Raw genomic sequence first — 144,179 nt, forward strand, 5'->3', positions numbered from 1 at the left:
GATGTTCAATATATATTCGTTGCCCTCGGTGTCGAAACAATACTAATTTCGCTGACTTTTATCATAATGAACACTCGCAAAATCAGACACAGGATAGACAATCACTTCGTAAAATACATCTTCAAAGCTTCTAGAGCCATAATTCTCGACGTGGGACGCAGGCCCAACCGGTGGGTCATGGACAGGACATGCACCCTTTTACTGACTATAAACAAGGACATGCACCCTTTTACTGACTATACTTTAGAGCCTTAAGGGCTGGGTACACGTAGCTGATTTCGGGAACTGGTTTCCAAATCCGTGCCGATTTTAAAAGAAATCAGCATCGATTTGAGCTTGAAAAATTTCTAGTTTTCGGCGCTGATTTTCATCATGATCATCACAAAAAAAAAAAAAACAGGGATACAAATAAATAGTCAGCCAGCGATGTCTGTGGTGAAAGACCCCGCTACTGAGCTGAGAACTAAGCTGAGATCAGCCATGCAACTATTAATAAACATAAGTTGACTATTTGTGTCCATGATTTTTTGTTTTGAAAATATCGCGCAATAAATTTTTCTTGCCGCTATCGTTTGTCCACTGATGTTGAAATCGGTTCCCAAAATCAGCCACGTGTGCCGAGCTCTTTAATTCTGAAAAAAATTATTTAAATGACCTCACATTCGTATGCATTTCAAGAGTGAAAAAGATGCATGATAGTATTGAAATGACGTTATACATAATATAAAAGATGTTGTATTCGGACAATATTTTTCATCAGTATAAAATATGCCCAGAGGATGAACCAAAAAAAGGATACCAAGTTACTGTTTTTTTAAGCTTCCTTAAGGCGAGTACGCGTAAAATTTTGGATAATTAAGTTTAAATATCATGAGGGGGTATAATGATTTGAGAATTGACTTGGTGGGGCATGACCAAGGCCATATCCCGGAGGTTTTGAACCAAAAATGAATTTTAAATAAATAAGTTCTTTTTTGTAATCCTCCCCCCCTACACCGAACAAAAATTCTGGATACAACCCTGGGCATGGCCCAAAATTGGTATGGAACTACTGCTGCTAGACGATGTTTTGGAGTGTCTCTTTGTGTTTGAAAGGAATACATTAAAATATTGTCCATAGCATGCCATTCAATCCCACATTCGTTTAGGTATCTCTTAAAATACCAAGAGCAGTGTAAGGGAGATTTGATTGTTTGAACCGTTTTAATGGAAACTTACACAACCGTATGAATCTTCAGAACCGTAATTCGGTTTTAATGAGAGATCTCGGTGTGCAGTTTTTGGGTGTAGCGAGCCATCTTTAAAAAGAAACGTGGGTAAAAAATTAAGCCAAAGCCCTATTGTACTTAGTAGCTTAAGAAGGTGAAGCTTTCACACGAAGGTTAAGTTGTCTGAGAGTTAACATATTGTCAATGCTTTAATTTTTAGAGATAAACAAAATGGCCAAATTTAGCTACTTAGTTTTGCAAATTTATTTTCACAATTTCAACCTAGCAGCATCTAGATACATATGTAATACTGCCAAAAAGTTAACAATGAAAACATATTCGAAAGTTACGGTCTCGTGTGCGAAAAGACCTGTCAAAATATAGCAGTTTGCAGAATTTCAACATTTTCTATAAGTGGGCAGCGTTATTTTAAATTCAACACTTCCCTATGTGTTGCAGTTTTCAGTGTTTTTGCTTTCCTCAATTCTAGTACGTGTAATTTAGCCTCAAGTCACCTCAGGAAAATTGCTCCCGGAATTTTCTGGGGAATAATTAAATAAAAGGAAGCTACTTTGTTTAAATAGACCAAAATGCCTATAGTGGGCTTTGAAGTATAGGAGACAGGCAAAATTACGCGTATTCAGTTTTTTTTTACATCATTAAATTCAAAAGAAGTTACTCGAAGAAGAATAAAAAAGTCATGCTTTTAAAAATGTTAGTGTCACTAACTATTATTAGCCAAGTTTTAGCCACCTCAAGCTGCTTACTAATTGAATCGAGTTGAAGCTTTAAACCACCTGGGCATGTCATAGTCCTCTGTCGCCTCACTGATGGCTTTAGCTGTGGCCATCTCTCAAGAAATGGCTGAAGATTTTAGGCCGTTTTAATAATGAGGGACTTATCTGTTTTCTATTATCTACCTCCGGATTATTTAGTAAAACTAAACAACGGGTAAGGTGTTTATGCACAATAAGGGTGTGTTTCAGGCGCCTAACGTGCTTTTATACATGACGAGCTCAAATCACTTTCTTTAAACATCAATGAAATGAGTACTTAAGCGGCCTAACCAATTCCTGTATGTTGCCATGCAAAAGTTTAGCTATGGTAGCTTTCCAAGGAATTCCCGAAGACTTGGTTATTCTCACCATGTTAGGCTTTTGTGTTTTCTCTTATCCTTTGTGGACTATTTAGTTTAACTACTCAAAGGGTAAGGACCTGAGGGTATGTCTAAGGCGCATATGCTGCTATTTCATACACACATATTGAGTGGATTCGCACCACTATGTTACCAAATTGATGGAATAAGTACTTCTGATTTGTCAGAAACCCTGGGTTCTCACCGGAAGAAATTGCTGCTATGGATACTCACACAGCATTGTCACGTTACACAATTTGTATCCAACTCTTCTCTTTCATGGGTGTTTTTATATTTTAGAAAATAGCACGGGTCGCCCAGTAAAAGTTGAAGTTTTAAAACTAGAATTCCTAAAATCGACCAATAAATTGCCTTAACAAGCGAATCTTTGTGCATGAACATACGAAAACAGTGTTGTTAGCTTGGGATAATAAGGACTGAATTTGGCTAATCAAATTTAAAGTTTTCCCACAGGATAAGAATAAAGCAAACCTTAGCACACTAAAAAAAATGTCGAGTTAGCGCAATTGTTGTAAGGATTTTGCCATGTATAGTCCAATAATATCTGTCATGACTGTTATTTTATTTATATTACTAAAAAAGCGTTCACCGTAGTGACCAAGCAACGTCAACATCCCCAGTCATTGTCCCTCTGGTCTTAGACATCACAATAGTTTTTTTGGCGTTTTGTAAGCATATGCAGGACATCGTTTGACACGGCTTTGTTAATTCTCTGTTAACTGAAAAGGGTAGCACACGGACGTAGACAGCATCTTGTCTAGGGAGGTGCGGTCGATTCTGTGATGGAAGTGGGGGAGCGGAAGTTATATCGGCAGTTCACAAGACCTCACATTACCAGTAAGTTCTATCTTACCTTTTGAAATCTTTATTCATCAATAATCATCAATTAGCTTCAGAATTAAGCTTCTTGGATTACTATACTCTTTATTATCTTCTTTCAATACTATAATATAATAAACCCAATAATCTACTTCCAATTTCCAGAAAACATAAACACCATAAAAGCGATTTGAAACATCACGTTACGGTTAGATAACAGTTTCTTGTTCTAAGAATTCGGTTCAGAAGTTTACAGTTGGGCGACATTAAATGACAAAATTGATATATATATATACATATATATATATATATATATATATATATATATATATATATATATATATATATATATATATATATATATATATATATATATATATATATATACGAGTATATATCGGACCAAAAATCAACATACGAAAAGCTCTCGTTAATATATAGTGTAAATTTGAAGTTCTGGGGGGGGGGGTGGTCAGCTGCCCCCCATCCTTCCCTACGCCTATGGGTAGCAGTCTCGTCAATGGGTTGATAACAACAAAACTAAAAGTAAAATCACAATTAAAATCATAAATTGTAAAAGTTAGGCAAAATATAAATGACCAAAAATTAATGAACAAATCGTAGATTTCAAAGACATCTTATACCCTCAAAACTAGAACAAATTTCCAAGGTAAGTTGAAAGCTGGAACGGAGAATAAAAAGGAAGAGCGTAGGGTCGTACTCATGTACTTATTCCTGGGAAGAGGGTCGAAAGGGGAAAAATTATGATATTAAATGGATCCCAAGGCCTAGATTAAAAGTCCAAAAAGTGGAAGGCAGGATGAGCTCGCGAACTATTATAAAATATTAATAGATCCCGAGATGTTGGACAATAGTTTCCAAATTATTGTGCACCTCTAGTCTTTGCTGGTAGAGATTACAAAAGGTTCTTTACGTTTTGTTGACATATGTATGATATCATTTGATGGCGCTTTTGTTAATTTTCTGTATACTGAAAATATTGGCAGCCTCATGAGTGGACTGGTAAAAAATTGAACTAGAGGTACAATGACAGTGAAAATCATAAAATATAAAAGGTAGGTGACCCCAAAGAACTGCCTACTAGAAGAAACTGAGGCACTGCTTTTCATGAAACCAAATTGCACATATATAAGAACGTAAGTTAGAAACATAAAGAGTCGACAGAGGGCATTTCCACTGAATGTGAGAAGGTTTTGCTGTCTTCTGGTGTGCATTGTGTTCAAGTTCATTAAGCCAACCTAAAAAAAGAAATGAATATTTTTATTTCATCTTACAAACTCAGAAATGAATCCTAAGTGGATTTCGGCATATTGCACCCGAGGAAGATGGCCTTAACATAAAAATGCGCCAGTGACCACTGGGTAAGTTTAACGAAGTTGGTGCTAAATTAATGTAATGGTTTTGTCAGTATCTAACCTACTGTAAGGTCCATTTCTTGGAATAAGTGATGTTTTGTTAAATAAATCTTAAGCACCTTGTCATTTCTTGCAATATCAGGGACTTGGCAATTACTGAAGGCTCCCGTGGGTATAACCCTTACAGTGTCCTGTTTTTTTCTTCGTAAATCTAAGTAAGCCAAGCTAAAGAAAAACATGAAGATTCGTATATCATCTTTGAAAGTCAAATGGTAAAGCCTGAAGCCTTAATTGGTCAAGATAATTTTGCACCCGAAGAAAATTGCAAAAATATAAAATTGCACCCATTGGAAAGAGTGGAATCAATTCCGGATTAACATAATATTTTACTCAGTATTTGACACAAAGTAAGATTTTACCCTTTAAAAAAGTTAAAATATTGTATGCCCTTCGGCTTGTGGTTGTTGTTAAATAATAATAAAAAAAGTTTTTTTTTCCCCAACTGAAAGTAAGGAATAACATTAAAACTTAAAACGAACATAAATTATTACGTATATCTTTTAAAGATTTGTCCTTTCGTTCATTTCAGTGATTTGAGAATTGCTCACCTTGTGACTTTTATTTTCATAAAAATAGTCTCGACGTCTTTGGCTATTTTGTTACTATGCCTTACAAAATTACTTCAGCAAATATCGCTAATTTAAGTTACGTAGGAGAATTTTTCCATGGAGATAATTTCTCGTGGGGGAAGAGAATTTTCCATGGAGGGGGAACTGGATTTCCGTACATTATTTAAAAAATAATCAGTATTAAATAAAAAGAAAGTTTTTTCAACTGAAAGTAAGAAGCAACATTAAAACTTAACAGGAACAGAAAATATTACGTATATGAGGTGGGTTGTCTCTCCTCAATAGCTCGCTTATACGCTAAGTTTGTTTTTTAACTTTTAAAAGAGGTTATTATTCTAATTAAACAGCCTTTGTGATTCAGGAGTCATTCTTAAACAACTGAAACAAAAACCAAACTTAGGTTATTATAAGGTTATTATTAGTTAAAAAAGTAAAACTAATATGTAAATTTCGGTTTAGTTATTCATGTACTGTGAGCCAAACTCAAAACGTTCAGAAATTAAATAGAAAAAAAGTTTTTTTTAACTGAAAGTAAGGAGCGACATTAAAACTGAAAACGAACAGAAATTATTTCATATATGAAATGGGCTGTTCCCTGCTCAACTCCCCGCTCTTTACGTTAAAGTTTTTTATTGTTTTATAAAGCAGAGTTGTGAGAAAGAGGCAAACTTAAGCGTAAAATCTTTGGTTTATTATCACATAAAGATCATAGTTATGAAGCTTAAAGTTCAAATTTTGTTCCAATTCTTTAAGAAATGACCCCCTAAATCACAAAGGCTGTTTAATTAGAATAAATGGATCTTTTGAAATTATTAGAAATACTTTAGCGCAAAGAGCGAGGTATTGAGGAGGGGACGAAGCCCCTCACGTACGTAATAATTTCTGTTCGTTGTAAGTTTAAATGTTACTCCTTACTTTCAGCTGAAAAAACTTATTTTTTATTTAATTTCTGATTGTTTTTTAAATAATGCTGGGAAACCCAGCATCCCCTTCATGGAAATTCTCTTCCCCCTTTGAAAAACTTCTATGGAAAGATCCTCCCACGGAACCCAATCCAGCCGCCCCCCCCCCAGGAAAAATCCTCCCTGAAAACGTCTGTATACTTACCAATAACCAATACTATATATAAACAATGGGCAAAGTTCATAACTTGCAGCCCTTACCCTGGGGACTGTGGGGGATTAAGTCGTCCTCAAAGACATAGTTATTAGATGATTCAACTATGCTGAACAAAATGGATATCTCAAAACTTTGATCCGGTGACTGTGGAAAAAATGAACGTGGGAGGGGGCCTAGTTGCCTTACGATTTTTGGTCACTTAAAAAGAGCACTAGAACTTTTAATTTCCGTCCGAATGAGTCCTCTCATGAAATTATAGGACCACTGGATCGATACGATGACCCCTGGGAAAAAAACAAAAAAAAACACGCATCCGTGATCTTTATTCTGACCAAAAAAATACACAATTCCACATTTTGTGCAGATAGTAGCTTGAAACCTCTACTGTAGGGTTCTCTGATATGCTGAATCTGATGGTATGATTTTCATTAGGATTCTATGACTTTTAGGGGGTGTTTCCCCCTTTTTTGGAAAATAGCACGAATTTTCCCAGGCTCATAACTTTTGATGGGTTGGACTAAACTTGATGAAACTTATATATTTAAAATCAGCATAAAATTCTCTTTTTTTGATGTATCTATTTGTATCTTAGAGTTTCGGTTACTATTGAGCCGGGTCACTCCTTAATTATAGTTTGTTACCACGAACTGTTTGAAAACCTGTATCATAGGCAGCGCGCTAGCGCTGTCTAAGTAAAGAACGATGCGGGCAAAATGTTCTTTTTTTGTTTTTGTTTTTCAATACCCGGGCACTTCGTATCGAAGGAGTTATCGTAGAAACTTCTAAAAGGGCTAATTCGATTGAAAATTGGAGTAGCTAGTGCCCTTTTTAATAGTCTAAAGTGATTGGAGGGCAACTAGCCCTCACCCCACGCCCATCATTCCCCCAAACACATCTAATAAAAAATTTGAGATAGCCATTTTGTTCAGCGTAGTTGATTTCCACATGAAAAATATCTTTTTGAGGAGGACACTCCCCCACAACCCTCGGGGCAAGGGTTTCAAGTTAAGTCCTAAGAGCATGTATGATTAATTGATAAAATGCACAGTTTATTATTATTTTTTTCTTTAAAGCAGGGTACTCCATATAGAAGGGGTCGTCGTAGAGACTTCAAAAGGGGTTCGTTTGATTGGAAATCGAAAGTTCTAGTGCCCTTTTTAATAGTCGAAAGTGATTGGAGGGCAACTAGCCCCCCTCCCACGCCCATTATTCCCCCAAACACATCCAATCAAAATTGTGAGATAACCATTTTGGTCAGCGTAGTTGATTTCCAGATAGAAAATATGTTTTTGAGGAGGACACTCCCTCACAACCCTCAGGGCAAGGGTTTTAAGTTATTCCCGGGGGGCATCTAAGGTTTTTATTGAAGGCGTTGTCGTAGAAACTTCAAAACAGGCTCATTCAATTGGAAATTGAAAGGGCTAGAGCTGTTTTTAATAGTCGAAAGCGATTGGAGGGCAACTACTCCCTCCCCCCCCCCCACGCCCATCATTCCCCCAAACACATCCACTCAAAATTTTGAGATAGCCATTTTGTTCAGCGTAATTGATTTCAAGATAGAAAATGTGCTTTTGAGGAGGAGACTCCCCCACAACCCTCAGGGTAAGGGTTTTAAGTAATTCCCTGGGGGCATATAAGGTTTTTATAGAAGGTGTTGTCGTAGAAACTTCAAAAAAGTGCTCATTCGATTGAAAATTCAAAGGGATAGGGCCCTTTTTAATAGTCAAAGTAATTGGAGATCAACAAGCCCCCCCCCCCCTCCACGCCTATCTTTCCCCCAAACACATCCAAGCAAAATTGTGAGATAGCCATTTTGTTCAACGTATTTCCAGATAGAAAATAGGTTTTTGAGAAGGACACTCCCCCAAAACCCTCAGGGCAAGGGTTATAAGTTATGCCCTGGGGTTCAGCGTAGTTGATTTCTAGGTAGAAAATGTGTTTTTGAGGAGGAAACTCCCCCACAACCCTCAAGGCCAGGGTTTTAAGTTATGCCCTGGGGGCAAATAAGGCTTTTATAGAAGGCGTTGTCGTAGAAACTTCAAAACAGGCTCTTTCGATTTGAAATTCAAAGGGCTGTGCCATTTTTAATAGTCGAAAGTGATTGGAGGGCAACTAGCCCTCCCCCACGCCCATCATTCCCCCAAACACATCCAATCAAAATTTTTAGATAGGAGGACACTCCCCCACAACTCTCGGGGCAAGGGTTTTAAGTTATGCCCTGGGGGCATATAAGGTTATTATAGAAAGTGTTGTCGTAGAAACTTCAAAACAGGCTCATTTGATTGGAAATTCAAAGGGCTAGTGCCCTTTTTAATAGTCGAAAGTGATTGGAGGGCACCTAGCCCCCCCCCCCATTTTGTTCAGCGTAGGCTAGTTGATTTCCATATAGAAAATATGTTTTTGAGGAGGACACTCCCCCGCAACCCTCTGGGCAAAGGTTTTAAGTTATGCCCTGGGCGCATATAAGAATTTTATAGAAAGCGTTGTCTTAGAAACTTCAAAACAGGCTTATTCGATTGGAAATTCAAAAGGTTAGTGCCCTTTTTAAAAGTCGGAAGTGATTGGAGGGCAACTAGCCCACCCCCGCGCCCATCACTCCTCCAAACACATCCAATCAAAATTTTGAGATAGCCATTTTGTTCAGCGTAGTTGATTTCCAGACAGAAAATATGTTTTTGAGGAGGACACTCCCCCAAAGCCCACAGTGCACGCGTTTTAAGTTATGCCCTGGGGGCATATAAGGTTTTTATAAGAAGGCGTTGTCGTAGATACTTCAAAACAGGCTCATTCGATTGGGAATTCAAAGGGCTAGTGCCCTTTTTAATAGTCGAAAGTGATTGGAGGGCAATTAGCCCCCCAAGCGCATCATTCCGCCAAAAACATCCACTCAGAATTTTTAGATAGCTATTTTGTTCAGAGTAGGCTAGTTGATTTCCAGATAGAAAATATGTTCTTTGGGAGGACACTCCCCCCCAACGCTCAGGGCAAGGGTTTTAAGTTATGCCCAGGGGGCATATAAGGTTTTTATAAGAAGGCGTTGTCGTAGAACCTCCAAAACAGGCTCATTCGATTGGAAATTCAAATGGCTAGTTCCCTTCTTGATAGTTGAAAGTGAATGGAGGGGAACTAGCCCCTCCCCCACGCTCATCATTCCCCCAAACACATCCAATCAAAATTTTGAGATAGCCATTTTGTTGAGCGTAGTTGATTTCTAGATAGAAAATGTGTTTTTGAGGAGGAGACTCTCCCACAACCCTCAGGGCAAGGGTTTTAAGTTTTGCCCTTGGGGCAAATAAGGCTTTTATAGAAGGCGTTGTCGTAGAAACTGCAAAACAGGCTCAATCGATTGGAAATTCAAAGTCGAAAACTTTTTAGTAGTCGAAAGTGATTGGAGGGCAACTACCCCCCCTCCCCCCCACGCCCATCATTCCCCAAAACACATCATATCAAAATTTGAGATAGGCATTTTATCAGCGTAGCTGATTTCCAGATAGAAAATAGGTTTTTGAGGAGGACACTCCCCCACAACCCTCAGGACAAGGGTTTTAAGTTATGCCCTTGGGGCATATAAGGCTTTTTATAGAAGGCGTTGTCGCAAAAACTTCAAAACAGGCTCATTCAATTGGAAATTCAAAGGGCTATTACCCTTTTTAATAGTCGAAAGTGATTGGTGGGCAACTAGCCCCCGCCCACGCGCATCGTTCCCCCGAACGCACCCAATCAAAATTTTGAGATAAGTAGTTTCTCAGCGTAGCTGATTTCCAGATATAAAATATCTTTTGAGGAGGACACTCCCCCACAACCCTCGGGGAAAGGGTTTTATGTTATGCCCTGGGGGCATATAAGGTTTTTATAGAAGGATTTGTCGTAGAAACTTCGAAACAGGCTCATTAGATTGGAAATTCAAAGGGCTAGTGCTCTTTTTAATAGTCGAAAGTGATTGGAGGGCAACTAGACCCCCCACGCCAATCATTCTCCCAAACACATCCAATAAAATTGTGTGATAGCCATTTTGTTCAGCGTAGTTGATTCTCAGATAGAAAATGTGTTTTTGAGGAGGACACTCCCCCACAACCCTCAGGGCAAGGGTTTTAAGTTATAACCTGGGGGCATATAAGGTTTTTTAAGAAGGCGTTGTTGTAGAACCTTCAGAACAGGCTCATTCGATTGGAAATTCAAAGAGCTAGTTCCCTTCTTGATAGTCGAAAGTGATTGGAGGGGAACTAGCCAATCTCCCAAGCCCATCATTCCCCCAAACAGATCCAATCAAAATTTTGAGATAGCCATTTTGTTCAGCGTAGTTGATTATTAGATAGAAAATGTGTTTTTGAGGAGAAGACTCCACCACAACCCACAGAGCAAGGGTTTTAAGTTTTGCCCTGGGGGCAAATAAGGCTTTTATAGAAGGCTTTGTCGTAGAAACTGCAAAACAGGCTCATTCGATTGTAATTTCAAAGGGCTAGTGCCCTTTTTATTAGTCGAAAGTGATTGGAGGGCAACTACCCCCCCCCCTACGCCAGTTATTCCCAAAAACACATCATATCAAAATTTGAGATAGGCATTTTGTCAGCGTAGCTGATTTCCAGATAGAAAATAGGTTTTTGAGGAGGACACTCCCCCACAACCCTCAGGACAACGGTTTTAAGTTATAACCTGGGGGTATATAAAGCTTTTATAGAAGGCGTTGTCGCAAAAACTTCAAAGCAGGCTAATTCGATTGGAAATTCAAAGGGCTATTGCCCTTTTTAATAGTCGAAAGTGATTGGTAGGCAACTAGCCCCCCCCCCCACGCCCATCATTTCCCCAAACACATCCAATCAAAATTTTGAGATAGGCATTTTGTTAGCGTAGCTGATTTCCATATAGAAAATATCTTTTTGAGGAGGACACTCCCCCACAACCCTCGGGGAAAGGGTTTTAAGTTATGCCCTGGGGGCATATAAGGTTTTCATAGAAGGTTTTGTCGTAGAAACTTCAAAACAGGCTCATTCGATTGGAAATTCAAAGGGCTAGTGCCCTTTTAATAGACGAAAGTGATTGGAGGGCAACTAGACCCCCCACGCCCATCATTCCCCCAAACACATCCAATCAAAAATTTGAGATGGCCATTTTGTTAAGCGTTATTGATTTCAAGAGAGAAAATATCTTTCTGAGAAGGACACTCTTCCAAAGCTATTGGGAAAAGGGTTTTAAGTTATGCCCTGGTGGTATATGATGTTTCAATAAAGGGCGTTGTCGTAGAAACTTCAAAACAGGCTCATTCGATTGGAAATTCAAAGGGCTCTTTCCCCCAAACACTTCCAATCAAAATTGTGAGATAGCTATTTTGTTCAACGTAGTTGATTTCCAGACGGAAAATAGGTTTTTAAGGAGGACACTCCCCCACAACCCTCAGGGCAAGGGTTTTAAGTTATGCCCTGGGGGCATATTAGATTTTACAGAAGGCGTTGCCGTAGAAACTTCAAAACAGGCTCATTCGATTGGAAATTCAAAATGCTAGTGCCGTTTTTAATAGTCGAAAGTGATTGGCGGGAAACTAGCCCCCCCCCCCAGGCCCATGATTCCCCCAAACACATCCAATCAAAATTTTGAGATAGCCATATTGTTCAGCGTAGGCTAGTTGATTTCCAGATAGAAGATGTGTTTTTGAGGAGGACACTCCCCCGCAACCCTCAAGGCAAAGGTTTTAAGTTATGCCCTGGCGCATATAACGTTTTTATAGAAGGCGTTGCCGTAGCAACTTCAAAAAAGTCTCATTCAATTGGAAATTCTAAAGGCTAATACCCTTTTTAATATTCAAACGTTAATGGAGTGAAACCAGCCCCACGCCCAACATTCTCACACACACCCCGAATCAAAATTTTGATATAGCCATATTGTTCAGCGTAGGCTAGTTGATTTCCAAATAGAAGATATGTTTTTGAGGAGGACACTCCCCCGCAACCCTCAAGGCAAAGGTTTTAAGTTATGCCCTGGCGCATATAAGGTTTTTATAGAAGGCGTTGTCGTAGAAACTTCAGAACAGGCTCATTCGATTGGAAATTTAAAGGGCTAGTGCCCTTTTTAAAAGTCGAAAGTGATTGGAGGGCACCTAGCCCACACACATCATTCCCCCAAACACATCCAATCAAAATTTTTAGATAGCCATTTTGTTCAGCGTAGTTGAATTCCAGACAGAAAATATGTATTTGAGGAGGACAATCCCCCACAACCCTCAGGGCAAAGGTTTTAAGTTATGCCCTGGGGGCATATAAGATTTTTGTAGAAGGCGTTGTCATAGAAACTTCAAAACAGGCTCATTCGATTGGGAATTCAAAGGGCTAGTGCCCTTTTTAATAGTTGAAAGTGATTTGAAGGCAACTAGCCCCCCACGTCCATCATTTCCCCAAAAACATCCACTCAGAATTTTCAGATAGTTATTTTTTTCAGCGTAGGCTAGTTGATTTCCCGATAGAAAATTTGTTTTTTAGGAGGACACTCCCCCACAGACCTCAGGGCAAGGGTTTTAAGTTATGCCCTGGGGGTATATTAGGTTTTTATAAGAAGGCGTTGTCGGCGAAACTTCAAAACAGGCTGATTCGATTGGAAATTCAAAGAGCTAGTTTCCTTCTCAATAGTCAAAAGTGATTGGAGGGGAACTAGCCCCACCCCCATGCCCAACATTACCCCAAACACATCCAATCAAAATTTTGATATATCCATTTTGTTCAGCGTAGTTGATTTCCAGATAGAAAATATGTTTTTGAGGAGGACACTCCCCAAAAACCCTCAGGGCAAGGGTTTTAAGTTGTGCCCTGGGGTATATAAAGTTTTGATAGAAGGCGTTGTCACAGTGATTGGAGGGCAACTAGCCCTCGCCCCCCCACGTCCATCATCCACCCAAACACATCCAATCAAAATTTTGAGATTGCCATTTCGTTTAAAGTAGGCTAGTTGATTTCCAGATGGAAAATATGTTTTTAGAAGGACACTCCCCCACAATCCTCAGGGCAAGGGTTTTAAGTTATGCCCTGGGGGCATATAAGATTTTTATAGAAGGCGTTGTCGTAGAAACTTCAAAAAAGGCTCATTCGATTGGAAATTCAGAGAGCTAGTGCCTTTTTTAATAGTCGAAAGTGATTGGAGGGCAACTAGCCCCCCACGCCCAACAGTCCCCCCAACACAGCCAATCAAAATTTTGAGATAGCCATGTTGTTCAGCAGATCTGATTTCCAGACAGAAAATATATTTTTGAGGAGGAAACTCCCCCTCAACCCTCAGGGCAAGGGTTTTAAGTTATGCCCAAGGGGCATATAATATTTTTATAGAAGGCGTTGTCGTAGAAACTTCAAAAAAAGCTCATTCGATTGGAACTTCAAAGTTTTAGTGCGCTTTTTAATAGTCGAAAGTGATTGGAGGGCAAATAGAGGGCAGTTGTCGTAGAAACTTCAAAACAGGCTCATTCGATTAGGAATTCAAAGGGCTAGTGCCCTTTTTAATAGTTGAAAGTGATTTGAAGGCAACTAGCCCCCCACGCCCATCATTCCCCCAAACACTTCCACTCAGAATTTTTAGATAGCCATTTTGTTCAGAGTAGGCTACTTGATTTCCAGATAGAAAGTATGTTTTTTAGGAGGAAACTCCCCCACAGACCTCAGGGCAAGGGTTTTAAGTTATGCCCTGGGGGTATATTAGGTTTTTATAAGAAGGCGTTGTCGGCGAAACTTCAAAACAGGCTGATTCGATTGGAAATTCAAAGAGCTAGTTTCCTTCTTAATAGTCGAAAGTGACTGGAGGGCAACAATCCCCTCCCCCATGCCCGTCATTTCCCCAAACACATCCAACAAATATTTTTAGATAGCCATTTTGTTCAGCATAGTTGATTTACAGACAGAAAACATGTTTTTGAAGAGGACACTCCCCAAAACCCTTCAGGGCATAGGTTTCAAGTTACGCCCTGGGGTATATAAAGTTTTGATAGAAGGCGTTGTCACAGAAACTTCAAAAGAGGCTCATTTGAGTGGAAATTCAAAGGGCTAGTGTCCTTTTTAATAGTTGAAAGTGATTGGAGGGGAACTAGCCCCCCCCCCACGTCCATCCTCCACCCAAACACATCCAATCAAAATTTTGAGATTGCCATTTCGTTTAAAGTAGGCTAGTTGATTTCCAGATGGAAAATATGTTTTTAGAAGGACACTCCCCCACACCCCTCATGGCAAGGGTTTTAAGTTATGCCCTGGGGGCATATAAGATTTTTATAGAAAGCGTTGTCGTAGAACCTTCAAAAAAGGCTAATTCAAGTTGAACTTCAAAGGGCTAGTGCCGTTTTTAATAGTCGACAGTGATTGGAGGGCAACTAGCCCCCCACGCCCACCAATCCTCCAAACACTTCCACTCAAAATTTTGAGATAGCCATTTTGTTAAGCATAGTTTATTTCCTGATAGAAAATATATTTTTGAGGAGGAAACTCCCCCTCAACCCTCAGGGCAAGGGTTTTAAGTTATGCCCAGGGGCATATAATGTTCTTATAGAAGGCGTTGTCGTAGAAACTTCAAAAAAAGCTCATTCGATTGGAAATTCAACGTTTTAGTGCGCTTTTTAATAGTCGAAATTGATTGGAGGGCAAATAGCCCCCCCCCCCCAAAGCCCATCAATCCCCCACACACATCCAATCAAAAATTTGAGATAGCCATTTTGTTCAGCGTAGTTGATTTACAGATAGAAAATATGTTTTTGAGGAGTATACTCCACCACAGCCCTCAGGGCAAGGGTTTTAAGTTATGCCCTGGGGGCATATAAGATTTTATAGAAGGCGTTGTCGTAGAAACTTCAGAAAAGGGCTCAATCGATTTTAAATTCAAAGAGCTAGTGCCCTCTTCAATATTCGAAAGTTATTAGTGATATTTTTTGTTGTTGTTGTCTAGACCAGGACTCTTCACATCAAATGAGTTGTCTTGGGAACTTTGAAAGGAGCTCATTCGATTGAAAATAGAAAGGGCTGATGCCCCTTTTGATAGTCGAAAGTGATTGGAGGGCAACTAATTCCCCTTCTACTCCCACTCGCCCATTTGCCTTTTATGTTTAAGAACTAAATGTTGCCTAAAGATAAATCAAAATGCGCTGTGATAATGCCAATTCCCAATAAGGTATCTCAGCAATATCCCAAGAACAATTGGGGTTATTATTTTAAGAATTGCGGGGCTACTTCTGCTCTTGAAATTTAACCAAATCAATATAGCGTAAGTGTATCAAAACTATCAAAGAAAGTAAACAGATTTTTTTGCGAATGGTATCAAGTTTTCCATTTCAGGTCAACTAGAGGAGGTATGAAACTAAGTTAAACGGTACTATTTTTGTCCAGATTTTTAAGAGGATGTATGTTGTTAAAAATTGCTGAAAATTTTTCTCCAGCATACCAATAGCAGGCCAAACTATAAAGTCTTAAAAAACGAAAAGATTTAAAGTGTTATTTTTTTTCTCCTGAAAAGACTATGTCAATATAAAACGAACAGAAATTAATTAAAAAAAACTTTTTCCACAAAATAAGTTTTTCAAAGAAAAGTAAAGATAGATAACCGAGTCAATCGCAAAACGAGCAGAAATTAACATAAGTTGGGCGAAAAACCGCTATGTCTTCCCAAGGCCAGAACAAAATATGCAATTTACTGAAAAAATACAAATGAATGTGTATTGTCAGTTTAATGTACACATAATGATATTTAGTAATCAAAATGTTAAAATTATTTGATTTATTAAAGTTATAAAAGCAAAAACATTTATATTTTTTTCAGTAAAGTGCAAATTTTTTTCTGGCCGTGGGAAGGCATAGGGGTTTTGCGCCCAACTTATGTTAATTTCTGCTCGTTTTGAGTTTAACTCGGTTATTTATTTTAATTTCTGTCCGTTTTGGGTTTCATTTATTTATCGATGCTGATTTGTGGTAGTTTCGAGCTTGGTAGATTATTTGATTTTATTTTTGCTCATTTTTTGTTTAATGGAGTTCTTTACTTTTCTTTGAAAAATTTATTTTGTGAAAAAGTGTTTTTAATTAATGTAAACAAAGGGCAACTTACATAATTTACAGCTCTTGCCCTACGGGCTTTGGGTTCGTGTCGTGCCCGGAGAAATATTTATTCAACCCTTTAGGACTCGGCACTCATAGCGGATTTTGGGAACCGATTTCAGTATCAGTGGAAAAATGATAGCGGTAAGAAAAATTTGTTGAAAGAAAAGTTTATCGCACGAGATTTTCAAAACAAAAAATCATGGACACAAATAGTCAACTGGAGTTTATTAATAGTTACATGATTGATCTCAGCTCAGTAGCAGGGTTTTTCACCACAGACATCTCTGGCTGACTATTTTTTTTGTATTTCTTTTTTTGTGATGATCATGGTGAAAATCGGCGCTAATTTTGTAAATCGGCGCCGAAAACTAGAAAACTTTTCAAGCTCAAATCGACGCCGATTTTTTTTTTAAATCGGCGCTGACTTGGAAATCAGTTCCAAAAATTAGCTACGAGTGCCCAGCTCTTTAGACTGTTCTGAATAAAACAGCTTACCTTAATATTTTGATCAGATTTCTTCGGTGTTAAGGAGGAGGAGGCAGGTAACCTAGTAAACCACATAGGAGTACCCTCAAAACACTATAAACTCTTAATAAGGCACAAGGTTCGATTTCAATCGAATAAGCCCCCTTCAAATTTGCTATTACTTCTTTTATAAGAAGTGGCCTGGTAAAAATAAAATAATTATGATACATGGGAGCCTTGTCAGTCTTTACATAGACAGAGGTATTGCGCGCCCTATTAAACCAAAGGTTAAACACCATTGTATAGTTTTAAATCAGCTATTAGCGTTTAGGTCGCTGGATATTTTTCTAGTAGGGATATATTTAAAGCCCCGAAGCTTTACATTAGAGTCGCTTCAGACGCATATGGCGGGAGGATTTAACCACTAACCTCCAACAAGGTATTTCTGTTTGCTTGTGGGAACATGGTTGCTACTACATTGCTACATTGCTACTACAGTTCTATATTGCTAGTACAGTTCTTTGCGTGGACGGCCGAACCAAGTTTATGATTCAGTTTGACCCACACATTGCAACTTGTGAGCTCAGTTTGACTGACCATAGTTCCTTTGATTTCTGTTGGAGCTCATTTCGAGCCGTAAAATTATGGGCTCGGTCACAATTAGGGGCCTGACTATATTAAACAGTCGGTTTTAGAGTAAGCAGGTTTTCTTACCTGTCTGTATCTTTTGAACTGTTTAATCCACAGCTTAATCATCAGCGACATGTCAATTCCGTAAGTGAATAAAAAGTATAGGTAGAACAAGATTATACTAGGATCAAGAAGCAAATCTGTTCCGATGGTTTCTTTATCGATACAAATCATGTAAAGTGACTTGGGGTTGAGGAAAAAATCTGAAGCCATCCTTAACGCTGCTACACCTTTAAAAGAAAACAAATTCACAAGAAGGAAAAAGGCATGTGTTTACGAAGGCTAGGAATGGATACCCACCAAGACTGTCAAATGACTCCTTTCTTACCTCTCTGAAACTTCTTCTGTGCTGTTTACATTGTAACGTGTCTTTTGCCAAACTGGACGTCTGTAGCATATACATTATGTCTAATCCTTATTCTTGATTTTAGCAGCAAGGGATCAAGAAAACTAAATTCACTTATATAAAATGGAATCATTGAAATATCTTCATTTTTTGTCTAAGCATAACACTTCTATAACAAAATAAAATCCCGCAATTGGATATCTCCATAAAATTTGTACCTTTGTCACTACTGTGAGAATTCTTAATATTTTGTATCTATTAAGAGTTTTGATATCTTTAGTATCACTTGCGACACATGGAATGACTTTACTTAGCCAAAAGCTGACGTCATGTATTTTTAAAGAAGGTATTCCTTGTGCTTCTGAGTTGTTCTTTTCAACAAAATGAGTAGCCCCAAGGATAGTTTTACAAAAGCTGTTGTTAAATTGAGGAGGTTTTATGTTAAGAAATTTCCTCTCATCCTCTCTCCGCCATATACTTATGGCCGGCAGCTATATTCAAAATCGATCGGCTCTACAGGGGTATATACTACCATGACTGAAGTAGTATAGGCTCAATCTATTGAAAAGGTCATTACTCCAACCATACAAGAGGCCAGACCCCCACCATACAAGAGGTCCACCATACAAGAGGTCCACCATACAAGACACCCACCAAACAAGCGCACACATATTGGAGTTACCAATCCCTCATATTCTCCCTCTCATTTAAAAGGCCAGCACTCCCACCATACAAGAGGCCAGTACCCCCACCATACAAGAGGTCCATCATACATGAGGTCCACTATAAAAGCGCACGCATATTGGAGTTACCAATCCCTCATATACTTTCTATGCTTTCAATTGGCCAGTACCCCCCCCCCCCCCATACAAGCGCAGCCCTATACAATACAAGTACAGCCACATTTGGAATTACCAATTTTTCATATCCTCTCTCTTACAGAAGCATATACTCTACGAGATCTATCATTTCCTTGGAAACAATTATTCTCAACGATAGAAATGCTATAAATCTGACCACAGTCACAGGAAATCATTTCAAGCGGACATTCTCATATCAAGTATTGCGATAAGGATCTCTCGGAATTTTTCAGTAACAGTATCATCATTCAGAGCGGGCCTTCCGTTATCTCAAGCGAATGTTTATAAGTGAATTTGAAGTGACATTATGTATTATAAACGAAGTTTTGTTATGGATTATAATAAACAATTGGATGAGATCTTTTTTTGTACTCTAATGGTATTGAACCGATTTCTGATTATTGATTAGGACCATAACTGGCAGGTATCATTATTATAATGCAATGGCCCTGTGCTTTCATTAGATGAAGAGAGCGCTACTCTATTCTTCCTTAGTGGTTTAAGATCATGAAGAAGGTTTAACGGTGATTCCCTCAATGCTGCCGACTACATAACCAAAGGCATAGATGTCGTATAGATGGTGATATGTTTACTTTTCCAACGACATATTTTTTAGATTTTAAGCAGTTTCCCATCGACTTTATGAAATCTGTGTTTGATGTCGGAATCGAACGTGAGACCAAAGATTTCCTATGGCAAAAGAACGACATGTTACTCAAGCGGACATTCTTATCTCGAGTTTAGCGATAAAGATTTCTCGGAATTTTTTACTAACATTACCAACATTCAGAGCGGGCCTCTCGTTATCTCAAGCCAATGTTTAGAAGTGAATTTGAAGTGACACTATGTATTATAAACGAAGTTTTGTTATGGATTATAATAAACAATTGGATGAGATCTTTTTTTGTACTCTAATGGTATTGAACCGATTTCTGATTATTGATTAGGACCATAACTGGCAGGCATCATTATTATAATGTAATGGCCCTATGCTTTCATTAGATGAAGAGAGCACTACTGTTTTCTTCCTTAATGGTTTAGATCTGAAGAAGGTTTAACGGTGATTCCCCCAATCCTGCCGACTACATAACCAAAGTCATAGATGTCTTATAGATGGTGATATGTTTACTTTTCCAACGACATATTTTTTAGATTTTAAGCAGTTTCCCATCGACTTTATGAAATCTGTGTTTGATGTCGGAATCGAACGTGAGACCAAAGATTTCCTATGGCAAAAGAACGACATGTTACTTGACTGGCAATAAGTCGTTGAAAATATTATGATTTTAGAAATACATTCTAAGGCATTCAAAATATTGTTTCCGGGACGTTGGCCAACTGATGTTAAGCGCCACAATATCGTAACAAGTTATTTGCACAATCAACTTATCAATTGGATTTTTGGTAAGCGTTAACAGTGATCTGCTTCCGCGTATCATTTTTGGCATCCTCCTGAAAATATGCATACCACGATGATTTGAGTTGCATACCGGGCGGAAATATTATTTTGATGGTTAATGGAACTGTGCGCATCGGTTTTCCATTACCGGGCTTGCGCATGAGTTTGGGCCCCCACATTCTCATTCAGGAACCCTAGTCCCCATGCAGGGCTCCCTGTCCCCACTCCAGGGCCCAAGTCCCTTCCTCCCTAAGCGGCCCCAACCCTCCCCCTACAGGGTCCAACCCCCCTCCCCCTCCCCCCAGTTTTTTGTTCCCCCGTTTTTTTCATAGATTTTTTCAACTTGTTTTTCCATGTTTTAAAATGACATGGAATCATTTGAACATAGTTTTAGGATTTTTTTCTTATGCAGCCGCCCCACTGGTACTATATAGTTAGTCGTCGACATTATTATTTCCCTAGAAATATATTCTAAGGCAATCAATATGTTGCTTTAGGGACGTTGACCAACTAATATTAAGCGTCACCACATCGTAATGAGTTATTTGCGCAGTTGATTTCTCAATTGGATATATGGTAAATATTATCATTGATCTGTTACCGGGTTCCTTTTTTGGCATCATTCCGAGAATATACATAACACGGTGATTTGAAATACATGTTGGACAGACATATTCTTTTTAAGGTTAATGAAACTTTTGTCGATCTCGAAAAATTGTAATTACTACAACCGGGCGTGTATCATTTTTGTAATGTAATGGTTCTGAGCACTGATTATTGATTATTGGTAATGACTATTGATTATTAATTAGTGGCTATTGATTCCAAGAATTGCAAGAATTGTACGATATCTTATATTACGTAATCATTCATGTTGTCGGTGAAACAATACAATACGTTCTGTGACAACCCTCACATCTGATCTTTTCAGATAACAACCGAGTCAACAACATTTTTTAGCTTCTAAGCATTTTTCCTTTGATTTTTTTGATTCCCTGATTCCTTTTGGGTTTTGTTTCTTTACTTGGTGTTAATTTAAAAATTACAAAGATTTTCTGTGGACACGATTTATATGGTTTGGTCTTGATTTCTACGGTTTGGTCTGGATTTCTAGGGTTGGGCCTGATTTTCTTATTAATTCGTCCGGATTTACATGCATTGCTTTTGATTTCTATCAATTCCCTTGAATTTCTAAGCATTGGTTATGATTTCTATGGGATTTTTCTGGATTCTTATGGACTGGTCATGATTTCTATAGTTTTGTCTTGATGTCTTTTGGTTTGGTCTGGAATTTTAGGATTGAAATTTCTGAAACTCTGAAATTTCTGTGTATTGGTTTTGGTTTTTGTTATTTCTTCGGGATTTCTATGTATTAGTAATGAATTTTTTTAGACGTTGGCCATGATTTCTACACTTTGGTCTTGATTTCTGTCGTTTGGTCTGGATTTATTGGGTTGATCCTGATTTGTGCAGTTTGGTCTTGATTTTTTTGAATATCTCCGAATTCTAAGAGGATGGTCTTAACTCCTACAGTTTGCTCTCTATTTTTATGAATTCGACGAGATTTATATGTATTGATAATGATGTTTTAGAGGTTGGCCATGATTTCTACAGTTTGGTCTTGATTCCTCTTGTTTGGTCAGGATTCCTCGGATTGGCCCTGATTTCTACAGTTTGGTCATGATTCTAATGAATATGTCCGGATTTTAAGAGAATGACCTTAATTTCTACAGTTTGCTCTTGATTTTTATGAATTCGACGGGATATCTATGCATTGGTCAGGATTTTTTAGAGGTTGGAATTAGCTCTGATTTTTACAGTTTGGTCATGATTTTTATGAATGTATCCGAATTGTAAGAGACCTTAATTTCTATAGTTTGGTCTTGATTTTTATGAATTCGTCAACATTTCTATGTATTGCTCATGATTTCTACAGTTTTGTCTTGATGTCATTGATTTGGTCCGGATTTTCCAGGGTTGATCCTGACTTTCATGAATTGGCTAGGACTTTATGCAATGCTTATAATTTCTATGAATTCATGCAGAACTTGTAAGACACTTGTCCAGAACTTTGAAAAAACAACTCTAAGGTTTAGCCCCAAAAGACAGAAGACACTTTTGAAAAAACTTTTAAGGTGAAACGTAACAAAACAGGAAACTTTTAAGGTAAAACGTAACCAAACAGAACACTGAATTTTTTTAAAGGTGAAACGTAACATAACAGTAGACACTTTGAAAACAATACATTTAAAGTGAAACTTAACTAATTAAGGTGAAACCTAACAAAACAGAAGACACTGAACAAAATTAAGGTGAAACGTAGCAAAACAGAAGACAATTTGAAAAAAAAATTAAAGTGAAGCCTAACAAGACAGAGCAATAAAAAGAACAATTAAGATAAAAAAAATTTGAAGGTAAAAGCTAATATAACTGAAGACACTTTGAAAACAAAATATTTAAGGTGATACCCAACAAAGCTGAAGACACTGAAAAAATTAACGTGAAACCTAACAAAACAGAAGACATTATGAAAAAAATTGACGCTTAACATAAGGAAAAAGAAGACACTTTGAAAAAAAAAACTTTTAAGGTGAAACCTAACAAAAACAAGCCATGTTGAAAAAAAAACATTTAAGGTGAAAAAACACTTAAGGGGAAACGTAATAAAACCGAACACTTTGAAAAAAACTTTTAAGGCAAAACATAACAAACAGAACACTGAAAAAAACTTTTAAGGTGAAAGCTAACATAACAGGAGACACTCTGAATTCAAGGTGAAACCCAACAATGCAGAAGCCACTTTGAAAAAAAAAATTAAGATGAAATCGAACAAAACAGAATATTAAAAAAAACACTTAAGATAAAAAAAATTATGGCAAAAGCTAACATAACAGAATAGCCTTTGAAAACAAAACATTTAAGGTGAAACTCAACAAAACAAAAGACACTTTGAAAAAAACTTTTAAGGTTAAACGTAACAAAACAGAACACTAGAAAAAAAGTGTAAAAACACTGGAAAAAGACATCTATACAAAACTGTGGAAAAAGGGGGATTGGTCCCTGGAGGAGGAGGTTTGGGCACCTGGTATAGGTAGGGACTTGGGGTCCTGGATTGGGGACATGGAGCCCCGGATGGGGACTCGAGGCCTTGGATGAGAATGTGGGGGCCCAAACTCATAAGCAAGCCCGGTAATGGAAAACCGATGTGCACAGTTGCATTAACCATCACAAGAATATGTCTGTCCAGTGTGCAACTAAAATCAGCGTGGTATACATATTTTCAGGATGATGCCAAAAATTATGCCCGGAAACAGATCACTGTTAACGCTTACCAAAACTTTAGTTAGTAAGTTGATTGTGCAAATAACTTGTTACGATATTGTGACGCTTAACATCAGTTGGCCAACGTCCCTGAAACATTAGGTTGAATGCATTAGAGTGAATTTCTAAAATCATAATATTTTCAATGGCTTGCTGGCTCAGTCGAGTAACGTGTCGTTGTTTTACCGCAGGAATTCATGGGTCTCACGTTTGATTTTGACATCTAGCACAAATTTCATAAAACCAATGGAAAACTGCTTAAAACCAAAAAATGTGTCGTTGGAAAAGGAAACATATCACCATCTATAACTATAGTTAACAATAACGACATCTATGACTTTGGTTATGTAGTCGGCAGCCTTGGGGGAATCACCGTTAAACCTTCTTCATGGTCTTAAACCACTAAGGAAAAAAAGAGTAGCGCTCTCTTCATCTAATGAAAGCACAGGACCACTATATTACAATAATGATACCTGTCCAGTTGTTGTCATAATCAATAATCAATAATGCATAATCAGTAATCGGTTCGATACCATTAGAGTACAAAAACAAGATCTCCTCCAATTGTTTATTATAATCCATAACAAAACTTCGTTTATAGCACATAATATCACTACTAATTCACTTCTAAACATTCGCTTAAGGTAAGGGGAGACCCGCTCTGAATGTTGGTAGTGTTAGTGAAAAATTTCGAGAAATCTTTATCGCCAAATTCAAGATAAGAATGTCTGCTTGAAACGATTTCTTATGGTTGCGCTTGGTATAATAGCATTTCTATCGTTGAGAATAATTGTTTCCAAGGAAATGATAGATCTTCTAGAGAATAAGAGGTTCGTTAAGAGAGAGGACATGAAGGATTGGTAAATCCAATATGGCTGCGCTCGTACTAAATAGGGCTGTGCTTGTATGGTGGGGGTACTGGCCTCTTAAAAGCAGAGAGAGTATATGAGGGATTCGCAACTCTAATATGTGTGCACTTGTATGGTGGGCCTCTTGTATGGTGGGAGTACTGGCCTCTAAAATAGATTGACTCTATATTACTGACTGATACCTCACAAATTTTAGTATAAAACAAGCAACTAGCTGTATTATTAATACCTTCCCAACATAAACAAGATATAACAGCTTCCTTATTCTTCATGAGCACTACTACCTGTCTATGTAGGACTACCCCATCCTTCTTGCCTGAGGAACTTAATTCTATATCACCTAATTTCATATTTCTTACCCCTGGGATAGGAGTTTCTGAAACTGCTTATAAGTCCAGTTGAAGCGTCTGGATTCGTCAATCAAAATGACGATACGATATTTGTGCTTTGATGTTGTAACAATCCAAGTTTTAATTTTCAAAATTCTTTTTATTATTGAAATTATTATGGTAACATGAAAAGTAATGCACCTAGAACCAGTGCAGGATGGGAACTGACACATCTTCTCAGGTCTGCATGAAGTGCTTAAGCCGGCTTACGGACTGCAAGAAGTCCCTCGGACCTCCAGTATGAATGAAGACTTTGTGCAATCCTGGGTTCATCTTGGTCACAATATGGTTTTCTGTGCTTCGTAATGTTCTTGTATCAACAAGAGTCGAAGTCCTGCACAAGTGATCTTAAACCCAATCCCTCCGATTCATTGTATATTCATGCCTACAAAAATTATACTACTAGGGAGAGGCAACCATTATAAATAACGTAGCTAGGAACAGGTTTTTCAGCCCCAGTTGTTGGGCCTTTCAACTATGATGAATATATAGCTATCTAAAAATTTTGATCGGATGTTTCTTGGGGAAAAGGAGCGTTTGAGGGGAACTAGTTGCCCTCCAATCTTTTTGGTTACGTAAAAAGAGCACTATAACTTTTAATTTCAGTTCAAATAAACACTCTCGCAATCATCTAGGACCATTGGCTGGATAGAATTACACCTGAAAAAAAAAAACAAATAAGTATGTTTCTTTGATATTTCTCCCGGCAAAAAGGAAAAAATCCGGAATTTGTAGATAGGAGCTTGAAACCTCTGAAGTAGGGCTCTCTGATATATTGAATCTGATGGTGTGATTTTTACTGATATCACTTGACTTTTTGGAGTCTTTTCCCCTTTTTTAAAATAAGGTAAATTTTCTCAGGTTCGTAGATTTTGATGGGTAACAATAGACTTAATGCCTAATTAGGCCAACTTGTTCTTATCTACAGCCTGTTACCACGAACAGTTTCATGCGAAATATACAATGCTTGTCGATTCAGTCACTCACAATTCATACATCTTAATAACGTTTATTCATTCAAATCAATCTCAATTTATTCATCCCGAAAAGTAACCTGATTTAACTGGGAATGTGTTTTGATTCTGTATAACTATTCAATGTGTATGTTGAAAAGAAGAAATAAAAATGATATACTGTACCTAGAACAAAAAATGAAAGCGAGATCCTCAGCTTCCTTTCGTGTTGCATAATCCAAACTCCGTAAGAAGTGTGAAAAACAAAAAAGTACCGAAGTATACTTATGACTGTTAAGCTAACTTCAACCACTATTGCACCAAATGTAGAGGAAAGATAAATTCCTAAGCAAATCCAAGGTTTGACGTTGTCGTCATCTTTCCAAGTAGCTATTCTCACAACAGTCAACACCTGATGAAATAAATACGATTAGTCTTAGCCCGTAAAAATAGCACAAAATAGAAGTCCTGAAATTTGTGATATTGAAATATTGTAGGCTGAATATTGAGACCAGTTGATTGGAAACAAGTTAAGCTTTGAACTTAGTTTGGTATAAATATCTTTTTTCGCACTGATTTTTAATGCTTTATTAAGTTAATTAAAATTAAAATTCTTTATTTTATCTTGCTCCTGAAAATTATAAACTGCAAAAAAGTATGTTTTTAATACATGTTCTTTAAAAATGGGAAGAGTCGTGATATTTTCTTTATTTTCTTAATTTTACTGGTCCTGTTTTGCTCTGCTTCTGGGCTTTGTTTGTTTAAAATGGTGGGATATCTCGACATTAAAAAAAACATAATAAAACTGTACCTTCTTAATAAATTGATATAACCATCGAATTTCTAAAGATCTTTTTATTTTCATTACAATTTTTAGTATGAGACCACAGCTGGTTTTAAAATCTTTTTAGTACTATATCTTTCTATAGCTTTTTCAGTCCCAAGTGTCCCATATGACTTAAAATTATTATTTAGGGTTTATTTGGCAGATTTGTCGCTATACTAGTCAAATCCTTTTGTTTCTACATTCGTTAGTTTTAAGGTATGTTAGTTTGAAAATTTTAATGTCAGCTAAGCTTTTCAGTTGGTTTAAGAATTTTCGAAAAGTGCATGTTGCCATGAGATTGCATTTTTGAAACAAATTAGAAATATGAAAGCGATAATTAGAAATGGGTAAATCAGAGACGATGCTTTAGCGTTGCCTATAGTAAAGGCCATAAGACTTCAATATTTTACTATTTTTCCTCCAGAGGCACTTAATATGGAAGGGATGGTTGTATAAACTTCAGAGAGAGGTCATTCGATTGGAAATAGGAAGTTCTAGTGCCCTTTTTAAGACTCAAAAGTAATTTGAGGGCAACTAGCCCCGTCGCCCTTTTTCCCCAAGTGATTCCGATAAATAGTTACCCCTGACCCTCCATGAATCGATCCCCCACCCAAAAAAAAAGAATATTAAGGACATTTTATTCCAAAACTTCTGGGTGCTGATGACTGGCTCTCCGTGGCCCCCAAGAAAAAAAATATTAACGATATTTTATTCCAGAACTTAGTGGAACTGACCTCTGGCCCTCTATGGTCCGACCCGGCCCTCCTCAAAAAACTATCAACCATGTTTTATTCCAAACTTATGGGAGCTAACCTCTTGCCCTTATAGTCCGAACCGCCCCCCCCCCCCTAAAAAAACGATATTATATCCCAAAACTCATGGGAGATGATAATTGGCTCTTCATGGCCACCCCTTTTCCCCCCAAAAATTACTAACGATATATTATTCCAGAACTTATGGGAACTGAACCCTGGCCCTCTCTGGCCCTACCCCACCTTCCCAAAAAAATTATTAACGATGTTTTACTCCAAAACTTATGGGAGCTGACCTCTGGCCCATTATGGCCCGAGGTGCTTCCCTTCCCCCCAAAAAATACAAATATTTTATTCTGAAACTTATGGAAGCCGACCCATGGCCCTCCATGGCCGGATCTCCCCAAAATTTAACGATATTTTATTCCAAAACTTATGGGAGATGACCTCCAGCCTTCTATTGCCCGACACCTCCCTCCCCCCAAAAAATTATTAGCGATACTTTATTCAAAACCTATGGAAGCTGACCCCCTGACCCTCCGTGGCCCGACCAATCCCCCTCCCGAAAAAATTAGTAACGGTATTTTATTTCAAAATTTATGGGAGCCGACCCTTGGCCCTCCATGGACCGACTTTTTAATATTGGTCAAATATATCGAAATTCGCTCTTTTCTCATTATTTATATTTGTAATACTTTTTAAAAATAATTTCTTAAACCACATTGGCCTGACATCACATAAAGAAAGAAAAACGAGCAAAAATGGGGTTTTTATAGGCCAAATGAAAATACTGAAAAAAACAAAGCGAATATTTCGAGAGGACAAACGTCTCTCTTCTTCAGTGCGAAACGAAACTATGTATCCAAGGATAGTGCCGAAGAGAAAAAAAAAAAAACAAACTCGGAAATTCAATGTGAAAAGAACCAAAAAAACAAAGAAAAAACCAATAACTTAAAAGATGAATAAAATTAAATGAAAGCCAACAACTAAAAGAATTAAAACCAAATACCTAACAACCATAAAAGCGAGTTATTAGCCAGTATCTGCGATTTTCACAAAATCCCAAAAAATATGAACTGCCATCGACGGATACTAGCGAACAACAGTTCGCTAGTTGTTCGCTAGTATCCGTCGATGGCAGTTCATATTTTTTTGGATTTTGTGCAAATCGCGGATATTGGCAAATAACTCGCTTTTATTGTTGTTAGGTATTTGGTTTTAATTCTTTTAATTTTTGGCTTTTATTGAATTTTATTCATGTTTTAAGTTGTTGGTTTTTTCTTTGGTTTTTTGGTTCTTTTCACATTGACTTTCCGAGTTTTTTTTTTTTCGTTTTTTTCTTTATTCTGCACTCTCCTTTGATGTAATATCTTGGTTCGCGCTGAAGAAGAGAGGCGTTTGTACACTCAAAACATTCGCTTTGTTTTTTCAGTATTTTCATTTTGTCTAGAAAAACGCCATTTTTTCTTGTTTTTCTGTCTTTATGTGATAATACTTTTTGTGTTGCTGCTCTGTTACCCATATGAGAAAGGGACTTTTTAATGGGGGGATTTATCAGTAGTGAGGGGGTACCAGTTTCAAGCGCAGCCCACCCCAGCTTTCAAGCGCAGCCCTCTGACGTCACGGCATACATAGGAAGAATAGCATTGGATTTCTGGCACAGCCCTGTTACGTCACGCAACACACCCCTGGCAAGATTCCGAGCACACCCTGTTTCTAGTCCTGTTGTTTTCCCCCTAAACATGTCTAGACGGCTTTCCTGGAATCCAGGTATTTTCATTTCCCCCATGATGTTTTCCCCATGTAGGGAGTCCTCTTATGTCACGCATCACACCCCTGTGTATTTCAAATACATGCCCTGCTACGTCACGCGACACACCCTCGCACTTTAAAGGGTCAGATAAATGGAGCTACCTACCCCTAAATCCATCTCACCTACGCAATGTGGACACCAGTTCTATTAAAAGGAACATGGCTGGGAAGACTCCTATGGCAAGACACACACCTCTGGACTCCAATGACGTCACACGACTTACCCCGTTTTAAACGCTCAAGTCTAATATTCTTGACTCAATTGTATGTAACCCTGGGTCAGGAACCCATGGGGATTCCCAGATTGTAACTCTATTGTGCATCACTGTCACGTAATACTTTTTTGTCTTTTTTCGTCCGAAATGCTCAGCACATTTTTTCTCTCTTTAAATTAATGACGTTGGATTTGTCCATCCAACGGATTTGTGCCTTAACCAAGTGAACCACGCATCTATTTCCAATGTTCTGTATAAGAGAAATACTTTCAGTAAATAACACAATCCCCTTGACGTCACAGCTTCTCCCATGATAGTGCCGTTTTTTCCATGCACCTGCAATATTTGATATGAAGACAGGGACCACTTATTTTCATAGACAATCCCTGGGAAGGTATTTATAACGATAAAAGGAAAATGTATCGTTTCTTTGAGTGGGATACTAGATTTCACACTATCGTGATAGTATACGGCTGCTCCCCCTAACAATCATTTTCAGAGGGTGAGGTCATATTAGTGGTACATTTAAACCATATTAAGAGGTATCTTTGAAGGATTTTTAATGAAGTATACCGTTTCTTTGAGTAATTGTTATATTTTCATCCTCCTCCACGGAAAAAATTCTTTAACACCCCCACCTTAACTTTTAAGCTGTAGAACAAGCTACTCCAAGCAATTCACCCCACAATGACATTGCTTGACTGCCCCCCTCTTACTTCACATCCGAATTTCTAAGACATTTTTCAGTCATTCCGTAATAAAGATTAAGCCTTTAAATCCCATGAATCAAGTTTTTGCAGCCCAAGCCTATCATGATGCGCCCACAAAGCACTCCACACCGTCGCAGCTTTACGTGCTTGTCCCATCCGTTATCTACTTGGCACCATCCCCCCGCCCCCCTAAAAAGTTATCGACCGTTTCACTCCGAATATAGGCTAATGAATCTAATTAGACAGTATATTTTTGAACAGAGAGAAGTCACTTTTTCTTTACTAGAGTGTAATACTCCAACCAATTCGCGCCACAGAACCACAGTATCAACGCTCTGTGGCCCTCTCTGACCTCATATAATTATTCCTAAGACATTTTTCTGTCATTTCATAATAAAAATGAAGCTATCATGATGCCCCACAAAGTACTCCGCAACATCACAACTTTACGCGCCTGCTCTATCTGTCATACACATGGCACCAGCCCTAGGACATTTTCAACCGTTTCACTCTGAAAATAAGCTCATGAACCTAATTCAACAGGATATTTTTGAACAGAGAGAAGTCACCTGTTCTTTGCTAGAGCATGATGCTCCAACCAATTTGCGCCACAAAACCACACTATCACTGCTCTTTTGGCCCTCTCTGACATCATATCATCATTCCTAAGACATTTTTCAGTCATTTCATAATAAAAATTATGCCTTTAAATCCCGTGATTCCAGTTTTTCAACTCAAAGATATCATGATGCCCCACAAAGCACTCCATACCATCTCAGCTTTACACGCCTTCCCCATCCGCCCTCCACATGGCACCACAACCACCCCCTAGGGCATTTTCAACGGTTTCACTCCAAAAATAAGCTCATGAATCTAATTAAACAGTATATTTTTGAACAGAGAGAAGTCACCTATCTTTGCTGGAGCCTGATGCTTGAACCAATTCGCACCACAGAACCACACTATCACTTCTCTGTGGCCCCCTATGGCATCACATCATCATTCGTAAGGCATTGCCCCCTACAAAGCACTCCACACAATCACAGCCTTACGCACCTGCCCCATCCGTCATACACATGACACCATCCCCCACCCCCTAAGAAATTTTTATGCGTTTCACTCTGAAAATAAGCTAATGAATCTAATTAAATAATATATTTTTGAATAGAGAGGTCACCTGTTCTTTGCTAGAGCGTGATACTCAAACTATTTGCACCCCTTAAGAAACTTTCAAGTGTTTCACTTCAAAAATAAGCTAATGAATCTAATTAAACACTATATTTTTGAACAGAGTGAAGTCACCTTTTCTTTGTTACATCGTGATACTCCCACCAGTTCACACCACAGCACCGCAGTACTACTGTTCTTTGCTACCCTCTGACATCATATCTTCATTCCTAAGACATTTTCAGGCATTTCCTTGTTAAAATTTATGGCTCAACCTATTGATTCAGTCTTATCGCAACCCAAGCCATTTATAATGCTCCACAAAACACCCCACCACGTAGTGATGTCTCGTGGTGTATCTTATCAACATTACATTCTGTTGATATTTCAAAGTGCATTTTGGAATTTTTTCGTTGATACAGTGTTGTTTAGTGCTTTATCTTTTCAGTGAAATGACTTGGAATATTTTTTTAGTGTTGTGTCGTGGTTTATCTTGTCAGTCTTGTATTTTCTTTATGTTTCAAAGTGCATTTTGGAATTTTATCGTTGAGACGTATGACTTGGAATATTTCTGTAACGTTTTGTCGTGGTTTGTCTTGTCAGTGTAACAATCTGTTGATTTTTCAAGGTGTATTTTGGAATTTTTTCGTTGAATCAGTGTTGTCTAGTGCTTTATCTTGTCAGTGAAATGACTTGGAACATTTTTATAGTGTTGTGTCGTGGTTTATCTTATCAGTCTTACATTTTCTTGATGTTTCAAAGTGCATTTTGGAATTTTATCGTTGAGACGTAGGACTTGGAATATTTCTGTAACGTTTTGTCGTGGTTTATCTTGTCAGTGTTACAATCTGTTGATTTTTAAAAGTGTATTTTGGAATTTTTTCGCCGAAACGTATGACTTGAAATATTTTTGTAATGCTATTTCGTAGTTTATCATGTCAGAGTTACATTCTGTTTATGTTTCAAAGTGCATTTTGGAATTTTTTCGTTGAAACGTATGACTTGGAATATTTTTCTAATGTCTTGTTGTACTTTATCATGTCATTGTTACATTCTGTTGATGTTTCATAGTACATTTGGAGTTTTTTTGGTGAAAAATCTGACATGGAATATTTTTGAAGTGTTGTTTCGTGGTTTATCTTATAAGTGTTACATTCTGTTTATGTTTCAAAGTGCATTTTGGAATTTTTTCGTTGAAACGTATGACTTGGAATATTTTTCTAATGTCTTGTTGTACTTTATCATGTCATTGTTACATTCTGTTGATGTTTCATAGTACATTTGGAGTTTTTTTGGTGAAAAATCTGACATGGAATATTTTTGAAGTGTTGTTTCGTGGTTTATCTTATAAGTGTTACCTTCTGTTTATGTTTCAAAGTGCATTTTGGAATTTCCTTCGTTGAAACGTATGACCTGAAATATTTTCTTAGTGTTGTGTGGTGGTTTATCTTGTCAATATTATATACCCTTGATGTTTCAAACTGAATTTTTGAATTTTTTCCTCGAAACGTATGACTTGAAATCTTTTTGTAGTGTAATGTCGTGGTTTATCTTGTCTGTGATGCATCTTGTTGATGTTTCAAAGTGAATTTTGAAGTTTTATCGTTGAAACTTATGACTTGGATTATTTTTATAGTGTTATATATAGGAATATTTTAAGTAAAAATATTATACGAATATTTTTGTAGTATTATGTTGTGCTTTATCCTGTCATTGTTAGATTCTATTGATCTTTCAAAGTGCATTTTGGAATTTATTGCTGAAATATATGACTTGGTACATTTGTGTAATGTTTTGTCGTGCTTTCATGTCAGTTTTACATTCTGTTGATGTTTCAAAGTATATTTGGAATATTATCGTTGAAACATATGACATGGAATATTTTTGTAGTGTTGTGTCGTGGTTTATCTTGTCAATGCTATATTCTATTCATGTTTCAAACGGTTTTTTGGAATTTTTTTCGTTGAAACGTATGACTTTGATCATCTTTATAGTAGTGCATCCTGGTTTATCTTCTCAGTATTACTTTCTGTTGATGTTTCAAAGTACATTTTGGAATTTTTTTCTTGAAACAAATGACTTGGAATATTTTTGTAGTGTTGTGTCATAGTTTACCTTGTCAGTGTTACATTCTGTTGATGTTTCAAAGTGAATTTTGGAATCTTTTCCCTGAAACGTATGACTTGGAATTTTTTTGTAATGCTGTGTAGTGGTTTATCTTTGTCAGTGTTACATTCTGTTGATGTGTCAACGTGCATTTTGGAATTTTTTTCGTTGAAATGTATGCCTTGGAATGTCTTTTTGGTGTTATGTCGTGCTTTTTCTTGTCAGTTTTGCATTCTGTTGATGTTTAAAAGTGCACTTTGGATTTTATTTCCTTGAAATGTATGAATTGAAATTTTTCTGTAATGTTTTGTCGTGCTTTGTCTTGCCAGTGTTACATTCTGTTGATATTTCAAAGTACATTTTGGAATTTTTTCGTTGAGACGTATACCTTGGAATATTTTTACAATATTTTGTCGTGCTTTATCTTGTCAGTGTTAAATTCTGTTGATGTTTTAAGGTACATTTTGGAATTTTCTCTCTGAAACGTATGACTTGAAATATTTTTGTAATGCTGTTTCGTGGTTTATCATGTCAGAGTTACATTTTGTTTATGTTTCAAAGTGAATTTTGGAATTTTTTCCTTGAAACGTATGACTTGGAATATTTTTGTAATGTCTTGTCGTGCTTCATCATGCCATGGTTACATTCTGTTGATGTTTCATAGTACATTTGGAGTTTTTTGGTGAAACATGACATGGAATATTTTTGAAGTTTTGTTTTGTGGTTTATCTTATCAGTGTTACCTTCTGTTCATGTTTCAAAGTACATTTTGGAATTTTTTTTCGTTGAAAGATATGACTTGAAATATTTTCGTAGTGTTGTGAGGTGGTTTATCTTGTCAATGTTAAATTCTCTTGATGTTTCAAAGTGAATTTTGGAATTTTTTCCTTGAAACGTATGACTTGAAATCTTTTTGTAGTGTAGTATCGTGGTTTATCGTGTCTGTGTTACATCTTGTTGATGTTTCAAAGTGCATTTTGAAGTTTTTTCCTTGAAACTTATGACTTGGAATATTTTTGTAGCATTATGTTGTGCTTTATCTTGTCATTGATATATTCTGTTCATGTTTCAAAGTGCATTTTGGAATTTTTGTTGAAACACATGACTTGGAATGTTTTTGTAATGTTTTGTCATGCTTTCATGTTAGTTTTACATTCTGTTGATGTTTCAAAGTACATTTGGAATATTATTGTTGAAACGTATGACTTGGATTATTTTTATATAGTTACGTCGTGGTTTATCTTGTCAATGTTATTTTCTGTTAATGTTTCAAAGGGCATCTTGGAATTTTTTCGTTGAAATATATGACTTTGATTATCTATATAGTGCTGAATCCTGGTTTATCTTCTCAGTATTACTTTCTGTTTATGTTTCAAAGTACATTTTTGAATTTTTTCGTTGAAACAAATGACTTGGAAAATTTGTATAGTGTTGTGTCGTGGTTTATCTTGACAATGTTACATTCTGTTGATGTTTCAAAGTGTATTTTGGAATTTTTTACTTGAAACGTATGACTTGCAATTTTTTTGTAATGCTGTGTAGTGGTTTATCTTTGTCAGTGTTACATTCTGTTGATGTGTCAAAGTTAATTTTTCAATTTTTTTCGTTGAAATGTATAACTTGGAATGTCTTTGTAGTGTTATGTCGTGCTTTGTCTTGTCAGTTTTGCATTCTGTTGATGTTTCATAGTGCATTTTGCATTTTTTTCCCTTGAAACGTAACAATAGGAATATTTCTGTAATGTTTTGTCGTGCTTTATCTTGTGAGTGTTACATTCTGTTGATGTTTAAAAGTACATTTTGGAATTTTTTCGTTGAGAGGTATACCTTGGAATATTTTTGTAATATTTTGTCGTGCCTTATCTTGTCAGTGTTAAATTCTGTTGATTTTTTAAAGTACATTTTGGAATTTTCTCTTTAAAACGTATGACTTGGAATGTTTTTGTAGTGTTGTGTCATGGTTTATCTTGTCATTGTTATATTCTGTTGTTGTTTCAAAGTGCGTTTTGGAATTTTTTCGTCGAAACGACTTAGAATATTTTTATAGTGTTGCGTCGTGGTTTATCTTGTCAGTGTTACATTCTGTTGATGTTTCAAAGTACATTTTGGATTTTTTGATTGACACGTATGACTTAGAATATTCTTGTAGTATTCTGTCATGGTTTATCTTGTCTGTTTTACATTCTTTTGATGTTTCAAAGTGCATTTTGGGATTTTATCGTTGAAACGTACGACTTATTATATTTTATAATAAGTACGACTTTTTTTAATATTTCTGTAATGTTTTGTCGTGGTTTATCTTGTCATTGTTACAATCTGTTGATGTTTCAAAGTGAATTATGGCATTTTTCGTTGAAATGTATGACTTGAATATTTTTGTAATGCTGTATGGTGGTATCTCATGTCAATGTTGCATTCTGTTAATGTTTCAAAGTGCAATCTGGAATTTTTTTCGTTGAAACATATGACTGGGAATATTTTTGTAATGTTTTCTCGTGGTTTATCTTGTCACTCTTACATTCTTTTGGTGTTTCAAAGTGCATTTTGGATTTTTTCATTGAAACGCATGACTTGGAATATTTTTGTAGTGTTGTGGCGTGGTTTATCTTGTCAGTGTTACATTCTGTTGATGCATCAAAGTATATTTTGGATTTTTTTCCTTGAAACATATGACTTGAAATATTTTTGTTGTGTTGTGTCATGGTTTATCTTGTCAGTGTTACATTCTGTTGATATTTTAAAGTGCATTTTGGGATTTTTTCGTTGAAACATATGACTTGGAATATTTTTTGTAATGTTGTGTCGTGGTTTATCTTGTCAGTGTTGCATTTTGTTTATGTTTCAAAGTGCAGCATTTCTGAATCGGTTAGGTGAACATTATGTTAACTACTTTAAATTAGGTTCCATCAGGTTAGGTTAGCGTGCTGACCACGCTTCAATAAAATAATTCAATGATAAACTCGTACGTTTCAATTAAAAAATTCCTAAAAGTGCATTGAGACATCAAAAGAATGTAACACTGACAGGATAAACCATGACACAACACAAAAAAATATTCCAAGTCATTTGTTACAACAAAAAAATTCCAAAATATACTTTAAAACATCAACAGAATGTAAGACGGAGAAGATAAACCATTACACAAAACAAAAAAGATATTCCAAGTCTTAAATTTCAACGAAAAAACTCCAAAATTCACTTTAAACATCAACAGCATTTAACACTGACAAGGTAAACCATGACACGCCACTACAAAAATATTCCAAGTCATACAGTTCAATGAAACAAAATCCAAAATGCAATTTGAAACATCAACAGAATGTAGAGTGACAAGATAAACTACGAGAAAACATTACAAAAATATTTCAAGTCATACGTTTCAGCGAAAAAATTCCAAAATGTACATTGAGACATCAACAGAATGTATCACTGACAAGATAAACCACCACAGCACACTACAAAAATATTATAAGTCATTCTTTTCCACGAAAAAATTCCAAATGTACTTTGAAACATCAACAGAATGTAATAATGACATGATAAAACACGAAAAAACACTACAAAAATATTCCAATTCATACGTTTCAACGAAAAATTCCAAAATACACCTTGAAACATCAAGAGAATGTAACAATGACAAGATAAATCATGACACAACACTACAAAAATATTCCAAACAATACGTTTCAACGAAACATTTTCAAAATGCACTTTGAGACATCAACAGAATGTAACACTGACAAGATAAACCATCATATAACACTACAAAAATATTCCAAATTATACGTCTCAACGAAAAAATTCCAAAATGCACTTTGAATAATCAACAGAATGTAAAACAGACAAGATATACCACGATACAACACTACAAAAATATTCCAAGCCGTTTCAACGAAAAAATTGCAAAATGCACTATGAAACATCAACAAAATGTAAAACTGACTAGATAAATCATGACACAAAACATACAAATATTCAAAGTCATACGTTCCGAAACAAAATCTAAAATGTACTTTGAAACATCAACAGAATGTAACACTGACAAGATACAGCACGACAAAACATTACAAATATATTTCAGTCATACGTTTCAAGGGAAAAATTCCAGAATGCACTTTGAAACCTCAACAGAATGTAGCACTCACACGATAAACCAGAACACAACACTACAAACATTGTCATATGTTTCAACGAAAAAAAAAAAATCCAAAATGCACTTTGAAATACCAACAGAATGTAACATTGACAAAGATTAACATTAACATTGACAACAAAGTTAGTGACAACAAAGGTTGCCATTAACATTGACAACCACTAGATAGCATTGCAAAAATATTTCAAGTCATACGTTTTATCGAAAAAATTCCAAAATGAACGTTGGAACATAAATAGAACGCAACACTAGCAAAGATAAACCACTAAAAAGCATTACAAAATTTTCCAAATCATACGTTTCAAGAAAAGAATTCCAAAATGCACTTTGAAACATCCACAGAATGCATCACTGACAAGATTAACCGGGACACAACACTACAAAAATATTTCTAGTCATACGTTTCAACAAAAAACTCCAAACTGCACTTTGAAACATGAACAGAATGTAACAATGACAAGATAAACAACGACGCAACACTATAAAAATAATCCAAGTCATACGTTTCAAGAAAAAAAATTCCAGAATGCAATTTGAAACATCAACGGAAAGTAACACTGACAATATAAACCACGACGCACCACTATTAACATAATCCAAGTCAAACGTTTCAAGGAAAAAAGTCCAGACTGCACTTTGGCACATCAATAGAATGTAAGACTGACAATACCACGTCACAACACTGGATCAATAATCTAATTCATACGTTTAACGGAAAAAATTCCAAGATGAACTTTGAAACATCAACAGAATGTAGCACATACAAGATAAAGCACGACTTAACACTACAAAAATATTCCAAGTCATACGTTTTAAGGAAAAAAAAACAAATATTCTTTGAAATATCAACAGAATGTAACACAGACAAGATAAACGACGACACTAGACTAGAAAAATTTTCCAAGTCATACGTTTTAATGAAAATGTTTGAAAAATGCATTTTGAAACATCAAGAGAGTATAACTTTGACAAGATAAATCACCTCACAACACTACGAAAATATTACAAGTCATACGTTTCAAGGAAATAATTCCTAAATGAACTTTGAAACATTGATAAAATGTAACACTGACAAGATAAACCACGATGCAGCACTATAAAAATAATCCAAGTTTTGCATTTCAAAGAAAAAATTCCAAAATGCACTTTGAAACATCAATAGAATGTAACACTGACAAGACAAGCCACATCACAACACTACGAAAATAATCCAAGTCTTACATTTCAAGGAAAGATTCCAAGATGCACTTTGAAAAATCAACAGAATGTAATTCTGACAAGATAAAACATGAAACGACACTACAAAAATATTCCAATTAATACGTTTCAATGAAAAAATTCCAAAATACACCTTGAAACATTAAGAGAATGTAACACTGACAAGATAAACCATGATACAATACTACAAAAATATTCCAAATAATACGTTTCAACGAAAAAATTCCAAAATGCACTTTGAAACATCAACAGAATGTAACACTGACAAGATAAACCATAACAAAACACTACAAAAAAATTCCAAGTTATACATTTCAACGAAAAAATTTCAAAACGCACTATGAAACATCAACAAAATGTAAAACTGACTAGATAAACCATGACACAAAACATATAAATATTCCAAGTCATACGTTTCGAAAAAAAAATCTAAAATGTACTTTGAAACATCAACAGAATGTAACACTGACAATATACAACACGACAAAACATTACAGATATATGTCAGTCATACATTTCAAAAGAAAAATTCCAGAATGCACGTTGAAACCTCAACAGAATGTAGCACTGACACGATAAACCAGAACACAACACTATAAACATTGTCATATGTTTCAACGAAAAAAAATCCAAAATGCACTTTGAAATACCAACAGAATGTAACATTGACAAAGATTAACATTAAAATTGACAACAAAGTTAATGACAACAAAGGTTGCCATTAACATTGACAACCACTAGATAGCATTGCAAAAATATTTCAAGTCATACGTTTCAACGAAAAAATTCCAAAATGCACTTTGGAACATAAAAAGAACGCAACACTAGCAAAGAGAAACCACTAGAAAGCATTACAAAATTATCCAAGTCATATTTTTCAATAAAAAATTTCCAAAATGCACTTTGAAACATCCACAGAATGTATCACTGACAAGATTAACCGGGACACAACACTACAAAAATATTTCTAGTCATACGTTTCAACAAAAACTCCAAACTGCACTTTGAAACATGAACAGAATGTAACAATGACAAGATAAGCCACGACGCAAAACTATAAAAACAATCCAAGTCATATTTTTCAAGAAAAAAAATTCCAGAATGCAATTTGAAACATCAACAGAAAGTAACACTGACAATATAAACCACGACGCAACACTATAAACATAATCCAAGTCATACGTTTCAAGGAAAAAAGTCCAGACTGCACTTTGACACATCAATAGAATGTAAAACTGACAAGATAAACCACGTCACAACACTGGATTAATAATCTAATTCATACGTTTAACGGAAAAAATTCCTAGATGAACTTTGAAACATCAACAGAATGTAACACATACAAGATAAAGCACGACATAACACTATAAAAATATTCCGAGTCATACTTTTTAAGGAAAAAATCAAATGTTATTTGAAATATCAACAGAATGTAACACAGACAAGATAAACGACGACACTAGACTAGAAAAATATTCCAAGTCATGCGTTTTAAAGAAAATATTCGACAAATGCATTTTGAAACATCAAGAGAGTATAACTTTGACAAGATAAATCACCTCACAACACTACGAAAATATTACAAGTCATACGTTTCAAGGAAATAATTCCAAAATGCACTTTGAAACATTGATAAAATGTAACACTGACAAGATAAACCACGATGCAGCACTATAAAAATAATCCAAGTCTTGCATTTCAAACAAAAAATTCCAAACTGCACTTTGAAACATGAACAGAATGTAACAGTGTCAAGATAAACCACATCACAACACTATGAAAATAATACAAGTCTTACATTTCAAGGAAAGATTCCAAGATGCACTTTGAAAAATCAACAGAATGTAATTCTGACAATATAAACCACGACGAAACACTACAAAATTATTCCAAGTCGTTTCAACAAAAAAATTCCAAAACGCACTTTGAACCATCAACAGAATGTAACACTGACAAGATAAACCATGACACAACACTACAAAAATATTCCAAATCATACGTTTCAACGAGAAAAAATTCCAAAATGCACTTTGAAACATCAACATAATGTAACACTGACAAGAGAAACCACGACACAACACTACAAAATGATTCCAAGTCGTTTCAACAAAAAATTCCAAAACACACTTTGAAACATCAACAGAATGTAACACTGATAAGATAAACCACAAGACAACACAACAAAAATAAAGTCATACTTTTCAACAAAAAATATAAAGTGTAGTTTGAAACATCAACAGAATGTAACACTGACAAGATAAAGCACAACGAAACATTACAGAAATATTCCAAGTCATACGTTTCATCGGAAAAATTCCAGAATGCACTTTGAACCATCAACGGAATGTAGCACTGACAATTTAAACCACGACACCTCACCACAAAAATATTCCAAGTCATACGTTTCAACGAACAAATTCCAAAATACACTTTGAAACATCAACAGAATGTAACACTGGCAGGTTAAAACACGACACAACACCACAAAAATATTCTGAATCTTACGTTTCAACGAGAAAAAATTCCAAAATGCACTTTGAAACATCAACATGATGTAACACTGACAAGATAAACCACGACAAAACACTACAAAATTATTCCAAGTCGTTTCAACAAAAAAATTCCAAAACGCACTTTGAAACATCAACAGAATGTAACACTGATAAGATAAACCCCGAGACAACACTACAAAAATAAAGTCATACGTTTCAACAAAAAATCAAAAATGTAGTTTGAAACATCAACAGAATGTAACACTGACAAGATAAAGCACGACGAAACATTACAGAAATATTCCAAGTCATACGTTTCATCGGAAAAATTCTAGAATGCACTTTGAACCATCAACAGAATGTAGCACCGACAATTTAAACCAGGACACCTCACTACAAAAATATCCCGACTCATACGTTTCAACGAAAAAAAATCCAAAAGCACTTTGAAAAATTAACAGAATGTAACACTGAGAAGATAAAGCACAAAAAAACATTACTGAAATATTCCAAGTCATGCGTTTCAACGGAAAAATTCCAGAATGCACTTTGAAACATCAACAGAATGTAGCACTGACAGGATAAACCAGGACACAGCACTACAAACATATTCCAAGTCATACGTTTCAACGAAAAAAAAATTCAAAATGCACTTTGAAACATCAACAGAATGTAATATTGACCACTACACAGCTTACAAAAATATTCCAAGTCATGCGTTTCAACGAAAAAAATTCAAAAAGCACTTTGACACATCAACAGAATGTAACACTGACAAAGATAAACCATTACACAGCATTACAAAAATATTCCAAGTCATACGTTTCAAAGGAAAACTTCCAAAATGTACTTGTAAGATCAAGATAAACTGCGACACCATAATACGAAAATATTTCAAGTCATACGTTTCAATGAAAAAATTCCAGAATGCACTTTGAAACATCAGCAGAATGTAACACTGACAAGATAAACAACGATGCAACAATATAATAATAAAACAAGTCATACGTGTCAACGTAAAAAATTCCGAAATGCACTTTGAAACATAAACAGAATTTAATACTGACAAGATAAACCACGACGCAACACTACAAAATTATTCCAAGTCGTTTCAACAAAAAATTCCAAAACCCACTTTGAAACATCAACAGAATGTAACACTGATAAGATAAACCACCAGACAACACTACAAAAATAAAGTCAAACGTTTCAACAAAAAATCTAGAAATCTGTCAGTGCTAGAATGTAGCACTGACAATTCAAAACAGGACACAACACTACAAAAATATTCCAAGTTTCACGTTTCAACGAAAAAATTCCAAAATATACTTTGAAACATCAACATAATGTAACACTGACAAGATAAACCACGACGCAACTCTACAAAATTATTCCAAGTCGTTACAACAAAAAAAAATTCCAAAACGCACTTTGAAAAATCAACAGAATGTAATACTGATAAGATAAACCACGAGGCAACACTACAAAAATAAAGTCGTACATTTCAACAAAAAATCTAAAATGTAGTTTGAAACATCAACAGAATGTAACACTGACAAGATAAAGCACGAAGAAACATTACAGAAGTATTCCAAGTCATACGTTTCATCAGAAAAATTCCAGAATGCACTTTGAATCATCAACAGAATGTAGCTCTGATAATTTAAACCAGGACACAACACTACAAATATATTCCAAGTCATACGTTTCAACGACAAAAAAATTCCAAAATGCACTTTGAAACATCAACAGAATGTAACCTTGACAAAGATAAACCACTAGAAAGTATTACAAAAATACTTTGTGATACGTTTCAACGAAAAAAATTCCAAAAGCACTTTAAAACATCAACATAATGTAACACTGAGAAGATAAAGCATGAAAAAACATTACTGAAATATTCCAAGTCATGCGTTTCAACGGAAAAATTCCAGAATGCACTTTGAAACATCAACAGAATGTAGCATTGACAAGACAAACCACGACACAACGCTACAAAAATATTCCAAGTCATACGTTTCAACGAAAAAAAAATTCAAAATGCACTTTGAAACATCAACAGAATGTAATATTGACCACTACACAGCTTACAAAAATATTCCAAGTCATGCGTTTCAACATAAAGAAATTCAAAAAGCACTTTGACACATCAACAGAATGTAACACTGGCAAAGATAAACCATTAAATAGCATTACAAAAATATTCTAAGTCATACGTTTCAAAGAAAAATTTCCAAAATGCACTTGTAAGATCAAGATAAACCGCGACACCATACTACAAAAATATTCCAAGTCATACGTTTCAAGGAAAAATTCCAAAACGCACTTTGAATCAACAGAATGTAACACTGACAAGATCAACAACGCTGCAACAATATAAAAATAGTCCAAGTCATACATTTCAACAAAAAATTCCAAAATGCACTTTGAAACATCAACAGAATGTAACATTGACAAGATAAACCACGACGCAGCACTATAAAAATAATCCAAGTAAGACATTTCAAGGAAATAATTCAAGAATGCGCTTTGAAACATCAATAGAATGTAACACCGACAAGATAAACCACGTCACAACACTAAAAAATAATCCAAGTCATACGTTTGAAGGAAAAAAATTTCAGGATGCAATTTGAAACATCAATAAAATGTAAAACTGACAAGACAAAACAAGATAAGGCTATATGCAGAAGTTCACTACCATTATTTGGGAGTAAAATCATATTAGTAATTTTTTTCTATATTTAAATCTAAGAAATGTTAGCCTAACAGCCTTGCATATTTAAATAGCCGTAAGTAGTGGTCGATCAATATATTCAGAAGGGGCAAAAGCTACCGGACAGGTTTCTGGGCTAACCAGACACATTTCTGGGCCAAAATGGAGCCAGATTTTTAAACATGTATTTTGAACCTGTATTTAATGTATGTCTATGACCCGAAATATGACGTACGCCCAGTATTGCATAACATTAAATGATCTTAACTAAAGGATTTGAATAATGGGTTAAAACCACAATAAAAATAATAAGAATGTTATTTTATATTGAGTTGAAGGAATCAGGTAAAGGGTTAAAACTGCTTACCAGTTGAGGTAAGTCTGTGGGAATGATAAGTCTCACGCAACGTGACATAAATGTTAGAACTTGATTAGAATAACATTATGGGTTGAGACTTGACCAAGCTTCACTCCTTTGCTGTGAGCGCTATAATGCACAAGTACCAATTGGGCTGTGTGGGCAATTTAAAATATTCTTTAGCATTGGAGTATGCTAAAAAGTTAAAACTAATATAGTCGTAGTTGCCAAGAAACGAATTTTAATATAGAAATTCAGAACAATCCTTAGAAATCCAGTAGTTAGGTGGTTATGTATTGAACCATCAAGATCCCCAACCACTGAAGACCCTAACCACCAAGGACCTCAACATCCAAGGGCCCCCCTCCCCCAAATTTTTAACCCCTGCACCATTTTTGTTTTTGAAGTTCATTTTATTGCCTTTTTTTAACTTTTATTTTATTTTTTATATTTTTTTTAACAATAGAGAAGTCTTTTAACTTTTTTTACATTTCTTAGAATGACATGAAATATGCTTAAAACCAAAAAAATAACATTTAATATTTTAAAATACAAAATGAGAAAGATACAGATATGTTAGTCGTGGCTTTTATTCTTAGAAAAATAATGTTTGTAGTAACACTTTTCTTTTTTTGAACTGAATTTTCGGACTGAAAATTATTCAACTTTTTTTAATTATTTTTTAATTTATGCGGCTGTATTAGTGGTACTCTTCGGTTGTTCATAGACACTAAAGGAATTTCCCAGTGATGTTCTATGAAAGGTTATCGACACTACCTTGTTTATTGTATGTATTAAACCAGTGATTTTCAAACAATGGACGGATAAACACCTGCAGCCTATTTTTTAAGGTGAAGATGAAATATTCAAACAAAGTGTGTACACACGATAACATCATCGTTGTTTTGAATGCTGACAAAGACCAATATCTGAACTACGAAACAAGCATGTAAGAAAGTAGCTAAATTCCTTTGGAGTACCCAAGAATTTCCATTTTGCAAATTGTGGATATCTGAGAGTATCATTCCCAGAGAATTTAGTGCTCAAAGAGATTACAAACATAAAAATAATCGTCGATGATGGTGGAAAACTTCTTGCTACTGTTAGTGGAAACACGTTACCTGTTGATACATCCTATAGTTGTCACTCCGGTTTTAGCATTCTAAAGAAGACAAGAAGAAGACATGCACACTCCTGCACTAATTTCATTAATCATATCTTGTTTATGCGCCAAAACTATTATCTGTGTAAGAATAATGTGACAATAGACAGTGAAATCGCAAACAAAAAAAAATGGCATTGGCAGACAATATCGTCAATGAATATAAAGATAAATTGATGGAAAATCAAACGCAAATGAACGTTATTAATACCATTGATGATATAGTCAATGAACCCAATAATATCAAAGACGAAATGCATGTTGAGCCTTTAGGTGAAACCCCAGTAAAAATCGTTTATGACTCAAAATGGATTAATGATTATTCTACTGATCACGAACTAAGAGAAAACAATAGCTTCAGTATCAAGAGAGACCATGAGGAACTATTTTATGGAACAGATTCAAATGTTCAAAGTTGTTCAATGACATTAATAATGTATATTAATGTATGTAACGTATTTTTATATTAATATCCTACATATCATTATTTTATTAAAAATATTTTGTGGATTACTTTGTTATGTGATCATTAGTTTTTGGGCACGCTAGCACGTCAAACGTTAAGAATGTCTATTAAAAAGTCGGAGATTTAAGAAAAGGAACTTTCAGAGACATAAATACTACTAGCAGATTCATATATCTATTAATAAATGACTGAGTATCAAAAATTAATAAAAAAAAAGTACTTTTGCATAGAACAAATTCAACTACACATATATTTTTTTAGTATGGATTAATGATTATTCTACTGTTATGAAGTAAGAGAAGAGAGTAGCTACACTATCAAGAGAGAATATGATAGATTATATTGTGGAACAGATTCGAAATGTCCAAAAAATGTTCAGTGAGGGAAAATTCAGAAGTGAACTTGATCTTTTCTACTTTTCAAAAGACATTATTCAATCATTTCGCTCATAGGGTTGTCATATCATCACTTAGAATAGATATTAATTTGCTAATTCTGACTTTATGCATACCCCAATGCTAAGAAATACTTTTCAAAAGACATTATTCTATTATTTCCCTTGCAGGGCTATCATATCATCACTTAGAATAGATATTACTATATCAATTTCGACTTATATCATATCCCTCATAGGGCTGTCATATCATCAATTAGAAGACATTACTATATTAATTTCAACTTTATGCAAACCCCAGTACTAAGCAATACTTTTCTAAAGACACTATTCTATCATTTTTCTCATAGGGCTGTCATATCATCACTTAGAATATCTATTACTTTATTAATTTCAACTTTATGCATACCCCAATACTAAGAAATACTTTTCAAAAGACGTTATTCTATCATTTCCCACATAAGGCTGTCATATCATAACTTAGAATATATAGTACTTTATTAATTTCGACCTTATGCATACCCCAATACTAAGTGATACTTTTCAAAAGACATTACTATATCATTTCCCTCATAGAGCAGTCATATCTTCACTTAGAATAGGATTACTTTATTAATTTTGACTTAATACATACCCAATACTAAGCAATACTTTTCAATAGACATTATTCTATCATTTCGCTCATGTGGCTGTCATATCATCACTTAGAATAGACATTACTTTTTTAATTTCGACTTTATGCATACCTCAAATACTAAGCACAATTTTTCAAAAGACATTATTCAATCATTTCCCTCACAGGGCTGTCATACCATCACTAGGTTAGACTACATTAAGTTAACTGTTTTAAAGTTAGATTCATTTAGTTTAGGTTACCATGGGCGACCCGGGTACCTGGAGCCAACCTAAAATTATCAGTTTTTTTCAAATAACTTCGTCTTTGGTATTATTGGGTTCATTGACTATATGATCGATAGTAGTGATAACGTTCATTTGCGCTTGGTTTTCTATCAATTCACATTTATATTCATTGATGATATTGTCTGCCAATACCTTTTTTATTTTGCCTGTGATTTCACTGTCTATTGTCACATTATTTTTTACACAGATCACAGTTTTGGCACGTAGATAAGATACGATTAATGAAATTAGTGCAGGAGTATGCATGTCTTCTTCTTGTCTTCTTTAGAATGCTAATCCCGGAAAGAAGACGATACGACGTATCAACAGGTAACGTGTTACCACTAACAGTAGCAAGAAGTTGTCCCCCGTCATCGACGATTATTTTTATGTTTGCATTCTCTTTGAGCACTAACTTCTCTGGAAAGGATACTCTCGCATATCCACCATTTACGCAATGGAAATTCTTGGGTAGTCGAAAGGAATTTAGCTCCTCACTGTTATGACAACGCACGCATACTGGTCTTTGTCAGCACTCAACACAACGATGATTTTATCGTGTGTACACCCTTTCTTCGAATAATTCATCTTCACTTAAAAAAAATAGTATCCAGGTGTTTATCTTTCCAGTGTGTGAAAATTATTGATGTAATACATACAATAAATTAGGTAATGTCGATAACCAACCAGAGAGTACTACTGGGACATCCATGTGACTATGAACAACCATAGAGTACCACTGATATAGCCGCATAAATAATAAAAAACAATTAGAAAAAAGATGAATAATTTTCCAAGTCCGAAAAATTCAGTCCAAAAAAAGAAAAGTGCTACTACAAACATCATTTTTCTAATAGTAAAAATCACGACTAACATATCTATATGATTCTCATTTTGTATTTTGAAAATATTAAAAGAGATTTTTCTTTGTCTTTAAGCATATTTCATGTCATTCTAAAACATGTAAAAAAAAGTTGAAAAAAATTTCTATGTTAAAAAAATAAAAGTAAAAAAAAGTAAAAAAAAACAACTTAAAAAAGTATAAAAATGGGGGAAGGGTTAAAAAATTGAGGGAGGGGGTATTGGAGGCTTGGGAGGGGGGTCCTTAGAGTTTGAGTTCCTTGGTGGCTAGGGTCTTTGGTGGTTTGGGACCTTGATGTTTCAAATCCATAACCACCTCACTACTTGATTTCTAAGGATTTCTAAGGATTGTTCTGAATTTCTATATTAAAATTCTCCTCTTGGCAACTACGACTTTATTAGTTTCAACTTTTTTTTAGCATACTCCAATGCTAAAGAATATTTTATATTGCCCAAACTGCACAAATGGTACTTGTGTATTATAGAGACCACAGCCAAGGGGTGTAGCTAGGTCAAGTCGCAAGATCGCCTTGTCACCGTTAACCATTTTCACAGGTTGGTACCCATGATGTTATTCTAATCATATTCTAACATTTATGTCGCGTTGCGTGAGACTTATCATTCCCACAAACTTATCTTAACTGGTAAGCAGTTTAAACCCTTTACCTGATTCATTCAATCCAGTATAAAATATTGTTGTTATTCTCATCATGCTTTTATTCCATTATTCAAATCCTTTAATTAAGACCATTTTAATGTTATGCGATACTGAGTGTATATCATAATTCGGGTCATTGACATATATTAAATATGTTTAAAATACATGTTTATAAATCTAGCTCTATATTGGCCCAAAAACCTGTGTGGTTGGCCCAAAAACCTGTCAGGTAGCTTGTGCCCCTTCTGAATGTATTGATTGACCATTACTGCCGTATTAAGCCACATTCCTCATAGCATATACATTTTTTTTTGATTTATTTATAAAAGTACCGAATACGACTAAAAAAAGGTTTGTAAAACTTTAATGACTTTAATTAACTAATTACTGGATCATAAGAGAAGAACATTCAGTCACTTTCATATTCATTTAGACAGTCTTCAACGGGGTTTGCTTGCAACCCCCGCTCCTCTCCTTCAAAGTTAGATTCTGATTCAAGTGACCGTGCTTGTAATAAAGCCCCATCCCCAGCTCTAAACAAAAGTCCTGGATACGGCCCTGAGGATTATATATCAATTTCTACCTCCACCCTCGAATCGTATCTCCTTTAGAGCTAATTCTGTATTTATCTGAAGTTTCTTTAAAGCAACTGCCGAAACATAAGGGTGTTTAAACTACAATAAGATATTTTTTTAAACACTTTTGTTTGGTTTTCAAAATTTTCTATACTTATTTCTCGTCAACAAATGGTTTTTGATACGAAATAAGAGCAATTTAAAAAAGAGACAAAACTAATATCACATAGATTTTTTATATTAGCAGGGATTATACCCAAGTATTAGGGGGGGGATTGCTAAACAATTAAGAAGGTAATCGACTGTTACGTTTGAAACTTGGACAGTAGTATCCTTTTTTTTTACCTCGTTTCTGTGTTAAAATAGATTATTACCATGAAAACTTATCAAAAATCAAAGTTTTTAGCTATATCTGGTTGTGAAGTGCAATTTTCGCTTAAGCCAGTTCCCATGGGTCTCGGTGAATATCGTTTTTAATATTATTATTTAGTTAATCGATTGAAATTAAGTGGACAACCGAAATTCAGCTTAATTAATCACTAAAACCCCAAGTAGCCTTACACTTAGCTCCCGCATATTTTGTCCTATAGAAAATTGCAACGAATTCCCGAATTGAGCATAATTTTTTGTGGAAAAAAACACAAATCCGCAGGTGTTGAATTTGTCCAGTACATGAGAGAAAACTTGCTCAGGAAGCAAGACAATAGCTAACAACTAGATTCTGGACAACCAAAATTCAGCTAAATTAATCACAAGACCCCTAAGTAGCCACACCCTTAGATGCCACGTACTGCATCTTGTAAAAACTGCAACGACTTTCCGAATTCAGGACTATTTTTAGTATGTTTTTATTTTATGGAACAACGGGCATCCTTATGGGTTAAAATTATCCGGCGCATACGAGAAAAAGTGCTCAGAAATCAAGTGAATAGCGAATTTGTTTTTAAAATAGGAAAAATTGACTATTTCTTTAGCATTTTATAGCAATTTGTGGGGGTTTACTGTTTTTTTTTTGTAGCAAAAAAAAAATTCGAAAGGAGCAAATGGATCAAAACTCGCCTTATGCAAGATATGCTAAGGACAGTTGCTATTTTTCCGCATCAGGTCTGCAATTTTCAAAGTATTTTATGCGTGATAAGTAGTATCGACATACACAGTCCGAACCCTACAAGAATATGCTCAAAAGTGTAATAGATATGAACCCTACAAGAAAACCTACGCCTGAGGCAGTGTGGTTTGACGATTACATTGCAAAGAGCGACCAATTCTTTACCTATAAAGTGGTCAAGCATGTTTTGAAACAATGATCAAGGTTGTATAAAACAATCATACTTTTTTTTTCGCTATTGATATCAACCATACATGGAATTGCACAGGAATATGCACTACAGTATCACGTGGACATTTTAAAAAAGCTGGCAAACCTATAAAGTGATCAAACATGTTTTGAGAGTATAGTCAAGGTTGTATAAGACAATCATACTGTTTTTTTTTCTATTGATATCAATTGCACAAGGAATTTCACAAGAATATGCAGCGTAGCTTCATATGCACATTGCAAAGAAGCTTGCAAACCTATAAAGTGGTCCAACATGTTTTGAGAGTATAGTCGAGATTGTATAAGATTTGAACGGGACAAGAAAACCTATGCCTGAGACACTACAGTTACACGTGGACATTTTAAAAAGCGAGATATTTATTATAAATTTGGAACAATATCAATCTTTGGAAACGGTTAACGATAACAAACATGTTTTCAACCAGATGGGTTTTTGAAACACATTCAGCATGGCGTGTTTTATTTTTATTTTATTTTTTCTTTGGCAATTGACGTTTTTTCTGATAACAAGTACCATTCATTGCGATCATAGTTCTAAAAAAAGGGTTTAGCATTTGCGAATTGGATCGTATAAAGGTGGAGAAAAAAAGGGGGTTTAGCATTTGCGAATTGGACTGTACGAATGATCTTATTTGAATAATAGGGAAAAAACAAAGCTGGATAACATTTCCGAATTGGATCGTTTGAAGGTGGATAAAAAAGAGTTAAACTGATTAGCAGTTAAGGTAACCCCGAAGGGCTAGTTAACTCAGGCAATTTATTATAAATTTGAGACAACATCAATCTATGAAAATGGTTAACGATGATAGAATGACATTTTGAGTTGACCTAGCTTTACCTCACCGATGTGTTCTGTATAATACACAAGTGGTGTTTGAACAGTGTTGTCAATTTAAAATTGGGTTTAACGTTATAGTATACTAAAAAGTTGATACTAAGAAAGATGTAGATGTCAAGAAAAAAATTTTAATAGCAGATAGCTTTACCTCTTAGATATGATCTGTATAATACACAAGTGGAGGGGTGAAGGAGCAGGGTGTCATAGAGTGCTGTTATTGCTGTACTGTGGGCCAAATTGCGTGCGAAAAAGACCGAATGAATGAGTTGAAATAAAACTTTTAACTAGAAATGGCTGAAAAGCGTTTTGGGGGAGATGGGTTGATGGCAGAAGGATAGGTGTGTGTTGTTTGAAACCTATGATTTGGGATGTACGGTTTGATATTTTGGACTTTTCTGAGCTAGGTTCGTAGGTCTGTGTTGTCTGAAACTTATGATTTGAGATGTGTGATTTACTATCTTGGACTCTTCTGAGCTATGTTTCTTAGTCTTTCGTTGGTGTGTGTTGGCTGAAACCTATGATTTGGGATCTTTAGTTTGCAATATCCTGCTTTTCTGAGCTAGGGTTTCATAGCCTTTTGTAGGTGTGTGTTGTCTGAAACTTATGATTTGGGATGCTATTTGGCCTTTTCAGAGGTAGGTTTCTTAGTCTTTCATAGGTGTGGGTTGTCTGAAACCTACAATTTGGGGTGGTTAGTTTGCTATTTCTGGATTTTCAGAGCTAGGTTTCTTAGTCTCTCATAGGTGTGTGTTGTCTGAAACCTACAATTTAGGGTGGGTAGTTTGCTATTTCTGGCTTTTCAGAGCTAGATTTCTTTGTCTCTCATAGGTGCGTGTTTTCTGAAACTTATGATTTAGGGTGGGTAGTTTGCTATTTCCGGGTTTTATGAGCTAGGTCTCCTAGTATTTCGTAGGTGTGTGTTGTCTGTAACTTATGATTCGGGGTATGTAAATTACTATTTCGGGCTTTTCTGAGCTAGATTTCTTAGTCTTTCGTCGGTGTGTGTTATCTGAAACTTATGATTTGGGATGTGTAGTTTGCTATTTCCGGCATTTATGAGCTAGGTCTCCTAGTATTTTGTAGGTGTGTGTTGTCTGAAACTTATGACTTGGGGTATGTAAATTACTATTTCGGGCTTTTCTAAACTAAGGTTTCTTAGCCTTTTGTAGGTGTGTGTTGTCTGAAACCTATGATTTGGGATGCTATTTGGGCTTTTCAGAGCTAGGTTTCTTAGTCTCTCATAGGTTTGTGTTTTCTGAAACCTACAATTTGGGGTGGGTAGTTGGCTATTTCTGGCTTTTCAGAGCTAGGTTTCTTAGTCTCTCATAGGTGTGTGTTGTCTGAAACTTATGATTTGGGGTGGGTAGTTTGCTATTTCCGGCTTTTATGAGCTAGGTCTCCTAGTATTTCGTAGGTGTCTGTTGTCTGAAACTTATGTTTTGGAGTATCTAAAATACTATTTCGGTCTTTTCTGAACTAAGGTTTCTTAGTATTTCGTAGTTGTGTGTTGTCTGAAACTTATGATTTGGGGTGTGTAATTTGCTATTTCCTACTTTTCTTAGCCAGATTTCTTAGAATTTCGTAGGTGTGTGTTGTATGAAACCTATGATTTTGGATCTTTAGTTTGCAATATCCTGCTTTTCTGAGCTAGGTTTCATAGCCTTTTGTAGGTGTGTGTTGTCTGAAACCTATGATTTGGGATGCTATTTGGGCTTTTCAGAGCTAGGTTTCTTAGTCTCTCATAGGTGTGTGTTGTCTGAAATCTATAATTTCGGGTGGATAGTTTGCTGTTTCTGGCTTTTCAGAGCAATGTTTCTTACGCTATCATAGGTGTGTGTTGTCTGAAGCCTACAATTTGGGGTGAATAGTTTGCTATTTCTGACTTTTATGAGCTAGGTCTCCTAGTATTTTGTAGGTGTGTGTTGTCTGAAACTTATGATTTAGGGTATGTAAAATACTATTTCAGGCTTTTCTGAGCTAGATTTCTTAGTCTTTCGTTGGTGTGTTTTGTCTGAAGCTTATGATTTGGGATGTGTAGTTTGCTATTTTTGACTTTGCTGAGTTAGATTTCTTAGTCTTTCATAGGTGTGTGTTGTCTGAAACTTATGATTTGGGATGTGTAGTTTTCTATTTTTGACTTTGACGAGCTAGGTTTCTTAGTATTTCGTAGGAGTGTGTTGTCTGAAAATTATGATATGCGATGTGTAATTTGCTATTTCCGGCTTTTATCAGCTAGGTTTCCTAGTATTTCGTAGGTGTGTTGTCAGAAACCTATGATTTGGGGTATGTAAATTACTATTTCAGGCTTGTCTGAGCTAAGGTTTCGTAGTATTTCGTAGGTGTGTGTTATCTGAAGCTTATGATTTGGGGTGTGTAATTTGCTATTTTTGACTTTGCTGAGCTAGGCTTCTCAATATTTCGTAGGTGTTTGTTGTCTGAAACTTATGATTTGAGATGTGTAATTTGCTATCTCCGGCTTTTATGAGCTAGGTCCCCTAGTATTTGGTAGGCGTGTGTCATCTGAAACTTATGATTTGGGGTATGTAAATTACTATTTCGGGCTTTTCGGAGCTAAGGTTTCTTAGTATTTCGTAGGTGTGTGTTGTCTGAAACTTATGATTGGGGGTGTGTAATTTGATATTTCCGAATTTTTTTATCCAGATTTCTTAGTATTTCGTAGGTATGTGTTGTCTGAAACTTATGATTTGGGATGGTTAGTTTGCTATTTCCGGCTTTTATTAGCTAGGTTTCTTAGTCTTTCGTAGGTATGTGTTGTCTGAAACCTACAAAAATAAACCATTTCAGTAAATTCTGAGCTAATAAGGGTTTTTGACCGTAAACTCTAGTTTTGTGTAAGAAAATTATGGAAAATACATTTCGTTGACTCATAGGTGAAAGTTAAGTCCAGTTATGGATCGAAAAATAAAACTATTTCCGTAAAATCTGAGCTAATAAGGGTTTTTGATCGTAAACTCTAGTTTTTGTAAGAAAATTATGGAAAATACAATTCTCTGGTTCAAATTTGAAACTTAGATCCATTTTGGATAGCAAAATAAAACTATTTCCGTAAAATCTAAGCGTATAAGGGTTTTTGACCGTAAACTCTAGTTTTTTGTAAGAAGAATATGGAAAATACAATTTGTTGGCTCATAGGTGGAACTTAAGTCCAGTTATGGATCGAAAAATAAACTATTTCTATAAAATCTGAGCTAATAAGGGTTTTCGACCGTAAACTCAAGTTTTGTGTAAGAAAATTATGGAAAATACAATTCTCTGGTTCAAATTTGAAACTTAAGTCCAGTTATAGATCGCAAAATAAACTATTTCTGTAAAATCTGAGCTAATGAGGGTTTTTGACCGTAAACTCTAGTCTTTTGTAAGAAAATTATGGAAAATACAATTCTCTGGGTCAAATGTGAAACTTAAGTCTATTTTTGGATCGAAAAATAAAACTATTTCCGTAAAATCTGAGCTAATAAGGGTTTTTGACCGTCAACTCTGGTTTTTTTTTGGAAGAAAATTTTGGAAAATACAATTCTCAGGTTCAAATGTGAAACTTAGGTCCATTTTGGATCGAAAAATAAACTTTTTATGTAAAATCTGAGCTAATAAGGGTTTTTGACCGTAAACTATAGTTTTTTGTAAGAAAATTATGGAAAATACAATTCTCTGGTTCAAATGTGAAACTTAAGTCTATTTTTGGATCGAAAAATAAAAGTATTTCCGTAAAATCTGAGCTAATAAGGGTTTTTGACCGTAAACTCTAGTTTTTTGTAAGAAAATTATGGAATATACAATTCACTGGTTCAAATGTGAAACTTAAGTTCATTTTTGATTGAAAAATAAAACTATTTCCGTAAAATCTGAGCTAATAAGGGTTTTTGATCGTAAACTCTAGCTTTTGTAAGAAAATTATGGAAAATACAATTCTCTGGTTCAAATGTGAAACTTAGATCCATTTTGGGTTGAAAAATAAAACTATTTCCGTAAAATCTAAGCTAAAAAGGGCTTTTGACCGTAAACTCTAGGTTTTTGCAAGAAAACTATGGAAAATACAATTCGTTGGCTCATAGGTGGAACTTAAGTCCAGTTATGGATCGAAAAATAAACTATTTCTATAAAATCTGAGCTAATAAGGGTTTTTGACCGTAAACTCTAGTTTTTTGTAAGAAAATTATGGAGAATCTAATTCTCTGGTTCAAATGTGAAACTTAAGTCCAGTTATAGATCGAAAAATAAACTATTTCTGTAAAATCTGAGCTAATAAGGGTTTTTGACCGTAAACTCTAGTTTTTGTAAGACAATTATGGAGAATCTAATTCTCTGGTTCAAATGTGAAACTTAAGTCCAGTTATGGATTGAAAAATAAACTATTTCCGTAAAATCTGAGCTAATAAGGGTTTTTGACAGTAAACTATAGTTGTATTCACGAACATCATGGAAAATGTAAGTCTCATGTCCAAATATTAGATTTAATGACATTTTTGGATCGAAAAAATTAAGTTATTGCCGTAAAATCTGAGATAATAAGGGTTTTTGACCGTAAACTCTAGTTTTTTTTTGTAAGAAAACTATGGCAAATACAATTTTCTGATACAAATGTGATTTTAGGTTCATTTTGGATCGAAAAATAAACTATTTCTGTAAAATCTGAGCTAATAAGGGTTTTTGACCGTAAACTCTAGTTTTTTGTAAGAAAGTTGTGGAAAATACAATTCTCTGGTTCAAATGTAAGACTTAAGTCTATTTTTGGATCGAAAAATAAAACTATTTCCGTAAAATCTGAGCTAATAAGGGTTTTTGAATGTAAACTCTAGTTTCTTGTAAGAAAATTATGGAAAATACAATTCTTTAGTTAAAATGTGAAACTTAAGTCCAGTTTTGGATAATCATAATGATGAGGACTGATGGTTCTAATTCAATATTTTTTCTATAAAAACAAACTATTTTTTTTTAAAACTTCGAAATTATTCAACTTTATTTTTTTTTTTTCGTACGTATCTTAAAATGAAAAAATATGCTTACGGCTCTAACAATTGTACTCTATGATTGGTCAGAGACACGATGTGGCTTTCCCACTGGTATTCTATGTTCGGTTATGGACACTATCTAGTCTATTGTATTTATTAAATCAGTATTTTTACACAGTGGAACGATAAACACATAAGTCATATCTTTAAAAAAAAGTGAAGATGGAGCATTTTAATAAAGTGTGTTAACAAAACAATGTTATTCTAGTATTGAATGCCGACAAGGAGAAGTATTTAAAATATGAAACAAGTACAAGTGGTAGCACTATTGGAAATGTATGCATGCATTGTCATGACAGTAAGGAATTAAATTTCTTTAGAGTACCGAAAAAATTAAACTCTTATATTGGTGGATATGCGAGATTGAAATCTCCAGAGATGATTGCACTCAAAAAGAATGCCAACATAAAAATAATCTTTGATGATAGAGGAAACCTCCTTGCTACTGTTGCAGGTAACACATTAACTACTGATACATCCTATCGTCAGCTTTCGGGTATTAGCATTCAACGGAAGGTCAAAAAAAGAAAGGCCTACTCTTTTACTAATATCATAAACCATATCTTGTCTACGGCCCGAAACTGTTACCTGTTTAAAAATAATGTTATAGGAGACAGTAAAGTTTTCAGAAAAATAAAAAGGGCAATGGCAGAAAATATTAATATGGGACATAAAGATGAATCGATGAACAAAAAAGCATCAGCAAACATTACTACCATTGATCAAATAGTCAATGAACCAAATAATACCAAAGATGAAAAGCATATCGAGTCTGTTGATGACACACCAGTAAAAATTGTGTATGACTCAAAATGGAATAATTATAATTCTACTAATTACGAAGTAAGAAAAGACAATAGCTACAATATCAAGAGAGAACATGGTGAACTATTTTATGGAACAGATTCAAAATGTCAAAAGTTAATCATTGATATTAATAATGTATCAAAATATATTTTAGTATTAATATTCTACATAGCATTATTTCATTAAAAATATTACATTGTTATGTGTTTATTATTTTTAAAGTAAACTATCATATCAAACGTTTAGAATGTCTATTAAAACATCGGAGATGTAAGAAAAGGAATTTGCATACATCTATTGTCAGACACAAGGGATAACATTGACAAAATCTAGGTATCAGAATGAATAAATTCTTTATCAACATCCATTGTTTGATATGTCATTATGTCATTATGAAAAAATTGTAAGTAAGTAAGTAAGTAAGTAAGTAAGTAAGTAACAAACTCTTTCTTGAATTCACCTCTTGGATACACAATACAGAAATTTTATTCAGGAAATTATGAAAAAAAATTGAACAAATTCTTTATTAACATTCATTATCGATTGAAGTCGCTTCCTAGACAGACAATACATCAATTTCACAAAATCTAAATATAAGAGTGATTAAATTCTATATCAACATCCATTTCTCGGATACATAGGAAATAGATGGCAAAAGCTAAGTGATAGAGTGAATAAATTTTATTTATCAACATATTTTGTCAGATCCATCGGTTAATATTCTTAGTATCCAAGTGTCGGGGCGAATAATTTTTTTATCAGTAGCGTTTATCAGATACATCAAATAAAATTGACAAAATCTAAATTTCAGAATGAATAAATGCTTTAAGAACTTCCTTTATCGGATATGTCGGATAAAATTTACAAAATCTAAGCATCAGAGTAAGTAAATTCTATATCAGCATCCTTTTCTCGGATACATAGGATAAAATATCGGATAAAATTGAGAAAATCTAAGTATCATATTGATTAAATTCTATATGAACATCCATTTCTCAGGTACATGGGATAACATTGACAAAATCTAGGTATCAGAATGAATAAATTCTTTATCAACATCCGTTGTTGGATATGTCATTATGAAAAAATTGTAAGTAAGTAAGTAAGTAAGTAAGTAAGTAAGTACGTAAGTAACAAATTCTTTCTTGAATTCACCTTTTGGATACATAATACAGAAATTTAATTCAGGAAATTATGAAAAAAAATTGAACAAATTTTTTATTAACATTAATTATTGATTGAAGTCGCTTCCTAGACAGACAATACAGCAATTTCACAAAATCTAAGTATAAGAGTGATTAAATTCTATATCAACATCCATTTCTCGGATATATAGGAAAAAGTTGACAAAATCTAAGTCTTAGATTGAATAAATTTTATTTATCAACATCTTTTGTCAGATACATCGGATAAAATTGACAGAATCTAATTGTAAGAGTGAATATTTTTTTTTATCAAAATCCTTTGTCAGATACATCAAATAAAACTGACAAAATATAAATTTCAGAAAGAACAAATGCTTTAAAAACATCATTTATTGGATATGTCAGATAAAATTGACCAAATTTTAGTATCAGAGTGAGTAAATTGTATATCAGCATCCTTTTCTCGGATACATAGGATAAAATATCGGATAAAATTGACAAAATCTAAGTATTAGATTGATTTTTGTCAACATCTTTTATCATTTACAACAATTATAATTAACAAAATCTAAATATCAGAGTGAATAAATGCTTTTTCAGCATCCTTTGTCGGATATGTTGAAAAAAATATGCAAAGTTGACATAGCTGTATTTCATTTTTTAAGGTTAATTTAGACGAGGTTACGTGCACGCACGTAACCTCGTCTAAATTAACCTTAAAAAATGAAATACAGCTATACTTACTTACTTACTTACTTACTTACTTACTTACTTACTTACTTACTTACAGTTTTTTCATAATGGCATAATGACATATCCAACAATGGATGTTGATAAAGAATAATTTTGAAGTTTAAAAAAAAATAGCTTGTTTTTATGAAAAAAAAATATTGAATTAGAACCATAAGTCCTCATCATTATGAGTATCCAAACTGTACTTAAGTTTCACACTTGAACTAGAGAATTGTATTTTCCATAATTTTCTTACAAGAAACTAGAGTTTACGGTCAAAAACCCTTATTAGCTCAGATTTTACGGATGTACTTTCATTTTTCGATCCAAAAATAGACTTAAGTTTCACAAGAGGTGAATTCAAGAAAGAGTTTGTTACTTACTTACTTAATTACTTACTTACTTACTTACAATTTTTTCATAATGACATAATGACATATCCAACAATGGATGTTGATAAAGAATAATTTTGAAGTTTTAAAAAAAATAGTTTGTTTTTATGAAAAAAAAATATTGAATTAGAACCATAAGTCCTCATCATTATGAGTATCCGAAACTGTACTTAAGTTTCACATTTGAACTAGATAATTGTATTTTCCATAATTTTCTTACAAGAAACTAGAGTTTACGGTCAAAAACCCTTATTAGCTCAGATTTTACGGAAATACTTTTATTTTATTTTAAATTATATAGAATTTAATCACTCTTATACTTAGATTTTGTAAAATTGATGTATTGTCTGTCTAGGAAGCGACTTCAATCCATAATGAATGTTAATAAAGAATTTGTTCAATTTTTCTTTCATAATTTCCTGAATAAAATTTCTGTATTGTGTATCCAAGAGGTGAATTCAAGAAAGAGTTTATTACTTACTTACTTACTTACTTACTTACTTACTCACAATTTTTTCATAATGACATAATGACATATCCAACAATGGATGTTGATAAAGAATAATTTTGAAGTTTAAAAAAAAATAGTTTGTTTTTATGAACAAAAACCCTTATTAGCTCAGCTTTTATAGAAATAGTTTATTTTTCGATCCATAACTGGACTTAAGTTTCACCTATGAGTCAACGAAATGTATTTTCCATAATTTTCTTACACAAAACTAGAGTTTACGGTCAAAAAACCCTTATTAGCTCAGATTTTATGGAAATAGTTTATTTTTATAGGTTTCAGACAACACATACCTACGAAAGACTAAGAAACCTAGCTAATAAAAGCTGGAAATAGCAAATTAACTATCCAAAATATAACACACACCTACGAAATACTAGGAGACCTAGCTCATAAAAGCCGGAAATAGCAAATTACACATCTCAAATCATAAGTTTCATAAAACACACACATCCGAAATACTAAGACACCTAGCTCAGCAAATTCAGAAATAGAAAAGTAAACTCCCCAAATCATAATCTTCAGACACAACACACCTACGAAATACTAAGAAACCTAAGAGAAGAAAAGACCGAAAAACTAAATTAAATAGCTAAAATTATAAGTTTCAGACACTACACTCCTACTAAATACTAGGAGACCTAGCTCATAAAAGCCGGAAATAGCAAATTACACATCTCAAATCATAAGTTTCAGACAACACACACCTACGAAATACTAATAAAACTAGCTCAGCAAAGTCAAAAATAGCAAACTACACATCCCAAATCATAAGTTTCAGACAACACACACCTATGAAAGGCTAAGAAATCTTACTCAGCAAAGTCAAAAATAGCAAACTACACATCCTAAATCATAAGTTTCAGACAATACAAACCAGCAGAAGACTATGAAATCTAGCTCAGAAAAGTCCGAAATAGTAATTTACATACCCCAAATCATAAGTTTCAGACAAGACACACCTACGAAATACTAGGTGACCTAGCTCATAAAAGCCAGAAATAGCAAACTACCAACCCCAAATTGTAGGTTTCAGACAACACACACCTATGAGAGACTAAGAAACCTAGCTCTGGAAAGCCAGAAATAGTAAACTACCCAACCCAAATTGTAGGTTTCAGACAACACACAATTATGAGAGACTAAGAACCTAGCTCTGAAAAGCCAGAAATACCAAACTACCCACCCCAAATTTTAGGTTTCAGACAACTCACACCTGTGAGAGACTAAGAAACCTAGCTCTGAAAATCCAGAAACAGCAAACTACCCACCCCAAATTTTTGGTTTCAGACAGAAAACACCTATGAGAGACTAAGAAACTTAGCTCTGGAAAAGGCAAATAGCATCCCAAATCATAAGTTTCAGACAACACACACCAACAAAAGGCTAAGAAACCTAGCTCAGAAAAGCAGAATATTGCAAACTAAAGATCCCAAATCATAGGTTCCAGACAACACACTCCAACGAAAGACTAAGAAACATAGCTTAGAAAAGTCCAAAATAGTAAATCACACATCTCAAACGATAAGTTTCAGACAACACAGACCTAAGGAATACTAAGAAACCTAGCTCAGAAAAGTCCAAAATAGCAAACCGTACATCCCAAATCATAGGTTTCAGACAACACACACCTATCCTTCTGCCATCAACCCATCTCCCCCAAAATACTTTTCAGCCATTTCTAGTTAAAAATTTTATTTCAACTCCTTCATTCGGGTTTTTTCGCAAGGAATTCGGCTCACAGTACAGCACTATAAAAACTCTATGACACCCCGCTGCCATCACCCCACCACTTGTGTATTATACAGAACAAACCGAAGAAGTAAAGCTATCCGTTATTAAAATTATTTTCTTGCCATCTACATCTCTCTTAGTATCATCTTTTTAGTATACTATAACGTTAGACCCTATTTTAAATTGACAACACTGTTAAATAAAAAATTGCGAAGAAAGGAAGAAAACGAGGACAATTAACAGCCAGTGAAAAAATTGAAAAATTATGCAAATATTTCGGTCAAGACCTCCGCTTGACCGTCCTCAGTGCAGAATAAAACTGATAAAATTATAAAAACCAAACCTTAAAATAAAAACACCAAACTGAAATTGGACGACCCTTTCTCAGTAACGGTGAAAGGGTAACTGAATAAAAAACACAAGTCTAAATGGCATTTCAGAATTTCATTTTGCGTAAAGCACTTTTAAAGGCTGATCGCTTTCCAGTTTGATTGTTATCGGAGACTCTATTCGATTGCACAATTTAACTTTGTGGATGTATGTAAAAACGATCAGAATTAATAATTTTGTCATAAATGGGACTTAGAAAAATTTCTCCAGTGTCTCTATTGAGAGCTACCTATTGGTGAATGTGCTTTTTTATTTCAACTGCCTCCCTGAAAACTTGCGTGAGACCTTTCACGGGGGCAACGACAGAGGCCTCGTCAAACATAATGAAATGGTGTGGATTCTCGTACACATGTTGCGCCAAGGCGGAATCAAAAACCTCAGGCCTTTGGCGTAACGTCATTGCCTTGTCGATTGAGGACTTGTGCTCAGATAACCTCTCCCCCAATTGATGTTGGGTTCTACCAACATAAAAACAGCCACAAGAACAAGGAATTCTATAAACACCACTACCCAGAATGGGGCTGGTTTTATCTTTGCCGGTGTTAAAAAAGTTCTGTGTAATATTGGAATTTTTAAAGGCGACGCTAAGTTTATGTTTTTTAAGGATTCTTTTCAATTTGTCACTCAATTTTGGAATGTAGGGTAGAACAGTGAAAAGTTTTTTATCATTCACCAATGGGACGGTATCTGTTGGGGCTTGTGGACCTGATGCACTCCCCTCTGCCTTTTTTCTTCTTCTGTCTATAATGGTCTCAAGTAATTTTATAGGGTAGCCATTGCAAAATAAAATATCCTTAATATAGTTCAATTCTGAGTATATGTGAGGCTCTGAGCATATTCTTATTACTCGGTCACCCAAAGAAATAACAACTCCTCTTTTTATGCAGGGAGAGTGGTTGGAGGAAAAATGCAAATACCTATCGTTATGCGTAGGCCTTCTATAAATAGAAAATTCAAGGCCAGGAGACTTATTGAAAATTAAAACATCTAGGAAAGGAAGTTTGTGGTTATGTTCTAGTTCTAAAGTGAACTGAAGGTTAGAGTCCAAAGTGTTTAGATGTGTTAAGAAGGAGTTAAGTGACTCTCCTCCATGCTCCCACAGAGAAATAACATCATCCACAAACCTACCCCAGAAACGGGGTTTCATCGGAAAATTTTTCAGAGCAGAGGTTTCAATGAATTCCATATAAAAAGTTGCCAAAAATGGTGAAAGACTTGTACCCATGGGTAGACCCCTGATTTGGGTGAAAAATTGATTATTATATCGGAAATATGAGGAGGAACTATTGCAAAGACGGACGAGACGCATAATAGTTTCTATATCCAGTGTTTTGTAATCTATTTGATCAATATTGTCTTCTAATTTCCTTTGAAGAGCTAGTTCACATTTTTTAATGTCGCAAGACGTATACATAGAAATTGCATCGAAACTGGCCACAATTTTATCTTTTTTTATTTCAATGTCTTTTAATTTTTCAACAAGGTGAACTGAGTTTCTTATGTATGAAGTTTGCGTTTGCATAAGGGGGCGAAAAAGTGTTGACAACCATTTCCCCAATCTGGCAGTCAGAGAGCTATAAGAAGCCACAATTGGGCGTAGAGGGACTCCATCTTTGTAGATTTTTGGGAGCCCGTAAAATTTAGGAGCTGAACAACCTTTAGGGTAAAATAATTTATACATTTCAGGAGTAATACGTCTTTCAGTTTGCAAAATTCCTAGCTCCTTTCGTACTATACGGGTGAACTTATCGGTGGGGTCTGAATCTATGGGCTTGTAAGTATGGGTGTCAGATAAAATATGTGTAACTTTTTTATTATATGAAGTTTTATCAAGGATAACAATTTTATTTCCTTTATCAGCCCTGGTGATAATGATGTGTGGGTATTTTTTTTAAATTTTTGAGAATTTGTGTTTCCTGATTTTTTTACCTTGAAGAATATGGAATGAAATCGAGAATATTCTTAACCACCTCTCCTCAAAGTAAGTCTGGATTTTCCACAGCACCACGTGAACCAAATATACCCACCTCCACATTGGAGACTGTCTCTGCGAAATTCACTTGTGTTTGAGGTAGGCAAAATTTAGGTCCCTTGGACAAAACATGGGTTTCTTCTGGAGTAAGAACTTTAGAAGATAGGTTCTCAATGGCCGGACCAGGATAAAATCTCGGAAGACAACATCTGGAATTCTGAAATTTTTCGTACTCTAATTTTTCAAACTTTTCTGATAAACGAGCCTTAGCCATACAAAAGTTGTGGCGGAAAGTATTCTGAGCTATTCTAGATATCTGCTGAAAATCCGTCGGTGAAAGGTTTTGCTGTAGAAAATGTCGAGTTTTTGGCTGTTAATTGTCCTCGTTTTCTTCCTTTCTTGGCGATTTTTTATTTATCATGATTAGCCAGTGCGGTCTCAGAAATTATTTACGACAACACAGTTCAAACTCCACTTGTGTATTATACAGAACACATCGGTGAGGTAAAGCTAGGTCAATTCACAATATCATTCTATCATCGTTAACCATTTTCATTGATTGATGTTGTCTCAAATTAAAAATAAATTGCCTGAGTTAACAAGCCCTTCGGGGTTACCTTAACTGCTAATCAGTTTAAATCTTTTTTTTTCTCCACCTTCATACGATCCAATTGATATCCAGCTCTGTTTTTTTCCCTATTATTCAAATAAGATCATTCGTAAAGTCCAATTCGCAAATGCTAAACCCCCTTTTTTCTCCACCTTCATACGATCCAATTCGCAAATGCTGAACTCTTTTTTTTAGAGCTATGATCGCAATGAATGGTACTTGTTATCAGAAAAAACGTCAATTGCCAAAAAAAACAAAAAAACACGCCATGCTGAATGTGCTTCAAAAACCCATCTGGTTGAGAACATGTTTGTTATCGTTAATCATTTCCAAAGATTGATATTGTTTCAAATTTATGATAAATATCTCGCTTTTTAAAATGTCCACATGTAACTGTAGTGTCTCAGGCGTAGGTTTTCTTGTCCCGTTCAAATCTTATACAATCTCGACTATACTCTCAAAACGTTGTTTGACTACTTTATAGGTTTGCCAGCTTTTTCGCAATGTGCACGGGAAGCTACGCTGCATATTCTTGTGAAATTCCTTGTGCAATTGATATCAACAGCAAAAAAACAGTATGATTGTCTTATACAACCTTGACTATTGACTATTGACTTTGACGATCGTTTTAAATTCGTCGATGATTTGTCTGCGCTTCTTAAATACCACGTAAAGGATTCGCAAGCTGTAGCCCAGTTCGACCCAAATTTTTTCGATCAGTTTAAATCACAGTGTACTGCGAACAGTCTTCAAATTAATGAGAATAAATCAAAGGTTTGGAGGTTCAACCCACTTAAACACGATTTTACCTGCCCCGCGACTTTGTTCCCTTCTGCTTCGTGTGCGACTATCTTGGGCGTCACCTTTAGTGTGGACTGTTCGTTCTCTATTCATGTACAAGAGCTGGTTAAGAAGGGACAGTATGCTATGCGGACACTGGTGGCGATGCGCCGCCTAGGTTTTCCAGTGTATCAGCTGAAAACAGCGTACCTCACTTTTATTCGACCCATCCTTGAATGTGCGTGTCCCGTCTGGGGCCCACAAGTTCATCACACAGATTACTTAAGTGATGATTTGGAGGGGATCCAGAAACGAGCTGTAAAGATCATTCTTTGCGACAAATATGTAGATTATAGCTCCGCTCTGAAGTCACTTGAAATACCAAGCCTTCGCGACCGCCGTTTTCAGCTGATGATTCGTTTTGGCCAGTTTTTATTGTCTAGTCCTGTACATAGGACAATATTACCACCTGAAATGCCGCGCAAATACCAGAAGCAAAAGCAAACTTATGCCCGTCTCGTGCCGCACAAACAGACTTAGTAACTCCTTTGTTCCTTTTTTTACAAGTGCTTTTAATAAAATGTAGAGAAGCCTTTTTATGTAAAAAAAAGTTTTCATGTAAAAAACAGCGCCTTTTAGTGCATTTTTTTTAATGTGTCTATGACAGCTGTTTTTCATTAAAATTCTATGATTCTATTCGCTTTTTGCAATGTAATCGTCAAACCACACTGCCTCAGGCGTAGGTTTTCTTGTAGGGTTCATATCTATTACACTTTTGAGCATAATCTTGTAGGGTTTGGACTGTGTATATCGATACTACTGTGATATCAACATTGAATGCTCATTTTTTCGAATTACATTTTCCTAAAAAAAAGTAGTATGTAGGAAATAAGAGTTAGATCAGAAACTCTAAAAACTTGGATTTAAGTAGTATCCCCCTTTGGATCCAGCCGGGGCCCATCCCCTTCGTTACCAGGTACCGACACTTTTTTTCAAAAATCCATCATATTCCCTAAACAAATGAAAGCGCAGCCCTTTCTTAGTGTGCTATTGGGTTTGCTAGTCCTTCGTATCCAGCTAAACAATTCTAAGCAGAGTCTTAACATTTTTCCGAAAACAATCTATGCATATATTCTCGGTGAAAAAATCAATTGATACAAACGAAGCCATGCGCATAAGTTGTAACCTCAACTTCCGGTTGATAAGAAAATTTTAGAGAGCATTACTATCTGAGTTTTGTTTGCCAAGTGTATTGTTCAATAATTGAAGTGGGTTTGAAGTTATATGATGTTTAATAAATGAAGTTTTGATATGGATTCTAATATTCGATTGGAGCAGATCTTTTTGTACTATAATGGTGTCGAGCCAATTCTTGATTTTTGATGATTGATTATGACTAAAATCGGCCAGATATCATTTTTGTGATGTGATGGTCCTGAGCACATCTTATAATATATCTGAGCACATCATATAATGTTTCTGGGGACAATGACCAACTGATGTTCAGCGTCACAATATCATAACAAGTTATTTCTGCAATCGATTTTCTCAATTTAAGTCGGATTTTCTTGTAAATTCTACCAGGGATTTGTTCCCGGGCACCTTTTTTTGCATCATTCTAAGAATAAGCAAATCGATTTCCGAGAATTTAAAGAACGATGTTTTATATGGTATTGCGTAATCATTCATGTTATCGGTGAAACAATACAATACGTTCTGTGACAGCCCTCACTTCTGGTCATTTGAGATAATAATTGAGCCAAGAACATATTTAGCTTATAAGCAGTTTTCCATTGATTTATAAAATTTATGTCTAATATATGAATCGAACGTTTGACCTAATATTTCCTAAGGTAGAAGAACGATACGTTACTTGACTGAGCCAAAAAGTCATTGATGAAATCAAGCTCATAGAAATAAATTCTAGGCAATCAGTGTATTGTTTCTGGGACGCTGGCCAACTGGTGTTAAGCGTCATTACGTCGTAACAAGTTATTTGCGCAATCGGTTTCTCAAATGGATATATGGTAAATGAAATGAGTGATTAGTTTCCGGGTACCTTTTTTGGTATCATTCCAAGAATATGCATACCATGGTGATTTCAGATACTTGTTGAAAAGTCATATTCTTTGGATGGTTAATGAAACTTGTTTCAATCTCCGAAAATTGTAATGTTAACCTTGCAGATATCATTTTTGTAATGGAATGGTCTTGAGCAGACTGGGTTTCCATTACCAGGGCTTGTGCATGAGTTTTTGGTCCCCGTATTCCCATCCAGGACACCTTGGTCCCCTCCAGGGCCCCAATATTACCCTCCAGGACTTCATTCTGATTTTTTTCTAAATTAGACAAAAATATATATTTCAATTCTGAATCTTTTCCGAAGAATAGATAAAATTTCCACTTTAGTTCTGAATTTTCTCAAAGATGAGAAAAAAAGTTCAAGTTCTGAATGTTTCCATATAAGAGAAAAAAGTTACACTTCGACTCTGAATTTTTGCAAAGACGATACAAAAATATCCATTAGTTCTGAGTTTCTCAACAGAAAAGAAAAAGTTCCAAATCAGTTTTGAATTTTCTCAGAGAAAAGAACAAAAGTTACACTTTTATTCTGAATTTTTCCAAAGAAGAGAAAAGTTCCACCTTAGTTCTGAATTTTCTCAAAGACGAGAAAATTTTTTTTCAATTCAATTCCGAATTTTCCAAAGAAGAGAAAAGTTCTACTTCAGTTCTGTTATTTTTAAAAGAAGAGAAATAAAGTTCAAATTCTGTTCTGAATTTTTCTATATAAGAGAAAAAAATTACACTTCAATTTTGAATTTTTCCGAAGACGAGCAAAAAAGTTACAGTTTAGTTCTGAGTTTCCCAAAGAAAAGCAAAAGTTCCGCTTAAGTTTTGAGTTTTCTCAAATAAGAGAGAAGAAGTTACACTTGGATTCTGAATTTCCCAAAGAAAAGAAAAAGGCCCACTTCAGTTCTAAATTTTTTCAAAGGAGATAAAAAAGCTTAAATTCTGTTCTGAATTTCTCCATAAAAGAGAAAAAGGTTACACTTTGATTCTGAATATTTTCCGAAGAAGAGAATAAAAGTTCCAGTTCAGTTTTGAATTTTCTCAAAGAAGAAAAATAGTTCAAGTTCAGTTCTGAATTTTCTGAAACAAGAAAAAAAGTTACACTCTGATTCTGAGTTTTTCCAAGTAAGAGAAAAAGTTCCACTTTAATTCTTAGTTTTCTCAATGAAGATAACAACAGCTATCTGTTCTGAATGTTCCCATAGAAGAGAAAAAAGTTACATCTTGATTCTTAATTTTTCCTAGAATTTTTCCAGAATTGAAGTTTCTGTTCAATTCTGAATTTTCTCAAAGAAGAGAAAAAAAAGATCTTCTTTGAACATTTTTCTCTTCTATGGAAAAATTCAGAACAGAACTTGAAATTTTTTTCTCTTCTTTGAAAAATTTCAGAGCTGAATTGGAACTTTTTGTCTTCCTTGGAAAATTCAGAATCGAAGGTAAAATTTTTCCTCTTCTTTGAGAAAATTCAGAACTGAAGTGGAACTTTCCTCTTCTTTGGGGAAACTTAGAACTGAAGTGTTACTTTTTTTTTCTCTTCTTTGGAACAATTTCAGAATCGAGCTGTAACTTTTTTCTTTCCTACGAAACAATTCAGAGCAGAACTTAAACTTTGTTTTTCTTCTTTTATAAATTTCAGAACTGAAGTGGAACTTTCCTTTTCTTTGGAAAAATTCTAAATCTAACTTTAAATTTGTTCCTTCTTAGAGAAAATTCAGAACTGAAGTGTAACTTTTTCTCTTCTTTGGAAAAAATTCAGAGTCAAAGTGTAACTTTTTCTCTTCTATAGAAAAATTCAGAACAGATAACTTTTTTCCTCATCTTTGGAAAATATTTAGAATCGAAGTGTAACATTTTTCTTCTTTGGAAAAAAATTTAGAATCAAAGTATAGGTTTTTTCTCTGCTGTGTAAAAATTCAGAACATAATTGAATTTCTATTCTCTTCTTTGAGAAAACTCTTTGAGAACTGAAGTGGATTTTTTTCTCTCCTTTGGAAAAAATTCAGAATCGAAATATAACTTTTTTTTCTTCTTTGGAGAAAATTTAAAATCAAAATAAAGGTTTATTTTATTCTATGGAAAGATTCAGAACAGAACTTGAACCTTTCGAGAAAATTCAAAACTGAAGTGGAAATTTTTCCTCTTCTTTGGAAGAAATTCAGAATCGAAGTCCTGGAGCGCGATATTGGGGCCCTGGAGGGGGAAATGAAGTGCTGGATGAGAAGATGCGTACCTAAACTCATACGCAAGCCCTGGTAATGGAAAACTGTTGTGCTCAGGACCATTAAATTACAAAATGTTACCTGCTCTTTTGTAATCATTACAATTTTTGGAAATCGAGACAAGTTTCATTAACCATCAAAAGAATATGTCTGTCAAACAAGCACCTCAAATCATTTTGGTGTGCATATTCTCGGAATGATGCCAGAAAAGGTGTCCAGAAACAAATCAATGATTGCATTTACCATATATCCAATTGAGAAATCGATTGCGCAAATAACTTGCTACGATATATTGACGCTTAACACCTGTTGGTCAGCGTCCCGGAAACAATACATTGATTGTCTAGAATAAATATCATTGAAAACCTGTTAGCTCACTCAAGTAACATGTCAATCTTTTACCATAGGAAATTATAGGTGTCACTTTCGATTCATACATTAGATATAATTTCACAAAATCAATCGAAAACTGTTTAGAAGCTAAAATGTTCTTGGCTCAGTTGTTATCTAGAAAGACCAGATGTGAGGGATGTCACAAAACGTATTGTATTGTTTCACTGACAACATGAACGATTGCGCAATACCAGATAACATATCATTCTTGAAATTCTCAGAAACATGCCCAAGGAATTTTCAAAGTCGGGACATTAGCCCGCTTGTGCTCATTTTATTGTTTTATCGAGAACATGATTGATTAAGCAATACCAGATAAAGCATCATTCTTTAAATTCTCAGAAACATGCCAAGGAATCCTCGGAAATCAGGAAATTGACCCGCTTGTATTTGTTTTATTTGTATTTGTGTTTTGTTTTATTTGTATTTGTGTTTTATTTGTATTATTGTATTTGTTTATTGTTTTATCAAGAACATCAATGATAACGCAATACCAGATAACGTATCATTCTTGAAATTCTCAGAAACATTGCTAGAAATTCTCAGAATTCATGATCTGGGCCTCCTCGTATTCATTGTATTGTTTCACCGACAACATGAATGATTATGCAATACCATTTAACGCATCAGTCTTGAAATTTTGAAATTCTTGGATACCGGGGCTCTGGAGGAGGGAATGGGGCCCTTGGATGGGAATGTTGGGACCCAAACTTATGAGCAAGCTCCGATAACGGAAAACTGAATTAGTAGGGTATTAATACGTTCTACATGCCAGTACTCCCACATTACTATAGTCCAGGCCCCCCCCATACAAAAGGTTCACCATACAACAGGCCCATAATTGAATAGGCCCACCATACAACACGCCCACCATACAATAGGCCCACCATACAAGCGGTGCCCAATATTTCTATGACAGCCCTATCACACAATACAAAAGGCCATTGGAGACATCAAGTTTGTAGACCATCTGGCTTTATGTTCCGTGGCGATAAGGAAATGCCTTTATATTTCAGTGAAATGTGCTTTTGGATAAATGCGGCCAGTCGCAGAACACCCATCACGTGATTCTTGATATAAAAGTTTGATGGTGAGTTGTTTAGTATCTCAGTTCCACACAGACACGTGATTAGTTTACATTGTTCAAAATTGGAAAAAACCTTCAAATACTTTTAAAATGGGTGGTTGTTCCGTGGTGATAAGGAAGTCCCTTTATTTTTCTGTGAAATGTATCTTTGGAGTCAAGCGGCCAGGCACTGAGCAACCATAACGTGATCTTTGATATAAAAGTTTGATGGTGAGTTAGTTAGTATCTCAGTTCCATATAGATATTTGATTAGTTTACATTTTTCTAAGTTGGAAAAAAGCATTCAAATATTTTAAAAATATGTGGATTTACACTATTGCACCTTGAACGAGTTGACAGTGATATTATTAAGACAGAAACTCTCAATTTAGCGGTTGAAATTGAGAGGATTGCCGACTAATATTTGAGCGGGATGACATGTTTGGTAGATATGTTATATCATTGAGTAAATTCAAGTCAGAAGAACAATTATGTTTCGCTACAAAAGTGCTACAGATTAAAACATGGATTGAATGCTATCATGAAGCACATTGAAGGAAATAGATTGACTCACCTAATGACAAAAGAGTGAAAATATTTTATTTTATTATATTTCTGTCAATAAAAATGCTTTATTATTATTTTTTTTAGTTAAATAATTTAGTTGATTGTTAACTCCACTCTCTCTAGGGGTGACCAATAGGCGTTGAGAGTGTGTACAAAGTACAAACTTGCAATTGCTAGTTTAGTCTATATTCGGTAGTGGGTTGTCAACAATGAAAATCGATGGATTTGAAAAAAAGAAAATCATACGGAATCTTGTAATATGAGAAAAGTATTTGAATTTTAATACTGAGTTTCAGATGTTAACTGCGCGAAAGAAAATATTCTCTGAAAAATGCTTGAAATTATCATGGAAAATGATTCTCCATCTTTGGACTATTGTATGAGGTTATTAAGCTGTGGATCAAATGTATTTACTCAGTTTATTGATGCATTAATTGAAACAAAACAAAATGACATTGTGGTTATGTTTTTAATCACTACTTAGAAATTCGTTTAAGACGGGCATTTCGTAATACAACAATAAATAATTGGAATAAGTTTTGTTTCGTCACTCGATTACTCCTCCTCCTAGAAGATATTCCTTTTATTGATCGTGAGTCAGTTTCTTTCTGGTAGTGAGACTGTCAACATTTAATATTTTTAACACATGTTCACTATGTTTATAAACACTGGGCAACTGGTCGTCATGTGAAAACTGAACTAAAGTTGATGACTATAATGAAAAGTGTAAATTATTAACTGCATGTATATTGTATAGAGGATATGTTTTAGAAATTAAGGATTGTAATTTCTGTCTTGAATGAACTTGTTACTCTCACTCTAAAGAATATATATGCTCCAGTTGTCACTTTGGTAAGTGTGATCAATGGGAAAATACTTACCCTGGCATGATTGAAAAAACTCTAAACGTGATTTCAGTTTTTTGTAAGGAATTGATATCGTCTTGGATTTAAATTGTTTTGGAAAGAAGAATTTGGAGCACGTTTCAATTGTATAAGAGTAAAGAGAGTATGGTTTCTACGTCATTGATGTGAGGACAATGATAGTTATGATTATAAGCCTTCGAATTTTTATTTGGCTATTACAGAAAGTGATTCTTCATATGAAAATACAGTGTGTGAAAATACTTCAAATAGTCAGATAGAAATACGGGAATTTTACAATATGAATCCTATTAATATCATCGACTTCACAAAGAGATTTAATAAAAATAAATTTACATTATATTGTGGAAAATGTGACCCTGACTTTTCACGTCAGGATCAGTACAAGTTGAATCCCAATGAATTACCACCACTATTTGTAGTCGACGACGAAGACCTAAATGACGATGAAGAACAAGAAATCTCAAGGATGAAGACAAAAGACACACAAACACACACACACATATATATATATATATATATATATATATATATATATATATATATATATATATATATATATATATATATATATATATATATATATATATATATATATATATATATATATATATATATATATATATATATATATACTGTGAATATGTTCAAGGAAATGCGAGGGTACGCAATAGGATTTGTATTTGGACATATATTTATCCATGTTAAATACATCGATTATTTGATTGGTGTTCATGGTGCCAAGTCTAATAGAAAACTACCGTCGGGGTAATTTCCCAATAGGTTTCAAATTTATTTAGTGAGACTAATGTTACACTCTCTGTCAATGGTTTGCAAAGCTGCTCTCTAAAAGTACAGTGCCCGTTTGGACAATACTCATATCTTGAGTACCAGACAAGCCCAAAACAATGATACCATGACCTTTTACGAAGATTGCATCGGTTATACCATTTTCATACAGTTGAGAATCTTGATCCAGGGATTGCATTGTCAATTTGTATAGGGTCCTATAGGATCTATCAAAGGATAAATTGTAGAGAGGATTTCCATTTACTCTACATACAAAAGAGGAAAGTCCAAACAGTTCGAATTCATATGGAGAACTTGTACATGTTCCTATTTTCATACAGTTGATAATCTTGATCCAGGGATTGTATTGTCAATTTGTGTAGGGTCCTATAGGATCAATCAAAGGATAAATTGTAGAGAGGAATTCCATTTATTCCACATACAAAAGAGGAAAGTCCAAACGGTTAAAATTCATATGGAGAATTTGTACATGATCCTATAGCACTGGCACTTTTTACAAAAGCCGAAGCTAGTTTTGAAGGAATTTCACCATTGATAAATTAAGAATCGGTGTAGGTACTTGAACCAGTGGCAATATGGCGTTTATTAGTGATTTTGTGAGGAGCGAGTAGTTTGATATTGTTTCCAAAAGCTCTTAATTTTCCAATTGCCAAAGCAACAGAACTCTTAACCTGTTTTTTTTCGCACATGAAGTATTGCTGAGGTGAAATTGATATTTACATCGGGTGATGCATCAAGTGTTTTTCTGAGATAAAATTTGACGAAGCGAGTCTTAACTTTAAGTCAATTTTAAAATTGGGGGCATCCATTGGCATATGTTAAATATTTCGTAATTTAGTCTACCAACCAAATGTTACTCCTTGCTAACTGCCCAAATTAGTTCACCGTCAGTATCAACATTTTATCTATAGTCATAGCCCATCGTAAGACCCCTCAATTTCCTATAGGACTTTGGAGTCATCAACATAACTTTTATGTAGCTTGCATAGTTTGATAGATTGTTGCTAGTTCTCATCAATGTACCATTAATGTAGACACATATTTTTTTAAACAAATTGTGTAGTATGCCATTTTCACAGGATAATCCATCGGTAGGGGTGGGAGCTCCATTGTCAAATCTGATAATGAATCAAGTAGATTGTAGGTTTTACCATGGATTACAACTTGATTCCCACCACTAGTATCAATTTGAGCATGTTTACTTTCAGTGAGATAAGTCAAGAGTCTTTTACACTGCTCTCGAAAGGAATTAGGCGTTAGATCTGCAACACTTGTCAAAACTTTAGACAAATTTTCTTTGGGTGATGGTGGTGTTAGTGGTGATGGTGGAGAATTTTGAGTCATTTCCTTTTTGTGATCAATGGCAATTACATTGAGGGGTCTCCACGGTAGGGTTTATGCTTTTCGACTCGTCAAAGTGCATTTAAAGCAAAATTTATTTTTTATCGTCAGCCATAAATTCATTGTTAATGAACTTATTGGGATTGTCCTAGAAATTCTCCTTTGGCGAAAGGTCTAATTCAATTGGAGTCAATTTGTTCAGTTGTTAATCTAGAGAAAACTGTTTCTAAGTCCTACATTGATCGACAGTAAAAGTGTAAAGAGGCTACAACCCACTTGAAGAAATTGTTTTCTGTTAAAATCGTTTTCTTTATTTTTGCTTGCTGCTAGGGCACGTACAAGTGAACGATGTTGCTTTGTCTGTTGCTTAAAACCTTCTGGCAGTTAAACATTGCCTTCACTTAAGTTTAAGCCAAGTTCTGATATGACATTAATGAATTTTCTGCCAACACCATTTTTTAGTATAGCATTCCTAAGTCATGGTTTGGAATTACCTAGGACGGTGAGTAAATGTCGGTGCTCATGTAGTTTCTTCAGTGTCATGATTGTAACTAACAACCTTTTTTTATTGTTCACCGGCAGATATACAGTTTTGTTATTGTTAAAAATATCGGTGGCTAAATGCAATTCCTCGGGTGTTTTCTGATTCAGGTCCAGTAAAATATAACCATAGGGTTTATTGGTAGCCTGGTTGCAGCCCGAGAGTAGACATTTTGGTTCACCCGGATATACTTTTCTGTTTAAAGTTGTGAGGGAACTGGAATGACGAGCAACCATATAGATAATATAGTAGGTGATATTCAAAGCATACTCATGCACTTGCTGAGATGAAAGAGATTGTGTAGAACTAGGGTTGTGGAAATCCGTCGATGATGAGATCTGGCAGTGGACAATTTTATCATCTTCTGAGACCATTCGACAAAGAATTCAGCTAAATCATCAATAATCAACCAAGAGTTTGGTTCAATACTATAAAAACGTAAAGTCCCTGTATGAATTTCGTATCTTTGGTAATAGTTTTTGTTTTATCGTAGGATTCTTGACAAGGACTGTAGCAATATGTAATGTTTTTTGGATTAAAAAAAAAATTATCACGATTTTGAATTATTTTTGTTAAAAGTGTCTTTTTGTCAGACATTGATGGTCCGAAAAGAAACGACTGAAATGGAGTTTTAAATTGATACATAGTGAAGCAATGTCAAAATACAACCGACTATAGACTGCTTTTGTCAATTGAATAAATAATAGTAATTCCCTAATAGGATCCGAGAACAATAGATTTTTAAAGAATAATATAAGTTTCTATTTACGAAATAAAAGGCACTACAAAAAAATTAATACATGTTTTTTAATTACAAATAAAAGGCACTACAAGAGCACTTATCATAATTAGAAACAGGGCTCCCCACCCCTCGGAAGGGCGCAGCGGCCACTGGTGGTGGCCGGCCAAAGGCTAAACCCCTCCACCTTGATCCGGCCATGGGTGCGGGGCAAAACATTTGTTTTCATTTATTTGCAAAAAAATTCGCATAAGACTCTACCTTGCTAAAAACCTAATAAGAACACTGCTGAGTTTGGGAAAACCCCTCCCATCTATAAAAAAGATCCCACCCGCCATCCATCTACTATTAAATTTTTTCCTGACCAACGTGTAGTCTTGTCATACACTTCGGTCAGAAGTTACATAATGTCCGTGGGGTAGCACTGTTATACCATCCGCACACACGTAGACTTTATCCGATATGGGGGACATGGCATTTTTCAACTAAATTTTTGTAGTTTTGAAATTTTAAAGAGCGAATCGCCATGAATTTCTTTCTTGGAATTAAACTGATTTCCACACAGTTTCTATAAACACTCATGTCGAAATTCTGATTCACATAGTGTGTAGGCCCCCTTGCAGACTTTTTTGATTACCTCATTGTGTGTTAGCACAAAATACACCTTCGGACCTGCAAGCACACCATTGGGAATCCAGTCGCTCCCCGTCTCGGATTTTAACATTAATAATTGGTTTGGGGTCTGGCCCTTAACCAGCTCCGAGTAAATGGACTCGTCCCAATTGGTAAAGCCCATTCGAGAGCTTAATACGAATTATTTCGTGGTTTGAACTTTCCGGAAAGGTGAATCGGTATCCCCATTGTATACTTGAGCATGTCCTCCCTCGGCCATTGGTGCATAAACACATCGTAAAAGAAGGACAGCATGAGTTTTTCGGAAATTTCTGTTATTGTGCTGCAACCAGCAATATTTTTTTAATATAACATCTCTTTTTTCCTATACAAGAGGACAATATTAGAGTCTATGAAGGTGAATGATATGAAATTTGGGTCAGCAACGATTCGAGCACATTCTTTTGGGTCATTCACAACGTCAAAATGACTTCAATTGCGCACACACTCGCATATTTTACCGAAGGCTGAATTTAAAATGAGTTTGAAGATTTCTTCTTCAACCTTCGTTTTCGCTTCGGAACGTTCACTGACAAAAGTGTCAATAAACGTTTTCAAATAGGGTTTTTGGTCAGATTGTAGGGCTCTTTTTATCTTTCTGACCTTGAAACCGTTGGCTACCATCTTCCGCAAAAGAACGTGATGTACAACGATATCCTCTTTCGGATGAGGGTTGTCAATAAGTTTTTTGAAGGTGTCCAGTGCACACCCCATCGTCTGCCAAAGAAATATTATATAGACTCAAAGAGTTCCCAGTCATCAATCTGTTTATGCGTGGAAAAACAAAATATTTTACCGAGTCCGGACGTTCCACCTGTATTTCACCGTAAATTTTAAAAAAACATCCTTTTGGTTCGTTCTCCTCAACACTGGTAATGTTGGGGAAATTTGAAGCACATGGATCGTTCAGCCATTTGTAATTACCACACGGTAAAGAGTAGTGAGACTTTGCCGACGGATAAAGGTAGATCATATAAAAAAATTCATGCATCTTTACACTGGTGTTCTGTCCAGTTTGGTCAGTTTTAAGGATACAATCTCCGTGGAAAACATACCCTCCTTGCATTAATATCTGTAAAAATAGATGCTAATCCAAAGTCGGTGGTCAAGCTTATTTCCTCTTTACTGATTTTAAGAATTAAATCCGTCACCAGATTAGGGGTGAAAAACAAAAGACCAAATCCTATCCAAACTCCCCATAGATTTTATCCGTTTTCTTATAAAAATTATCCAGCAACATTAATACATCACTTGTCAGGTACAATCTACAATAATCCTCCCCATTTTTACATCCTCCCTTAGCCCATACTCTCCTGGCAAATTCAAAGTCTGCAGTGGTGTATTGACGCTCGTAAAGCGAATCGTAGAGCGATTCAATGGATGGTAATTTATCCTCACGAGGCCTCAAGGTGGAATTGCAGTACTCACGGGTATATGTCCTTACACGTTAATAAATCATACAATTCATAGTCTGGAAAGTGTTGTTTAAGGAGGGAGATACCATTAAAATCGTTGCTTTTCAGTGCTTGAATTAATTGACAGAGATTTAGGAAAGAAGCTATAGGAGTCTAAGAAACGGACTTTATTCAAGCACATTTTACCATTACCTACTGTTTACCATTTGAATTCCAAGAGCACCAGCTTTTCTGATGATTTGGGTGTAATATTATATGAAAAATAGTCATCTAACCATCCGCCATCTAAAACTTCCCCTCGTTGCAAACTTGCCAACATCGGCAATACGAATTTTAAATCATGGGCCACTCCACGAAAGTAACTAAATCCCGACACAATCGAGTTTCCCAAATGATCGTGGTCGCCATTTCATCTCTTTACGCCCTTTCCCTTTACCATCTTTCGCTTTACCCTGAACAAATTTTCCTTTACAATCCCAACGCATTTTCTATTTTTTATGGCCAAGTCATTCTCTGGTGATAGGGTCATTGGATAGGATTTATTGCTCAGCTGTGAGATTGACTTATTTGCTGTTATTATAAGTGCTGTCAGATCTGAGACGATACAATCCTCCCCACCGAATTTCCCAACATCATCTACCAACTGCATGGTATTACACGAGTCTCTTTGTGCGTGGGCATAAGAGACTGCAATAACCTCATGTTTTAACGTGATTTAAATTCGATGGATCGTACACATATATGAGTTTGGTTTCGCAGTCTAACATCACATTGTCACTCTATAGGAGTGAATACTGAAATTTCTTAAATCGAAAGATGGCCCTTTCACCACTAACTGTTAGCACAGATTGTAATCCATGACGATTGCAGTGCCTCATATTATGTTTTAACTTTAACTCTGTGCGGAATCTAGATCGACATGTTGGACAATAGTAGCATTTCCCCCTCCCCTCTATCTCCGGGAAAGTCAAATAATTTTGTATTGGAAAATATGTCCAATTGAATCGGGTTCACTGGCAGGCCCATAAAAAAGCCATACCCAATGTTTGACCCATTCAATGGACGGAGCCCTCACTGGATATATTACCCGTTTTTTATTACTGCGCTCATCCTCCTTAAATTCTGTATCGTATTTTAAATCATTAACACTGATCTTTAAATGTTTGTTAGCCCGCTAAAAAATATTTATCCCATTAAGTGTTACTGGATATTGACCATTGAAACAATTAAAATCTACTTTAGGGAACTTGGGGCTCCTATTAAATGCATAATCGTCCAACTTTGTCTTACTAGCATTTTCTTGCCGGGGCTTGTGAGCTTCTACGAGAATTGCATATTTGAAGCACTGAAGCCCTGTGTCGAAACGAAATCATTTTACACCTTTGCACCCCTTTAAACCTACATTATATTTTATGTTACTCTCCCCCTCCCACGTCTTAAAATGGAATTTATTTTACATTTACTCATATTAACAGCTAAATTCTCAATAAATTAAACCACCGACCCACTACCCCTCTCACTATAATTATCCTACTTTGCCACTTTACTATTAAACCAATCCATAAAAACACCCTAGAAATTACACATTTTCGAATGAAGTGGTAGCATTCCAGTTTTCAAATAACGTGACCTCATCCTCTTCCGCTTTTTTTTCTAAATAAATAGTTCTTTGGGCGATGGATGACTTAATCCCATCCCTCCCACCCCTCCCGGATCACTCTTTCAAGAAGAGCCCTAATCTTGCCCACATAGGAGTGCGCTATGTCTACCGGATCCGCGATGATGCTACCCGCTATTAGTGAACTCAATGGATCTGTAAACTCAGTCCCATAAACACATATATTATGTATGGTATATTCGGTTAAATTCAACTCGGGCATAACAGCGAGCATTACGGGAATTTCTTGTCCCGTACCAATTTGTTCAACGGTAGGGATGTTGCGCGGTGTAAAATCCCCCAGCTCACTCAACATACCCTCGAGTTTACCAGGACTGAGACGATAAGCCATAGCAAATGCATTCTCTAATTCAATTTGGGGCTTGAAGGTGGATGATTTAAACAAACCCCTGCTGAAGTACTTGCTATTGCAATATTATCGGGGCAATCATCTATATTTGGGAGTGATAAAGTATTATCCACACCGAAACACTTCAAAAAACTTTTCGATCCATTCTGGACCTGGATCTTACATTTCAACATTGTCGGGAGTATCTACTATATTGGGTAGTGATAGACTACTCCCCTTAGCGAAAACTACTGTAAAAAACTTATCTATCCATTTTGGGGTCGGATCTGACTCGACATGGAGTTTATGCTAGAATTATAGTGTTGGTGTTCATAAGGGTATTTCAATGTCGTCAAAAAGTAGCTGGCTCATTGGTTGAATGGCGGTGAAAGTGCAGATAGCTTAATAAAAAAATGAATGGGGTTATTCTTAGGAAATGGTATGTTTTTTTACCCGAAAAAGAATATTTTGATTTTGTAGATGTTTGATTTTTGTGTGTGTTTGTGTCTGTGTTATTGTGTGTTTGTGTGTGTGTGTGTGTGTGTGTGTGTGCGTGTGTGTGTGTGCGTGTTCGTGTTCGTGTTTTTGTGCGTGTGCCGTGTGTGTGTTTGTGTGCGTTTGTGTGTGTGTTTGTTTTTGTTTGTGTGTTTTTTTTTTTTTTTGTGTGTGTGTGTTTGCATGTTCGTTTGCGCTCACACACACACACACACACACACACACACACACACACACACACACACACACACACACACACACACACACACACACACACACACACACACACACACACACACACACACACACACACACACACACACACACACACACACACACACACACACACACACACACACACACACACACACACACACACACACACACACACACACACACACACACACACACACACACACACACACACACACACACACACACACACACACACACACACACACACACACACACACACACACACACACACACACACACACACACACACACACACACACACACATACACACAAACATACACATACAAACACACACACACACACACACACACAAAAATTTATACACACAAACACACACACACACAAACACACAATAACATAAAAAAAAATACACACAAACACAAACACAAACAAAAAAACACAAACACACAAAGACACACACAAACACATAAACAAACAAACACACACACACGTGCACACACACACACACCAACAAACAAACACATATGGGAGAGAAGATTCAATTTTTCTTACGTAATCATAGAGAGATTTGGCTAATTCCAGGAGACCATTGGCTTGACACGTGACAGCTTGTATTGGGGGCACAGCAGCTTGACGGGGGATGGCTTGCATGAGCAGCTTGGCAGTTCGACGGGTGACAAAGAGGGCTGGCTTACAGCGGGCGTGGAAGAGTCGGTATACGCAATAACTGAAGGCATTGCGGGGCTGGAAAAACCGGACTACGCAATAACTGAAGGCCTTGCTACCCTACAAGGGTTGCATCGTTTGCTCTTGACTTATTCGTGGGGGGGGGGGAGATCTGGGAGATCCTTGAAAAAGAAAATTTATTTTTTCTATAAAAAATATTGAAATGAGGACCTACAGTCCTCATCAATGGGGGTGGCGTAAGCACAAGAATGCTATTTAAAATTTTAATTCGAAAGTGTGTCTCTTTTTTTGCTATAACTATTTTAATGTAATTTTAAGACATGGAAAAAAGTTGAAAATTTCAAGTCGATAATAAAAAACTAAGTAAAGGAAAAAAAGCCACAACAAACATTATTTTTCTAATAGGAAAAACTGACGACTGACATATTTATATCATCCTCATTTTGTACTTTTAAAATATCACAGGTGATTTTTTTTTTGGCTAAAAGCATATCTAATGTGATTTTAAGTCATGGGGGAAAAAATTGAAAAAAATCTATATAAAAAAAAGTAACCCTCCTCCCCATAAAAAGTTACCACACGTCCTCCACTCCGCCCACGCCTCCGAAGGGCATGGAGCCCAGTCAATTTTCATGATGATACTATGTCCTTTTTTCGTTCAGAACCAGGAAAATCATTTTAAAATGGATGTATGAACTATATCACACTCATAATACATTTTCTGCTATTATTCATGTTAAGCCTTGGGTTAAATAATAACCCATGGACCGAATACAAACTTTTAAGAATGACTAGCAGGGAGAGATGCTTTAATAAAAACTAATAATTATATATAATGTCTAAACGCATAAAATTCAGTAAATGCTCTTTTTAACCGCCCCCTGAATTGTCCAGGTTCCAAACATTCCAAGAACCGAACTCAACAGCTCAATAGTAGGGTAAGGTGATTTTAAAACTATACAATTCGCTAACTAACGGGAACTGTAATGGTCATTTGATAAACCAAAACTGTATTAGAAACAGTCCTACCAGCCCATAAGTATACAGTGAAAAATATATCACAAACCTTTTGTTTATAGCATTCCTCGTGACAATTCCTTTTGTTAGATTCCATCCTGTTAGCCTAAGTGCGCTCGATCCGCCGAATATATGCGAAGGAAACCATTCTTATATAACAAAACATTCGCTTGAGATAACGCAATAGGGCCACTTGAAATTAGGGCATTCTTACAAAACTCCTTATAATCCATGATTTTGAGATTATAGCCCGCTCGGAATGATGTCCTGTGTGTCTTGTTAAAGTAATAACATTTTTTCGTTGAGAATAATTGTTTCCAAGAAATTGTTACGGCTTTTGTTAAAATCAGAGAGAGGATATGAGGGATTTGTAACTCCAAGATGGCTGTGCTTGTATGGTGTGATGGGGCTCTTGTTGTATTGCGGGGTCTGTGTCTTGTTGTATTTTGGGATATATGTCTTGTTGTATGGTGGGATATGTGTCTCATTTTATGGTGGGATATTTGTTTTTGTTGTATGGTAGGTCTGTTGTATGGTGAGGGGACTGGCTTGTTGTATTGAGGAAGTACTAGCCTGTTGTATTGTGGAAGTACTGGCCTGTAGAACATATTAATGCAATACTACTAACCGATGTGCTTAGGGCCATTACATAACAAAAAGGATACCTGCCCTGTTGTAGTTATTACAATTTACAGAGATCGAAACAAGTTTCGGAACAACCATCAAAAGAATATTACTTTCTAGCAATGATCTCAATTCACCGTGGTATGCATATTCTCGGGATGATGCCAAAGAAGCTGCCCCGAAACAGATCACTGATAACACATACCAAAAATCCAATAGAGAAATCGAATGCGCAAATAACTTGTTACGATATTGTGACGCTTAACATCAGTTGGCTAGCGTCCCAGAAACAATACATTGATTGTCTAGAAAATAATTCTAAGAACATAATATCATCAATTACTTGTTAGATCAGTTGAAGAACATGTCGTTCTTTTACCATAGGAAGTAATGGGTTTCTCATTCGGTCAATATATTAGGCATAAATTTCATAAAATCAATGGAAAAATGCTTATAAGCTAAATATGTTGTTGGATAAGTTCTTATCTCAAATGACCAGATGTGAGGGCTGTCACATAACGTATTGTATTGTTTCACTGGCAACATATATGATTGCGCAATACCAGATAACGCATCATTCTTGAAATTCCCGGAAGCGTTGAAATTCTACGGGTCTCAGAAATCAACTAATTGGCTATAAAAGAGTTAAAATGCAGTCTTGAAAGTTCCAATTTTAGGCTTCCCACACACACGTGGTTCGACACGGGTTGTGTAGATTATCGTATTGACTACCGTGTTCAATAGGGGTTTGGGTCTTCTTAGAACCCATGTTTAACCATGCTATTCTGGCACGTTACAGCTTTGAAGAACTTCTGTCCAACACGCTTGGAAACGATTGGAACCTGAACGCTTTGAACTTGAAAACAGTTTTTGTCGAACACGTTCAAAACACGCTTCAAACCCGGTGCCTGAAAACACAACTCAAGATCGAAAACGATAGTATCATGGAGATTGTAATTCAAACTTACTTGCGCGAATGTTGCAGTCTGGAGCAGGGAAGCATTGTAAAACACTATAAAGTAGTCAATCAAAGTTCTTGATGTCTGTCGAGAGCTCCAGGCACAGTAGGTACTAAGAATGTTGAGTGTTACTGACACGATAGTTACAATTATCATTGTCCAGCCAATACCTTGAAGTACTGATAATTCGGTATCCATCAGTCCGAAGTAATCTAAAAAAAGAAAAACATCTGAATAAGATTCGAAAAAATTATTTATTTATAATTCGTTAAAAGAAAGAAAGCGGAGTAAAAAAAAAGAAAAGAAGCAAACACTTAAAACAAGGAAAGTGAGCAACTACCAAAAAAAAGAAAAAAATACACCAACCAAGTAGAGGTTCTTTGGAAAAGCATATCATGGTTGCAGCAGTAGCTGGAATCTAGTAAAGAGCGCACCACATCCCATAGAAACCAAAAGTTAATAAACACGCTTCGAACAAAATGCCTAGTGGAAAAAGATTGTCATCTGACACTAATTCTGGAAGGGTAATTTCTATTTCGGTTCGTCTTAAAAGCAAAAGTTTACTGCGTAAAGAAATGTATGGTGATTTTGAAAAAAGCCTGAAATCCCTCAAAAATGGCGTGAGGTCTAAATAAAAAGTGTACCATTGGAGTAAGCAAGGTCAAAAACTATGTACAGGGAAATTACAGTCCCCCACCTTGAACAACAAGGAAATTCCCTTTTTGCATGTGTAGCACTGATCTGTCTCCTTTTTTTTCTCTAAGTCTAGTGTGTTACCAGAACAGCATAGAGAGATGTTTAATGGCTCATTCGAAATCTACTTCTGATATCTACATGTCTTTTATAGAACCTACATGTCTTTCATGTCTATTATATAAAAGTGCCGTCTGACACTAAAAATGACACTTTTTAAGGGTTGCCACTGGACTGAAATTCAATTTACTTAAATCGGTAAGTTTTTTTTTACTAAATTTTACTAACTCTCCTAAAATAACTAAATTTCTAAATTTCACAAAAAAATGTAGTCAAATAGTATGATTGAAGATTTTGGAAACCTATAAATTCAAAAATCCCTTTTTTCGGATTACGTGGATGTACTGTTGGATAGGCTTTATATTGCAAAAAATGTGGATGCAAGGCGCCAAACAATAGTCAGGAAGTCTGGATTCTGGAAATTTTGGTGGCGAAGCTTGACTTTAAATTTATAAATAGTCTTCAGGTCATAAAATTCAGATATATTGAAAAAGTAAAACACAATCAACAACAAAAAAATTACAACTCATATTCACGGAGTAATTCAGGCGAGATAGTGCTTAGAATCTGAGATAGGTCTGAAGGTGACGGCTTTTGAATTTTCCCCCCCCCCCCAGTTTCCGTTTTTAGATTTGAAATCTATACCCTTCAACTTTGAAACGCTAATCGGACTGGTCTTTAAATTCAGGATAAGCTGCCTAGAAAGATTTCTGGCGATTTTTGAAGCAATTAATTAAGAATTTTTTTTAAACTGATTTTTCCCAGATTCTCTCTCGTTCAGTATTCAAGGTAATCAAAAACCAATACAATCTATGTCACTTCAAAACGGAAATGAAGTAATCAGCTACCGGTTTAGTTATCAATTAAAAAGTGCACCTCAAATTGGACTGGGGCTACCGAGAAAAAAAAACTTATATAACATATAATACCTAGTTTAAACAATATTATTGTGTCAATAGTCTTCAGGTCAGGTAAATCGTACAAGTTGAAACGTACGAAGAAAAGCACGTAGTCACGATTAATAAAAGTCACACTTAAAAGGCGTTAGTCGTCCGAATCGGCCTCATCCGAGTCAAAAGTTTCCGCTAGCGTCGAATCCTGACTGAAGGAAACTACTTGTTTTCATCTCTTGGTAGCCCGAGTCAAAGAGCAGGGGATCCCTCAGTCATGTACTCCGCTCGACGACCTGAGAACAAGTTGCTTCGTTTTGACATGTGTACTGCACAAGAAGCAATCCCAGATAACGGAAACAAATATTTTATCTTTTGAGTCTATATGTAAGCATCAATAATATCAAGAGCAATGCGAAATAAATAAAAATTACTCACAAGAATTTTTATAAATAATTGAAAATGCAAAATTGATATAAAAAGTTATTGATACTTAATAACAATCAATCAAAGAACGATTGCCCAAGAGGAAAAAATAAGCTAGGAAGGAAGGGAGAAAAACATGAAAAAATGGATGTAAAGACACAGGAAGACCATTGCAAGGGACAGGGGAAAACAAAAATAAAATTAGAAGACATTGGGAGACGTAAAATTGGGAGACATAAAATTTGGAGGACCCTTCAAAACGTTGTGTTTCAGTTGTTCAGGAAGGACAGAGCTAATGCTAGCGACTCCGATTTTTGACGTCTGCTTGATTGGTGTCACGGTACTAGCGCATTAGATGGTCACTCTTATATACTATGCAAGGAAACCAGTCATGCAATGACAGACGAAACCTGTCAGAGACTGGTTTTCAAACAGTCCGTGGTAACAAACTGTAAGTAAGGAGAGACCCGGATCAATAGTAACAGAAAATCTAAAAGATGGAATTTTGATACCAATATATAGATCAAAAGAATCAGATTTCTGTGCTAATTTTAAATATATAAGTTTCATCAAGTTTAACCTTACCCACCAAAAGTTACGAGCCTGAGAAAATTTGGCTGATTTTTGAAAAAAGGGGGAAAGACCTCCTAAAAGTTATAGAACCTTAATGAAATTCACACCATCATATTCAGCGTATCAGAGAACCTTACTGTAGAGGTTTCAAGCTCCTATCTACAAAAATGTGGAATTTTGCATTTTTTTGCCAGAAGAAAGATCACGGATGCCTGTTTATTTGTTTTTTTTTTCCCCACGGGTAATCGTATTGACCCAGTGGTCCTAGAATATCGTAGGAACGCTCATTGAAATTGCAATCAAAAGTTCTAGTGCCCTTTTTAAGTGACCAAAAAACGGAGGGTAACTAGGCCCCCTCCCACACTCATTTTTTTCTCAAAGTCACCCGATTAAAATATTGAGATAGCCATTTTGTTCAACATAGTCAAAAATCTAATAAATATGTCTTTTACGATGAATTAATCCCCCACGGTTCCCAGGGGAAGGGCTGCAAGTTATGAACTTTGCCCATTGCTTACATAATGTATTGGTTATTGGGAAGTATCCCGACATTTTCAGGAATAATTTTGTGCGGGGGGGGGGGGGGGTGGCGGAGGTGATTACTCGGGAGAATATTGCCGTGGAGGATGTTTCTTTGTGGCAAGGGACATTTCTATGGCCGTGGCGCCGGATTTCCAAGCATTATTTAAAAAACGATCAGAAATTAAATTTAAAAAAAACAAGTTTTTTCAACTGAAAGTAAGAAGCAACATTAGAACTTAAATTGAAAAGAAATTATTATGTATATGAGGGGGTTCTCTCCCAAGTCAATACCTCGCTCTTTACGCTACCATTTTTTTTTTTTAGTGCTTTCAAAAGAGCTATCTATTCTAATTAAACGGCCTTTGTGATTCAGGGTTTTTTGAATTAAATTTTTTTTTAACTTTTAATATAAAGAGCGTGGTATTGAATAAGGGGAGAACCCCATCATATACGTAATAACATATACGTAATAAAAAAAAAACAATAAAAAAAAACCGATACGGCTCAATAGTAATCAAAACTTTTAAAAACGGAACTTTGATGTCAATAAATGTATCAAAAGAATGGGCTTATAATGCTGATTCTAAATATATGAATCTTATTAAGTTTAATATTACTCATCAAAGGCTACGAGCCTGAGAAAATTTAGCTGATTTTTTAAAGAGGGGGGAAACATCCCCTAAAAGTGAAAAAATTTTAATGAAAATCACACCGTCAGATTCAGCGTATCAGAAAACCCTATAACATAGGTCTCATGCTCATGTCTGCAAAAATCTGCAACTTTGAATTTTTTGCCAGAAGAAAAATATACGAATATAGAAGTTCGTTACGTAAGTTAATTTGTAAATTACGTCAGAACCAAATTTAGAGATAGCCATTTATCAAAAGAAAAGTAAAATTTTTATTCAAATTTTGTTTACTTATTCAATGACGGTGAGCCCAAATAAAAGCTGCATTAACTAAAAAACGAACAGAAATTAAATTAAAAAAATCAGTTTTTTTAACTGAAAGTAAGGAGCGACATTAAAACTTAAATGAACAGAAATTATTCCGTATATGAAAGGGGCTGTTCCCTCCTAAGCCCCTCGCTCTTTACGCAAAAGTTTGGCTCTGTCTCAAAACTTTATTTTTTAAAACAATAAGAAACTTTACCGTAAAGAGCGAGGCGTTGAGGAGGGGAAAGCCCCTTTCATATACGGAATAATTTCTGTTCGTTTTAAGTTTTAATGTCGCTCCTTACTTTCAGTTTAAAAAACTTGATTTCTTTTATTTAATTTTCAAAGAGACCACTATTAAGAAATGGAATGCAGAGTAGTTTTCATTGCGTTTACGATATTTAAACTGTTGTTTTTTGGGGTTTAGGGGGGGGGGTACCTAGGTTGGGTTATGTATTTAATATATGCTATGCTTTAACACCCCTAAAGTGCAAATATTTAGCCCAAATTTGTTTCTAAACTATTATGTATTCATCTTATTTTATTTTGTCTTATTAGCATTAACCAAACTTGACTTTTTAGAAGTCACCATCTAATGCACCCCCACCGGTGTCACTTTATTCACTTCTTCCACAGCGCTCACCGCTGGAGTTGTTGCTGATGGAAATTCTATACCTTTGAATTCGGTGGCAAATATTAACCTTTCACAAAGTTGTATGAATAAAACCTAATATTACCTTCCTTCTTTATCCTCGAATGTCTATTAACTGACTGAAACTCGGATGAACTTACTCTGCTTCAGATTAGCACGAAGCATCTCTAAGTAAAAGGTTTTGGAACGCAGTAATTGAGCATTATCGGCTGTCGAAAGTAATTAGGCGGATTAAAAAAGAATACGGATTTACTATCCTTAATTGACCTAGAAAAAACCATTGCTATATAAAAGGATAGTATGAAGGTCTCAAAATGAGCTTTTTCCTTGACATAGTTTTCAGGTCAAGCTAACTGATTTACACAAGGGTAAAAATCTAAGCTTTTTTCGCATGACTCCGAAGTCAGGACTTACTTTAGCTACAAGAGGAGTCCACACTTCCTTCAATGCCACACTTATGGTCATACTATGGTGGCATTGCACACTATAGTGGCAATGCCACACTTCCTGGCAATACAGTCTACTAAGCTAAAACTCGATCATCAGATGCGAATTTGATAGTCGACTCCCAAAAGATGACCTCAAGAAGAGGGTCATTATTCCATATTCGTAAAGATTGTTTCTTCAGCTTATATATTAGGCCTACTTCATTAAGCGATAAATAATACTTCAAGTCATAAATTTAGACTACCTTGATTATACTTATATCGAAAATTTACTGGACATGTAAATTTACAGGATATGTAGGGGAAAGAATAAATACATTTTTTTGAACCCAGCCACGTAGCCAAGATTTTTCTTATTGTGGAGTATAGTTTTTAGGGGAGGATGTTTGAAACTATTTTTCTATACCCATTGTATGACTAAGAAGTAGAATCTTATGGTGGCAAGGGAGATAGCTAAACTTTTGAGCTGTATTCTTTTGAGCTGTTGCATAGCCTGAAGAATTGAGTACCATTTTTGACAATGATAGCAGTGCACAGTTTTAGACCATGTGCTTCAAATCAACCTGACTGACCAGCAAAGTTACGATAACTAATTCTTTCTAAACCCATGAAGAGTAGAGTAGGAAAGTAGAATGCTACCCTTTCCTTGGAGGGATGGAAGGGCAGATGGGTTGAAGGGTGGGAGAAGTGTAGGCTAGGACCCTCCTAATCTTCGCTTAAAGCCTCCTACCCTTTGGTCGTCCTTCTAAAGCCCTTCCCTCATCTTCTCTAGGATTCCCTCATCTTCCCTGCCTTCCCTCATCTTCTCCCTACCCCTCCATTCCTCGCCTACCTACCCTACTTCTGATATGCTTTAAAATGTAAGGGTGTGTAGGGTGGTAGGCAGGGTCGTTAATAGCCGAAATGTCTGGGGGGGGGGGGCGTGAGGGATTTTATCGACTGGCTGGTCATTTTTACAGACAGTTTTTATCAATAGTTAACATAATATTCGTTTCGAATACGATGCGTAAAATCACTGCACAATTCGGTAAAACCGCTGCATTTACAGACCGATATTGAGATTTTGGTATATATTGTGTCCCTATTTTCATGCTCTTTATTTACTACTACTACTAACAACTCACTGCAGAACCAAGCCGCCTGAGGTCAACACAGCTACGCACGCTTTTCCTCCACCCCAATCTATTCAAAGCCATCCTTTTTAGACCCGCCCACGAAGTTCCCATTTCCTTTAAATCTTTCTTTATGACGTCCTCCCACCCCAGACGGGGACGACCTGCTTTCCGCTTAGCCCTAGATGGTTGGCCGAAAAGAACAATCTTCAGCAATCTGTCATCCTTCATCCGCACAACGTGCCCTAGCCACCTCAGCCTTTTTTTATAACCTTAGAGAGCGGTATTGAACCACATTTTACGTATAGCCTATTGTTTGACATACGGTCAGTCAGCCGGGTACCCAGAACAATCCTTAAGCAATTTCTCTGGAAAACATCTAGCAAATTATCATCTGCTTTTTGGAGCGTCCGTGCTTCAGAGCCATATTTGACCACTGTCATCACTGTAGCTTCTAATATTCTAATCTTGATTTGCAGACTTATCTTCCTATTCTTCCAAACTTTTTTTAACTGTGAAAAAACACCCTGAGCCTTGGCTATTCTACTTTTAATATCTTCAATACTCCCATTATCATTACTAATAATACTACCAAGGCAAGTGAAGCTGCCCACCTGATCAATCTTTTCATTGCCCAACGTAACCTTTTCATCTTCACTTATTCCTAGCCTTAATGACTTAGTCTTCTTAACATTAATTTTCAAACCTATTCTAGCACCCTGTACTGGCAAAACCTCTAAAACTTAATTCATTTTGCTCACATCTAGGATGCTTATATCATCAGCATAATCTAAGTCCAGGAGACTTTTTCCTCCCCATTTAATTCCGTAGTATCCCATTACCTTTCCTGTGCTCCGAAAGACCAATTCCATCAAATTGATACGTGTAAAGAATGATAGAACACAACCCTCCTAATTCCTGATTTAATAAAAAACCAGCTGCTAACCTCATTTCCTACCTTAACCGCAGCAGTGTTATTCCCGTACATAACACTAATCACTTTAATATATTTGTCTGGTATACCATACAAGGATAAAACCTTTACTAAAACTCTTCTATCAACAGGATCGAACGCTTGCTCATAATCTATAAAACTGAGGACCAAACGTGCTTGAAAACTTACGCACTTCTCAATTATTAGCATAAGAGTTAAAATTTGTTCGACGCTTCCTCCACCTTTTGTAAAGCCGCACTGTTCTTCTCTTAAAACTTTGTCAACGGCATCTCTCAGTCAAAAAAGTATCATATTACCAATTAATTTACTACCTACAGAGACCAGACTAATGCCTCGATAATTACCACACTCACTTTTATCACCTTCTTATAAAATGGCTTAATTAAGGTTTTCCTAAAATTGTTAGGTACTTCCCCTTTTTGAAAAATCATATTCATAATCATCAATAACGTATTTCTAACCTCAGAGCCACCATATTTAAGAAACTCATTTACCGACCTATCAGCGCCTGGAGCCTTATTATTTTTTAATCCTTTCAGTACTGTCGCTAATTTTTCCTCACGGAATAAAACTTCCTTCACATACAAGGTATCACAAACTATTTCATTTTCCTCTATATATTTCCCTGCAACTCTCTCAGTTAAGCAAATTCTCAAAATGTTCGGCCCATCTCTCTTTAGTTTTTTCATTATCGCTAATTGCGGCCCCATTTCTATCTTTAACTGGGCCAAGTCCGGATTGACTACTCCCTCTCAATTTGTTAACAAGCCAGTACAATATTTTACTATTATGCCGTCTAGCTGCATTTTCCAGATCCTCGGCAATTTTATCCATGGCCTCCACTTTACACCTCCGTAGCTCATATTTTAATGCTTTCTCCCCCTTTTTTACATTCATTTTGTTATCATATGATCTGTCACTCAGATAATTCTTGTACAAGCCCTTTTTCCTTTCTATTAAACATAAAGTTCTTTCACTAATATTCTTAGCTGCAGTCCTAGCTTTCTTCCCTGAGACACCTTCAGCAACTTTACAAATTATTTTTCTAAAATTATTCCAGCCATCTTCCACATTATCAAATTTTAAACTCTTAAGTTTAGTATTCAACTGTTCCTGGAAAGTTTCTCTTAAATTCTCATCCTGGAGTCTACCAACATCATAACTTCCCGGGAGGTAGTTACCCTTCCGATATTTCAGCTTTAAATTAACCCTTGACACTACTAGATGGTGATCATTACTTTTAACATCAATAACGGCACTCCTTCCTATATACCCTAGTATCTTGTATTGATCCTGCCAATCTTCGGTTTACTATAAAATAATCAATAAGGTTTGCTGTCTTACCATTACGTATTTATTTACCAAATAGAAAACGGTGGCATCATGTGTAAAATCATGGCAGGAGTTGGTAAAACTTCTGGGTTTACCGACCAAATTCGAGATTTCTGTAGATGACATGTCAGTATTTTCGCGGTCTTTATTTAACCAAACAAAACATTTTGGTGGCCTTGGAAAAATCGTGGCTCTTCGTGCCACGTTTTTTCCGACTCATTTTTTTTTACCGAATGCCCAAAAATATTGGTGGGATGTCCCCCTCCCCCCATACGTGATGACCCAGGTGGTGGGTGAAAATGAAGGGTAGGTAGGTCTTCCTTTTATCCTTTAACACTTCGTTTATCCCATGGTAGGTAGTGTTCCATTTTTTAGAAGGAGGGTATCAGTAGAATGCTAATAATGAATTTGTGTACGGCCATAGGAATCTCCATGCTATTTGCGTACGGCCATTGGAAAAACATTTCCAGGGCATGTACCTATGGATTTGCTTGCCTTATATTCCTTGGCGTCTTTCCAGAGTATGTACTTATGGATTTGGTCGGATTATGTTCCCTCCTCTGCTATTCTAAGGGTTTATATTCCCCCCTATGCTATTCTAAGGGTTTATGTTCCTTCATATGCTATTATAAGGGCTTATGTTCCCTCCCCATGCTATTATAAGGGAATATATTCCCTCCCATGCTATTCTAAGGGCTTTTGTTCCCCCCCTAGGCTATTCACAGTGTTCATGTTCCTTCATATGCTATTCTATGGGCTTTTGTTCCCTCCCCATGCTATTCTAATGTCGTAGTGTCACTTCAACTCAATTATAAAAGCTTCTGTTCCTCCACATGCTCTTATTTTGGCTTATGTTCCATCACATTCGATTCTTAAGGCTTATGATCCTTCCTACGCTATTATAGGGGTTGACGTTCCCTCCTACATTATTATAGGGGTTTATGTTCCCTACCATGCAATTCTAAGGGTTTATGTTCCTTCTTATGTTATTATAAGGGATTTTTTCCCCTCCCATGCTATTCTAAGGGTTTATAGTCCCCACTAATCTAATATCATGGGTCATGGTCCTACAAATGCTATTCTAATGGATTATGTTCCCTCCCAAGGCTATTATACGTGATTATCTACCATCCAACGCTATTATAAGGGCTTATGTTCCCGCCTATGATATTATAAGTGCTTATGTTCCCTCCTATGCTATTATAAGGGTTTATGTTACTTCCTATGCTATTATAAGGGATTACGTTCCCTCCCATGCTATTATAAGGGTTTATGTTCCCTCCCATGCTATTCTAAGGGCTTCTGTTCCCTCCTATGCTATTCTAAGGATTTATGTTCCTTCCTATGCTATTATAAGGGCTTATGTTCCCTCCTATGCTATTCTAAGGGTTTATGTTCCCTCCCATGCTATTATAAGGGGTTATGTTCCCTCCTATGCTATTCTAATGGTTTATGTTCCCTCCCATGCTATTATAAGGGTTTTATGTTCCCCCCCATGCTATTCTAAGGGCTTATGTTCCCTTCTATGCTATTATAAGGGTTTATGTTCCCTCCCATGCTATTCTAAGGGTTTATGTTCCCTCCCATAATATTCTAAGGGTTTATGTTCCTTCCTATGGTATTCTAAGGGTTTATGTTCCCCCCTATGGTATTCTAAGGGTTTATGTTCGTTCCTATGCTATTATAAGGGCGTATGTTCCCTCCCCATGCTATTATAAGGGTTTATCTTCCCTCCCATGCTATTCTAAGGGCTTATGTTCCCTCCTATGCTATTCTAAGGGTTTATGTTCCTTCCTATGCTATTCTAAGGGCTTATGTTACTTCCTATGCTATTATAAGGGCTTATGTTCCCTCCCATGCTATTATAAGGGTTTATATTACCTCCCATGCTATTATAAGGGGTTTATGTTACTTCCTATTCTATTATAAGGGCTTATGTTCCCTCCTATGCTATTCTAAGGGTTTATGTTCCCTCCCATGCTATTCTAAGGGCTTATGTTCCCTCCTATGCTATTCTAATGGTTTATGTTCCCTCCCATGCTATTATAAGGGTTTTATGTTCCCTACCATGCTATTCTAAGGGCTTATGTTCCCTCCTATGCTATTCTAAGGGTTTATGTTCCCTCCCATATTATTATAAGGGTTTATGTTCCCTCCCATGCTATTCTAAGGGTTTATGTTCCTTCCTATGGTATTCTAAGGGTTTATGTTACCACTATGCTATTCTAAGGGTTTAGGTTCCTTCCTATGCTATTATAAGGGCTTATGTTCCCTCCCCATGCTATTATAAGGGTTTATGTTCCCTCCCATGCTATTCTAAGGGCTTATGTTCCCTCCCCATGCTATTCTAAGGGCTTATGTTCCCTCCTATGCTATTCTAAGGGTTTATGTTCCCTCTCATGCAATTCTAGGAGTTCCTGTTCCCTCCCATGCTATTCTAGCACGCTATGTTCCCTCCCATGCTATTCTAAGGATTTGTGTTCCTTCCCATGCTAGTCTATAGGACTATGTTCCTTCCAATGCTATTTTGGGACACTATGTTCCTTCCATTGTTATTCTATGCGACCTCTACACGTGATTAAAGTTTAAAGTTTTGCTTATATCCCGTTGGTACCTTTCCAAACGAGCGAGAATTCCCCTCCGGTTCCTATACATTGCAAAAAAAAAGTGAGCGGGGATTCCCCACACAAGTTAAAATTGGATGCTACAATGAGAATTGTTTGGTTGACAATTGCAAAAAGGGGTAAGGGATTTGCGGATTGGAGTGTAACTCGAGAGTAGTTTGTTATTAAAAAAATGGATGCTACAATCAGAATTGTTTGATTGACATTTGCAAAAAGGGGTAAGGGATTTGCGAATTGGATTGTATGAAGGTGGAAAAAAAGGAAAAAAAAATGGTTAAACTAATTATCAGTTAAGGTAACCCGGGGTTGTTAACTCAGGCAATTTGTTATAAATTTGAGACAACATCAATCTATGAAAATGGTTAATGATGATAGAATGACATTGTGAGTTGACCTAGCTTTACTTCTTCAATGTGTTCTGTATAATACAAAAGTTGTGTTTGAACAGTGTTGTGAGCTTAAAATAGGGGCAAATATTATAGTACACGAAAAGTATGATACTATAAGAGACGGATTTGGCAAGAAAAAATCTTTAATCAAGTAATTCAGAACATACCACAAAAATCATTGCAAATGAAGCGGCAAGGTGTATATGAGTACGAGTCCTCAAAGATCACAAGCACCAATGACCCTAACCAGCAGAGCCATCAACCCTCCATATGTCCCCTATCCCCAAACTCGAAGGGCGCCCCCTCCCTCCAACTTTTTGCCCCCCCCCCCCTCCCCATTTTTTTTTGATTTTTTTTTAACATGCTATATTTTTTCAACTTTTTTTTTTACATGTCCTCAAATGAGATGAAACCAACTTAACTTCAGTATTGTTTTGTCGTGGTTTACCTTGTCAAAGTTATATTATCTTGATTTTTCAAAGTTCATTTTGGATTTCTTTCGTTGAAATGCAAGAGTTGGAATATTTCAGTAGTGTTTCGTCGTGGTTTACCTTGTCACAGTTACATTCTCTTGATTTTTCAAAGTACATTTTGGATTTTTACATTCTCTTGATTTTTCAAAGTTCATTTTGAATTTCTTTCATTGAAAAGCAAGAGTTGGATTATTTCAGTAGTGTTTTGTCGTGGTTTACCTTGTCACAGTTACATTTTCTTAATTTTTAAAAGTTCATTTTCAATATTTTTCGTTGAAATGCAAGAGTTGGAATATTTCAGTAGTGTTTTGTTGTGCATTACCTTGTCACAGTTACATTCTCTTGATTTTTCCAAAGTTCATTTTGGATTTCTTTCGTTGAAATGCAAGAGTTGGAATATTTCAGTAGTGTTTTGTTGTGCTTTGTCGTGGTTTACCATGTCACAGTTACATTGTCTTGATTTTTCAAAGTTCATTTTGAATTTCTTTCATGAAATGCAAAAGTTGGAATATTTCAGTAGTGTTTTATCGTGGTTTACCTTGTCACAGTTACATTCTCTTGATTTTTCAAAGTTAATTTTGGATTTCTTTCCTTGAAATGCAAGAGTTGGAATACTTCAGTAGTGTTTTGTCGTGGTTTACCTTGTTACTGTTACATTCTCTTGATTTTTCAAGGTTCATTTTGGATTTCTTTCCTTGAAATGCAAGAGTTGGAATATTTCAGTAGTGTTTTGTCGTGGTTTACCTTGTCACAGTTACATTCTCTTGATTTTTCAAAAGTTCATTTTTGGATTTCCTTCCTTGAAATGCAAGAGTTGGAATATTTCAGTAGTGTTATGTTATGGTTTTCCTTGTCACAGTTACATTCTCTTGTTTTTTCAAAGTTAATTTTGAATTTCTTTCGTGAAATGCGAGAATTGAAATATTTCAGTTGTGTTTTGTTGTGATTTACCATGTCACAGTTACATTCTTTTGATTTTTCCAGGTTTATTTTGGATTTCTTTCGTGAAATTCAAGAGTTGGAATATTTCAATAGTGTTTTATATTGGTTTAAAATGTCAAAGTTACGTTCTCTTGATTCTTCAAAGCTCATTTTAGATTTCTTTCCTTGAAATGCAAAAGTTGGAATATTTCAGTAGTGTTTTGTCGTGGTTTACCTTGTCATTGTTACATTCACTTGATTTTTCAAAGTTCATTTTGGATTTCTTTCCTTGAAATGCAAGAGTTGGAATATTTCAGTAGTGTTTTATCGTGGTTTACCTTGTCACGGTGACATTCTTTTGATTTTTCAAAGTTCATTTTGAATTTCTTTCGTTGAAATGCAAGAGTTGGAATATTTCAGTAGTGTTTTGTCGTGGTTTACCATATCACTGTTACATGCTCTGGATTTTCAAAGTTCATTTTGAATTTCTTTCGTGAAATACAAGATTTGGAATATTTCAGTAGTGTTTTGCCGTGGTTTACCTTGTCACAGTTACATTCTCTTGATTTTTCAAAGTTCATTTTGGATTTTTACATTCTCTTGATTTTTCAAAGTTCATTTTGAAATGCTTTCGTGAAATGCAAGAATTGGAATATTTCAGTAGTGTTTTGTCATGGTTTACCATGTCACAGTTACATTCTCTTGATTTTTCAAAGTTCATTTTGAATTTCTTTCGTGAAATGCAAGAGTTGGAATATTTCAATAGTGTTTCATCGTGGTTTACCTTGTCGCAGTTACGTTCTCTTGATTTTTCAAAGTTCATTTTGGATTTCTTTCCTTGAAATGCAGGAGTTGGAATATTTCAGTAGTGTTTTGTCGTGGTTTACCTTGTCACAGTTACATGCTCTTGATTTTTCAAAGTTCATTTTGGATTTCTTTCCTTGAAATGCAAGAGTTCGAATATTTCAGTAGTGTTTTGTCGTTGTTTACCTTGTCACAGTTACGTTCTCTTGATTTGTCAAAGTTCATTTTTGGATTTCTTTCGTTGAAATGCAAGAGTTGGAATATTTCAGTAGTGTTTTGTTATGGTTTGCCTTGTCACAGTTACATTCTCTTGAGTTTTCAAAGTTCATTTTGGATTTCATTCCTTGAAATGCAAGAGTTGGAATATTTCAGTAGTGTTTTGTCGTGGTTTACCTCGTCACAGTTACATTCTCTTGATTTTTAAACGCGCGCGTAAGTAGAAAGAAATTAAAAATGAACTTTTAAAAGACAGGAGAATATAATTATAAAACGGTAAACCAGGACAAAACACTACTGAAATATTCTAACTCTTGCATTTTACGAAAGAAATCCAAAAAGAACTTTGGAAAATCAAAAGAATTTAAATGTGACAAGGTAAAGCACAATACAACACTACTGAAATATTCCAACTCTTGCATTTCAACGAAAGAAATCCAAAATGAACTTTGAAAGATCTGAGAATGTAAAAAACAAAAATGAACTTTGAAAAATCAAGAGAATGTAACTGTGACAAGGTAAACCACGACAAAACACTACTGAAATATTCCAACTCTTGCATTTCAAGGAAAGAAATCCAAAAATGAACTTTGACAAATCCTGAGAATGTAACTGTGACAAGGTAAACCATGACAAGACACTACTGAAATATTCCAATTCTTGCATTTCAAGGAAAGAAATTCAAAATGAACTTTGAAAAATAAAGAAAATGTAACTGTGCCAAGGTAAACCACGATAAAACACTACTGAAATATTCCAACTTTTTAGTTTGACTGGAGAATTTCAAAATTAACTTCGAAAAAACAATAGAATGTAACTGTGACAAGGTAAAACCCGACAGACCCGTACTGAAATATACCAACTCTTGCATTTTACGAACATAATTCAAACTAAACTTTGGAAAATCAAGAGCATGTAACAGTGATATGGTAAACCACGACAAAACACTACTGAAATATTCCAACTCTTGCATTTCACGAAACAAATTAAAATGAACTTTGAAAAATCAAGAGAATGTAACTGTGACAAGGTAAGGCACAACAAGACACAACTGAAATATTCCAACTCTTGCATTTCAACGAAAGAAATTCAAAATGAACTTTGAAAAATCAAGAGAATTTAACTGTGACAAGGTAAACCACGACAAAAATTACTGAAATATTCCAATTCTTGCATTTCAATAAATAAATTCAAAATGAACTTTGAAAAATCAAGAGAATTTAAAAATAAAAAATGAACTTTTAAAAATCAAGAGAATGTAACTGTGACAAGGTAAACCATGACAAAACACTACTGAAATATTCCAACTCTTGCATTTCAAGGAAAGAAATCCAAAATGAACTTTGAAAAATCAAGAGAATGTAACTGTGACAAGGTAAACCATAAAAAAACACTACTGAAATATTCCAACTCTTGCATTTCTACGAAAGAAATCCAAAAATGAACTTTTGAAAAATCAAGAGAATGTAACTGTGACAAGGTAAACCACGACAAAACACTACTGAAATATTGCAACTCCTGCTTTTCAAGGAAGGAAATCCAAAATGAACTTTGAAAAATCAAGAGAATGTAACTGTGACAAGGTAAACCACGACAAAACACTACGGAAATATTTCAACTCTTGCATTTCACGAAAGAAATTCAAAATGAACTTTGAAAAATCCAGAGCATGTAACTGTGATAAGGTAAACTATGACAAAACACTACTGAAATATTCCAACTCTTGCATTTCACGAAAAAAATTCAAAATGAACATTGAAAAATCAAGTGAATATAAGTGTGACAAGGTAAAGCACGACAAGACACTACTGAAATATTCCAACTCTTGCATTTCAACGAGAGAAATTCAAAATGAACTTTGAAAAAACAAGAGAATGTAAAAATCCAAAATGAACTTTGGAAAATCAAGAGAATATAACTGTGACAAGGTAAACCATAACAAAACACTACTGAAATATTCCAACTCTTGCATTTCAACGAAAGAAATCCAAAAATGAACTTTGAAAAATCAAGAGAATGTAACTGTGACAAGATAAACCATGACAAAACACTACTGAAATATTCCAACTCTTGCATTTAAAGGAAAGAAACCCACAATGAACTTTGAAAAATCAAGAGAATATAACTGTTACAAGGTAAACCACGACAAAACACTACTGAAATATTCCAACTCTTGCATTCAAGGAAATAAATCCAAAATGAACGTTAAAAAATCAAGAGAATGTAGCTGTGATAAGGTAAAGCACGATAAAACACTACTGAAATATTCCAACTCTTGCATTTCAACGAAAGAAATCCAAAATGAACTTTTAAAAATCAAGAGAATGTAATTGTGACATGGTAAACCACGACAAAACACTACTGAAATATTCCAACTCTTGCATTTCACGAAAGAAATTCAAAATGAACTTTGAAAAATCAAGAGGATGTAACAGTGACATGGTAAAGCACGACAAGACAATACTGAAATATTCCAACTCTTGCATTTCAACGAAAAAAAATCCAAAAATGAACTTTGAAAAATCAAGAGAATGTAACTGTGACAAGGTAAACCATGACAAAACACTATCGAAATATTCCAACTCTTGAGTTTCACGAAAGAAATTCACAATGAAGTTTGAAAAATCAAGAGAATGTAACTGTGACAAGGTAAACCACGATAAAACACTATTGAAATATTCCAATTCTTGGGTTTCACAAAACAAATTCAAAATGAACTTTGAAAAATCAAGAGAATGTAACTGTGACATGGTAAACCACGACAAAACACTACTGAAATATTCCAACTCTTGCATTTCACGAAAAAATTCAAAATGAACTTTGAAAAATCAAGAGAATGTAAAAATCCAAAATGAACATTGAAAAATCAAGCGAATTTAACTGTGAAAAGGTAAACCATAACAAAACACTACTGAAATATTCCAACTCTTGCATTTCAAGGAAAAAAATCCAAAAGGAACTTTGAAAAAACAAGAGAATGTAACTGTGACAAGATAAACCATAACAAAATACTACTGAAATATTCCAACTCTTGCATTTCAACGAAAGAAATCCAAAAATGAACTTTTGAAAAATCAAGAGAATGTAACTGTGACAAGGTAAACCACGACAAAACACTACTGAAATATTCCAACTCTTGCATTTCATTGAAAGAAATACAAAATGAAATTTGAAAAATCAAGAGAATGTAACTGTGACAAGATAAACCACTACAAAACACTACTTAAATATTACAACTATTTCATTTCAATTAAATAAATCAAAAATGAACTTTGAAAAATCAAGAGAATGTAACTGTGACAAGGTAAACCACGATAAAACACTACTGAAATATTCCAACTCTTGCATTTCATGAAAGAAATTCAAAATGAACTTTGAAAAATCAAGAAAATGTAACTGTGACATGGTAAACCACGACAAAGCACAACAAAACACTACTGAAATATTCCAACTCTTGCATTTCAACGAAAGAAATCTAAAATGAACTTTGAAAAATCAAGAGAATGTAACTGTGACAAGGTAAAGCACAACAAGACACTACTGAAATATTCCAACTCTTGCATTTCAACGAAAATAATTCAAAATGAACTTTGAAAAATTAGGAGAATGTAACTGTGACAAGGTAAATCACGACAAAACACTACTGAAATAATCCAACTCTTGCATTTCAATGAAAGAAATTCAAAACGAACTTTGAAAAATCAAGAGAATGTAAAAATCCAAAATGAACTTTGAAAAATCAAGAGAATGTATCTGTGACAAGGTAAACCATGACAAAACACTACTGAAATATTCCAAATCTTTCATTTCAAGGAAAGAAATCCAAAATGAACTTTGAAAAATCAAGAGAATGTAACTGTGACAAGGTAAACCACGACAAAACACTACTGAAATATTCCAACTCTTGCATTTCAATGAAAGAAATCCAAAATGAACTTTGAAAAATCAAGAGAATGTAATTGTGACATGGTAAACCAAGACAAAATACTACTGAATTTAACTATGTTTCATCTTATTCGAAGACATGTAAAAAAAAAGTTGAAAAAAATATATCATGTTAAAAAAAAAAAAAAAAAAAATGGGGAGGGGGGGGGGCAAAAAGTTGGAGGGAGGGGGCGCCTTTCGAGTTTGGAGATAGGGGATCTATGGAGGGTTGATGTCTCTGCTGGTTAGGGTCATTGGTGCTTATGACCCTTGATGGTTCGTACTCACATACACTTACTACTTGATTTGCAAGGATTTCTATGGTTTGTTCAGAATTTCTTTATTAAAATTATTTTCTTGCCATCTACATCTCTCTTAGTATCAACTTTTTAGTATACTATAACGTTGAACCCTATTTTAAACTGACAACATTGTTCAAACACAACTTGTGTATTAGACGGAACACATGGAAGAAGTAAAGCTAGGTCAACTCACAATGTCATTCTATCATCATTAACCATTTTCATAGATTGATGTTGTCTCAAATTTATAACAAATATCCTGAGTTAACAACCCCGAGGGGTTACCTTAACTGATAATTAGTTTAACCCTTTTTTTCTTTTTTTCCACCTTCATACAATCCAATTCGCAAATACCTTATCCCTTTTTGCAAATGTCAATCAAACAATTATGATTGTATGATCCAATTTTTTAATAATAAACTACTTTCTAGTTACACTCAAATCCGCAAATCCCTTATCCCTTTTTGCAAACGTCGATCAAACAATTCTCATTGTAGCATCCAATTTTAACTTGTGTGGGGAATCCCCGCTCACTTTTTTTGCAATGTTCTGGAACTGAAGGGGAATCCTCGCTCGTTCGGAAAAGCACCAACGGGGCATAAGCAAAACCGTTTAATCACGTGTAGAGGTCCCATAGAATAATAAAGGAAGGAACATAGTGTCCCCAAATAGCATTGGAAGGAACATAGTCCTATAGACTAGCATGGGAAGGAAAATAAATCCTTAGAATAGCATGGGAGGGAACATAGCGTGCTAGAATAGCATGGGAGGGAACATAAACTCCTAGAATAGCATGGGAGGGAACATAAGCCCTTGGAATAGCATAGGAGGGAACATAAACCCTTAGAATAGCATGGGAGGGAACATAAGCCCTTAGAATAGCATAGGAGGGAACATAAACCCTTATAATAGCATGGGGAGGGAACATAAGCCCTTATAATAGCATAGGAAGGAACATAAACCCTTAGAATAGCATAGGGGGGAACATAAACCCTTAGAATACCATTGGATGGAACATAAACCCTTAGAATAGCATGGGAGGGAACATAAACCCTTATAATAGCATAGGAGGGAACATAAGCACTTAGAATAGCATGGGAGGGAACATAAACCCTTATAATAGCATAGGAGGGAACATAACCCCTTAGAATAGCATAGGAGGGAACAGAATCCCTTAGAATAGCATGGGAGGGAACATAAACCCTTAGAATAGCATAGGATGGAACATAAGCCCTTATAATAGCATAGGAAGGAACATAAACCCTTTGAATAGCATAGGGTGGGAACAAAAGCCCTTAGAATAGCATGGGAGGGAACATAAACCCTTATAATAGCTTGGGAGGGAACATAAGCCCTTATAATAGCATAGGAAGGAACATAAGCCCTTAGAATAGCATAGGAAGGAACATAAACACTTATAATATCATAGGAAGAAACATCATCCCATAGAATATCATGGGAGGGAATATTAACCCTTAGTATATCATGGGGAGGGAACATAAGCCCTTATAAGAGCATAGGAAGGAATATACACCCTTAGAATACCATAGGTGGGAATATAAACCCATATAAAAGCATGGGAAGGATCATAAACCCTTATAATAGAATGGGAGGGAACATAAGCCCTTATAATAGAATTGGAGGGAACATAAATCCTTAAAATAGCATGGGAGAGAACATAATCCAATAGAATAGCATGGGAGGGAACATAAACTCTTAGAATAGCATGGGAGGGAACAAAAACCCTTAGAATAGCATGGGGGGGAACATAAGCCCTTAGAATAGCATGGGAGGGAACATAAACCCTTATAATAGCATGGGGAGGGAACATAAGCCCTTATAATAGCATAGGAAGGAATATAAACCCTTAGAAAGCATAGGAGGGAACATAATCCACCCAAATCCATAAGTACATACTCTGGAAAGACGCCAAGGAATATAAGGCAAGCAAATCCATAGGTACATGCCCTGAAAATGTTTTTCCTATGGCCGTACGCAAATAGCATGGAGATTCCTATGGCCGTACGCAAAATCATTATTAGCATTCTACTGGTATCTACCTTTCTACCTATCTATCAAGGGTATCACACCTTTGAAGATAATGTAGAGTAACAAGCAGAAAAATTTAGTAGGCTACCTTTCACTAGGCAAAATGGAAGGGTATGAAGGTAGAAGGGTAGAAAGAGGTGTAGAGCTGGTTAGGAACCTTCTACCATTCCCTTGAACCCTTCCACGCTAAATCCTTCCTTTTAAAGCCTTTCTTCTACTTTTTTCTTCTTTGTATTCCCTTGGCCTTACCCTTCTTAAGGTCCGTCTTTATCTCCCTACCTTCCTTATCTGCCTTCCTAAGGCCTAAAGCCTCGTAGGGTAGGTTAGGAAAAGTGGGAAGGCATTAGGGTACCCTTCCCTAGGAAAGATTGAAAGGTAGATGAGTAAAAGGGGCTTAAGGCGCTCCCCCGGAAACTTCTCCCGCGGAAATTTACCCCCCTCCCCTCCCAAAAAGAAACATTACCCACATATTTCCCTTGGATAATTCCGGATTTTTATTAAAAGGGAAAGTAAAAGTTCTACTGACATGTTTAAATCAGAGGCAATGCTTTTGAGTTGCCATAAAACAGCCATAAGGGTTTAATGTATTAATTACATTAAAAAAACAAGTTTTTTCAACTTAAAGTAAGGAGCAACATATAACTTAGAATGAACAGAAACTATTACGTATATTAGGGGGGCTACCCCTTCCTCAACACCTCGCTGTTCACACTAAAGTTTTTCGGTACTTTAAAAAAGTTACTTATTGTTCTAATTAAACGACACTTGTGTTTCAGGAATCATTTTTGAAGAAAGGGACACAATTTAAACTTTAGCGCAAAGAGCGGGGTGTTGAGGAGGGGACAACCCCCTTTATATACTTAATAATTTCTGTTTGTTTTAAGTTTTAATGTTGATCCTTACTTTCAGTTGAAAAAACTTGCTTTTTTATTTATTATCTGACCGTTTTTTAAATAACGCCAGGATATCTAGATCCACCTTCAAGGAAAAATGCCCCCTCCCCACGGAAATATCCTCTGGACAATTGAATCCTGGCGAAAATTTACCCCGGAGAATTACCCTTAAAATCTCCACACGATTCCCCCAGCGTAAAATTTCCCTTGAAAAGTTCACCCCCTGGAAACTTCCCTCTCCGTGGAAAATTATCCCCTCACAAAATTCCCCCAGCAGAAAATTTGTCCTTCCCTACCCATCCGAAAAATGTATGCATACTTCCTAATAACAAATACTATACGTACACAATGGGCAAATTTTTTAACTTAAAGACCTTTCCGCGTGAAAGGTCTAGTGAGGGGTGAGGGATACACTACCCACCCTTTCTACCTTCCAATCTTCTTTCTTCCCTTCTAAGTAGGATACCCTTCTTCGGGTTTAGAGAAGGCTATCTACCTTTCAACTTATCTATCGACGGTATGCTACCTTCAAATGTAGTGTAGGGGAGAAGGGGTCGGTAGGGTAGAAGGCTTCCCTCTTAGGGGAGATGGACGGTAGGTAAGTAGAAGGGCAGAAAGAGGTACAGGATATGGTCAGACCTTTTTGGTACGACCAAACTAAAACCTATTTACATTGAATTGCCTAGATAAATCAGAAGGCAATCTTTGTACCCAGGCTATCAAAATAGTGTATCTGCAAATCTTGGGTGTTTACTGGGGGATCGATTGAAACTTTCAGGGATTGCTGGGAGGGGGGCAAATTGCGCACTCAATTATGACTTGGGGGAGTGTTTCAAAGGGAAATTAAAATGGTTTATCTCAGAGCTATCTAAAAGGTAAATCAGATGACACTTATATTAAATATATATATATATATATATATATATATATATATATATATATATATATATATATATATATATATATATATATATATATATATATATATATATATATATATATATATATATATATATATATATATATATATATATATATATATATATATATATATATATATATATATATATATATATATATATATATATATATATATATATATATATATATATATATATATATATATATATATATATATATATATATATATATATATATATATATATATATATATATATATATATATATATATATATATATATATATATATATATATATATATATATATATATATATATATATATATATATATATATATATATATATATATATATATATATATATATATATATATATATATATATATATATATATATATATATATATATATATATATATATATATATATATATATATATATATGACCGTACATAGCTTCTTCCTCAAGAGGGGGGGGGGGTAACCAATTCTGTGATGAATGGTGGGGGGCTTAAGTTATATTGGCAGTTCAATAAAACCTTACATTACCAGCAACTTCTATCATAACTATGAAATCTTTATTAAAGAGTAATCACCGAAAATGATAAATCATCAATAAGCTAGACCATTAATCTTCTTGGATTAGAGCTAAATCTTTCCAAGACATTATAGATAATTGCTACTTGTTGGGACTTTTATTGTGGTAAAGTAAGGTTATTTTGTTGTAAAGTAAGGCTATGGTTGTTGTAAAGTGAGGTTATTAGTTGCCACCCAGCTGTCACCAGCTGGTATAACGTAGGTTTTGGTTGGTGTGTTAATTTACCCTTGTAGGTGGTATAATTACGGTCCTAAGGTAAGTAAACTTTGGTAGCGTGCCTTAGACCAATAACTTTTGGAGTGTACCGACTGGGGTTAATCGAGAGACCAAACTAACTAGAAAGTTTTGGTAAAGTACCATAACTTTTATTGTGCATTAAAGGAGACAATGGTACAGCACTCGGTTTATAGACATAATCATAAAATACAAATAGTAGTCAAATCATATACACTTACAATTTACAAAACGATCCAAAAATCCAGAGGTCATACAAATTTGTTCAGAGAGAGAATCCCGTTAACGCAAAACTGGCGTATATATATTTTATGCCTCAACCACACGTCCTGTTTTAAAACAAGGAAGTGGTATTACAAATTTCCCGTATCTTCATTGCCATTCCGTCAGCTTTTAGTTTGGAGGTAAATTTTAAAACTTATCTAGAACCCACTTATTTGCGTTGTTGCATTTTTAAATGCTTTTACTAAAATCAAATAAATAGAACTTAATATGTCAGGTTATTACGGTACTCCTTTCCTTAAGAAGAGTCGTCTCGGCTCTTTAATTCTACCTTCCAAGGCTAATTTTGATTCGCACCCTTAAACTAGTTTACCATGTAGCCATTATATTTAAGGATCACTTTATTTTATAGCAAAACTAAAATGCTTAAACTATTTCATAATTTTTTCTAACTGTGGCAATTTTGATGTATCCTCCTTTTGGTTACTTTTGTGTTTGGATCTTGAGCATGTCTGTGTACCGATGCTTTCTCTTTTTTTTTTGCTGTTGTAAAGTTGTTAACTTTGGATCGTGTGCATGTCTTTGCACCGATGGCTTCTCTTTTTTCTCATTATTTATACTATTTAAGGAGAAAACATGTTTACTTGTTTACATAATCTATGTTCTCTATATGATAATCCGCATAATGATAGAAGCAAAAACTATGTTTGACAAACGTCGGAGTGTTTAACCAAATAAGATTAAAAGTTTTTTTTTTTTTTTTTTAAATAAACTACAGTTTATTAGCTGAGCTCTGACGGAATGTGATGAAATATATTAGTCGGATTTTTTTTACGTTCGGGATCATATTGTTAAGGAATTAAAACACATTTCCAAATAACGATATAATTTTACTTTTACAGATAAATTTTATGATTTTTGCAAACAACATATTTTTCAAATAAATTTGGATCCTTTGCTCGGGGCAAATGCTTGTCTTTCAATTCTAGGCCTAAATATGCAATTGGTATACTCTCACTTTAAGTCTTTGAATTTGTGCACAGTTTCCACAATATGGTATATTTCCAAGGTATCGGGTCATAGTATAGTCTGCATCAAATGGCTTGAATCTTTGTCCCTATAGTACCATTGAGCTTGTCTTGGAGAATTAGGTTGTGTACAAAACACTTTGTCTGTGAAGAAAAAATTTCAAATATTAGACACAGGAATAAAACTCAAATTGTTACATATAATCATTAATACAATACTAATATAGCTTCTATACTTTTGAGTATTATTTAGTCTTTAGTCAATTTTATTTAGTCTTTTCGACCCAGTTTTTCCGCAATGCCACCAGCTGTGGTAAAGTAAGGTTATGGTGTTGTAAAGTAAGGCTAGGGTTGTTGTAAAGTGAGTTCATTAGTTGCCACCCAGATATCACCAGCTGGTATACCGCAGGTTTTGGTTGATGCGTTAATCTACCCTTGTAGGGGGTATGATTACGGTCTTAAGGTAAGTAAAGTTTGGTAGCGTGCCTTAGACCGATTACTTTTGGGGCGTACCGACTGGGGTTAATCAAGAGATTAAACCAGCGTAGTAGAGAGGTTTGGTAAAGTACAATAACTTTTATTATGCATTAAAGGAGACAATGGCACAGCACTCGGTTTACAGGCATAATCATACAATACAAATAATAATAAAATCATATACACTTACAAATTCCAAAACGATCCAAAAATCCAGAAGTCATATGAATTAGTTTAGAGAGAGAACCCCGCTACCGCAAAAACTCGCGTATATATATTTTATGCCTTGACCGCACTTCCTGTTTTATAACAAGGAAGTGGTATTACAAATTTCCCGTATCTCCACCGCCATTCCGTCAGCTCCAGTTTGGGTGTCAATTTCAAAACTTTTATCCAGAACCCACTTATTTGCGTTGTTGCATTTTTAAATGCTTTTATTAAAATCAACCTAATAAAACATAAAATGTCAGGTTTTTAAATTATTGTGTCATTTCAGCTATTTCCAGCTTTTTCAACCATCTACCTTTTATCAACTGCTTTTTTAGCCTTCAACTTCTTTCAACTGCTTTTTGCAACCATCTGCTTTTTCAGCCATATCTAGTGTAAATTTGAAGTTCTAGGAAAAGGAGGGAGGGTCACATACCCCCCCCCTCCGTATGGCTATGTATATATATATATATATATATATATATATATATATATATATATATATATATATATATATATATATATATATATATATATATATATATATATATATATATATATATATATATATATATATCTTGATTTAGTCTTAAAAGTGATAACACCTTTTCTCGATTTTATCAATTTGAAACTCGTAAGGCTCTTAAACTAATCCAGTGACCGATGTTAATCGTGAGACCATTCTTTCAAAACATTTTTATACAAATTAAAAATGTTGTAATCTACTGACCTAGTTTCTCGACATTTGTTTACATTTTGTAAAAATAGATTTGTGCGGGTTTCAATTTAAGTGTGCCACGCCATTTTTTACGTAACCCTAATTGACGAGCAGAAAAGGGACAATACCCCGTCACAAGTGCTGTTGTACCTGCCGGGAGTGCTTCCTTTAAACTGCAGGGTCAGGTGGAACGGCGGCTTATGCTCCCCTTGTTCATCGGGGTTCATCCCAGGATGCAGCCAGATGGACTAGTACAGAAGGCTGTGCTGAATTTTGCCATAAGGGCGAAATCAAACGGAAATGCCAACACCGATATCATCAAAACTGGTTGCAATTTTTAGATTACAGGCAATCTAACGGTCTTATGTCAATTTTAAATTCTTGGTCAACATGATGCCCGAGACTCTAGGCAGGCATGCCTTTCCAAAAACTAACCTGACAAGTATGTGTCCAATAAAACAGTCATGCATACTCCCGCCATTTACCCGTGTTGCCCCAGCCATTTAAACATTTGCCTCTCAATTACTTGAACTATCTGTCTTGGCTTTTCGCTGTCTACAATTAGCCATGTCTTGATACAACCATACGGAACCTACTGCAAAATACTTGATAATCTATGGCAGGGTACGCTACTTGGCAAACCGAGAGACAGAAAGTTGCTGACACTTTTGCGGAAATTTTGAAAGTCCTTGACTATTGTGATAAGAATTCAGTGGTCCTACCAAAGTTCGTTATATATGAACCACATGGAGTCCCTACAATTATTAGTGAGCCAAGCGCTACGCTAACCCGAAAGGTAAACGATTTATGCATATAATTCCAGAGCTTTGTGTCTGCAGCTAAATCGCGGAGCCTATGCTGTCCTTCGACGAGTAGAGTCCCAGGTCTTGCTAATCCAGTAGCTGTTAATCCCCATCCGTCTTATGCCGTTGTTCTCAAAATTCCAAAACCCCTCGATAACCCCGATGCTCGTAAGCAGTTTTGGGACAGCGTTTGTCCCGAATCAGCGGAAATAAGTGAATTAAGGAAGTTGAAATAGGACTGGAAGTTGTACGTCAAATCTAAATTATCTGCTGAGAAAATTTTTGAGAAAGTGAAAGCTAGTAAGCCTAAGGTTGCTGCCATGATCGAAGAGAAACTGTTTATTCCCGTCCTGAAGCAAGTTTCACCTAATATCACTCATATTGATGTTGAATCCCTTGTTCCAAGTACATCAAGGGCAATAGAAATCGGTAACTTTGAGCGTTCCAAAGTGTTTAAGCTGTATTTTGTGACCACGAAGGACCTTCAAGATTTTCTTGCGGTATCAGTTCGGGTCGGCTAAAATAGCAATAATAATTTATTTATTACCCACTATGAACAGAAAAAGTGGAGTACATCAAAAACAAAAATTAAAAAAGCAAACTTGCACACTTACAATTATTTACATAAAACGACGTAAATCATGGTGCACAGTGATACCTGCAGATTCTGACAGCTTCCCCGCAAGCAAAGTCACTTTTTCCCGTAAATCAGGGAGGCCGAATCGCGATATTAGATGCCGGCTCCGGAACCACGGAGTAGTTCGGAAACCAGCATGGAGAACTGGCTATGAGAAGCTGCTTGCGGAAGAATTCAAGTTTCTCCCAAAAAGGTGATTTTTCTGCCATGGAGCCGGTCACATAGCGACCGACTGCGTACTGAAGCCTATATGTGGTCGTTGCGGTGCTTCAGACCACACCTCCTCGAAGGATAATAGGTGCACGAAAGTTCTGCATTTTGTGCAAAAAGAAAGGCCATACATGCTACAGTGTAAGGTGTCCGGCTAATAAGGCGATAAACAACGCTAAACCCCTATCGAAATGAGTTTAAAACCTGTCCACTCAAAGTGCAATGAAGAAATAAACCAGGGATCCTCCACCTCTTACGTGATTGTCTCATGGAATCTAAATGGAAATTTGCTAAGTCAGTCTGTGTTTCTAAAGGACTTTTTATCTAAATTTGACAGAATGTCACATTCATGTTTGCAGCTACTTTGAGCCTGAGCCTTTTGGAAATATCAACCAATCATAAAGTGTTCTTGGTCACTGCATGCCACTCTCAGTCTTGTGGCCGGCCTTGTTGTCGTATAGCATCCTTTGTGAAATCATGTTTTCATTTGCCTATTTTTGATTTAGCCAGTCACTTTTTGGCAATTAAAATCCAGAATTTTGTTGTGCTAAACATTTATCTGCCCACAAACTACCGTGACTACCGATCTGAGAGACTTTTTGTCATTAGCGGTGCTCGTTTATCTAAATGCTTGCTAAAAATAAAAGAGCAGGGTTCATACTGTATCGCCACTGGGAACTTCAATTGTGACCTAACTGATCCGCTTAATTCTTCTGGTTATTATTATCGCCCAAGTATTATTTTCGGTCTTTCCAATGATGATTATGTAGTTGCATCGAAGAATGAGAGTTTTACTTACGTCCATGATTCGGGTAGTACATTTAACTTAGATCATGTTTGTCATACGTCATCCGTAACCATCGCGGAAATTGTTGTTAGTGATTCCAATTTTACGTCAGATCACTTTCCTTTGTCTTTTAGTGCTCTGATCGGTGAATGTGGTCCTTATTCTAACCGGCTTCCAAAAACACAATCTGTATTTCGTGCTAATGATTGGGACAGGGCGTCTCCAGATATTTTCCAGAATGCTTGAAATGATGTTCTCGCGAAAATTTGTATACCGTTTGATTTGTTGATGCGGAGTTCAAGAAAGAATATGCGTGATTCTCGAGTTAGGCTGAACATTTATTGCAGTGAACTTACTCATGCCCTAGCTCTTTCAGAAAAATCGACAGTACCTATTAGACGACTAAAAGTTGGGACTGAAGAGCCCGGATGGTCAACTAATTATAGTTTGCGAAATGCTCGCTATTCTGCTAATTTTTGGCTTTCAGTTTGGATTGATGCGGATAAACCGTACGATGGGTGGCTGCGAAAACTTAATATTTATACTAAACGCCAGTTTGCAAAGCAGCTTTCTTTTCATCGGAGTTCAATTATTTCGTCTTGTTCGGAAGAAGTTCGGTCTCGGCCAAATAAGTTGTGGTCCAGTCTTGTAAAAGATATGCCAAGTAAAACACCGTCTTGTATACCACTTATCTCATGGGTCGAGCATTATAAAAAATCATTATATACCTGTATACATGTATATATATATATATATATATATATATATATATATATATATATATATATATATATATATATATATATATATATATATATATATATATATATATATATATATATATATATATATATATATATATATATATATATATATATATATATATATATATATATATATATATATATATATATATATATATATATATATATATATATATATATATATATATATATATATATAGCTACTATAACAATGCAAAAATTCAAATTCTCTCTAGTTATATGTACAACAAAACACTCGCAAACTTTCTCTCTATATATTGTATGATCTTCTCTTATTGAAACCTTATAATCAGCCTGAATATAAGCTGCTAGGCCTCCATGTTGGTAATACTCTCGATTACTTACATATAAATTATAACCAGGGATATCCAGTAATTACGAGTTATTATCACTTAACCACGTTTCAGTTAAAGCAATCACCTGAAAGACATTAGTATTTATTAATTCCGATAAAAAATTATGCGCAGAATTCAATCCCTGACTATTCATATGAAAAATGTTAAGGCCAAAATGGTCCCTATCACCATACCAGGATAGTACCCCTTCTTTAAAAATATACCTTGAAGGCTCATTTGTGAAAATCTCAGTGGCATTAATATCTAAATTTCTATTTATTCTTTCGTTAAACTGGCTGGAAAAATCAAATCTTTGACTTTCAAGTTGCGGGACATTGCTGTTTCCAGGAGGTAAAACGATCTCTCTAACCATCATCAATAAAAGGTAATGTATGTAACGGTAGAGGGTGGCGGTGGCGAAAAAAATCATTATCTACTAAACATATATCTAGACCTAGATAAATACAAAAAAAAAATAACAAAATATATTCCGTCAAAGCGGACATAAGAAACAAAAATTAAACAAAACAAACAAACAAACCGGTCGATATGCATACGCATATTAACTCCCAAAATAAAATTCAGTGGGCTTAATATGGCTCACAACTTCATTTATAAGCAAACCAAAATTTAATAACCTTCATAATTAATAACTTTTCATATATTCTCTAAAAAAAATAATTTCCAAACACTGTAAATAACTAGCTCAAAACCACTATTTACATTTTTAACGCTTTGAACCATTCAACCTTTTCAAAAATACCTGCAGATTTAATAGAAAGAATTGGCGGTACCACGGGTGGTATCCAGCGCTCAACACCTCTCTCCATCAAATATTTTCTTTTCACCACCAATTCCTTTCTAATTTGGCGAACCTCTCTACTAACATCATCACTAATAAAAACTGGTATTCCAAACTGCAAGTCCTTTCCTCTTAATTTCTTTGCATTTTTCATTATGCCGTATTGGTTCTTATAATCAGTAATTTATATTTTGATTAAGTCACTCGCTTCATGTACCACTGAAAATGGAAGAATATCCTTCACTTCCATTTCTAATCCCTTATTCAGCACTCTTTTAATGGTATTTTTTTGCATCTGACAATGAATCAGTCCTCACATTCCAAAACAATATGTTGTTTTTTCTTTCCGTATGCTGCAACACAAGAGACTGATTTTTTAATGATGTAACTTGTGTAAATAAATCATTCACGAGTTAATCCTGATTTTCCATCTTAGACTTCAAACTACCCGATTATTTGTTTCTCTGGCATCACCTTCCACATGCGTGCATCTTTCTCCCAATTCACGAACAGTCTTTTGTATATTTTGCACATCAGTCTTCACGCTATGAAGGGTCTCTCTAATTTCTTTTACGTCTGATTGTAAAGTTTCCAACAGCTCCAAAATTCTTACGATATTTTCTGCATCTGTTTTCTCACATTCCTGTCGTAAGCATTCGCCACTCAAATCCAGAATAGAATCTTCCGGCGGAGGACTTTTCTTCCCTGTTAGAGTTTTTGGGGTTGACGTTAGGCTTTCATTTGATTTATCACCACCCTCATTCCCACCCTCAGTTTTTACTTTCTGATCATTTCTCTTTCTCCCCATTCTAATGGACAATTACGGCAAAATAAATTCCAAAAAAAAGGCAATCTTCAATCAATATATGCCGCGCGGTTCAAAAGTGCTTTATATTTTCATATTTGCTGTGACATTTGGTTATTATTTATTCGTTCATTTCACTGGCCTCTACTAACCCACTTCATTAACTATATTAACGGAACGATTGCATAACCACAATCTCCAAATAAAGGTAAAGTTTTTTCAAGGTCATTCGTTACTTGTGTAATCATATATTAGCTTAACATATTTCTTTCATTCCACGCAAAAATCAATAGGCTCCTTGTCCAGGTTTATCACAGGTAAACAGGTTATCCGTGAGATGTAATTTATCACATGTAAACAGTTAATCCGTGAAATGTACTTTTTATTTAAGATGTTAACTGTCCAAAGACTGAATGAAGACTGAAGTGCACAATGAAATAAAAAAATAAGTTTTTTTTAACTTAAAGTAAAGAGCAACATTAACACTTAAAACGGACATAAATTATTCCGTATATGAAAGGAGCTGTCCCCTCCTCAACACCTCGCTATTTAAGCTACAGTTTGACTCTTTGTCACAACTCTACAATTTAAAACAACAAAAACTTTAGCGTAAAATGCAAGACGTTAAAGAGGGGACAACCCCTTTCATATACGGAATAATTTCTGTTCGTTTTAAGTTTTAATGTCACTCCTAACTTTCAGTTTAAAAAACTTGTTTTTTTAATTTAATTTCTGAAGGTTTTTAAATTAATGTAGGTTCGAATTTGTCTCACCGTACATGAAAAATTAAAAAAAATTTGCATATTAATTTTGGCAGATTTATTCCGTATTTGAAGGATTGCCCCCACTTCAATACCTTGCTCTTTAAGCTAGAGCTGTTAGCACTTTTAAAAAAGCTTCCTATTCTAATTAAACGAACCTCGTGTTACAGTTGGGACAAACAGTCAAACTTTAGTGCAAAGAGCAAGGTATTGAAGAGGGGGAAACCCTTCATGTATGGAATAATTTCTGTTCGTTTTTCTAATAACGCCGGTAAATCTAGCACACCCTTTATAAAATGTCTCCCTCCCCCTCACGGAAAACTCCTCTGTGGAAATTTCACCTAACGTAAAGTGCCCCCCCCCCCTGCCAAATTCGCTCCAGACAGTTCAATCCTAACTGAGAATCATCCCTCACTGTAAAATTGCTTGCAGACGATTCATCCTGAAAAATTCTCCTTAGCATTCTTTCATTTGAATAAGCCTTTAATATCTAATTGGTTTCTTGATCACTCCATAAATACCCATCCGTGAAAATTATTTACCGGAAATCAAAACACGCGGAATAAAAGCCCATGGACAAATGACCTAGGAACATCTCCACATGAAAAATTTAGCAAAGAGAAAGTAAGAAAACTTAAAAGAATTTGGTATAATAATTTTTGTCAAATTCCCTTATTGTAAGTTTCACCTGGAATTTTCACCGCCCAGAAATTTCCCTCCGCAAGGAAGGTCCTCCCTATAGAAATCCATCCAAGAACCCCCCCCCCCCCAAAAAAAATGTCTGAATACTTCCCAATAACAAATACTACAAAATAACAATGGACGAATTTCATAACTTTCAGGCCTCTCCCTACGGTATGTGAAGGGTCACTTTACACATAAAGACATAGTTATTTGAACTTTCAACTATATTAAACAAAATGGCTATCTCAAAACTTTGATCAGATAGTTTTGGGGGAAAAGGGGCGTGGGAGGGGGCCCAGTTGCCTTCGAATCTTTTCAGTCACTTAAAAAGGGCACTAGAAATTTTAATTTCCGTTCGACTGCAGCCTCTCCCGGTCTTCTAGGACCATTATTTTGATACGATCACTCCTTGGAAAAATAGAACATCTTCTGGCAAAAATAGCAAAAGAATATTTGTATTACTTTTACAGTAGGATTCTCTGGTACACTAAGTCTAAAGGTGTAATTTTTATTAAGATATCTTTAATTTTAGGGCGTGTTTCCCCTCATATCGAAAAATCGGGCAAATTTTCTCAGACTCTTAACTTTTGATGGGCAACATTAACATTAATAAATCTTATTTATTTGGAATCAACATAATAAGTTGATCCTTTTGATGTATATACTGATATTAAAACTCCGTTTTTAGAATTTCGGTTGCTATTGTGCTGAGTCGCTCCTTACTTACAGTTCGTTAACACGAACTGTCAAAAAAATTAGGTCGAGACGGGGGCCTTCCAAAAACGGGGCCCAAAAATGAGCAGAAATGTCATTTTTAATCAGCTTGAAGCTAATACTAGCAAGGTCCCAGTCCCAAGGGAATACAGATTCGCAAAAAAATAGGTTGAAGACTGACAATAAAAAAAATGAACTTATTTGTTGGCTTTAAACTATTATCCAGAAGTGTTTCGGTTACTATTGAGTTGGGTCGCTCCTTACTTACAGTTTGTTAACACGAACTGTTTGAAAAATTAGGTTGAAACGGGGATTCTCCAAAATGAGGCCCAAAAATGAACAGAAATGTCGTTTTTGATCAGCTTGAAGCTAATACTCGCAAGGTCCCGGTCCCAAGGGAATTCTAATTCGCAAAAAATAGGGTAAAGAATGACAATGAAAAAAAAAACAGCTTATTTGTTGGCTTTAAACTATTATCCAGAAGTGTTGCATGGAATTTTGAAAATGGATGCCTGGAAAAAAAAAATGCATAAGGCAAGCAATTGCTATTCAAGACCATCTATTTAGATGTTGAAACAATATTTTGAAACGATGAATCAATAAACGATAAGCCAAATGATTTTCTACGCGTTTGAAATCCCCATTGGATGCATCTTTTTTCGATGTTTTATCAACACTGTCTGTTGTAAAACCCGAAAAATTTAAATTAAAGTTAGTCCATGCTTTACAATGCCTAAAATTATTAAGTTGTTCACTGAGATCCGGCCCATTAGTTTGGATACTCCCGCTGAGGAATTTACTCTTGACAGTTCAGGTAGCTATTATTTATATTCCATAAATTTTATTTCTTTTTGGAAGTTACTTGTTTAGCCTATGCTATTAGGCTAGTTGGGGCCTAGTTTGACTCAGAGTAAGTACTCATTTGTTTTTCATTAATTTATAACAAGAAAAGAATAATCTGAGGCAAACACGGAATTTTTAACAGATAGATTTCTGTATCATGGGCTCTTTGGTAGGCCTAGCCAATGCCTATTCTATAATTTATGACTAAAAAAGACCTTTCATGCAGAAAGGTCTTTAAGTTATAAAATTTGCCCATTGTGTACGTATAGTATTTGTTATTAGGAAGTATGCATACATTTTTTGGATGGGTAGGGAAGGACAAATTTTCTGCTGGGGGGATTTTGTGAGGGGATAATTTTCCACGGAGAGGGAAGTTTCCAGGGGGTGAACTTTTCAAGGGAAATTTTACGCTGCGGGAATTGTGTGGAGATTTTAAGGGTAATTCCCTGGGGTAAATTTTCGCCAGGATTCAATTGTCCAGAGGATATTTCCGTGGGGAGGGGGCATTTTTCCTTGAAGGTGGATCTAGATATCCTGGCATTATTTAAAAAACGGTCAGATAATAAATAAAAAAGCAAGTTTTTTCAACTGAAAGTACGGAGCAACATTAAAACTTAAAACAAACAGAAATTATTAAGTATATAAAGGGGGTTGTCCCCTCCTCAACACCCCGCTCTTTGCGCTAAAGTTTAAATTGTGTCCCTTTCTTCAAAAACGATTCCTGAAACACAAGTGTTGTTTAATTAGAACAATAAGTAACTTTTTTAAAGTACCAAAAAACTTTAGTGTGAACAGCGAGGTGTTGAGGAAGGGGTAGCCCCCCTAATATATGTAATAGTTTCTGTTCATTCTAAGTTATATGTTGCTCCTTACTTTAAGTTGAAAAAACTTGTTTTTTTAATAAGATAATTTCTTAAACCACATTGGCCTGACATCACATAAAGAAAGAAAAATGAGCAAAAATGGGGTTTTTGTACGCCAAATGACAATACTGAAAAAACAAAGCAAATATTTCAAGAGGACAACCGCCTCTCTTCTTCAGCACGAAACGAAACAATGTATCAATAAAAGCCAAAAATTAAAAGAATTAAAACCAACTACCTAACAACCATAAAAGCGAGTTATTCGCCAATATCCGCAATTTGCACAAAATCCAAAAAAACTTGAACTGCCATCGACGGATACTAGCGAGCAACTGACAAATGAAAGGAATCAATTCATTCACTCAAAAAAATAACAAGAACCAGCAATTAAATAAGTTGGAAAACTATGTCGTTTGATTTCGGATTTTAATTAAGGCATTTCTTGCAGACACCCTTTGAGACCTAAGGGGTTGTTCATGTGTTTGATTAGATGACTGGGAAAGTGGTTCAAGGTTTATTTCAGGGATTACTAACGTATCGTCTTCTCTTTTGAGAAAAGCGAAATATGACTCGTTTATTCTTAAATCACCAGAATCTTTGTTTAAAGCTAGACCTAAATGTTGGTATTTATGAATTTCAACAGCTTCTTTGTAGTGCTGGACAATACGTTTATCATGCGAAATAAGACTAGCTTGACTAAACAAAATAGTATGGTCTGGTTTTTCAAAAATGTGCTCTGCAAGGGCAGAGTCAAAATTTTCTGGTTTTTCCCCTTTTTAAGTGTATTATTAATTGAACTAGAATGCTGGGTTAATCTATCTGTTAGTCGCTGATTTGTTCTTCCGATATAACAAAGACCACACGAACAAGGAATTCTGTAGACACCGGAGTTTTCACCTATCGGTATAGGGTCTTTACCTTGATAAATTTGGGACCTGATAGTTTTTCTTGGTCTATAATAAGTGTAAATGTTATTTTTCCTTAGATTTTTTGAAATGTGGTCTGAAATCCCTTTAATGTATGGGAGACCAAGATAAACTGAATTTTCTCTTTGATTTGTGTTTTCTGTGGAACTATCTGATAATCTTTTAATGCGTTTTGTAATTACAGAATTTATTAAACTAATTGGATAACCATTCCCAAATAAAATATCTCTAAGGTGGTTGAGTTCTAAATCCAAGAAACGTGTTGAACAAACTTTCAATGCTCTATCAACTAGAGAAGTGACAACTCCTCTTTTCACAGCAGGAGAATGATTGGAGGAATAACTTAAGTAATGGTCATTATGTGTGGGTTTTCTATATACACTAAACTTGAAACATGAATCATTTCGGTGCACCAGAACTTCTAAGAAAGGAAGACGCCTCTCTATCTCTGATTCCTGAGTAAATTTCAGTTTTGGATCCAAGGAGTTGAGCAAGTGAAGAAAAGAACCCAGAGACTCGTCACCATGCTCCCATAAATAAAAAATGTCATCTTTAAAACGAACCCAAAATTTAGGTTTACAGGAACTTTGCAAAATAGCCCTTTCTTCAAGGTCTTCCATGAAAATATCAGCCTGTATTGGAGAAAGGGGGGCACCCATGGAGAGCCCATATTTCTGTCTATAAAAAATGCCTCTATAATGGAAATAAAAAGAAGTTTTGTTACAAAGGGCTGTAAGCGAAAGAAGTGTCTGATTCAAAAGAGTAGATTTTTCTGATATAGATGGGTTAGAATTAAGTTTATGCTCCAAAATCAGTTTGGCCTTTTGAGGATCACAATTGGTATACATTGAATCTGCATCAAAACTGCCAATTCTTGTATTTGGTTTAACGGAAACTTGCTTTACCTTGGAAACGAAATCAGCGGAATTTTTAATATAGGATTTTTGAGCCTGAATTAGTGGGCGAAATATCACTGATAAGAATTTTCCCAGTTTTGCTGTAGGAGAATTAAAAGAAGAAACAATGGGTCGAAGTGGATTACCGGGCTTATGAACTTTAGGAAGACCATAAAAGCGAGGGGACGTGCGTTTAAGAAATTATCTTCGTCATGCTTATGGGGAGCATTCAACCAATGTTGTCACTACATTCATATCTCTTGTGAGAAAAAAAGCTAATTTGATTAATCAACAGTATTTTCTTCATAATTGTAAAATGAACCGTATTTTACCCAAGTCAATGCGACATTCACTTCACTTAAACACACGTAACGAACGGCAATTTACAGAACGTATAGGGTTTGGTATTTTAAATCATGTTATTAGTGACTGCAAAAGCAAGCGCTACCGGTTAAATCAGGATATTTTCAGGCTTGAGCAAGAAATATTATGTACGCTTTCTTATGCTGATTTTCATCAAATTAAGGCTATTGCTGAAAATTCTTTTCAGCATGATTTTAGGATTTCAAGACAAAGACTTTCTGAGAAATTACACCGTTTAAAGTTGGAAAAACTCTCTAATAATCCACCTTTTGTCCCAAATGAGTTTCCTGGTCATGCTGTGATAAATCTCAGCTCCACGCCCCTTACAACAGAGCAAAATCAGGTTCTATCGAAAGGATTGAAATTTTCGATAACCCCTTCTAAAATACCTCATAGTGAAATTATCGCGAACACAGAAGGTGCTTTTCATGACTCTCGTGCGGATATTGGAGAGATTGCTGAGGTTAGAGCACAATTTGTTGAAACTTTGTTGGATTCGCCTTCTATTAATACTCGAAATTTAAAAAAATTTAGTAAAACTGAACACTTGGTCTTACACGCATTAAAAAAAGATCATTCCAGGATTATTAAGAAAGCCGATAAAGGCAATACTATTGTTGTATTAGATTCAGATGATTACGACAAAAAAATCAGAGAAATTTTAAATGATTCTAACACATATGAACAATTAGCTACCGATCCCACAGAAAAATTTGTACAGGAAGTCTGAAAAGAGCTTTCTTATCTAAAAGGAAAAGGTGAAATTACAGATCAGTTGTACAAAAGGTTTTACCCACGCGGATGCACGTCCCCTCGCTTTTATGGTCTTCCTAAAGTTCATAAGCCCTGTAATCCACTTCGACCCATTGTTTCTTCTTTTAATTCTCCTACAGCAAAAATAGGGAAATTCTTATCAGTGATATTTCGCCCACTAATTCAGGCTCAAAAATCCTATATTAAAAATTCCGTTGATTTCGTTTCCAAGGTAAAGCAAGTTTCGGTTAAACCAAATACAAGAATTGGCAGTTTTGATGCAGATTCAATGTATACCAATTGTGATCCTCAAAAGGCCAAACTGATTTTGGAGCATAAACTTAATTCTAACCCATCTATATCATAAAATTCTACTCTTTCGAATCAGACACTTCTTTCACTTACAGCCCTTTGTAACAAAACTTCTTTTTATTTCCATTATAGAGGCATTTTTTATAGACAGAAATATGGGCTCTCCATGGGTGCCCCCTTTCTCCAATACAGGCTGATATTTTCATGGAAGACCTTGAAGAAAGGGCTATTTTGCAAAGTTCTTGTAAACCTGAATTTTGGGTTCGTTTTAAAGATGATATTTTTTATTTATGGGAGCATGGTGACGAGTCTCTGGGTTCTTATCTTCACTTTCTCAATTCCTTGGATCCAAAACTGAAATTTACTCTGGAATCAGAGATAGAGAGGCGTTTTACTTTCTTAGATGTTCTGGAGCACCGAAATGATTCGTGTTTCTAGTTTAGTGTATATAGAAAACCCACACATAATGACCGTTACTTAAGTTATTGCTCCAATCATTCTCCTGCTGTGGAAAGAGGAGTTGTCACTTCTCTAGTTGATAGAGCATTGAAAGTCTGTTCAACACGTTTCTTGGATTTAGAACTCAACCACCTTAGAGATATTTTATTTGGGAATGGTTATCCAATTAGTTTAATAAATTCTGTAATTACAAAACGCATTAAAAGATTATCAGATAGTTCCACAGAAAACACAAATCAAAGGGAAAATTCAGTTTATCTTGGTCTCCCATACATTAAAGGGATTTCAGACCACATTTCAAAAAATCTAAGGAAAAATAACATTCACACTTATTATAGACCAAGAAAAACTATCAGGTCCCAAATTTATCAAGGTAAAGACCCTATACTGATTGGTGAAAACTCTGGTGTCTACAGAATTCCTTGTTCGTGTGGTCTTTGGTATATTGGAAAAACAAATCAGCGACTAACAGATAGATTAACCCAGCATTCTAGTTCAATTAATAATACACTTAAAAAGGGGAAAAACCAGAAAATTTTGACTCTGCCCTTGCAGAGCACATTTTTGAAAAACCAGACCATACTATTTTGTTTAGTCAAGCTAGTCTTATTTCGCATGATAAAGGTATTGTCCAGCACTACAAAGAAGCTGTTGAAATTCATAAATACCAACATTTAGGTCTAGCTTTAAACAGAGATTGCGGTGATTTAAGAATAAACGAGTCAAATTTCGGTTTTCTCAAAAGAGACGCCGATACTTCAGTAATCCCTGAAATAAACATTGCACCACTTTCCCAGTCACCTAATCAAACATATGAACAACCCCTTAGGTCTCAAAGGGTGTCTGCAAGAAATGCCTTAATTAAAATTCGAAATAAAATGACATAGTTTTACAACTTATTTAATGGATGGTTCGGTTTGTTTTTTCTAGTGAATGAATTGATTCATTTCATTTTTCACTTGCTCTATAGTATACGTCGATGGAAGGTCATGATTTTTTGTATTTTTTGCAAATATAGGATATTTGCTAATAACTCGCTTTTATGGTTTTTATGTAGTTGGTTTTAATTCTTTTAATTTTTGGCTTTTATTGATACATCGTTTCGTTTCGCGCTGAAGAAGAGAGGCGTTTGTCCTCTCGAAATATTCGCTTTGTTTTTTCAGTATCGTCATTTGGCCTATAAAAACCCCATTTTTGCTCGTTTTTCTTTCTTTATGTGTTTTTTTAATGTAATTAATACATTAAACCCTTATGGCTGTTTTATGGCAACTCAAAAGCATTGCCTCTGATTTAAACATATCAGTAGAACTTTTACTTTCGGTTCCCTTTTAATAAAAATCCGGAATTATCCAAGGGAAATATGTGGGTAATGTTTCTTTTTGGGAGGGGAGGGGGATAAATTTCCATGGGAGAATTTTCCGGGGGAGCGCCTTAAGCCCCTTTTACTCATCTACCTTTCAATCTTTCCTAGGGAAGGGTACCCTAATGCCTTCCCACTTTTCCTAACCTACCCTTCGAGGCTTTAGGCCTTAGGAAGGCAGATAAGGAAGGTAGGGAGATAAAGACGGACCTTAAGAAGGGTAAGGCCAAGGGAATACAAAGAAGAAAAAGTAGAAGAAAGGCTTTAAAAGGAAGGATTTAGCATGGAAGGGATCAAGGGAATGGTAGAAGGTTCCTAACCAGCTCTACACCTCTTTCTACCCTTCTACCTTCATACCCTTCCATTTTTCCTAGTGAAAGGTAGCCTACTAAATTTTTCTGCTTGTTACTCTACATTATCTTCAAAGGTGTGATACCCTTGATAGATAGGTAGAAAGGTAGATACCAGTAGAATGCTAATAATGAATTTGCGTATGGCCATAGGAATCTCCATGCTATTTGCGTACAGCCATAGGAAAAACATTTCCAGGGCATGTACCTATGGATTTGCTTGCCTTATGTTCCTTGGCGTCTTTCCAGAGTATGTACTTATGGATTTGGGTGGATTATGTTCCTTCCTATGCTTTCTAAGGGTTTATGTTCCTTCCTATGCTATTATAAGGGCTTATGTTCCCTCCCCATGCTATTCTAAGGGTTTATGTTCCCTCCCATGCTATTCTATAGAGTTTATATTCCTTCCCATGTTACTCTTAGGGTTTATATTCCCTCCCATGCAATTATAAGGGTTTATGTTCCCTCCAATGCTATTCTAAAAGCTTATGTTCTATCCAATGCTATTATAAGGGTTTATTTTCCCTCCCAAGCTATTCTAAGGGGTTATGTTCCCTCCCATTCTATTATAAGGGTTTATGTTCCTTCCTATGCTATTATAAGTGTTTATGTTCCCCCCTAAGCTATTCTAAGGGTTTATGTTCCGTCCTATGCTATTATAAGGGCTTATGTTCCCTCCCCTTGCTATTATAAGGGTTTATATTCCCTCCCATGCTATTCTAAGGGCTTATGTTTCTTCCTATGCTATTATAAGTGTTTATGTTCCTTCCTATGCTATTCTAAGGGCTTATGTTCCTTCCTATGCTATTCTAAGGGCTTATGTTCCCTCCCATGCTATTCTAAGGGTTTGTGTTCCCTCCCATGCTATTCTAAGGGCTTCTGTTCCCTCCCATGCTATTATAAGGGATTATGTTCCCTCCCATGCTATTCTAATGGTTTATGTTCCTTCCAATGCTATTCTACGAGCTTATGTTCCCTCCTATGCTATTATAAGGGTTTATGTTCCCTCCCATGCTATTATAAGGGTTTATGTTCCCTCCCATGCTATTCTAAGGGTTTATGTTCCTTCCTATGGTATTCTAAGGGTTTATGTTCCCTCCCCATGCTATTATAAGGGTTTATGTTCCCTCCCATGCTATTCTAAGGGCTTATGTTCCCTCCCCATGCTATTCTAAGGGCTTATGTTCCATCCTATGCTATTCTAAGGGTTTATGTTCCATCCCAGGCTATTGTAGGAGTTTATGTTCCCTCCCATGCTATTCTAGCACGCTATGCTCCCTCCCATGCTATTCTAAGGATTTATGTTCCTTCCCATGCTAGTCTATAGGACTATGTTCCTTCCAATGCTATTTGGGGACACTATGTTCCTTCCTTTGTTATTCTATGGGACCTCTACACGTGATTAAACACGTTTTGCTTATGTCCCGTTGGTACATTTCCGAACGAGCGGGGATTCCCCTCCAGTTCCTACACATTGCAAAAAAAGTGAGCGGGGATTCCCCACACAAGTTAAAATTGGATGCTACAATGAGAATTGTTTGATTGACATTTGCAAAAAGGGGTAAGGGATTTGCGGATTGCAGAGTGTAACTTGAGAGTAGTTTGTTATTAAAAAATTGGATGCTACAATCAGAATTGTTTGATTGGCAATTGCAAAAAGGGGTAAGGGATTTGCGAATTGGATTGTATGAAGGTGGAAAAAAAGAAAAAAAGGGTTAAACTAATTATCAGTTAAGGTAACCCCTCGGGGTTGTTAACTCAGGATATTTGTTATAAATTTGAGACAACATCAATCTATGAAAATGGTTAATGATGATAGAATGACATTGTGAGTTGACCTAGCTTTACTTCTTCAATTTTCAATATGAAAAATTTAACAAAATTTGCATATTAGTTTTGGCAGATTTATTCCGTATTTGAAGGGTTGCCACCTCTTCAATACCTTGCTCTTTACGTTAAAGCTGCTAGCACTTTTAAAAAAGCTTCCTTTTCTAATTAAACGAACCTCCTGTTTCAGTTGGGACAAACAGTCAAACTTTTTGTGCAAAGAGCAAGGTATTGAAGAGGGGGAAACCCTTCATGTATGGAATAATTTCTGTTCGTTTTTCTAATAACGCCGGTAAATCTAGCACACCCTTTATAAAATGTATCCCTCCCCCTCACGGACATCTCCTCTGTGGAAATTTCACCTAACGTAAAGTGCCCCCCCTGCCAAATTCGCTCCAGACAGTTCAATCCTAACTGAGAATCATCCCTCACTGTAAAATTGCTTGCAGACGATTCATCCTGAAAAATTCTCCTTAGCATTCTTTCATTTGAATAAGCCTTTAATCTCTAATTGGTTTCTCGATCACTCCATAAATACCCATCCGTGGAAATTATTTACTGGAAATCAAAACACGCAGAATAAAAGCCCATGGACAAATGACCTAGGAACATCTCCACATGAAAAATTTAGCAAAGAGAAAGTAAGAAAACTTAAAAGAATTTGGTATAATAATTTTTGTCAAATTCCCCCATTGTAAGTTTCCCCTGGAATTTTCACCGCCCAGAAATTTCCCTCCCCAAGGAAGGTCCTCCCTATAGAAATCCATCCAAGAACCCCCCCCCCCCCAAAAAAAATGTCTGAATACTTCCCAATAACAAATACTACAAAATAACAATGGACGAATTTCATAACTTTCAGGCCTCTCCCTACGGTATGTGAAGGGTCACTTTACACATAAAGACATAGTTATTTGAACTTTCAACTATATTAAACAAAATGGCTATCTCAAAACTTTGATCAGATAGTTTTGGGGGAAAATGGGCGTGGGAGGGGGCCCAGTTGCCTTTGAATCTTTTCAGTCACTTAAAAAGGGCACTGGAAATTTTAATTTCCGTTCGACTGCAGCCTCTCCCGATCTTCTAGCACCATTATTTTGATACGATCACTCCTTGGAAAAATAGAACATCTTCTGGCAAAAATAGCAAAAGAATATTTGTATTACTTTTACAGTAGGATTCTCTGGTACACTAAGTCTAAAGGTGTAATTTTTATTAAAATATCTTTAATTTTAGGGCGTGTTTCCCCTCATATCAAAAAATCGGGCAAATTTTCTCAGACTCTTAACTTTTGATGGGCAACATTAACATTAATAAATCTTATTTACTTGGAATCAACATAATAAGTTGATCCTTTTGATGTATATACTGATATTAAAACTCCGTTTTTAGAATTTCGGTTGCTATTGTGCTGAGTCGCTCCTTACTTACAGTTCGTTAACACGAACTGTCTAAAAAATTAGGTCGAGACGGGGGCCTTCCAAAAACGGGGCCCAAAAATGAGCAGAAATGTCATTTTTGATCAGCTTGAAGCTAATACTAGCAAGGTCCCAGTCCCAAGGGAATACAGATTCGCAAAAAAAAAAATAGGTTGAAGACTGACAATAAAAAAATAAACTTATTTGTTGGCTTTAAACTATTATCCAGAAGTGTTTTGGTTACTATTGAGTTGGGTCGCTCCTTACTTACAGTTTCTTAACACAAACTGTTTGAAAAATTAGGTTGAGACGGGGATTCTCCAAAATGGGGCCCAAAAATGAACAGAAATGTCGTTTTTGATCAGCTTGAAGCTAATACTCGCAAGGTCCCGGTCCCAAGGGAATTCTAATTCGCAAAAAATAGGGTAAAGAATGACAATGAAAAAAAAACAACTTATTTGTTGGCTTTAAACTATTATCCAGAAGTGTTGCATGGAATTTTGAAAATGGATGCCTGGAAAAAAAATGCATAAGGCAAGCAATTGCTATTCAAGACCATCTATTTAGATGTTGAAACAATATTTTGAAATGATGAATCAATAAACGATAAGCCAAATGATTTTCTACGCGTTTGAAATCCCCATTGGATGCATCCCTTTTCGATGTTTTATCAACACTGTCTGTTGTAAAACCCGAAAAATTTAAATTAAAGTTAATCCATGCTTTACAATGCCTAAAATTATTAAGTTGTTCACTGAGATCCGGCCCATTAGTTTGGATACTCCCGCTGAGGAATTTACTCTTGACAGTTCAGGTAGCTATTATTTATATTCCATAAATTTTATTTCTTTTTGGAAGTTACTTGTTTAGCCTATGCTATTAGGCTAGTTGGGGCCTAGTTTGACTCAGAGTAAGTAATCATTTGTTTTTCATTAATTTATAACAAGAAAAGAATAATCTGAGGCAAACACGGAATTTTTAACAGATAGAATTCTGTATCATGGGCTCTTTGGTAGGCCTAGCCTATGCCTATTCTATCAAGGCAGGATTGACTAGGCCTGATTGGAATTTGTTTTTTTGGGGCTCTATATATTAAATTTTTGGTAAATTTCTACTTTAGCAACTTTTGGCTATCTTGGAAAAGGGTTAGGTTAGGAAAATGAAACTTACAGGGATGGGTCTATAGGCTAAAGTATGTCCTTGGAATGTATTTTGAAGTACCTACATCCTCTCCTCCCTCTAGAGGATCCTGACCTTTGATGACCTTTAAAAATCTCCATGTTATAAAAGTGAAATCTTGCCAAATAGATCTTCTGCTTAAATGAAGGACATCAAAATTGTTTTCAGCTTCACAACTTTGCTCAATCCTACAATATACAAGGTTTTAAAGACACACAAATACATTTTCTAAATTTTGAAAAAAAATCATTGACATGGCTTAAAATTCAACTCAACTATGGGGCTCTATATATTAAATTTTTGGTAAATTTCTACTTTAGCAACTTTTGGCTATCTTGGAAAAGGGTTAGGTTAGGAAAATGAAACTTACAGGGATGGGTCTATAGGCTAAAGTATGTCCTTGGAATGTATTTTGAAGTACCTACATCCTCTCCTCCCTCTAGAGGATCCTGACCTTTGATGACCTTTAAAAATCTCCATGTTATAAAAGGGAAATCTTGCCAAATAGATCTTCTTCTTAAATGAAGGACATCAAAATTGTTTTCAGCTTCACAACTTCGCTCAATCCTACAATATACAAGGTTTTAAAGACACACAAATAAATCTTCTGAATTTTGAAAAAAAACATTCATATGGCTTAAAATTCAACTCAACTAACCGGAATTGCATTTTCAGAACTAAAGCAGAAACTGATGACTAAAAATTATGGTAAAATGTTGTTTTGTCAAAATTTTAATAGGTAGACCTGTCATGTAGACAAATTTCAGGACCCTCTAGAGGGAGATGGAGTAGAGGTAGGCCTATATACTTCAAAAAATCTTCCCAGGACATACTTTAGCCTGTAGACCCATCCCTGAAAGTTTCATTTTCCTAACCTAACCCCTTTCCAAGATAGCCAAAAGTAGCTAAAGTAGAATTTTACCAAATTTTCAAGTGAAATTCAATATTTATGCACATATATATAATATTTGTATATAACATACCTTGTTTGCCTCTCATTAATTAGAGGCAATGTAATGGGTCTTATGTCAATTTTAAATTCTTGGTCAACATGCCTGAGACTAGGCAGGCATGCCTTTCCTAAAACTAACAAACAAGTATGTGTCTAATAAGAGAGTCATGCTTACTCCCACCATTTACCCATGCTACAGCCATTTAAACATTTGCCTCTCAATTACTTAGCCTACATGTATCAATTGCAAAGGCCCACATGAATCTACCAATAAATCACTATGCCCTGCATATAAGAAAAGAGCACTAACACTCCAAATAGCAACAGAGAAGGCCATTCCATACCCCTTTGCAGCAATGGAAGCAAATGCTGCCCAACAATACCAAATAAAGCCCGTAATGAAACCAACCAAAACCCCAAGGTCAAACGCCCCCAATGCATCACGTACCCCATATAAAACACCATCTTCTAAGCCCCCTAGCTCACATCCCTCTCAGAAGGAATCACCAAGTCAACAAGCCTCCTTGTCCGGTGAGATGCGGTCAGCCTGGTCCCCCCTCCCAAGAAGAAACATACCAGAAACATTACCAGGAATTATTCCCTTAACTAACAAACAGGATGCACAACCAAACATACAATCCCCAAATATATGCTTATTCATTCTAAACTGTAATGCAGTTCAGGCCATGAACATACATCAACTACAGAAAACAAAATCATTGTAGAATTGGCAAAAATCTACATCCCTGATGATATGCTCATTCAAGCAAAAAGAGATCTTGCTTTACTATTAACAAAGCTGAACATTGATACACAGTCATATGAAAAATAAATCAACAACATAACACATATCAATACTCCAGTGGAATGTAAGATCACTCGCAGAAAATAAGTTAGATGAACTAATATCTTTTATGAATAATAATTCCATTGATATTGCTTGCCTCCAGGAAACTGATTTAACCCAAAATCAACAAATTAAGTCTCTGGGATATACTATCCTGAGAAAGGATAGATCATCAGAGAGAAAAGGAGGTGGAGTAGCTTTAGCTAAGAATAATATAAAATTCTGTGGCATCAACTTTCCAGATTTTGCAAATGATGTTGATGCAATTGGTATCAGTGTTTTTCTGAATAATACAAAAACCTACATAATAAGCTTTTATAACCCTAATGGCCAAACTACATATGCCATGGATTTCTTTAATTATATAAATAATTCTAATATGTTAAAAAATATCATTATTTGCAGAGACTTCAATGCCCACAGCCTTTTGTGGGGGAATAAACCAAGAAATAAAGCTGGAAAATTGATTGAGCATATGATTTCAAATAATATTGAATTAGCAGTTGCTACACCTCCAAACCTGAATACATATTTCAACCCCAAAAGTGGCAAATTCTCTACAATTGACCTACAAATTGTGTCATTAAGCATTTCGAATAAAATTTGTATAAATAAAATTGATCGTCTATGTACTGACCACTTTGCTATAGTTTGCTCCCTAAATGAACCTGCTGAAACCCAATCACACACCTCAGAATATATCAACACTAAAGTAAATTGGTCTATGTTCCAAAATAAGCTAAATGATGAAATTGCAAGTTTCACCCAAATTCATGCATTTCAAACACAACAGTTGACACACATGCTGAAGTCTTGGCATCTTTACTAATAAATACAGGTAATCATGCTATCCCCAGGACAACATCCAAGAAAAATTTCCCTAAAGACGGTCCCAAAGCATAGTGGACAAATGAGTGCCAAAATAAATGGAGAATAAAAAAGTGAGGTTGGAGAGCATTCATAAAAAAAAACATCACCTACTACATATTTAAAAAAATTACAAGAAGAATCTCACCAAAAAAGGACTAAAAGATACTAAATATAATTACTGGAATAATTATGCAAATAATCTCTCCTTAGAAACTCATGAGCCAATTATACACAAAGTCATAAGCCACATCTGTGGGAAAAAGACTTCCCCCAACCCACTCCTGTATGAGCTTATACATAATAATACCCATTATGATAATGATAATGAAAAAGCTAAGCTATTTGCAACTCTCTTTGTTAATAAGCTAACATCAAATAATCAAAGCAAAATATCCCCACTTCCTATGAACCCAAGTTACCAACCAAGCCCAGGATCTGAGTATGTAAGTAGTACATTTACAATCCAGGAAATGTATAATGCAATACATCATATTAGGGCCAAAACTAGCAGCAGCTATGGCAATATACACCCTACATGGATAAAGAATCTCACCCCTTCATACAAACAGCAACTGCTAAACTGTTATAATCACGCTTGGGCATCTTCTATGTTCCCCAATATATGGAAATCTCCATCCCTCCTACCAATCCTAAAGAAAAATAAACCCAAAGATAACCCTGAGTCCTATAGGCCCACAATGATTACTCCTGTGATGGGGAAAATAATGGAGAAAATGATCTATTACAGACTCCTTTGGTTTGTTGAAAAAAATAATGTGATCCCTCACACTCAAACTGGATTCAGGAAACACCACTCCTCAACAGATGCTTTCATTTTGCTAACAAATGCAATAAATGAATCATTCTCAAAAAATAATGTCCTAGTTACAGCTTTCCTAGATTTTGAAGGGGCATATGACAATGTGAACCACCAAATCCTTTTAAACAAACTTGCAAACCCTGGACTACCCCCCAAGCTAGTATCTTTTATAAAATCTTTCATAGAAGTGTGAAGTTTCATTGTTTGTGTAGGTTCAGCCTGTTCACCCCAAAAGACAATAACCAAAGGCCTACCTCAGGGAGCAGTCTTCAGTTGCCTCCTTTTTGCCCTATATCTCTGGAACATCAACCTCCCCCACACGAATCTACAATATGCTGACAATCTGGTGCTGTGGTGATCTGGCAACACCTTTGAGATAGCACAGTTAAATCTGCAAAAGTCACTTTTCCAATTTGAAAAATTCTCTCAACATTCAGATTTACCCATTGCACCTACCAAGTCAAAAATAATCCAATTTCACCAAAAGCAGAACCATGTTAATGCAAAACTAACTCTAAATGGAACAACTATTCCAGAAGATAATCATATTAATTACCTAGATCTCATGCTTGAACAAAAACTTAATTTCCACCTCCACATCTCAAACACAATAAAAAAATGCTATAGAAAAACAAATATACTAAAAAGACTTCTTTCCACACCCTGGGGATGTAAGGAGAAAACCTTACTCCAGTTTTACAAATCACATATAAGACCCCATATTGACTATGGGCTCATCGTCTATGGTGCATGTGCAAAGACCCAGATGCAAAAATTGAAACAATACAAAATGATATAATATGTCTCATATTTGGTCTTAGGAAACCCACAAGTACCAAGTTTCTTCTTATTAAGAGTGGATTAACAACAATAAGGGAGAGACGTAGCTTTCTCTTGACAAAACATCTTACAAAAATTAAATAAAATAGCTCACACACACTACATAATTGGTTAAGAAATCCAGCCATATATAGAGGCATTGCAGATGAGTGTGCCAATATTCTGAAGAAGTTCCCTGTACCAGCAAAGTCTATTGCTCCCACTTTCCCCATTCCCCTCCTTGAAATTGGTCAATTCCCATAATAAATACTGAGGTCTCAAAGCATAATAATCGTCAAGATCCCAGTGATTGTTTCCAGGGAAAAATTGCTGAACTTAATAAAGATACCTATAAAAATAATTTGCAAATCTTCTTTGATGGGTCAAAAATAAATAAGACGAAGGCAAGGGGCGCTTTCGTGCCCCACCTGACAATTGCAATGGGCGAGAGATTGTATAATAATGTATCTATAATGTCTGCTGAGTTAAATGCCATAATCATGGCATTCGAACACCTTAAGGAAAACCAACCTTTGATTGCAAATTCAAATAATATTATAGTATATTCTGACTCTTTATCAAGCCTTGAGTTGCTGGCCTTAGCTCCTCAGTATAAGTTGGACATTGAAACTTATATTTGTCTCAGTATTATAGATAATCTTGCTTCAAGTGGCATAAGAACTTATTTTCAGTATATTCCTAGCCACTCTGGCATAAGTGGTAATCATCAGGTTGATGAAATAGCAAAAAATGCTATAGGGTAAAGGTACCAATGATTCGACAGTTTTTGTAAAAAAAAAACAGTTTTTCTACCCTAGAAGTTTTAATTTAAAGACTTTCGTTTTGAAAAGAGTTTCAGTATGTAGGAAAAACATCTAGGAATCTAACTGTTTGGTGAGAAGTTTGGAGTTTTGTCTGGAAAGGGTACAAAACTCCAATTTTCCGAAATTAGAGCATTTTACCTACAAATTCGACACAACAAAAAAGTTACCTGTTTTCGACGCAAGTCGGAACCCAATTCGACACCCGTATTGGGTATCGAACCGATGATTTGACAGTTTTAAAAAAAAAACAGTTTTTCTACTCTAGAAGTCTTAATTTAAAGACTTCCCATTTGAAAAGGGTTTCAGAATGTAGGAAAAACATCTAGGAATCTAACTGTTTGATGACAAGTTTGAAATTTTGTCTGGAAAGGGTACAAAACTCCAATTTTCCGAAATTAGAGCATTTTCACCTACAAATTCGACACAACAAAAAAGTTACCTGTTTTTGACGCAAGTCGGAGCCCAATTCAACACCCGTCTAAATACTTGGGGAATACTTATGGGCAAAACCTGGTGTATTTGACACGTATATTCTTGTTTCTTTGTTTTTCTTCAACTTCATCAAATGATGGAAAAATCCAGTCTCTCTAAGTAAAATTTCAAAGTTTAAAAAAAACCTTTTGTTTAAATGTTCTTTCATCTGAAATATTATTAGAAATAATATTCATAAAAATCTCTTGTTGCGCAGAAAGCACCTATAAATTCGACAGCTATGGTGCATCTGGTTTCGTCAGTGGGTCCTAGAATTTTAACACCTATCATTTCTCATCTGTTTTACATGTTCAGTGAAGTTTTGACAAAGTCACCTATATTTTGACAGGGCCTGTTGCTGTCTGTCCAAAATTTCGACAAGGTTACTACGAGATATTCGCCAAAGAAATAAATCCCTTGATAGAAGCCGATATTTATACTTGAATGTGGGTGAAGGAACATATTTAATCTACCTGGTATTCCACTACGTTAAACAACAATTTTCGACACTTGGAACGTAGTTTAAACATTGCATTTCATTACCATTTTTATTTAATTTTATCAAGAAAAAGCTAATGTGGCTACATTTCAGAGAAAATCAGATGTATCTCGACACATTGGCGCCTATCCCAACTTTTTCTTGCAATAAATAATGAAGTAATGACAGTTTGAACATTACATACCTGAAAAATTGTCGGGAGCTCCTTTCGTGTTGAAAACAGGAAACTGACCGAATTGAATGTTCTTTTCTTATCTGGGTTTACCGGATATAGTGCCCACATTTCACACCATAGAAATATAATTACTGCTCCAAGAGATGGTACTCTAATTTACAGCTAAGCAGAGCTATCCCGTTTTGAAGGAAAATTTTGACAGTGGTTCTAGAATTGCACTGTCAAATCATCGGTGCCTTTACCCTAAATATTGACCAGCCAAGTGGGAGACCAATCCTGATTAGAGATATTTACCAATGGAGACTATCAGATATTAATTTTAAATGGAATAATCCTATCCTTTCCCCCTTTCCCAATAAGTATTTTTCTAAAATTTACCATAGAATTTGTTCTGGAACAAATGGACTAAATTGATTTTCATTCTCGTATAAGTTTTCTAATTCAAGTGGTTCAATTCCCCTGTCCCCTCTTTGCAGGCATTGTAATATGAATAATGAAACAATTGGCCATTGCCTATTTGAATGTAATATGCTGACGTCTGCACAACATACCTTGCTTTGTAAACTGTTAAAATGCTTCAAACACCACAAAATCTCACTATCAGCCAAGAGCCTAGCCAACTATACCTGCAAACAGAGCATAGAAATCGACATCTGTCATCTTATATTTGAACTCCTAGAGTTTAACGATCTACTGAAAGATATCTGAAAATATCTAATAAATATGAGGCGATCAACCCAATACCTCCATAGCCCAAAGAGTAAGGTAAAAGGAAAGGAACTAAATATTGTTACTGAACAACCCACCTGCTGTTAAATAGAAGAGAGAGAAAAGAGACTGTGATGGTCCTGTTCTTCTCATGGGTGTACAGAAGGGGGGGAGGGGCTGCTGGCCCCCCCCCCTAGTACTTCAAATTTACTTTAGATATGGCTGAAAAAGCAGATGGTTGAAAAAGCAGTTGAAAAAAGGTAGATGGCTAAAAAAGCAGTTGATAAAAGGTAGATGGTTGAAAAAGCTGGAAATAAATTTCTGGAATGACAGAATAAAAGTTAAATAAGAAGCAATTATCCATAGTGTCTTGGAAAGATTAAGCTCTAATCCAAGAAGATTGAGTAATGATGAAGCTTATTGATGATTTATGATTTTTGGTGATTATGGTATTCTTGCTGCCACTTATCTTTTAATAGAATATTTCTATACTTTCAATTTCGTTTTTGTCTTTTTCTAATTGTTAGTTTTTATAATATTTTAACTAAATTTCTCTATTATCTTTGTTTATCATTGCTTCCAACATTTTTTAGTGCCTTTTAACTTAGCTGCTTGGATTGGTCTTGTTAATTATGATGGTCTTGGTTGTTCATTATTACCCATCATGCATTTACATTTCTCAAGTTGTTCTCTTGATGTTGTCTCAGTTGATGATCCATTTTCTTCATTTTGAATTAACAGTTATGTCCTCTTTTGTTCTTTTGTGTACTCATTTTGTGCTTACCTTAAGTCACATTGATGCCCCCTAGATATTATGAAACTGCTGAAAATGCCTTTTGAAATTTACATCACCAAATGTGGGCATATGAATTTACATATTTTTAAATTTCTGTGCTGCAAATGGTTTTAAAATATATTTCCCTGGTGCCATCACTTTAAATCAACATAATTGCTAAACTATTTAGTCTGTTCTGATTTATTGTTGCTTCCAAGTAGTTTTTTTTATTATTGATTTTAGCCTTAAAATGATTCCTCTCCAGAAGCAATGCTTACTGAGATTGTTAAGAACATTTTAAAGGCCCAATTGTTCCAATTGCCCTTTTTCCGGTCCTGTATCCTATGAAGTTGAATAGGCTTAAATTTATAATCTAGGCTAGCCTAACTACTGTCAAGGACAGCATCAATTCATTTGTAAATTCACCCCCCCCCCTAGTTGTCCCATATAGGCTATCCTATTGCCCTAATAATGTATTTCCTCATTACTTCATCCTAGTTGTACATTATAGCTTGTGTAATCATCCAGTTATGCTTCTCAGTCTAAAATTATTTCCTGTGTGTGATTGACAGTATTATTTACCAAAATATTTTGTGAAATGATTTAAAAAACTAGGAAGTAAAAGAAAGAAACATGATCATCTGGTTAATAGAAATATCCTACATAAAAATAAGTGTTTCATTATTTGTGTTTTCCTTTAGTTTCTGTATATTCCTTAGGCCATATATGGGACCATCAGGAGGGGGGGGGGGAAGGTGCATTCATAAGTGAATTTGTTATTATTATTTTTGGAAAGAGCTTAAAAAAAGGAATTAAGTTCGGACTCTGAGGTCCACCCTACATGTATGCCATGATGTTATTTATTTTTTAAATCTAGTACCATTCTTGTAGTCTTTAATAATCATAAATTATTGTGCAATCTCTTTATCTAGGTATGTAGACAGAGAGACTCTTGAGAACTAAGTTCACAAGCTGTCTGAAAATTTCCAATTCCTCTTTGTTTTATTACTTTTTCTTTTTGTTTACTTTTGTAACATTTCATTGAAGAATATTAATGGTACTTGTATGATATACCCTCTACCTAATATTCTTCTAATGTTTCCCTGATGCTCAGTCCTAATGAAATATACCAATGTACGATAAAAATATAATACTTTAGAAACAAATGTGGGCTATATATTTGCACATTAGGGGGAGGGGGCAAAGTATAGTGAGTCTGCATGCCTAATTTGTTAGGTTCAGTTATTCTGCATATTATGTAAAATTGTTTTATAACTTCACACTGTCCAAATACTTTACCTCCATCCTTTAATGTGCAAATATATAGCCCCAATTATTTATTTTCCATCTATTCTGTCACTTCCCTTTGTCTTGTCTCATGCTAAGCTGAAAGAAACTAACAAAAAAAACCGGTCCTATAATGCATCAATGAATGAACAACTTGAGCAGTAGGAGGTTTACCATATTAACTAAGAATTTCAAGAAAATCCTTTTATGAAGCCAATGACAACAATAAGTTACAGGGTTCTCAAAATATATCCAATACCACTTGTAGGAGAGTGCTTACTAATTTTTATCTACTAATATTATCTTTGACTCTAACAAAAATTGCAGAGTTTTATAAGGCTTCCTTCAAGACCATCTTTTTGTTTCACCTTTACTATTTTAGACAAATAGTAGAGACATTGCTAGTCAGCCAAAGGTCTGATTCACTTTTTGACAGAAAATAGCACCAAGCTTGAACAGTTCATGTAGATTTGCTTTTATAATTTTGCATTCTTCAGTATCTATACTATGCATATTGCATTGAAGGGTGAAACTAAAATATACTGTATCTTATGAAGCATGAATTTCATTGTTATAGTGTTTTGTCTTAGTTTTTGTTTTTGCATATATCCATGGGCAGCCATGGTGCATTGTCAGAAAAATAACTGCATTGCCAGATATTTGATAAGAATGTAAAATAAGAAATCCTGCAGTACTATTTTTGTTTGTTTAACATTTTTTTTTCACAAGTGGCATATCACTATATAGGCTATTTATGAAGAAACATAATAATCATCCTAATAGAAAAATGCTTCTTATTGTAAAGTAAGAATTTCAATTTTCTAATATTTTCTTTTAGTTTTTTTTATATATATCCAAGGGGTTTATCTGGGACCATCAGGAGAGGGGGATGCATTTTTGGAAAAGTGACTATGGTATTTCTAAAGAACGTGAAATAAGGAATAGAAAGTACTACTTTTATTTTAGTAGAATGTTTCCTTTGGAAGTGGTCAACCACTAAATATTACCCAGAAAATTTCTGATCACTGGATTTTCATAGTTGCTTCAACTTTATTTTAACCCCAGCAATCCCAGGGCAGTATTTCATGCAAATAAAGGGGATAGGGGAAGAATGTTTTTAATTACCTTTTAAAGATAATATAGAAAATGTTTTTCTTTTAAATTCAAGCTCTGCCCCCTCCCTCAAGTTAAAATGTGAGGTCCATTAGGGTCAAAAATATTTAGCATCTCCCCCAACACAAAAATTGAAGTTCTCCTACCACTTCCTTTTCCAATGCTACCTGAAATTTTTTTACTTCATCCCAAGCCAATTCTGAGTGAGATATTACATAAATAGCAGTATGATAATCAGGATGCACACTGTGTCCACTAATTTACCTCTGCCCTCTCCCCCAAGTTATAATTCAAGGTCTGTTTACTCCCCCTGAACAATCCTTGAAAGTTTCAACTTGATACTCATAGCTGTTCCCAAGACATTGTGGATATGCTATTTTGATAATTCTGGAAACACACAGCACCTTTTGATGTACCTTTGTACTTTACCATACATAGATTGTAAGTCCCATAGGAACTTGCAGTGAAATAGTATTTTGGTGGATTGGAGCCAAATTTTTTTTTAACCCCAACACAAAACAATTTTTGTGTTGGGGGAGGGGAAGGACCTCCCCCAGTCCAAAACTTGTATAATTTAAATCATTGTAGCAGACTTTCAAGGATCATATCATCCCTGATGACACATTTTTTGAACCTTTTGACGATTTCCAACAAAATGGCTTTCTCAAATTTTAGTCAGATGTATTGAGGGGCTACTGAAAGCCAGTTAGTAAAACAGTATGGGAGAGGACTGGTCATCCTTCAATCACTTTTGACTATTAACAAAGGTATCAACACTTTCAGTTTCTAATTGAATGAGGGCCCTCCCTAGCTTTAACAACCACCCTTCTATACAAAGTGGCTGGGAAAAATGAATAAATAAATAACACATGAAGTGCACAAATCTCTTTTATTTGGAAGGGTTACAGCACTGTCTCTGGCAATAAAAAAATCTCATGTTTTTATGTGTATTTGTGGTAACGTGATATTTATGTTATTTAGGGTGATGTAGTCGTAGATGCCTTTATTTCTCCCTTTATAGGGGAGGTAAACTCTGGCCCTAAGGTAATTAAACTTTGGTAGCGTGCCTTAGGCTATGACCAGACCATTGAGGCGAACCAGGTGGGTATCTTCGAGGGGCTAAAGGTAGATCGTAGAAAGGTTGGCTATAATGCAATACTTTTATTCAATTAACATATAATAATACTAGATATATATTTTCTACTGGGACTGGCTGTCCCAAGTAGACCACAAGTCTCAGAAAATACAATAATATATAATAAGATACTTTGAAACTTACAATGATCCGACAAAATTCCAAGGTATTTCTAAAAACAATGGACCAGAGGTCAGTCTGGCATAAAGTTAGTATCAGTCTACCCCTTCCCATAAAAGGTATCTTTTATACATTTTTATCAACCACACCTTCCTTTAACCAACCGACGCAATCGCTAGGAAATGGTGATTTCTCAATTTCCCGTTAAGCAAAACTTGGCAGGATATATTCCTCATCTTAATAAAAAGTGGTATTTCGAAACTTTGTATTTGCGTCAATATATTTTTACTAAATTCATAATTAACTAAATTAGAAAGCTTTACCCCATATTTGGTTGAAACCTCTCTAATTTCAAACTATTGCTAATTAGACTGTTGGGAAGTGGGAAGGGGGGGGGGGCATTTGACTTCCTATGAAATTTTCTGTCCTTGCTCCAAATTTTGTGAAATACTTGTTTGTGATATTTTTCATTAAAGAATGACCTTTTTTCACATTTTCTTAATAAATTTAGAAAATCAGTAAAAATCTCTCAGATTAAAGAATACAATTATCACTGTCGACCCTCCTTTAGTAACTAAGTAAGTAAATTTTTTTTTTAACCCGCAATATAAAATAAATGTGGAGTAAAAAAAGAAAAAACAAAATAATATAATCCACAAGGAAATAATAAGGAAAACTCAACATAAATAATGGAACATTATCCATAGGATCACTAATCTGGAAAAAAATAAGTGAGGGGGTCACTGGCACATATCTTCCTTTGAGTATTGGTCCTCAGATCCTTAGGGACGTCGTCAAGCAGCACTAGAGGATTGATAAGTTCAAACTGAGAAATAATCTTGTGATTCCTGCACCACCTTGGTAAATATAGCAGGAATTTACAATATTTAAAATAGCCTCTTCTTAGTTGAAGACAGTGTTTTTTTCCACATTAGAGGATGCAAACTGGAAACAAAAAGAATTGTAGGAGAACAAAAACTATGGTAAATTTTACATTAGCCTTCGCAGCTATACCTCCCTCTATTAGGCGAGATTTTATCAAATGAGAAGCGAATACACTGCAGAGCACTAGCAACCAGAGCTGAGCATGTAGTCGAAAGTGCATCAGAAAAAGTAGTCCCAAGCCATATCAACTTTGAGACACACTTGAGTAGCATTGTACCCACATGTAAAGGAGGAGCAGAATTAGAAATATTAAAACACAGAAACTTGCATTTTGAAGCATTTACAGAAAGTTCAATCATACTCAAAACATTAATCAGAACATTTAGATTCTTTGTGAAGCCTGACCTTGTATGACTAACTAGCAGTACATCATCAGCATAGGCAATGTGACTAACAACAGTTTTTTCTAAAAACACAGCAAGAGACAGTGTTCGCAAACAGTCCACAAGCACAGTTTTAAAAATATATGGAGACAGCACACCCGCCACCTTGCCTGAGTCCCTTCTTTACTGAGATAGGCTCGGATATATTAGACATCCATTTTAACCAAATCAACGAATTGGAAGGCCAATATTGAAGAACTTTTACAACGGAAGTATTAACTCCTGCTTTAACTAAACAATGAAGCGCTTGTGAATGTACAGTGTTGCCAAAAGCGCCTGAGATATCAACCGAGTAAAAATAAAGTGGCCTTTTTTGCATTTTTGCCGAGACCAGCAACTGACCAAGCATATGATGGGCTTGAGAACAACCAAAACCAGCTTTGAACCCAACTTGATGATTAAAAAAATCACATTTAATCAAAGAACCAAATTTTTACTTATCATCTGCTGAGAGTGTATCCAATAGTTTAATTAAAAAACAATGTTGAGCTATTCAATTAACTAATACAGGATATTGATTTGTTTTAGGGATCCCAGAAATTGAACAGACATTTTATGAAGATGCTGGCTGTTATGTTTTACAAAATGAACAAGCTTCTATTTCTTCAGCATTTATCCATTGGTAAGTCTATATTTTTCTCCCCCCCCCCCTCCTCTGATTACTCATCATATTTATGGTCATTTTCATATTTTATGCAATTTTTGTATAAAATTTCCTTCTTGTTCTTTTGATGAATGTGCCCCCCTTCCCAGAAATGGATTCCTGCTATCATTTTTCAACCTGTATATTATGCTTTTAACTAGGACAAATTAAAAGAATAGACAAATAAGCGCGTTGTCTGTCCAGCATCACCAATCAAATGACCAGGGCTGCTAAGAGAAAGTCCTAACTTGAAGCAATGAAAAGACGCACGTAAAACATTTTGATTCAAGATGTTAATCTTGTGTACCTGTACTAGACAGTGCAGCTTTTAATTCCAGCAACTTAAAATATCTTAACATCTCTAGATTTATAGCTAATGTAGTCAACATGTGGTCCACATAAGAGATGTACCATGATGTTATGGTGTCTGAACACTATTTTACCGACTTCTATTTTTTATCCGATTTTTGAAAACATTGGGTAGCAGCGTCTCCCCTCCCCCATACGTGACGCCTCGACTGGCAACTATAGTCCATGACACCAGTTTACCCCTTGCTATCAAGAATGCATCCACTAGGCATACATCAGAAGGTTTTCAGGACTGAAGTACCTCCAAGAGACATTTTTTAAAAACTCTAATTTAATTCTAACACCAAGGAGTCAAACTCTTAAGTCAGAGCAAGGCAAATTTAAAATTGACAGAGCTCCTTATTCCAAATCAGTAAGCTATATTTTAAGTAAAGAAAGTTTTCTAAAAGTCATTCAGTTTTCGAGTCTGAAGTAATCCCAACAACTAGTCCTCAATGGAGTAAAATTATAGTTTGGTACCACAAAATGGCAGAAATCGCCACTTTCCTGTTACGTAATCTCTTTGGTCGCTTTTGAGTAAATAAGTAAATAAGTTTATTTGTAACCCGCAATATAAAATAAATGCAGAGTAAAAAAAATATAATTCACAAGGAAATAAGAAGGAAAACACAACATAGATAATGCAACAATATCCACTGAATCACTGATCTTGAAAAAAGAAGAGAGAGGACCACTGGTACATATCTTCTTTGGCGTAGCCTATTTGTCCTCAGATCCTTAGCGATGTTGTCAAGCAGCACTAGAGGATTGATAAGTCCAAAATGAGAAATAATCTTGTGATTTCTGTACCACCTTGGTAAATATAGCAGGAATTTACAATATTTAAAATAGTCTCTCCCTAGCTGAAGACGGTCTTTTTCCGCATTAGAGCCTGAAAACCGTAAAGAAAAAGAATTGTAGGAGAACAAAAACTATGGTAAATTTTACATAAGCCTTAGTGGCTGTACCCTCCTCTATTAGGCACAGATTTTACCATATGAGATGTGAATACACTGCAGAGCACTTGGAACCAGAGCCGAGCATGTAGTCGAAAGTGTATCAGAAAAAGTAATCCCAAGCCATTTCAACTTTGAGACACACTCAAGTAGCATTGTACCCACATGTAATGAAGGAGCAGGGTTAGAAATATTGAAACACAGAAACTCGCATTTGAAGCATTTACAGAAAGCCCAATCATACTCAAAGCATAAATCAGAACATTTTGATTCTTTGTGAGGCCTGACCTAGTATGACCTGAGTCTTTATTACCCCAATCAAAAAGAAAAATGGGAAGCCTGGCTTTGATGGCATTCGTCCTATTAGCCTAATCTGAATTCTCTCAAAAATTGTATCAAAGTTTTCTCGCAGACTGGCTTAAGGTGGAAGTTCTCATCCTTATTTATAATAGACAGTTTGGTAATAACATATCCAGGTCAACCTCTCATTACCTGATCCATCATATTGATACCATGGGTAAATTACTTGAAAAACCTAACACTTGGCTTAATCTGATTTCTATTGATCTTCAAAAAGCTTTCGATTTGATTAACCACAATTTACTCACAGATAAACTTATAAATGAATTCCACATTGAAACTTTCTTTGTTAAGCTCGTTGCCTCTTTTCTCTCTAATAGATCTCAAGCAGTTAAATATCTAAATTGTTTCTCAGATCATCTCCCATATTTAATGGCATTCTTTAGGGGATTATTCTAGGCCCTCTCCTTTTTTGTCTTATGATTAACAGCCTTTCAACCCTTTATGACAATAGGTGGAAATTTTTCGATGACTTGACAGTTT

At 35.3% G+C, this 144,179-nt stretch overlaps 2 protein-coding genes across 2 annotated transcripts in view; one reads left to right on the forward strand and one right to left on the reverse strand.

The window, feature by feature from the left end:
* Positions 1 to 3,677: 3,677 nt before the first annotated feature.
* Positions 3,678 to 84,382, reverse strand: LOC148944254 (uncharacterized). The gene is made up of 4 exons (XM_089100446.1): positions 84,194 to 84,382; positions 25,832 to 26,057; positions 17,533 to 17,738; positions 3,678 to 4,442 (listed from the first exon to the last, which is right to left on the reverse strand). Exons 1-4 carry the CDS (start codon positions 84,380 to 84,382, stop codon positions 4,080 to 4,082), a joined length of 984 nt encoding a protein of 327 aa, XP_088956572.1. The 3' UTR covers positions 3,678 to 4,079.
* Positions 84,383 to 128,161: 43,779 nt separating this feature from the next.
* The window catches only part of Nup160 (nuclear pore complex protein Nup160), a 109,852-nt gene continuing 93,834 nt past the window's right edge, over positions 128,162 to 144,179 (forward strand). Inside the window, exons 1-2 of the mRNA XM_089100345.1 lie at positions 128,162 to 128,281; positions 141,918 to 142,011. Of these exons, the coding sequence (XP_088956471.1) occupies positions 128,197 to 128,281; positions 141,918 to 142,011 (179 nt within the window). The 5' untranslated portion in view covers positions 128,162 to 128,196. The remainder of the gene's footprint in view (positions 128,282 to 141,917; positions 142,012 to 144,179) is intronic.

The sequence above is a fragment of the Artemia sp. Qi Xiang Cuo genome, chromosome 14 (genome assembly GCF_049724085.1).
Source record: "Artemia sp. Qi Xiang Cuo chromosome 14, ASM4972408v1, whole genome shotgun sequence".
NCBI classification, from domain to species: Eukaryota; Metazoa; Arthropoda; class Branchiopoda; order Anostraca; family Artemiidae; genus Artemia; species Artemia sp. Qi Xiang Cuo.

What these genes read in the sequence shown, in the direction of transcription:
- LOC148944254 (XM_089100446.1), bottom strand. Translation starts at nt 84,382, where the DNA reads ATGGATACCGAATTATCAGTACTTCAAGGTATTGGCTGGACAATGATA. An exon ending in AGACTGCAACATTCGCGCAA is followed by an intron (nt 26,058 to 84,193) that starts GTAAGTTTGAAT and finishes TTATTTCATCAG; the next exon opens with GTGTTGACTGTTGTGAGAAT. An exon ending in AGTTCAAAAGATACAGACAG is followed by an intron (nt 4,443 to 17,532) that starts GTAAGAAAACCT and finishes TTCTTTTTTTAG; the next exon opens with GTTGGCTTAATGAACTTGAA.